Source organism: Nuphar pumila, chromosome 5, assembly GCF_984573655.1.
Source record: "Nuphar pumila chromosome 5, dmNupPumi1.hap1.1, whole genome shotgun sequence".
Lineage (NCBI taxonomy): Eukaryota > Viridiplantae > Streptophyta > Magnoliopsida > Nymphaeales > Nymphaeaceae > Nuphar > Nuphar pumila.
The window spans coordinates 119127185-119271363 of NC_143253.1; the positions used below are offsets into that span (position 1 = coordinate 119127185).

At 36.7% G+C, this 144179-nt stretch overlaps 2 protein-coding genes and 1 pseudogene across 4 annotated transcripts; 1 reads left to right on the top strand and 2 right to left on the bottom strand.

The window, feature by feature from the left end:
- Positions 1–4343: 4343 nt before the first annotated feature.
- On the bottom strand, positions 4344–90198 carry LOC149838355 (uncharacterized). Of its 2 annotated transcripts, XM_090006541.1 has the most exons (18): positions 90001–90198; positions 87179–87349; positions 86134–86278; positions 45278–45429; positions 42440–42523; positions 42281–42343; positions 40377–40502; positions 40072–40287; positions 25213–25323; positions 24578–24627; positions 19917–20079; positions 19668–19802; positions 11532–11639; positions 11335–11433; positions 7256–7345; positions 7056–7140; positions 4877–5007; positions 4344–4802 (listed from the first exon to the last, which is right to left on the bottom strand). In XM_090006541.1, the coding sequence occupies exons 2-18, from the start codon at positions 87296–87298 to the stop codon at positions 4656–4658; spliced, it is 2025 nt and encodes a 674-aa protein (XP_089862667.1). In that variant the 5' UTR covers positions 87299–87349; positions 90001–90198; the 3' UTR covers positions 4344–4655. The 2 variants fall into 2 exon arrangements, with proteins under 2 accessions (XP_089862667.1, XP_089862668.1); XM_090006542.1 differs by lacking the exons at positions 4344–4802; positions 4877–5007 and adding an exon at positions 5902–6134.
- LOC149838356 (uncharacterized) lies at positions 82492–83280 on the bottom strand. Its single transcript, XM_090006929.1, has 2 exons — positions 83277–83280; positions 82492–83079 (listed from the first exon to the last, which is right to left on the bottom strand). The coding sequence occupies exons 1-2, from the start codon at positions 83278–83280 to the stop codon at positions 82610–82612; spliced, it is 474 nt and encodes a 157-aa protein (XP_089863055.1). The 3' UTR covers positions 82492–82609.
- Positions 90199–143076: 52878 nt separating the features above from the next.
- On the top strand, positions 143077–144151 carry LOC149838357 (nuclear transcription factor Y subunit B-3 pseudogene; annotated as a pseudogene). The gene has a single exon (XR_016432182.1). The product of XR_016432182.1 is annotated as a nuclear transcription factor Y subunit B-3 pseudogene (transcript).
- Positions 144152–144179: the final 28 nt, after the last annotated feature.

Sequence of the window (144179 nt, forward strand, 5' to 3'; positions counted from 1 at the left end):
CATAAACAAATCTTAAAATGCCAAATGTATAAGTACTCGACACAAAATTGAACCATAATTCTGAGAAATTATGGTTGTCGCCTATTGGACTTCTAGTGAGTAATGTATATACACTAAGATCACCCTGAATGTGGGTTGAGATTTCGGAAAACCCCTATGGTGCAATGACTCGCACTAAGAATTTAACAAAATACAAAATATGCATTACATAACCTAAATATGGGATTCTGGGTATACCTGAAAGATGGTATATGTTACTGGTTTCCCAGGGTTCTGGGTACATCTGAAAGACGATGTATATTACTGGATCCAAACAAAACAAGAATGAAAATTATGCACATATATAATAATTATGGGATTCTGGGTATACCTGAAAGACGGTATATGTTACTTGTTTCCCGGGATAATGGGTATACCTAAAAACGGTATATGTTACTGGTTTCCCAGGGCTCTAGGTTCACCTGAAAGAAGGTGTATGTTACCGAACCCCTTGTAGTGCGATAGCTCGCACTTGGTTATAAAGAAAATGTAAAATGAAATATAAAACCTTCGAGACTCTGGGTATACCTGAAAGAGGGTATATGTTACCGGATTCTTCGGGCTCTGGGTACACCTGAAAGATGGTGTATGTTACTGGACCCATGGTCTACCTTGGAGAGGGTAGGTGGTACGAACTTCGTGGACGTTCGTGTTTTCGTGAGAGCTAGGCGTCTCACCGTATGGTCTTGGTCCACTACGAGGTCTATGCTTGTGCGTACCCACAAGGTAAGAGTAAGTTAAGCATTAGATAATTTAAGTTGACTGGAAACTTATCTCTGAAGAATTATATATTGTTGATTTGGCTTTAGTGAAACTTGTAGAATCTACAGCTTGTACTAATGTAAATAAATATACCTTTAGTTCAGTCATCTTTTGCACTGTATCATGAATTAGAAATCATAATTATCTTCTTAAAATGATATAAACTTCCATGCTAGTTATATCTGCAGTTGTTGCACATATTTATACACAGGACACTGAGCACCACATATAAATACATTGCTTCTTACGCAGACAAAGGAGTCTGACCCTTCTGCTTTAAATGTTTTTCAGGCAACGCATAAATGGAGCATCGTGGCGTCGCATTTGGAAGTAGTCAAGAGATCTCAGTTTTTCAGTGTTTTCTGTTTGAACTCTGATTAGTAGATTTACATTTTTGTAATGGGATGTAATTAATGGCATTAATGCTTTAATTAATGAATGGTATGCTTTTAGTACTTCTATGTTTTACCCTGTAATGCATCCGACTTGTGTTTTTCGCACTTCCGCTATTTCAAAGAAAAAAAAATTACTCCAAAATTTTCACTATAAAAAGTTGGGGCGTTACACAATGTAACATCATATGTATGCTCATTTTGATACTTCACATTAAAGAATGATATTTTTCACACTTTTGTATAATGGATCTTCTAGGGGCAATCAATCGTAGTCTTTGGGTTCCTTTTAGTGCATACGACAGTGATTTTGTTATTACAGCTATTTAAGAATTTTGTTTTATAGTTATTCTTGATCACATGATCTTTCAAAAACTCATAAAGTGAGGTTGATTGCCACTGAATAACTAAGTAAACGTCACTGCTAAATAACATGAATTTTACACCAACATCATCCAAGACATCAATGTATAAATGTTGGCCACCTAATTTTGGAGAACTATATGGTAGGATCATTGACTATTTCGCATATCTGATTTTACGAGATAACAAAGCTATACATTTTTTAAACCTATTGTTTTTAGTGACCACTATAGATCTCCAAGTAGGGTAATCAATGCTACACTAGTTTGTTTTAACCATTTCATAGGCTACCATTAATTGCTTATACTAACCACACAACATTTTATTTATCCTTAGAAACTTGCATGTGAAAAAGACCATATGTATACACTTCATACATTTAATTAACAAAACTAACAACAACAAACACTCTAAAAACCAACTATCCCATATTCAATGCTTGTACAGAGTGAAATCTAACCACAATACATCTACACAAAAGCAATGAATATTAACTAAAGGTCAAGCAAACAAACATAATATGTGTGTGTATGAAAAAAACCCTGAACATAGTAAACCCTAAATGGTAAATTCAGTGGCAAATATTAAATAAAACACAAAAAAAATATACAAAAACATCCACATCCAAAACCAAACAAAAATACACATGAGGCTATTACATGATCATATCTACAAAAAAAAGAATTTGGAGTGAAATAAGACATGATGCATATATATATATATATATATATATATATATAACTCACATTTTGACCTAATCGGGAAAGTCAAAGAGAAGGATGATACCACAACCTCGTCGGAATGCAATATAAAAAAGCAACCTAGATTCACCGCAAGGAGAGATGAACAATGCTAAATGTTATATAGAGAAAATATGATTCTTTTCGGATGTAAATGACAAAAGAAAAAAAATGAACAAAAATGAGTTTATATATGATTTGGCAAGCATGCAAATATTTACGTAGATTGCCATATATTTGTGGATATCCTTTTTTACTGAAAATATGTTTGCACGATATCCCATGAATTTAGTGTCATATATGCGACTTTAGTATAATATTTGAAAAGTTACGAAGTTCAGTTTAACAAAAGGTTAGCAAATGTTTTTATGCGAATTTTGTGAGGCATATGTGGATTAACTCATATATTTGTGAGGTTACGTGGTTCAATTTAACAGGAGGTTCTCATATTTTTTATGAGAATTTTGTATTATACATGCAAATTTAGTCAGATATCTGCGAAGTTTCGAGGTTTGAGTTTAACAAGATGTTCACAAATATGATTATGCGAACTTCGTGATGTTCGTAAAAAAAATGTATGAACCCCCTTTTAAGTGAAAGTTTGCGATACCCAATGAGCGGAGCGATATATTACGCAAATTTCATGGGTTTCACACATACAAAAGGTAAAAAAAGTCATAACAAAATTGTCTATTTGTGATTTTGGAGATGGAACAAATTTAAAAAATTATGAGGCATTTCGGAACACATGTCGATTTTGTCGTACAGTAAGATCATTTTCTTATTCTAAATCGGGTGAAAAATTATACCCAAAGCCACTCAATCTAATTTGTGTCCAAGCCCAGGTATAACTGAAAATTGTAGACCATATAACCTAATGATTTTGGGTGTATTGAGTCAGGAAAAATCGAGTTGGCTCTTTAATATGCCCATTTTTTAATCGAGTCTAATAATTAAACTTAGACCCAGTCCATTTTGATTCAGTTCCAGGTTGGGTTTTAGTATGACTGAAAAATGTAATCATATATATTATTGTGTTCGGGTGTGATCGGCTCAGGTCTTAAAAGCTCGGGTTTCAGCTCGAGTCTACAAAATGGAAGGCAAGCAGTTTTTGTGAAAACAAATGAGAACACAAGTTTGGGGGAAATCTCAATCATCAAAGGTTTTCTTGTCAAATATACATTTTAAAATCTAAAACAGTTGAAAGTCATTTGGTCCCTTCAGGTTCTAATTGCAGGTTGGCATTTAGCATGCTCGGTTTGAGCCAGTTCTTGTATAAAACAAGTTTGGATACATAATTGGTTCAGGTTGGGATTACTTTCAATACGAAAGAGGTTTGGGTTCATGTCGATTCAAGAATAAAATGGATTCAGGTACACGGTCGGGTTTATGGCAGTTTTGTTTCACATTATGTGGAACATCTTTGAGTTATGAGTACATTTTGAACCCGAGCTGAACCCCTGGTTCTACTAAAATCAACAAGTTTTATTTTTGTAACCAGACTGATCTCCAGACCTGATTCCTGATTCACAATGATTAGCAAACGCACATATGGATCCACCTGGCTTCGCCCCCACCCACACACACACACACAAAAAGGTCAGATTGAATTGGACATGCCATGTTTTTTATTTTTGAAAGGCGAGCTGGGGTTAGGCAGACCCTTACCAGATATCTCTTAAGCCCCATGAGGGATTCGAACCTGGGCCTTCAGCTAGGCCAGGACCCCGCTTACCACATGGTATACCACCTCATAAACTTCAAGGACAAAACTTGTATATGTATTTGATGTTTGCGGTACAGAACAAAAATTCAAAAAATGCTCCACACAATCAAAACAAAAACCAATAAAACAAGGACTTCAAAAGCAGGTAACGTAGCCAACATTTCAGCAGGAGTATATCCTCAAGAAGCAACAACCTACAAGCCAAACCGTAACTTGTTTCTGTACCAGTCCCGGATGCAGAGAGAGAGAGAGAGAGAGAGAGAGAGAGAGAGAGAGAGAGAGAGAGAGTCCACGCTATAAGACCAGAGAAATGAAGCACAATTGAAGAAACCAAATCACAGTACTTCTGAAGCTAGATTACACCGTGATCTTTGATTCCGAAACTAGATTACAACAGAGAAATTTATGACTTACAAGGTGATATTTTTTAAAACTATATCAAGATTGGTAGATTTACAAGGCGACCTTAACTTCCCGATTAACACATGGCAATAAATGAATAATCTGCACGGAAGCAAAGCATCCAACCAAGCCATGGGGCGCAGAGAAACTAACAGGACTAAATTACTTCTTTACAAGGTGTCTGTTGTCAGGTGTACGACTGCCAATAGACTAAACTATTCATGGTAAAAATCACCTGCGCCTTACAGAATGTGAATGGTGATGGTGGGCTTGGCTTTCCCTAGCTATTCTATCAGCATACATTGGCAGCCTTATTATCTCTTCTATCTCGTTAAGTAAAACTTCCTGTGTTATGTTGTCCTCAATGCTTCTCTTAACCTGCGGTTTTGAAATGCCACTCAGCAATCCTACAGGTTAAAACCAGTAAAAAAGAGCCAGAAATACAAGATTACCTTTACATATGTATTCCAAGCATTTGGAGTTGTCTTGTCCACTCTGACCCGCATGTACTCCCAGCACATCTCATGAGGATTCCACGCACACTCAATAATCTGTCCAGAGTATTGCAAGACATCTTCACACTCTGCATGATGAAGCTTTGTCAACAATGTGTTCTTTTTATTGGGCTTATTTATATATAATAAAGTTTTGTTAAGAATGCACGCTTTTTATTGGGCTTGTTTTATATATAATAAAGAAAGAAACAAAAATAACGCAAGAATAGTAACAAAACGCTAGAGCTGGCCCAAGGATCAATGTAAGAAACGTACCAAAACCTAAATAGAACTGGCCAACGATGCAGGTGCTCGATTAAAAATAAAGAATGAAAAAAAATAAAAAATAAAAAATAAAATATCTCAATAGGAAAAAAGGGAATCAAATTTAAGAATTGACATCAATTAGACATGGACATGCACTAGTAGAACATGCTGAACAACACCTAACAACTAAGAAAACAAAATGCTTATTATTAAGAGCCACTCGAACAATCAACAAGTTTAAAGTCTAGCATCTTAGCCTCATAAATGAGAACACAATGCTCTCACGCCAGGTCTTTTGATGTAGTCATTACCTTGAAACGTTGAAAACACACAAAAAACCCTTCAGAAACATCAAAAAATGGGGCCTTATCGGCGATTAAGCACTTTAGAGCCCCTCCACTATCTTCAATCACAGAGGATCTTGCACAAAATACCTTAACTTCTTAGAGCTCGGTTGGCTTAGAGGTAAAGAAAGGCATCTAGGGCTAGGTTTTGGGCAAATCCCTATTTTTATGAGGTGATCTAATCCAAAAACACAAGAGGTGTAAATAGGGTTTGGGGAATGAAAATAGGATCAAAGTAACCCAAAAGGTCAGTCAGCACTTTTCTGTCTGCCAAAAAAGAATCAATTTGTATGGTACAACCTGATACCCATAATATAACGATTCTTTTGTGGTTATCGTATTTGAGATAAAAGCCGATATTGTGATACAACATACTGTATCGTTGATATGCTACAATACTGATAACACTGCCAGGGGTTGACAAAATAAACACAGGCATTGAGTTTATGTCTTACTTCCCAACTGAAAAGGTAACTAAATTAAGTGAAAATGTCGATACAATTGGATACATCAAATCCATAGGATGATGACGTCCTGAGTGGGTTTCATCACCAGCATAGACATTCCAGACCAGCCAGCATGAGAAAAGTGTTCAAAAAGCAATCCTGAAGTTAAATCCAAATACCAAAATAATATTAGCAGATTAAGCACTTGGAGCAATGCTGGCATTTAAAGGGCGCAGACTAATTTAGCTGAATAATGCCCACTAAGATTTGATATCCAGCATTGACACCAGAAAAAAACACCCACAAATGAAGCTTCACTTTGCAGACTTATATATATATGTTAATCCATCATTGCAGATGCAAGAAATGGATGTGAAATGATAAAAAAGTGGGAAAAGGATGTCCAAGAGATTCCTTAATTTTTGTGCAGCTTGAAATGCTTAGGAAGCATCAAGGGAAGTATGTGGGAGATGACATGGAAATCAGAGTGGATAGCGGCTAGTTCAAGCACATAGAAAGCAACAGCCGCTAAAGCAGACGTGCTCTTCAGCTTTCTAAACAGAAATGCAAGCAAGTAGAAAGCAACATAGAAGCAACAGCAGCTAAAGCAGACACGGACTGTTGCTTCCCTTAAAACAAGGACATTCATGCAGGCCGCAGCACGTGAAATAAAAGGATGTAGTGGAAAAGTGGTGGACCACGTGGCATGGTAGTGCACTCCACCTTTTCTGCAGGGTCCAATAGGGCCATAAGGGTTCGGAAGCATATAATTTCATGCTTTTGAAGCACGCTTCTTTGGGAAGCACATTTATTGAGACCCTAGACAGCTTCTGGTAACCATAGGAATCTCACAATAATAACTATATGATTAGCAATGCTGAACTAACTGAACAGCCAGCGAACGTCCAATCTTAATGAGCAAACTCAAATTAGACCTTGTTCCAAGTTATATTGCTCCACAAAATTGAGATATAACAAAATTTAGACAGGTGTGTGTGTGAGAGAGAGAGAGAGATGTCCAGGATATGAAAGAGAAAGAAAGGGAGTTCTTGCAGAAATCAGCATGAGTTAGAGAATCACCTTTAAATACAACACGAGCCCCTTCCAATTGTCTCTTCCTCCCTTTGTCAAAAAGATAAAGTCCATGATGATCTTCATCTCCAGACTAACAACACTCAACACATTAAAACCACAAGATGGAAAACCATAGCTATATATGACAAGAGAGATTTTGAAAAAATATCAACAACAAATTAAACACAGTAAAGTAAATATAGAACCTCAAAGAGGAAATCCACAGAGTTCATATGAGCATATTTCCACTTTAGAAGTCCTTCATGAGTGCGGGGTACATATGGATCATCCCATCCCTAACAGGAAGAAGAAACTGTCAATGTAGATAGATACATACATATATAAGTACACACACACACTATAGTCTATATATATATATATATATATATATATAGAGAGAGAGAGATAGGAGATCAGAAACACTTAACAAAGTGTATGCTTTGTGACAAAGTCAAACATAAATCCAGTCTCAACGTCTAGGCTTTACAATTATATTTATTGCTGGGGAACAATATTGAATCAAAATAAAACCACAACAAATATGCTGTAAGCAAAAGTTTGTCAGAATCAAAAGAATAGAAACATGTGTAACACAGGCACTTCTATCAAGCCCCCATACCCGTTATCATACCGACTCAACATGGATGCTGGTACTGGGTACTTTTGGGTATGGGTCGACTGGATTTTGAACCTAAACAGTCCATTTTATCCATTTTATGATCCAGGCAGTTTTAGCCAAGGAATGGGATCAAAAAGCACCCATTGTTACCTAGACATTTATAGATTACTGTTATGTAGAATAAGGTCATATTTGTCCTCTATCAGGTTTGACCACAGAATGTTGGAGTTGATTGAGAAGGCCTTTGTATTGTAATGTATTTCTCAAATGAAAAATGCAGCTCTCATTCGATGAATAAAATGAAAGGGTGTTCTTCTCCCTTACCCCTTACTCCTCTTCTCATCTGATCTTGATATCTTCTCAACTCTTCCTTTTTCCATTTCTTCAAAATGTTTTACAGCTGGAAGAAACAGGACTACAAAAAGTACATGTAAATATGTAAAATATATCTAAAATTATACTTCTTACTATCTAACAAGCGCTTATACGAGTTGAGCCAAGCCAAGTACCTATTGTTCATATTCGGCTTGCCAAGCCTATTTTATGAGTTCGAACGAGCTCTTTACGAGACAAGTCGCTCGCTTGTTTCCCAGCCCTAGCTTTAAATGCAAAGGATTTTGTATGATGTAGCACAACTGTGCGGTTCTCTCTCTCTCTCTCTCTCTCTCTCTCTCTCTCTCTATATATATATATATATATATATATATATATATATATATATATATATATATGTGTGTGTGTGTGTGTGTGTGTGTGTGTGTGTGTGTGTGTGTGGAATGCACTGATTAGGACCAGTTTCAGTTAGGACTGTTGTCAGGACCACTGCAAAAACTTATGGTTGCATTGCATGTGTTTTTGCTCAATCTGAACATTTAAATGTGTTGATCAAAATTAGATATGATATTTTTTCATTCTCAGATGTGTTTCTTAGAGACCAAAAATCAATCGTTCATATCACATTAAGACTTGAAACCAAAATATTAAATTATTTTTTTAAATCAATTCAACCCAAAAAAATGGCATACACCACAGCTGTGATTTTTTGATGGGTTCTAATGAATGCATTCCTCTCTCTCTCTCTCTCTCTCTCTCTCTCTCTCTCTCTCTCGCAGCATGGCCAGTTTGCCATGGAGCGCACCTTGGATCGTGTTTTCTACATGTTATAATTACATGATCCAAAACCTGATTCCTATTAAACAAACCATGTAGATCACATACGTAGGGTTTAATTGTGTTTTAATCACATGATCCAAAACCTGTTTCATACAAAACAAACAGTGTAGATCACATCTGTAGGGCTTAATCTGCCAAAAAAATGAAAAAAAATGGCATTTTCTACTCATTAAAATGTGATTATGATATGACCATCCTGTGTTGTGCCTCACACCTGCACTAATACCTATGTGGCTATGTGACATCATTAGAAATCCATTTTCTATCACAAAGACTTGTCTACAATGCACAGGAACCTAGTAAGCACCATACACATGAAAAACAATGATATGTATACGGGATCGATAGGAGGCATATGCTCCCAGAAGGCATACAGGGTATGGTCCTGGTTTGATCATGCTTGCAACCCTTTCTTGGAAACAAAAATCACAGAATTCACTTCTTTTTGCTGTGACCTGCAACACTAAACTCCAGTGAACTGCTGTGGCCACAGTTGCTGGGCACCTGGTCAACAGCCAGCAACTCATTACTCTAGACGAAAAACAGACGGCAACACCATGGCTGAAAAAGTGACTGCTCAGTGCCTTGAAGAGAACCCAAATGTTTCACACATGACGAATAATTACTATCATGAAAGTGTTGCAAGAAGCTCTGTGAACCAAATACTAAAGCATGTTGATGAATTTCACATCATTTTGCTGCTGCCGCAATGGAAAGCTCAGCAATAAGCAACATCTTCTATCCCAAGGAAATTCACATTATCATATCGACAGCTTCTAAAAGCTCAGCTTGAAAAACTACTGCATAAGCACTAACAACAAGCACAGAATAGTGCAAGCATAAAGTTACATCAAATGTTGAAGGAAGCACTTAGGCACAGTAGGGAACCCAAAGCTGAAGAAGGAAGCAACACACATTCAGATGAGTAGGAACCAAAAATTCATACTACTACGGATCACAATTCTTGATATTTACTTAGAAATCTTGAATCTTACTCTAGTAATTTTTTAATATAGTTTATGATTAATATATTGATTTCCTTTATTTCTTATTTATCTCTACTTAGTCTCCTAGCGTCCACATCACTCCACACACATACTATTTCACTTCCCAAGTGATTCCCTGCATCACTTCCTTTCTGCTTCATACTACTAGAACCCTCTAAAAGTTCAATTTGTTGCTTCCAGCTTCTAATGCCCCCATTCTGCTTCTTGCTCTAGCAACTTTTGTATAAAGAAGTCTACCTTTTAGGTTTAAATAAAAACCCATTGAAATAATGCACAAGAACATTATAGACACAACCATGAGCTTTTTATAGTAAAAACACGAAAAAGAAATAAAACACACTACTGACTCTAGAAGCTATAAAGTTTTTTATGGTGCTATTTGTTTAGATGGCTCTCAGAGACAGTGAGAGGAGTTACGTGTCAGAGAAATAAAACACGCCTCTCTAGCAGAGCATCCTGGAGGCCTCTTCTCCAATGAACATACAAAGGCCAAAACCCTCCCAGTCACTTCTGTAAGTCCCAAATCCTTCCCCACGTGCCTTCTCCTAAACAAAGATACAAAGGGATTTTGACCAATAAAACCAGAAGAAATAATAAGGTTGATTACTTATGACTTCAGAATACATAAATCACAGGAAGACAATATTTTCAACAAAAAGCTTGCAAAGAGAAGGCAAGAAGTCCAAGAATTATCAAGGAATATCCTACATAAGCCATCATGTGTGAACATTCTGTCATTATTGCTCAAGTACTGAATGTCCAACAGGTTTTAATATTAATAGCATTATTGTCATTAGATGATAATAAACAGGAAAATGAATGGAATTACAAAGTTGGCAATCCAGTAATGTATTCAAGTTGGCCAGGACATCACAATACACCCAAATGGACGACTATAAGATATTGTCTTGCCATCCAATGCTACTCTAAAGAAATAGTTAAATTGATCAATGTCACTAAAAATATTTTGGTCCAGATAAGATGAAAATGATTCACATTCTTGGGCATTGTTTGAATAATGGAATTAACTGGGTTAAAATCCAACACAAACAATGTCAGCAGCGTCCTTGAATGAGGATGTCAACCTGGTTCAATCTCAATCAAAATCCCTTTTAATAAAAAGTGACCAATTTATTGATTCCACTGCAACATACCTCAACAACAAAAAAAAAAACCTCATCTTCCAACCATTCCTACAACAGCAGGGAAGGAAAATGGTAGAGATATGCAGTCTGATCTCAGAAACACCATTCCAGCCATTATATGGCTGGTTATTGGTTAGAATAAAGTGGTGAAATTTTATGAGAGAGAGGGATACATCATCAAAACTTAGGTCAACCTTGTGTTGTCCAACATCACCATACTACGCACAATAAAATAGATATCCATATATGAAGTTAAAACAATGTTCTTTACTTGCATAAGGGAAATGAGCCCCAATGTCGTAGAAACAAGGCATAAACCACTCAATCCTAAGCAAAAGTACCTGAAAAATAAGACCATCTGCATCATGGGAAAGGTTAGGAATAAACTCCATAAGAAGTTTTTGAACAGCCGAAAGCATCCAGAACAGCTTTCTTCTGACCTGTCACATCTAAACATATAAATCCATGCTAATGGCACACACATTGATAAATCTTAACAGGACAAATGTAAGTAGACAAAGTGGATTTATAAGCATACACGAAATGATTCCATCTCATATCTGTAATGAGAAGGAGTGCAGCGCTCAATATTTCGTGGTTCAATCACTTCCTTCTCAATTAATTTCCACCTTTCACAAAAGGGCAGCTGCATTGATGACAAAATAATACAATAAAAATGAAACAAAAAGAATGTTAACACAGTATACCATTGTAAAATCGTAAAAAAGTCATAGGTTGTGAGGATTCACAAAGATTTGGAGCCAACCAATGACAAATAACCTAAAATTCAATATCAAATTTTTGGGGAAAATTGTTCATTTTTACATATTTTGTGTCTATATGCTTTAGAAAGAAAGAAGAGAAAAACTTCATTGATTAAAAGAAGGATGAAAAGTGATGGAAAGGTCAAGCAACAAAGGAAAGAATCATGAACTAGGATCTAACGGGTGGGTCCACCTGGCAAGTCCCAATACATGAATGACCCAATCTCAGCCACATCCTCTCAACCTCCTTGAAAGAAGAAGTGAGTGGGAGGTAGCATTCGACTACTACTTTCAATACCTGATTTGTCTCTTTCCCTCCACAAAGCCCACAATGTCATTAAGAGCCAGAATCTCCAAACATACACCATGCCTTTCCCAACACCTTGAAAGCATCTTCCAAGCACGTTCTCTTCAACTATCAGCTTTTGATTGTATCTAGAACTTAAAGATATTCTCTTTTTTTTGGGGGGACATCTAAATCAAGAAATTTATGGAAGCTTTAGAGGAGCACTTCATGGGAAAGCACACATAATTAACAACAATACAATTAATAGTGACTAAATCATTTTGATTAATTACATAACTTCCTATTATTCCATTGGTAAACATGGGTTGAATGGAAAGACTGGGTGATAAAGTTGTGGCATCCTAATTTCATAACTTCCTATTATTCTGTTGGCAGACATGGGTTGAATCAGTGTTATTAAAAACGCGCCTCAAGGCGCAAAAAGCACGCCTCGCCTCAAGGCGAGGGGCTTGAGGCATGCGCCTGATGCGCCTTGAGGCGCACGCCTCGAGGAGAGGCGCACCTCAAGCCAAGGCGTACACGCCTCAAATGTTTTAGTCAAATGAGGGTCAAAGCCCTCATTTGACCAAAAATTAGGAGTTTTTTTAATCAGTTTTAACCAAGTCGAGGCATTTACCCTCTGTTCTCCCGCCTGCTCTCCCTCTCTTCACGCTCCTCTTTTGCCACCATCGCCACCACTTCCACTACTGCACTCGCTCGCTCTCCCTCTCCCAGAGGTCAGGGATGTTGTTTCCTCTCTCTCTCTCTCTCTCTCTCTCTCTCTCTCTCTCTCTCTCTCTCTCTCTCTCTCTCTCTCTCAGAAAAGGAGGTTTTCCGAATTGGAGCAATTCAATCAGGAGCAGAACACCAAATTCCTGTGAAATGTGACTGATTTAGGCTAATTTTGGCGGATTGTTGTGCTGTCAACTTGCAACCAGCTTGCTTGAGTTGCCCGTGTCAATCCATGCAACTATGTGGTCTACTAAGTCTTTGTTGCCATCAGGTGTTGGCAGGAACCAGGTGGTTTTGATTGTTTTTGAACGAACTGGACAATGTTAGTGAGCTGGTATCCATTCATAGTAGTGTCGAGTGATCTTGGTGGTCATGTTAGGATTGCATAGGCCGAGCTTGGCCTGCTCAGCCTTGTTCATTTGGGTCAACCCCAATTAGAGATCAGACTCAGGTGTTGGTGCTGACCCGAGCTTGAAATCATGACAAACAGAGCCAACAAGTAGATCTCAAGTTGGATTCATATGAAAAGTATTGTATCTTTTAGCATTGTTAGTAATAGGAATCGACATGCTGGATCATCCCTTTTCAAACCACATACTCCATTCAAATGCTCTACGACATTGTGCATGACATAAGAATCTTGTAAAAAAATATATAATATATGTTTAAGAATTGACTCGCGAAGTTGTGCTCCCTTTGCACATGCTCAGCTTGACAACCCTTCACGATCAGCTCGTGACTTGGCTAATCGAGCCCCTTTTATGAGATCTTAAAATTAGCTGAATTGGACAAGCCACAGGCTGCTCGACTCATTCCCATCCCTATATTACAAGATAATAGTAGCTATAGAAAATGGTGACATCAAACATGGTTATTTTAGAAAAATAAGCAGAGGCAGACCATTTGCTAATATTTTGGGACGCTCAAGCAATTATTTTTTCTACGTATCAGTGTCTTTTGTACACTTTTTACATTGGTATAAAAATTTAATATAATCTATGTGATGTGGGCACTTCTACTAGGCTGTTGTTTTGGTGTTAAACTCATACAAATACCAGTCACCAATATTGACTATATTTTGAAGATATCATGATGTCAATGGTTTTTTCTGCAACAACTGATAAAAATGTCAATGCATTAATGTTATTTTTACATGTTAATCGCATATTTTTGCAGTATTTATTTGAGATTTTTTATTTCTTGTTGGTTGTTGCTTCATCAATAGAGAATTTTTTAGTTATTTATAATTTTAGATAGTTTTTTTAAGTTAAAAAAAATTGAAGCTTACGCTTTACGCCTTGCCGCAGATTTTGTGGAGCGCCTCGCTACGCCTCAACGCTTTTCACAACACTGGGTTGAATGCAAAGACTGGGTGATAAAGTTCTGGCATCCTAACAAAGCGGTCGAAGGTCCACATATACCAAGAGCTATCACCAAAGTTGACTATCACAGAAAGGTATAAGCCACCATATCACAAGGCTCCAGAAAGGTTTTCATCCTAATACGAGATGAATGAAGTCACTGTTAAGATTAATGTATCCTTTTATATATATAGGGACTAAGTCAAACAAACGGCTCCTTCTCCTCTATAAACAGGGATGTGTTCTATGTGTAAGGGTTGAGAGAGTGATGGGTACTGTAGTATTAAGTTTGTGTGTTATTTTTTAGTGTATTTGTAGTGAGGTTTGAATGTAATTTTCTTTTTGTATTTTTAATATCCATTATGAATAGAGTTATTCATTCACCAATGTAATTTCCCTTTGTATTTTTAATATCCATTATGAATAGAGTTATTCATTCACCAATGTAATTTCTCTTTGTATTTTTAATGTCCATTACAAATAGAATTATTCATTCACATTTACATGTGTCTTTTTAGCTCTTAAGTTTGTATCCAATGTATAATATTTGGATTATTTGAGTTCATCTTGGAATGCATTGGAATCCGTACCATTTCGTGACATGGTATCAGAGCAAGCCATCGGGGTCTAGAAAAAGATTTGTATTAATGAATGGAATGCATTCAAGGATTTCACATTCCTGCATGTATTTTTAGCTTTTCAATTTTCATATGTTTGGTAAAATATATTTTTTTAAGGAGTAATGTTAAAAATAAATATTTTTGAAGTATGTACCAATTATTGTGTTTTGATATATGAAATATACGTCTTAGATTATGGATGTGTAGTGAAAAATTATATTTTGCAAAGATATGTGAGCTTTTGCACACTCATTTTATTGAATAAAATTCATTGTGTGCCTTATGATGTGTATCCTCTTTGTGGGATTTGTGAGTGTGTTCTCTAGAACACCTTTGTTGTTATCCACTCAAGTTGAATATTGGTGAATTCTTGGTTCGTGATTGAATACTTGTGTTGTTATCCACTAAAGTTGAATAGGTAGCTTCTTAAAATATTATGTATTTTGCAAAATACTAAAATTCATATTTGAATGTCCCTTAACATATGTATGAACTATTTTTAGAATTTTTAATATATTGTGATGTGATCAAGCATAAACTTTTATTATGATCTATTTCTAAGGAGGCCTTTCTATCACCATTTGAATATGTTATTTCATATATGTTTGAGCTATATTGCTCTATTAAGTAAGATTATTTTCAAATGATGTGTTAGATTAAGGCCTTTTTTAGGTATATGCCTCAAGAAGTCTTTATTGAATGGCACAAGCATGACTTGTTATCATATAATAAATGTGTTTATTTTAGTGGTTTCTCTCGTGTATTAATATTTTATATTATGCTTTTTGGAAAGTGTTACATTGTGAGAAAAAACTCTTGTTACTTCTTAAGATCATATGTATTCTTGTCTCTTTAATGAGATTTATTGACCTTTTGTATGTGATGGGATTAGTGCACTTGTTTCTTGATTGATGAATTTATGATCTTTTAAAGGGTTATTAAACTTCATAATTCTATCACCTCTATGTAGAGTGCTTATATTGGATATAACTTGTTATTTGCTTATTCAAGTTTGTAAAAGTTGTCATGAAACATCATGTATTGCATATAATTCCATCGATTGATATATTGTTATGCATATGATTGCACTATATTTATTCTAAGTTTTCATCTACCTTTTGGATTTGATTTGAAACTGTCTTTTCAAATCGGCTATTGTATATGAACACACTTATTTGGAAATTTATTTTTGTGAGTATTTATGGCCTTATGGCATTGATTTTGTCCATCGCAAAATTTCAAATGATGCATCATTTCTCTTGATCTCCTGACCTTATTATTGTTGAATCAGAGATGTTTATTGGGGCGAGTTGTATGAACCTCGTTTTATATCATTTTAGATTGTCAACTTATGGTTTGGCTGTAACTGGCGGTTGCTTGATCTCTGGATCAGTGAGTGTGTTGTATCACTCATTTGTTTTTGCCATTGTTATTGCTATAGATACTTATAATTTTGTTCATCTATTATGGCTATCTATTTTTTAAACCATGATGTTTCTAAAGATTGTTAAAAATTGATATTCTTATTGACATTAGTTTGTTTCCATATGGAGACAAGAGACGTTTATCAGTGTGATGAGGTATGTGCACCTATTGAAACTGACGTTTATAAGAGATTTTGGATTATCAGTGTGGTGAGGCATGTGCACCCGTAGAAATTGATGGTGTTTATAGTTTTACAATCATTTGTAAGGTGAGTTATGTGCACCTCTTGTGAATTATAGTTGATTTATATTGTCAGGAAGCCCTGTATTGCCTCTGTTTGGTCACAGAGATGATTGTTGCTGACATTTGTGATTGATCGCTTAATTTGTATTGTCAATGAGCCATGTATTGCATATGCATGATCATAGAGATGATTGTTACTGACATTTGTAATTGTGTTCTTGTTCTAGTAGCTGATACACCTAAATTTTAAGGTTTGGAGGTCCAGTGAGGTAACTGCTCGTTGTGGTCGAACTAATGTTAAGATTTGCAAATATCATTCATTATGATCCTCCTCTTACATTTAGGTTGATCCTCATTGTGATCACTTTTGTATTTTCGCTTATATTGCTTTCTAAGCATTTGAAGGATATATTATTTTTACCTTGAGAATTGTTTGTGTAGTCCAGAAGTAATCCTTTTTAGTTATATTATTCCTAAAATAAAATTGAACTATGTGACTTCTCAAATCTTTGTTGAGTAATTGAAATTATTTTTTATCTTCCATTGTGTAAATGATTTGTTATGTATTCTCTTTTTGTGAGTTATTTCTAGTATTAATAATGTTGAAAATCGATGAATGTTATACATTAATGTATATTTTATAGTAGATATATGTGTGCATGATTTTCGTGAATGATTAAAGTGATAAGTGTCTATCATGTTTGAGATTAATGATTTCTCACATTAAATGATTTTAAAAATTGTTAAATTGAACTCTTAAATAGTTTTTATATCTATTGTATGTGTGTTTGGCCATCCTCTCTATAATATATAGTTAATCTAATTATCCTTTGAAATCTTCTTATGATATATTTGTGTATAGTTGGGATGTTCTGTTAGCTCTATTTACATGTTTCCAAGAATTAGTGATATTGAAGATCCTCTCTGTGATAGAGCATATAATAGAGCACCTCCTTAAGGGATGAATGGAAGAACTTAATAAAGACAAATTATGATATTTTATGTAAAGGATTATTTATTTGTATTTGCAAACTTATAGTGAGTGATTGTAAGTTTGAGAAGGGGCGTTAAGATTAATGTAACCTTGTGTGTGTGTGTGTGTATATATATATATATATATATATATATATATCAAACAAACTAAGCATATGTTCTTTTTCTTTGAGGCTCTTATTTCTTTATATTTCTTATTTGCTTAGTTTTTCAAAAACAGACCGTGCATATTCATATTTGTGATTCAAAACAAACTCTAACATTCATGTACAATCTTTTCTTTCAAATCCACATAAATAACCACTCTTTCTGCAAAAAAAAAATTACATGGGACTTAAAAATCTCTAAAATGTCAGATCATGTAAAAACATTAATATATGCTTAAAACTTGTTTCTTAAAAGCCTAATTTTATGAGTATTTATCAGAAACAGATACATGGACAAAAAAAAATTTGGGTGTGCATCTCAATATATATATATAGTATATATAGGGACTAAGTCAAATAAATTTGACTAAGCTCCCAACGGCTAGAATTCTAGTCATTGGGAGGTGTCTCCCTTGGTTATTTGAGAGGACTTCTTTCCTCACTTTACTTCTTTCTCCCCTCCATAAATAGGGATGTGTATATATGTGTAAGGGTTGAGAAAGCGACGAGTAGTATTAGGTTTGTGTGTTATTTTTTAGTATATTTGTAGTGAGGTTTGAATGTAATTTTCTTTTTATATTTTTAATGTCCATTATGGATAGAGTTATTCACCAATGTATTTTCTTTTTGTATTTTTAATGTTCATTATGAATAGAGTTATTCATTCACATTTTCATGTGTCTTTTTAGCTCTTAAGTTTGTGTCCAAATGTATAATATTTTGATTCTTGGAGTTCATCATGGAGTGCAATGGAATCCGTACCAGTTCGTGAGAGTCACAAGGCTCCAAAAGGTTTTCATCCCATTACTAGATGAACGAAGCTATGTCACAGGGATGCTAAAAAGAAAGAGTGCAAGCCACTGATAATGCATTATCTTCTATATTGAAAGTGAGTTAATGACAATTCAATTTATGCATGGCCGAGTACATGCAGCAAGTTACAAAATGTCATGAGGGCTTGGTATCTTCCACTAATGTATATAATGTGTCAGGAGTAAATTAGAATATATTTAAAAGGATCAAAATGACACGCACCAATTTATGAGGCATCAAGTACTCCTATGTGTTTTTTTTTTCCAATATGAGCTGAAAACTAACAATTCTTTTGTACACGACATTAAGTTCTATCCAACAAGTGCTTAGCCCTGTAATTCTCTGATGGGGAACACATTGTGTATGTGTTGCTCCAAATGGGTGGTCAAATATAAAACATTGACCAGACATCTAAGGATACCCTGACCAGGAAACAAAATATCCACACTACCATAATTAATCGTACTCCAAAGGATATGTTCTATGCATTGCCTTGGTAATGGTCAAACATAAGGAATATACTATTCATTAATACTCTAGCATTATACAGTCGGAAAACAATAACTGTATTTCCATAGTTGAGATCATCTGAAGAACAGGGAAGCTTAATAGAAGTAGAAGGATTTTGAAGAAAATTAAGACATTGAATAAATTACCCACAAATTTAAGAACTCCAAAATATAACCCCCTTCTCAAGTCTAACTCTTGAAAAATAAGACGTGCATTCAATGTAGGCACTTCACAAGTAGCTAGACGGTGGCTAACGATCACACAAGCGCATCCCAGATTAGTTTTGTTTTTAGTCATTAGAACACCATGTTATTATAAACTTTGACTGCACAATGGGGTCACTTTGTATCTTTTTTATCATGAAACATTTGGCATAAGACCATTTTATCTTATACAGAATTAAATGGACTTGCTTCCCATTTCCAGGACATAATGTTATAGTGGTTGTTTTGCAAAATGCTACCACTCATTTGAATCATGAATACAGTTCTTTTTGTAGGACAGGTAGTCGAATGAATTATGTGGATAATTTAACTCAAATTGTGTAACATCTTTTGATACTTATTGTAGATTAGCAAATTCTAAGGAAATGTCATATTGGAAGATGTGCTGAGATGTGTCAATTATTATCAACAGGAAGTACATGAGGCACAAAAAAGACTTTTGTTGAGACTCCCATCTCAACAAGAATGCTATGTAATTTTATGAATATCCAGAATCCCAGATTGGTGAAATTGCCATTTCCTGCTTAAAATTTTCTTTATTCACACAGAAATCTAACCTGTATAACTGACTTCTGGTTGAGCATCATTAGATCATAAACTAGGTATCTTCTATTCAGCTGCCCAGTTCCCGGATCTGTGTCAATTATCATCTCACCGTCAAGTAATGTGAGCTGATGATGGTTCCTCTCATCCTTGAAAAACACGAGGTTTCAATTAACCAATAAATGTCTAATTTTTAGAGCAATGCAACATCAATATTCACAGAGGGAAACTGAAAAAAAGAAAGAAAGAGGACACGTACAAACCTGGCAAGGAGATTTTAAAGGAAACCGCATTTGAACTCTTCGAAAACAAAACTTTCTATCAATCAAATAACACCCATCATGTGTGATAAGCATCATATATCGTGTCCCATCAGCTTTCCATGTTGCGTAGTAATAGCGTTGCCTCAGAAGCTGCAAATTTGCCCTACATCAAAGGCATGATAATCTTAGAAAAGAAAAAAGGCATCTTCTCAGCTGAAAAAGTATGGATATAAATATAAATAAATAAATAATATATATATATACATAGAGAGAGAGAGAGACAAATTGGTAGGTAATGCACCATGTCTCAGCACTTGTGTGCTCCGACCTTGAATGGTGCAAACAAATGATCGGATGGTCAAGAAAACCTATAGATGTGATCTACATGGCTTTAGTGAGAATTTTGAATAAGGTGACTGGGATGCGTGAGAAGGATTTTCAAAGTTTCAAAAATTAACAGCCCACAGTAGGCCAAAATCTTAAAATTAAAAAAAAACATGAACCAAGGTGTGAACTATAACAAACTGACTGCTGATCACGTTTATGGGGTCAGATTGAGTGAGAGAGGTTGTTTGCCAAGTGCACATTTTGACCTGTGCATCTCTCTCTCTCTCTCTCTCTCTCTCTCTCTCTCTCTCTCTCTCTCTCTCTCTCTCTCTCTCTCTCTCTCTCTGTGTGTGTGTACATATATAGAGAGATACACGGGGCCTCTCTCTTTTCCCCTTCTTTGTCTCTCTCCCCGCTCTTGCTCTCTCCCGCTCGTCGCTCGCTCCCCTTTCTAGATGCATAAAAAAGAACAAGGTATGCTCTCTCTCTCTCTCTCTCTCAGGTCTCGGCTGCCTGCGAAGTCATCATCAGCTGGCAGGATTCTGGGATCTATCCTGGCATCATTCCTTGCACCAGACGTCCGGCATGAAATATGGTTTTTGCATAATCTGAGTTAGGGTTTTCAAAGATAAAGATTTTAGAAGTTCATTGAATATGAAATCGTGGATTTTGAGGCAGTATTGGATTTTCTACATATTTTTCTGTAATTTCTGGACGGAGGGTGGTTTTCTGACCAGATTTATAAAATCTGATATTTCTGATATGATAAGGGCTTTTTCATGGTGCAAATCACTTGTATTCGGGTGTTTTTTTAAGTCTAGCAGCTATTAAAATTGATCTGAGTATGGGTTTTGGTGTTGATGATGATTTTGTGATTATTTGTGAGCTCTATAATAGGTGGTAAACCAGTTTTGGCCTATTTTAGTTATCGGGTAGGGCTACTTTTATGGATTTGGTTTGAGTTTGCTGCTGGTTCAGATTTATCTGGCTTCTGGACTGGTTCAGAAGAAGAAGAATGCTCATATTTTATTTTTTAGAAACTTACATACATCAAGTTGCATTAATATTACTTTTACATGTTAATCTCACATTTTTCGGTATTTATTTGAGATTTTCTATTTCTTATTGGTTGTTGCTTCATCAATAAAGCATTTCTTTTATTTGTTAGTATTTGTAGATATTTTTAAATGTTTTTTTAAGTTTTTTTTTAGGCTTACGCTTTATGCCTAGAGGCTTACGCCTCGCTTTATTTTTGGGTGGAGCGCTACGCTATGCCTCAACGCTTTTCACAACATTGTGCATGACACAGATGATACCTTAATGACATTCATGAATCAGTTGCCATGCATAGGATAACCCATAAATGATGCAAAAATAAGTGTTTTGTCCAAATCTATCCCTCCCTTGTTTTGTTTCTCATAAACACTCCTAAGTTTTAAACTGTTAGGATGCATCCTTCTATCAAGTTAACCATGGTGGAGGCTTGACTATGGTTATTTCAGATCATTAAATAACTAAAATATCATTGATTAGGTGTTGAAATCACACTAATATCCTAAAAATTTCGTCCCTGAGTTTACCAGCTCAAATGCATCCATTTTTTCCCCTTTCTCTCTCTAGTGAAATGCTCATGGGCCACCGGGTTGAGTACTCACTGGGACGTGTTCTATATCACCTTTTTCATAATCAACCATTCTTGTGATTGGCTTTTAGTTTGTTCAAGTATCGGGGAAATGGTTTTCAGATGGACCTTTGAGGCTTCCCATTTCCATCTAACCCCTTTAGTCTTCCATTCTAGCATTGCCAGTCTCCTTTTTAAGTTACCCATTTCTGTCAACCAATCACTTGATTACATATTGAGACTTTACTGTGAGCTTAAGATACCTACCAATAACTTCTCTGGGGTTTTAGCTTTAAAAACTTCAGTCCACAGCTACCTCATGCCATCTTTAGGTAAACCAATCTATACAGCATAATTGTCTATCATCTATACATGAATGGGATGTAAAACCCCACTTCCATAAATCAACCCAAAGTCCTCACTCAAATGTTGGGAGCGGCCTTCCAAGAGAAAATAATAATCCATTTCAAGCTATGAGAAGAGTGTTCAAGCAAATCAAGGGAGGGAAAATTACAATGGTTCAGGTAGGTAGTACCGCCAGCCACTCACAAGAAGATGGTGACATCTGGTTTTGCTGTAACTCACATTCAAGAATAGGAAATCACCAACTTCTGTTAACCCTAAGTAAATAGCAAAATTGTCATTTTATCAAAAGTACATGGGTTTCCCTCAACGGCTCTCAGCCTCTCACAGTTGTTGTCCCAAAGGATGCTCGTGGAAGGGTTAAAGAAAAACATGGGGAATTTTTTGGCAAGGTTACCAAAAACCTTACTTATATATGAGAAACTGTTTCCAAAATCAGAAATCCAACTTTATAGAAACTTATAAAAAACTTGTAAATAATGATTTGGAAATCCATTTCTCATCCAGTGAGAAAACTGTTTCACATCACATGAAAAACCTACTTTATACAAGAAACCTGACATGCTTCCCATACATTTCACGTGCATTTCCATTAGACAAGAAATACTTTTTATAATAACAAAAGTTGAGATTCACGTGCTGTTTAAGGTTCTAAAAAACAAATATTATACTATTTTTTCACGTTAAGAAAGATGTAATTTATTGGATGAAATAGAGAAATCTCATAATTTAATGGAACTGCATTATTTTTGTCTTATTTCTTGAATCTATTCGAACTAAACAATATGTTGCATTTAAGAACTTTATTTATGCTATTATGTCATTAAAAGCAACCTGCTTATGCATTCAGATATAGAAATATAAACATCTTGTGTGATAGTTTTATAGTATTAGTCAATATTCATATATTTTATGAATGAAATTTACTCATTAATTCTTACTAGTTATCATAATACTAGTAAAGAAGTACAACTTTGACACATGAAAAGAGAATAGAACATGCTAAACATCATCCAAGGGTTAGTTTTTGCTTTTGGAAATTAGATCTATGAAAATGGTGTCTATCACCATAAGTAATGGTGGTTTAGGACCACAATATAAGAACCCTATCTATCTACCTATAATAATATGTACATACATACATTCATACATATATACCTACAAAAAAAAAATATATATATATATATATATATATATATTATACATGGAAAATTGGTTCCTCCTAACTGTCCATACAGTATGGACGATGCTGAATTTTGATGTTTTAAACCATGTTTGCTAAAAGATCCGAGGGGTTAGCATAATTGGAAAGGGCCTCCGCAGTCAGATGGGCAGTCGAGGTTCGATTCCCGCGGGCATTATCCCCTTTGCATAAGCCGAAGCCAGTCGCTCCCTGGGGTAGAGTGGTGCACCCGGGTTTACACCCCTTCGGGGGTGGTTTCCCCATCCTTATGGGGAAAAAACATGTTAGCTCATTCTAACCCCACGATGTGTTTAGCATGATCCATCTTCTAAAAATCGACTATTGGATCGTGTTTTTTCAATGAAAAAAATGATTGTATGAGTTTTCAAATTTATAAAAATTCTAAGTCGTCAATTTTTTATGCCTTATAAAAACCTACTCACATGTCGTAATCAGATGATCCAAAAGCCTATTCTTACTAGTCAGACCATGTGGATCACATCCATAAGGTTGACTCCAACAAAGAACTGAAAAAGCGAAAACTAAGACTATCTGCAACCTCCTACCATTAGGAGGAACTAATCACTTTCTTGTACATTATATATATACAAACTTTTTTATAAATCTAACCCCATGGATGTGATCTACATGCTTTATTTAGTGAAGATCTACATTTGGATCATTTGATTCCGTCACCAGCACAGATTTTTCCAGCAAATTGAAAAACAACTGCAGTATAACGGAACCATATAGAATTAGGAAAAGAATCACATGAAGGCATTTTGGCTTTTCAAAATCAAGTCTAAAATACTGTTGCCTTTCCATTAACACCTAAAGTTCCACAAGTGACCTAGACACTTGGACATGGCTATATATATATATATATATATATATATATATATATATATATACCAAAAAATCACATGAGGTTTCAGTTACTAGCTAACATATTCAAACTGGCTTGCATTCAGCACATCTTGTGATTGGCTACAAGTTTATCAAATAAGGAAAAAAATGGATTTTCATAAGAAAATCATGCTTCATACTTGACCTAAAGATGGATACATGGAAACGTTGGTGAAATATCAAAATTAGATTCACTATGAAGACATGATAAAAGCATGGCCCTAGTGAAAATTGCAGTAATTAGAATGGGGGTTAGTAAACCTGTCAAGAGAAACTGGCTGCGATCCTGGAAAATTCAAGTTCCCATGTGCCTAAGAACCACAAGAAAATAAGAATTGGATCAGCAAATTTGAGTGCAACCGTATCATTACATGAACTAAAAGAGAGAGAGAGATCAGCATACCAAGGAGATCTCACATAACAAGAAAAATGTATAATTCACACAGCTATTTTACTCTAACAGAATGTGATATCACAGCAACATCAAAATGCTCAGATTATTTTCCCAGTGGAACTTTAGGCTTAAAGTAAACTATATGAAAGAAAAGTGACTCATGCAGCTTGATGCTGATAATTATCATTAAATAAAAGTGGCAATAATACATAGACACGATAAAGCAGAAAGCACTAAACTGAGTTCCTGCATATAGTTTTGGTCATGATAAATCTTCAAAACCGGTGCTTGTGATTGGGATGAGATGCAAGGAACATGACATGCTTCTCACAAACAAGTAGGCACACAGAACAACATGAATGCTTGAATCTGATTAGCACAAGGTAGGCCACCATATATGATCCATTTTATTATCAACGTTGCATTTCAATATGTACTTGCAATCAAGAAGCAATTTGTCCAGCAATCTCAAATTGGTCAAAAAAGGACCCATAAAACCCACCACACCAAGTGCTCGATAACAGATCTTTTGCAACTCAACTTGATGGTCATAAGATATCTCATCTCCCAAAACATCATCATTTGTCATCACTTCATTATCAATGCCCATCTCCTGCCAAAGGTAAAAGTGTTGATTAAAGGTGACAAAAAAAAATGCAAGACTTCTGAGATCTAAATTTGAGTCCATCTCACAACAGCCTACCATGAAGCAAGCAAACAATACAGATAAGCCGACCTGACAGAGATCCTAACACTTACATGAGAAGACTTCATGCATAAAGCATAAAATATGAGAGGGAATATTTTTAAGGATTTCAAAGATACAAACAAATGATGACCATCACTAGGACAACGTAGAAACTGTCATAAAATAAAACAGAGCATCAATAAAGTAGGCTCAAGAACAAAACATAAGGATACTCATGAAACAAGAATAGATTATTTAACAGAAAAAGTTGCATGAATGTCAGAAAAGAAGCTATGCTAAGACAAAAGCAAGAAATAGTGCTCGCATCTTCCACCTTGGATGGATTCGCTTAGAAGCTATGCACAAATGAAAACCCAAGACAATAGTCCAAAATAAAATAAACACCTTAAGATGGACTGATGGACCCCATATAATGGAAATCCAACCCATATCCACCCCAATCCCAATACCATCACCAAAAATGATGCACATGTAACACACTACCTTTGTTAGAGAGTACTTTTTGGTGTGGTTGGAATTGCTGATCTCACACTTGTTTACTATTTTGATAACTAGAAAGCTGAAGCAACCAGAAAATCATTTCCAGCAATCCCAGTGTTTAGTGTTTTCTGGCCATCGAAAGTTTGGAGATCAACTTGAATCATGAGGTGATGTAGATGAATTTTCAACTATTTTTCAGTGACTCGGTAGACAAAAAACACATGGAATAGTTCTGTACATATTGGATGCAACTACCCTGATCATTTTCCAACCATTGGGTGCAAAAGAAGACCAGAATAATGGAATAATGTGGCCAACTTTGTAGCTATGTCACACGGACTCGGCTAGGGGGGCGACGCACCTGCGTCGACACGCCCCGACACGGGTGCGGACACGGGGCGGACTCGGTCAACAGGTGTCGGACTTGGTCAATGCACCTGGGCCGAGTCCGTCCACTTTATAGACTCGGTCAACTTTGACCGAGTCTATATTCATCCATTTTTTAGGGGAAAAATTAAAAAAAAAATCATTTTTTATCTTTTTTTAAAATATATATATATATACAACAACAACAACAACAACAACAACAACAACTACGCCTTCATCCCAAAACAATTGGGGTCAGCGATATGAACCAAAAAGAAATTCATTTTGGGTCTTCCACATGAATCCTTTTCCTCCAATCATTTCTATCCAACGCCATGTCCTCGGTGAGGTTCAAAGCATTCATATCCTTTCCTATCATCTCCATCCAAGTCTTCCTAGGCCTACCCCGACCTCTTTTAACTAATATATTTTCCCATTTCTCCAACCTTCTAACTGGAGCATCATTAGGCCTTCGCCGAATATGTCCAAACCACCGTAAACGATTCTCTCGCATCTTATATATATATATATATATATATATATATATATATATATATATATATATATATATATAGCACTGTCAGTCACAGACTGTGTGCACACTGTCACATGGCCAGTGCTATCTTATTACTTTGATCGTTCCAGGTGCTATCTTATTAATTTATTGTTATATATTTTTTTTAAAAAAATTATACATATAGCCGAGTCCCCGTGCCCAAAATTTTTGAAATTGCGCCGCACCCGTGTCGCACCCGCACCAGCACCCATGTGACATAGCTTTGTAGCTATCCTTCAGCCATCCAAAACTGAAAACAACTGAGATCATCCTATTCATGCTGGACAAAACTACTCGTAACGTTTTTTTGCCATTAGATGGCCAGAATATGACAAAGAAACATAAAAAGCTGGATTCTAATAAACCAAGTCTGTGTCGTCTAAACACCAAAACAAACCCAAAGCCTAATCAAAACCATGGTTTTGGGGGTTGTCATTCAAATGCCCCTTAGTTTTGATGTTTGAACCCAACTACTTCCACAGCCTCCATATCCTCTAAATAAATATTCACGAGAATATTTTTCTCCACTGTTTGCTTCTTTCATGAATTTAAACATTACCTTCTTGATCATTTCTGTAGAACAATCACACGGACGGACTGGTTCTTGGCACAGCTATATGCCATAACATTCAGATCTGCAACCAAAATTATCTCATTTTCTTTTTGACAATGTAGTAAATGCATGACAAAGATCACACTAGTGGAGGATGGCCCTTCCATGATTGGGAATTTTCTCCTTCTCCTTATTCTTCTATTTAATATAAAGTTTTGACAATAAATTAAAAACTACAACATAACAAAATAAACAAGCATGACTATAAGTTCAATGGGAAGAGAACAAGGGTTGTCACGCCTCCTCCCTGCTTTTTTTATGCTTTAAACTTACAGAATTATAAGAGGGGAGAAACTAGATAACGATTATGTGAAAACTCTCCTAGTCATCAGCTACATTAACTCATCATTCAACTAGAGACACTCTAGCCAATAGGATTGCAACTAGTCATAGGCCCACAACTACAGCAACTGATGAGTCACTTTCGAGCACCAAGGTTCCCCATAAGCAAAAGGCAAATATAGCAGTTCTCGACAAATTGCCAAAATATGACCCACTTAAAATGCTTTAAGAAAGCAAAGCCCATATATTGTAATGAGAAGAGCGACAAACAAATGCAAGCCAACTAAGGGCATACAAACACACAATACATTGTGCACAACCACAAATCCTCTTAAGGATAACACAATAAGCTAACTAGGGCTTGCAACACAATGTAAAAATATAGACTTTATTGACAAAATGCTTAGTGAGAAGCATTAAAATAAATGGGGACAACACACAAGAGAGAGGGAGCCTTGGGAGCTCCCATACAGATGTAGGGTTCTATAGCCGATAGGAGCATCCCCAACGTCTCTATGGGTAATCCCCATAGAGTCCCTTAAGGCAAAAAATATATTTAAATAAAAAGAAATAATGCCCCTGTTGGGCATTATATATATATATATATATATATATATATATATATATATATATATATATATATATATATATTCTTTCATATTTAAGAATATACATATTTTAATACCTCTCATCAAACTTTCGGTGTATACACTAAAAGTTTGTTAAGTAAGAATATGAAATGTGGTGCAGCAAGAGCTTTGGTGAAGAAGTCGGCAAGTTGATACTCATAAGCTAAGTAACAGGGACTCGGCAAAGCAGGTGTCGCACCCACGTCGACGCGATGCGGGTGCGCGTGCGGCACCAGGTGCGGTCAACATGATTTCGTCCATATTTCGGACGTTAAAAAAAAATGATGAAAATGATTGATTAGGGCAAAAAAAAATTGCCCAAATCACTCCTCTCCTCTCCCGCGCAGCTCAGCTCGAGCCCTCTCCTCTCGACGCCCCGATGCCACCTCCTAAGCTCCTCTCTCTCGTCGCAGGTATGTCCCTCTCGCTCTCTGCTTGTGTCGGCAGGGGAGGGGCCGAGCGCCCCCCCCCCCCTACACCCTCTCTTTCTCTTGTTGGATCGGCAGGGGAGGGGCCGAGCCCCCCCTGCTCCCTCTGATTTCGGCAGGGGAGGGGCCGAGCCCCACTGCTCCCTTTGTTTTCGACAGGGGAGGGGCCGAGCCCCCCCTCTCGCTCTCTTGTTGGGTCGGCAGGGGAGGGGCCAAGCCCCTCCCCCCTCTCGCTCTCTTGTTGGGTCGACAGGGGTGGGGCTGAGCCTCCCCCCCCCCCCCCCCCCCCCTTGCTCCCTTTGTTTTCGGCAGGGGAGGGGATGAGCCCCTCCCTATTTTCGGCAGGGAAGGGCCCGAGCCCCCCACCCTGCTCCTTTTGATTTCAGGGGAGGGGCCGAGCCCCGCCCTCTCGCTCTCTTGTTGGGTCGGCACGGGAGGCGCTGAGCCCCCCCTACTCCCTCTGTTTTCGGCGGGGGAGGGGCTCGAGAGAGGAGAGGAGAGGAGAGGAGTGATTTTCAAAATAAGATCGGCATTGACATCTCGCTCACCAACATCTCAGTACGAGTTGGGTGGTTCAGAAATCACATATCTGAAGAAACCCTGTTGTTTCTTCACATGGAATTCACAGATTCTTACAAACAAACCGGCCCTTGTTGCTTCTCCCCCGATTCGCGCTTCCTCGCTATCGTTGTCGACTATCGGCTAGTTATCCGAGATGTTCTCTCTCTCAAGGTACCCTTTTTTCCTCTTCAAACATTGTTTTCTTCAACAAATTGGAACTCATCACTGCGGATTTGTTGCTTATGTGCATATACACGATTACCCAAATCACCATGTTAGCATTTTTGGCACTTTAATCTTGATGACAATGTGAAGATTTTTTTTTCTTTTGGGCTCCCCATGCTAGAACCAAGTGATCGTGTATATGGTTTTATAGTTTTCGAGATTGCTTTTAATATTTGTGTAAACCTTGTAAGCACCGGAAGGTAAGAAAGAGGGCAAGTGAGATTTTATAGATACCCGCCAGAGTTATTTGGGGTAATTCCACTATTGGTTTGATGTTGTTTTATTTCTTATATTATTGTTTTTTGGGACATGGATTTGATGGTTGTTGCAATTTGAAAGAGATATATAGATGTGGAAAAGAGCAATATGTGTAAAAATCCGGTATAATTCACGTCTCACTAAAAGAACATAACCTGCTTCCATTACATCACAAGACATATTGCATTGTCTGTAACTCAGTAAGGAAGATTTGAGTTGCATGCATGATGAATGATATTATGACAATGTTAACTGTTAAATGTTAAACTGTTAAAACTTCAAAATTAGATATATATATATATATATATATATATATATATATTTACATTTTTGCCCCTGTTGCACCCCCGCACCCGGGTTTTTTGGAAGTGTCGCACCCGCACCCATGTGACATAGCTCATAAGTAACATATGAAAGCTCGATGATTCCCTTCAAATATTCATCTCGTACAGAATAGCAATCCATTTTGATATACTTGGTACACTCAGGAAAGGTGTTGTTGTTGGCAATATAAATGGCACTCATGTTGTCACAACACATCTTCGAAGGTTTGGAGATGTCTATTCTCATATCTTTGAAAAGATTCCTTAGACATACAAGTTTCATAGTTGTTGTAGCCATAGCCCTATATTTCAGCTTCAGTAGATGATAGTGAGACTTTCTGCTACTTTTTGCACCGACATGAAATCAAGGAATCCCCTAAAAAACACAAAAACCAGTAGCTGAGACCCTATCATTTGTATTTTCTCCCCAATCAGCATCAGTATAAGCAAGCAAATCTAAAGATGAGGATGAGAATAAGAAAATTCCTTTATTTATAGAATTCTTTATATATCTCATAATTGGCAATGCAACACTCATTCTACGGTGGTTGGCGCATGCTGAAACTGACAGGCAGAGTGAACAGCATGAGTTATGTCTAGTCTCACGATTGTTAAATAAGTAACAGATTCAATTAATTGTCTATATGGAATAAGATTGTCCAAAAGTGTCACACTTCGAGTCTCAGTTTTGCACTGACAACTTTAGGTGTCTCAACTTTCTTGTCATTTGTAATACCAAACTTAGCACAAATATCAGCATAAAGCTTCATCTAAGACACCCTTGCAAGGCCATAATATGTCTATTATTTCTTTTCGCTAGTCCATTTTGTTGGGGAGTTTTTTTACTATCATATGAAATTCTTTAAAAAAAGAAAATACATCTGATCTTAAATTGAGAAAGTAGACCCATACATATCTAGGAAAATTATCTATAAATGTCACATAATATAATAACCTCCTTTCAATATAACCAGAGAAGGACCCCAAACATCTGAATGCACTAACACAAACGATCTTTTAGAGATGAAAGTTCTATTTGGAAAAGGAATAAATTTCATTTTGCCAAGTATACAATCTTTGCACACTATATCTTTTTCTTTACAAAATTTTTCCTTAAAAGGAAGAAGATACATTTTTGAATAGCTTGGGTGTCCAAATCTTTTATGCCAAATTTCAATATCATTATCCTGGACTAAATTACAAAAAGAATTTTTGGAAGAGATAAAGAGTCCACGAAATAGAGATCTCTCCTCCTATGGCCTTGCCCAATCCATATCCCGGGCCGAAAATCCTGCACAAAACAACTTTTAGATGAAAAGGAGATTTCGCATCCATGGTCGGTAATTTGAGAAAAGGAAAAAAAATTAAATTCAACTTAGGAACAATCCTAATTTTTGAAACAAAAAAGTTTTGAGAATCTAAATTTTCAATACTTTCAAGTTTTAAGGATGTTCCATCAGCGGTGGAAACACAAGGCAAATTTGGGTTAGTGCATACGTTGGATAAAGTAATCTCATGTGGAGTCACATGAAAGGAAGCTCCCAAATCAAGAATCCATGAGCACTCACCAGGATAGGAAGAGTAGGCAATGGCAGCACCCGATGCAGAGGATGGAGATTTGAGCATTTGTTGAAGCGTCATAGTTAATTGAAAAAGTGTGTCTTTATTTCTCCTCCACTTTTGCCTTCTTTCTCTTTCTTTAGTGTTGATTCTTCTATAAATGCCACCTTGTTTCTAAGCTTTGAACAAAGAGGTCTAATGTGACCCGGCTCATTGCAAAAGTGACAAATAGGCTTTTTTGATCCTCCATAGTTGTTGTTCCATGAGCCATTTTGACTCCCAAATTGTGAAGGTCTATATTTTCTAATATTGTTTTCGAGCCTAGATACGACCATTACTTCATCTCCCCTTTTAGCCATGCCAAGACGAGTATCTTCTTGGCATACTTCGGCAATGGCATCTTCCAAGGGAAGTGAAGATGTCTTATGCAGGAGAGAAGATCTTACTTGTTCAAACTCCGAACGTGATCCATAAAAAATTTGGGAAAATTGTTCGTTTTTCATTTGTTTCAGCCTAAGTTTCACATCTTCGATGGCCACCCACTTAGGCTCTAATAGTGCCAATTCATCCCAAAGAGGGGATAATGCACTAAGAAATCACGGACACTCATGTCACCTTGCTTGGTTGTTTTAATTTTCTCTTGCAAGTAATATTGTCTTGCAAGATCTTTTTTAGTGTACATATCTTTCATAAACTACCATGCTTCATTTGCCTTTTTAAATTTGGCAATATTAGCATAAATTTTCATTTCAACATTCTTCATACACAATGCAAGAATCTTAGCAATGATTACTCTCCCAATCTTCTATTTTTTATTGATGATCTTCAATGGCTTTGGATCGAGCATCTCCTTCAAGAGACTTTTCTTGACCTCCTTCAAGTTTGGTGAGCTTGAGTTGAGGTTCAGGAATCGTGTCCATCACGTATCCCCAAAGCTTCTTTCTTTTGAGGTTATTTTCTATAGCGAAAGCCCACCGCATGTAATTAGTACCATTGAGTTTAAAGGAAAGGTCAATCTTTTGTTCATGTCTCATTCGAATAATAGAGAAAGAGAGAAATGTATAAGACCACTTGCAAGAACCATGATCTCACGAACACTTTTGGATGTTTCTTCACGAGCACAAACACTTTCCTCAAAATCAAGAGCTCTGATATCATGTAATGATATGAGTCGAAAACAAATACAAGCCAACTAAGGGCATACAAACACACAATACAATGTGCACAACCACAAATCTTCTTAAGGATAACACAATAAGCCAACTAGGACTTGCAACAGAATGTAAAAATATCGCCTTTATTGATAAAATGCTTAGTGAGAAGCATTAAAATAAATGGGGGCAATATGTTCTTATTTATATACAACACACAAGAGAGAGGGAGCCTTGAGAGCTCCCACAGAGACGTTGGGAGCATCCCCAATGTCTCTATGGGTAATCCCCATAGAGCCCCTTGTAATGAAATGGTAGGCTCCACGAATGCACTTGAATCTACTCAAAAGGAAGTATCTAAAAGATACTTTAGACAAGACCCATAAAAGGGTATAAATGGAAAAGCATAAAAATAAATAACACTTTATTTATGAGAGCAAAATGCTTAAAAAGCATTTAGAGGACTGATTTACACAAGGCGATGCACCCCTATTTATACAAGAGTATTAAGGAGAGCTCATAAGGAGCTCTCCCTTTCTAGCTGTTGGAACTTCCAACACCTAGAATTCTAGCCGTTGGACTAGTTCCAACAGCTAGAATTCTAGTTGTTGGACTAGTTCCAACAGCTAGAAAGTTGGTCAAGTTCCAACTGGAACTTGACCAAACCAGATGCAAAAACAAAAAGAAAAATTACAAAAAATTAAAAAGTATAAATACAAAAATATATAATAATAATATTATACTAATAATATTATTATATATGTGTTGTTTACATTTTAACACTCTCCCTCAAACTTACGGTACAATGAGTGAAAGTTTGTCTAAGAGGAAGTAAAATCTAGGAGCCGCGAGAGGCTTGATGAAGTCTGTTAATTGGTATTTTGACGTCACATATGGCAGATCAATGGTTCCATACAAGTACTCCTATCTGACAGTGGCAATATATCTCAATGTGTTTGGTGGGCTCATGGAAAGTCTGGTTGCTTGCGATGTGGATTACACTCTTGTTGTCACAACACATTCATGAGGCATGTGTTGCTTCAACTCCCATATCAACGAGCAGTCGCCTGAGCCAAACAACTTCCATTGTGGTGGTTGTCATGGCTCTATATTCAGCTTCACTGGAGGAAAGAGAAACTTTATACTGCTTCTTGCACCTCCATGATATTAGAGATTCACCTAAAAATACACATAAACCAGTGGTTGAGTGCCTATTATTAGGATCACCTCCCTAGTCTGCATCAATATAAGCAATTAAATCTAATGATGACGATGCAGACAAGAAGAGTCCTCGTGAGAGAGAACTCTTTAAGTATCTAATAATACGTAAAATTGTTCTCATGTAAACAGAAGTGGGAGCATGTTGAAACTGGCTAGCTGTGTGTACAGCATGTGTTATGTCTGGCCGAGTGATGGAAAGATAGGAAAGTGCTCCAACAAGTTGTCTGAACGGAGTGGGATCATCAAGACGCTCTTCATCATCAATTTTCATTTTAACATTGACCACTTCAGGAGTGTTCACCTTATCATCTGTAATGTCAGACTTGAAAACAATATCAAAAGCAAATTTAGATTGAGATATCAAATACCCACGAAGGGAATAAGCAACTTCTATTCCTAAAAAGTATCTCAATAATCCTAAATCAGACATTTCAAACTCCCTGTTTGTTGTCTCCAGTGATGTAACATATCATCCACATAAAGAAGAAGGATGATGATACTTGCATCAGACTAAATCTGTCATACCAGGCTTTTGGTGCCTGTTTGAGGCCATAAAGGGCCTTCTCAAGGCGAAGTGTTTTACCCTTAAGAATACTAATACCAGGCGGAGCTTCCATGTAGACTTTTTCAACAAGACTCCAATTTAAGAAGAAATTTTTGACATCCATTTGAAATATATGTCATTTTTTGATAGAAGCCAAAGCAATTAAAGTTCTAACAGTGGTCATACGGGCCACAGGGGCAAAGGTTTCTTCGTAGTCAATGTCATACTCTTGAGCATAACTATTGGCTACGATTCGTGCCTTATATCTTTCTAGAGTCCCATCACTTTTGGTTTTGACTTTATAGACCCATCTACAACCTATAGATTTCTTTCCGAGAGGAAGGTCTTGAATGGACAAAGTGTTGGCCTTCTCTAATGCATCCAATTCTATTTTCATAGCTTCAACCCATTCTTCATGGTTTTTGGCTTCCGAATAGGAGGAAGGTTCAACAAATGATTGGATTAATGCAAGGGCTGCCCTATACGAGGGTGAAAAAGATTTGTAAGAGACATTTTTTGGGAGATCGAGAAATTCTAAAAGTCCTACGAGGGAGAACTTCAGAAAACCTTTCTAATGCACATAGTGGGTGTTGCTCTCCAACTCTTCGTCTTGAATATTGCAGACCAACATCACTACTGGTTTGGTCTTCGCCATCATTTTCAATAATAATAGGACTTTGATCATTGTCAAAGTTATATTCAAAATCCGCTTCATTGAATTTTGAAGTTAAATCGATTAAAAAGAATATTCAGTAATATCTTTGGATTTTTCACTTTCAAAAGAACTTTCTTTTTCTAGAAAAGACACATTTCTTGATACATATAATTTGTCATTTTGAAGATCATAGCACCTGTAGCCTTTTTTATTTTCAGCATATCCTAAAAAGGCACATGGGATTGCACGATGGGAGAATTTATCATTTTTGCTTGTAAATACAAAACATTTGCAACCAAAAACTCTTAATCTAGAGTAGTTTGGAGTTAAATGATAAAGTTTTTCAATTGGAAATATATTTTTTAATGAAGAAGATGGCATTCTATTGATGAGATAGGTGGCAGTCAGAGCGGCTTCAGCCGAAAAACCTTTTGAAACTTGACTTGCAATTAGCAAAGTCTGAGTGGTTTCCATAATGTGGCGATGCTTGCATTCCGCAAGACCATTTTGTTGAAGGGGTGTGTGGGCATGATCGTTGATGAGTAATGCCATATAGATTAAGATAGTTTTTAAATTCTCCAGACATAAATTCTCCCCCTAAATCGGTGCGAAAAATGAAAATATTATTTTGAAATTTATTTGTGACAATTTTATGAAATACTTGAAAGTGAGCAAAAACTTTGGATTTATGTTTAAGAAAATAAATCCAAGTGTGTCTAGAAAATTCATCAACAAAGATGACATAATACGCATAACCACCTTTAGAGATAACTGGTGTGGGTCCCTTAACGTCTGAATGTATTAACTCAAGAGATTTTGTAGAGACAAAGGTTCTACTAGAAAAAAGGTATTCTTTTCATTTTACCAAGAATGCAGTCTTTACAAGCAAAATTTTCAGATTTACAAAATTCTTCCAAACTTGGGAAGTATTGGTTTTTGACATATGAGGATGGCCAAGTCTTTCGTGTCATAATTTTGTTTCTAATTTCTGAACATTTAAACAAAATACATTCTTTGGTAGTTCCAAAAAGTCTATGTAATATAGTCCTCCTTCTCTATGGTCTTCCCTAATTAGCTTCCCTGACTGGCGATCCTGTATCGAGCAACCATCAGAAGAGAAGGATATATTACATCCATAATCAGAAATTTGTGAAACAGATAAAAGGTTCAAATTTAAATTTGAGATATATCTAACTTTTGGAATACAAAAAGTTTTGGATTTTTAAAAACTTTCAAAACATCCTATTCCTTTTATTTCAAGAGATGTTTCATCTATTGTAAAGACTTTTGATATACTTGAGTTATTTTTAAGACATTCGGATAAACATTTAGCATTTCGGGTTATATGAAATGAAGCACTAGAATCTAAGAGTCAAGGGAAGTTACCTGGACCGGATACAGATGCAATTGCCGCTCCAGTTAAGGCTTCAGTCAAAAAGGATACCCCTTTGAGAAGAGGTTGAAGAATCTCCATCAGTTGAGCCATGGAAACAGGTGCATCTTGATCTTTTGGCTTGGTTTCAATAGATGCTACCCTCTTTTCGTCTCTCCTTTTTAGCTTCGGACATTGAGGCATATAGTGCCCCGGTTCGTGACAGTGGTGACAAATAACTTTTCTTTTGTCAAACTCACCACTCAGTCTCCCAAAATGAGGTGGTCTATACGTGCGAGTATGATTCCCTGGTCTAGACACAACTAGAACTGAATCATCATAAACTTTTGGAGTACTCTTTCTAAGACGATTTTCCTCCATAGCTAGTTCTTCAATAGTATCCACAATAGTAGGGATTTTACCATGATGAAGTAGAACCGATGTGGTGGATTCAAATTTCGGCCTTAATCCATTCACAAATTGGTAAAAGTGTTCCATATCGAGTAGTTTTTTAACGAAGCTCGATATCTTCGGCGCAATGCCATTTTGGCTCAAGAATAGTCAACTCTTTCCAAAGTTCGAACAACTCATTATAATATTCACGAATAGTTTTGTCATCTTGAATTAATGTCCGAACTTTTTCTTGAAGTTTGCACACATGGGCAATATCTTTAAGTGAATACATATTTTTGAGGTATTCCCATGCCTTATCGGCATGTTCAAATTTAGCGAGGCTAGAACATTTTTTAATGTCCATGCTATTAATAAGCCATGACATTATCTTTGCATGCCCCATCCTCCACTCTTTCCATTTTTTTTCATAAGAGGCTATAGCCTTAGTCTTCTCCTCTTCCGTTAGAGGGACTTCTTTTATCACCCTCTTTTTTGGTGAGAGATAGTTTAGGTTCTGAATTGGAACCATCCACTATTCCCCATAAGCCTTTTCCCAATATGCGGTGCTTCGTAATTGAAGCCCACATCACATAATTAGTATCATTCAACTTCATGGGTATGATGGTGACCTTATCATGGACATCCATCATTTACAAGGGTGTGAAGAAGATAGTAAGGAGAAGAAGTAAAAAAAAGGAAGGGATACAATACAATGTTGTTGCTCAAGTCCTTTTCTCCAAATAGACCCTCTTGTAGTCGATAGAAGAATGATAAAACACTCTTTTGGCAAGTGATGAAACACTCTTTTGCAAGTGACGAAACACTTTTTGTAAGAACAAGGTAATAACACACCTTTACACAAGAGGCACAAAAATCGAGGCAGAAGTTTTTCAAGATCTAAGAGTTTCGTAGCTTTGATACCATGTAATGAAATGGTAGGCTCCACGAATGCACTTGAATCTACTCAAAAGGAAGTATCTAAAAGATACTTTAGACAAGACCCATAAAAGAGTATAAATGGAAAAGCATAAAAATAAATAACACTTTATTTATGAGAGCAAAATGCTTAAAAAGCATTTAGAGGACTGATTTACACAAGGCGATGCACCCCTATTTATACAAGAGTATTAAGGAGAGCTCATAAGGAGCTCTCCCTTTCTAGCTGTTGGAACTTCCACCAGCTAGAAGACCAAACTAGATGTATCAAGTTCTAATAGAACTAGATACCAAAAACAAAAAGAAAAATTACAAAAAAAGTAAAAAGTATAAATACAAAAATATATACTAATAATATTATTATATATGTGATGTTTACATTTCAACACCCTTTAGGGCAAAAACATATTTAAATAAAAAGAAATAAAAAACTATCTAACTACCCTATTCCTATTGCACTAACCGAGTTACATAATGTGAAATGATCAAAATGTCCCTCTTGGGCATTATATATATACATATATATATATATATATATATATATATATATATATTCTTTCATATTTAAGAATATATATATACATATTTTAACATATACATCAATCCTTAGAAATGTTGCTTATTTATGAAATTTACAAGATGTTGATAGGAATATGCTGAAAATATTTAATTCATAACCATTCCCTTGAATCTTCTGGAGGCGCATGTGTGTCTTTTTCCTTGTGTTTGGTCTGATTATTTTGTGTTTTAAATTTAAAAGGACTTTCTTTTTAGTGGTCTATGACTAGCAATTTTCTGACAACAATACGTCGATGGCATTTCTAAATATGAAAAAAAAAGCAATTCTAAACTTTATTAGAATAAAAGGAAACGGACAGGATTGAGGAGGAAACAGTTCGAATAGTTAACTACTCTCTCTCTCTCTCAACATATCCTTTTATTGATACAACACACACAAAAGATAGCCCTTTGCTGTTCCATTTCCTTGGTAACTGACCATCCAGTTTTTACTAACTCACACCTATCAAGCTAATTAGTCGCCTTTTGCCACTGGACTTTCCAATTGGATTCATCATAAAAGAGGGTTAAACTAAATAGGATATCGATGAGCTTTCTTCAGTTCAGAAAAGAAAAGGAAGAAACTGAACAGATGCTCTCTCTCTCTCAACACCAAAAAAAGTAAATAAATATCATAATAAAAAAGGCTCTTGAATTCATTTACTTTATTCTTATAGTGTTTTACGTGTGTTGCGTATGGCATTGTATTTTTCATTTTTGCCCGAGGCATGAAGCCAAACATTTCATTATGCATCAGCAAGCCCTGGTTCTTACTTTTGGTAAAGTAACAATATATGACAGCCATCTCCTGGATAGGCCGGTTTCCCACATATTACAAGCACCATTTAACTTATATCAAAATTTCAAGCAGAAACAGAACAGAAAAAATGCAACATGTAGAGAGTTTTTTTAAATAGATAATTAGATACATAATGACAAAAGTTTAAAAGTTCAATTTATCGCCTAGATTTTTCTCGCAAGATTTGGAAAATATTTTTTTTCCTCACATTTTTTTCGGGAAAATATCAGCTAAAAACAAATAAATTACATTTAAAATATATGGGAAAAAATAGAATCTCAACACTTTCCAAAGCTGGATCTTTTCAAAAATGTTTCCTACGCTTTATTAGTATTGAGAGAGAGCTGGGTAATGAACAGCCAAAATGATGTTATTCAACGCATTTAAATAAAATTTAAAGCAGTTAACATCTCCGTTTCTTGAAAATCTCATGATTCAAACGTAAAATATTGCGACAAAAATGCAGTACTTATGATTTAATGTAAATATTGTGATATTTTTGAAGTTGAAAACGGTGAGCTATTATATCATATTTTTTCACGATATTTTCAAAATATCACTGATATCTTTAGTCACTATGATTAGATGTAAACAGATTACTTCAGCAAAACGGACATATAATATAACATCCTATAACAGGTAGAAACAAACGCAACACAAGAGTGAAAATGCACAGTTTATGCCAGTAGAAGAATATAAAGTTATAAACTATATATTCTAAATTATTCCACCTGGTACCTACATGCAATGCAGCAGAAATGCCATTGTTACCCTCCTCGTCCTCCTCATCTGGGACAGAATCTCCATTCAGATCAAGCTCAGAAGATCTTTTCCATTCAGGTGTAGGAGGACATACAACTGACTCAGGCCTTCTTTCATGATAAAATGTGTACAGTGCATCAATATAGTCCTGTTTATATATTCCAGGGGGGCGTGCAGTGGAAAATATTTCCAGTGCCTGTACAAATCAGGCCAGTCAATTTACCATCAGGCATAGAAAACTTTCCAATATGAAAATCTCATAATAAACAGAGCACAAATGCGTACCTCACTGACAGAATAACCATAATACCGAACAAGAAAATGAATTATCATAAATCCAGTTCTGTTGTGCCCATGAGTGCAGTGGACCAATATATACTTTGATTTCTGTCGCTGGATAAATTGCATTACCTGAGAATAGTGACACACACAAAGTTCACAAGCAAAGCAAAAGCTAATGATATCAAGGTCATCCTGCAAATGAGACATGCACACATGTATAAACCATTGGAGAAGGTACCAAGGATGGGGATTTGAGGAAATGCGTTTGTGAAGGCGGGGTATCATGGGTTAGTATTATGAAAAGTGAAAGTCATTAAGGCACTGTTTGGAGACTGGCAGCTGGGATGGGAGTTTATGCATTTGGGAGAGGAAGTGAGACTGTCTCCCCTTTATATTTGCACTAAAGAGTGGATTTGGTAGCTACCACCTCCTAGGGGTGGTAGCTACCAATTCCAGGATTTGGCAGCTACCATTTTTCCAAAGGAATAAACTCTCTGAGACAACCAGTTTCCAAACAGAGCGTAAGAGCAGGAAAGTTAATGTGAAGTACAATTTGGCAATGTGGCAATTGAAATGAGAAGGGGAAACGATATTTTTAAGGCCATCATGACAAAAAGAGAGCATAGTGCTAGTCTCATCCAACCTAGCCATAATGTTAGACCATCTTCCATGCCTGTGCACCAGTCGTCGGTGGAGCAGTGATTCCAGACGGATTTCTTGATCGGGCTTGGCTCCCACTTTTCTTTATTGTCATATAACTTAGCATATAACTTCAGAAGAGTTTCCGTCCGTTTACTTTCTTCAGCTTTGTTATTTCAGTGAACGAGTTACAGTTTGTTTATGGCCTTTTCATTTCAGCTAATAATCTAATATCTAATAAATAATAAGTGAGGTTTCATGATTCTAAGTTCCAAGGGCTTTTAGATTAAAAATTTTGCCCGAATACCAGCACCAAAGAACTAGCATTGCCTGAATATTTGCCAAAAAGGCAAAAAAACAGCATTGGAGAATCAACATTTACTGAACAGATGGTATGAGAGTAGAACCCAGCTTTAAAACCCCACAAAAAAAAATCTTTCCCCCCTGGTTCCATCAGTCAATTTGACTATTGATCTACTGATGGTATTGAGAAAAGATCGCCTACTAATGTCATGGATTCTCACAGTTCCTGTTTATATTTACACAATTGCTTTGGCTAAGATTAGAAGCTGGAGATAAGTGGATTTCAACTTGAACCATTGACATCTGCCACAAAGTAGACAACCGCTTATCAAGCCACCCTCAACTGATTATACTGTAACTCTTTTCAAAGCAAAAAGTGTTGGGGTCTATGTCACATGGGTGCGGGTGCAGGTGCGGGTGCGGGTGCGGGGATTCGGCACTTCCAAAAAACCCGGGTGCGGGGGTGCGGCAGGGGCAAAAATGTAATATATATATATATAAAGGGGGTTGGGGAATAGGCAGGGTTTTTTTTTCAAATTTTGCAGCTGACAGACAGCTGCTGTCAGCAGCTGTGCTGACAGCTGCTGCTGCTGTTAGCAGCTGACAGACTAGCATAAAGTTTTTTTAAAAAAATTTCGAAGCCCATTTGGGCAAAAATTTTTTTTTTAAAAAAAATGGACATTAATGATCCTGGGTGCGGTCAACGCACCCAGGATCGAGTTGACCACACCCGGTGCGGCACCCGCACCCGCGTCGAGTCGCGTCGACGCGGGTGCGGCACCCTCCTAGCCGAATCCCTGTGACAGAGGTTGGGGTACCACTGAACCAGTCATCATCTTCGTCTGATTCTTTTCTCTATATTTTTACTCATTACTCCTTTTATATGCAAATCACAGACTCTTCACAATAGTCATTCATAAGAACAGGAAATGACCAATAGAATAAATAATTTGACAAAGAATTACCTCATAGCAGAAAATGTTCACAGATAGATTATCTGGCACTTCATCACGTCCCTTGCATGCAATCTACAAAAGAAATGGTAAAGAAAGCCAACATATGAACATAAGACAAGGCCTCAGTGATATGAAAGATACTTTATTGCACAAACGAGCAAATCTCACCTTGAAATGCTTTATTCCTTGTTTCTTCAAATCTATTGGTGAATAGTAGCGAGAAGTATTTGTCAGGTCAATAACCAACCCAAGCTGAGACATACAAAAGCAAGTAAACAACAAACAAATATAGAATGCAAAGTAAAAGCCCAGAACTATCCAAGCAAACAGAACCAGCTATGTCTTCCATTTCAAGACTAAGTGAATAATATAAAGAACAATGCATGTGTGATTGACAATGCAATGTCTAGATTAGAATCTTTGTGGTCATAATAAAGCTAAAATAATTGGAATTTATCCTACCTCCATAATATTGCATTCATATCGAGGTCAGAATCCTTATTATAATGAGAGAAGGCTAAAGTTAAACATTAGTTGAAACCATAGTTTGAAAATCCAGTTACTCGTCAAGTCATTTGGTCTCAACTCAACACTTGGCAAGTTGGCAGTCAATCACTATAGATTGACCTGAAATCTGACTCAAATCCAATATAGCACCTATAGGTATGTCTTAGTTGTCAAAAGTTGCTCTTAGGCTCCGCCTAGGCTGGCTAGGCGTAGGGCCACCGCCTACGCTTATGGGTCTAGGCGGTAGGGCCCTGTTTTTTTACCTAGGCAGCCTAGGTTATCCATACCTAAGCCACAGGGACATAGTCCAACGTCACTTTGGGTTGAGCTCAAAGTGAGCTCTCCCAACCTCATTCTCTTTGTATAAATAGGGTGAACCCCTCCATTGTAAAGATACTTTTGAATGCTTCTTAAGCATTTTTATTATCAATAAAGATTTATTTATTTATTGTTATGTTCTTCCTTTTATACCTCTTTATGGGTTTGCTTGAAGTGTCTTTATAGACATTCTTTTGGTGGATTCAAGTGCATTTGTGGAAGGCCACGATTTCATTACACATCTTAGTTGCCAAAAGTTGCTCTTAGGCTCCGCCTAGGCTGCCTAGGCGTAGGGCCACCGCCTAGGCTTATGGGTCTAGGCGGTAGGGCTCTGTTTTTTTACCTAGGCTGCCTAGGTTATCCATGCCAAAGCCACAGGGACATAGTTATAGGTTTTCTGTGTAATTATATATAATTATATATATTAACATATTATAAACATGTATTATAAATTTACAATATTCTGTGTTTATATTATATATATAATAATATATATAGATATGTGTGTACTTAATTCATATATAATTTATAAGCGTATGAGTTATCTATTTGACTGTTTTTATGTAATATAATTGCTTTGCAGTGTTTGACAACATGTTATTATTTGTCTATTGTTTATTGTTGATTGATTTTATGTTGTATACATGTTTGTTATTAATTTTAGTAGTTTGTTTATATATTTTGTATGTTTTTTAATTTTTTTATTTGGGGTACTGCCTAGCGCCTTTGACAACTAAGAGGTACATAAGCAATCTATGGAATACATTTAGGCTCTGTTTGGGAGCTGGCAGTTTGAGGTAGCTGGGGAAGGAAGTATGAAATCCACAATATTGTGGGTTTGGTACTTCCCACCTTCCTGTTTGGGAGCAACATCAAAATTCTGGATGTGCAAGTGTGGTATTTAGATGTGCAAATGTGTACATCACATGAAGAAATAAGTTTTACAGCATAGCATCTATCCATTGTCCTGAACTACCCAACATGCAAAATTTTACGTTTTTGAAACCTGCTTCTATTTCTAGACTAGGTGCAAGAAATGGCAGTTAAGATATAAATGAGTTTGAGCTCTCAACTTTGCAAGTGTTTATGCCTGCACTGGGCTCAGCTACAAACGAGATTCTTGCTGCTACTGAAATATGTTGAACTGATTATCAGAAAGGCTAACCGTGAGGATTTGGTTTTTCATGTTTTTCCATTGCTCATCTGAGCTTTTGATGATACTAATGTGTGCATACAAGAGGAAGTCTAATGCAAAGCTATTTTCCTTATAAAACAACTTGTTAGTCAGGTAATGGAATAAGCTAATCTACCTTGCACTCATGGGTTGCCTCTTAAAATTGCAGTTGTTGCAATGCTTGTAAATGCACTACTGTGCCTTGGGGATTTGGAGTCCCCTCATTGGACGAGCAGGTTTAGACATCTTGCAAGCACAGCAACAGCTATGCACAGCAGACAGTGGCTCTGCTTGAGATGTCCCTCATGACTATGCACAACAGACGGTAGCTCTGTTCCACTTTTGCTATGGGAGAGAGTGTGGCAGAGAGGGGGAAAGGAAAGAGGAAAGTCGTTAGGGTTACAAAGGCATCTAGTTGAAGTTATTAGGCAATTAAGAAGGCAGGTGAGAGGGTCATCGGAGACAGCCAGAGCACCATCAGAGGTGGGTATCAGGATAGACTTTGGAAATTACCACCTCCCTGTGGTGGTAGTCGAATCACAGATTTGGGATCCGTAAATGCACTCCAAACCCCCTCAAATGCCTATTTTCCATGCTCCCAAATGTAGAGTGACTGCTGTGAATTCCATGCTTCCACTCCGGCGTCCTCCAACGGTCGGCTCCCAAACAGAGCCTTATATGAATTGCTCCAATTGCAACTTCTCATATGGAATTCAAAGGGATTTGTCTCAGCCAAGGTCTATTAATTTTATTCTATACATATATAGAATTCTTTATAAAATAATGTATGTTATCCATTCCTTGATAAAACAGAAGGGCAAACTGATAAAAATTAGACACAAACAAGAAGAAACAAAGGGGTAATTCTACTTCATCAACAACCTTTAGGCCTACCTCCCTCACCACCACCCCCAACAAAAAAAGAAACCCCAGAAAAAAAAGGCTCAGCCAATACAGCAATCAAATACGAAATAAAACAAATACAAAACTCTCAAGAGCATACAGACCTCTCTTCCCGCAATTCTTTGTTGTTTAATCACTCTTGTAAAATTATATCTCTTGCCAGGCAGAACATACTCATTGAAAAACTCGCTGAGTGGAACCTTAGACGGGATAATATTATATACAGGTTTACCGCATGGAGGACAATCAGTCCACCCTGAAAAACAACCAAAAACATTAAATATTTATGACCAACAACAAGCAAACAACAATCAAACATAATAATAGTTAAAATTTGAAATAACAATATTTTCAAGATCATAACCATGCACCAAAAACAAAAGAAAAAGTTGAAAGAGTTAAATACTAAACAAGAATAAGATAGAATCAAAGAACACATACGCAAGTACACACACAAAACAGAGATACAAGTGTACCTAAACCATAGGTGTACACACACAGAGTTCTCCCATACTGCTCCGGAAGCACCTATACCTATCTAATAGAAAGAAACCCGGGTGTAGGTTCCATCTTCTCAATCAACCCTGGTAAATATATTCAACATGGTTTATTTGATAGGAATAAAGTCTTGGATCACGTTTTACGGACATAAAAATGGGATTTTTTAAATCATGAAATTTTGGCACATTGTAGGTTGCTGACTTTTGAAGATCTTAAAAAACTATATGCTTATCACAATCACATGATCCAAAATTTATTCGCTCTGAATAAATGCATGTAGATCGTATCTGTAGGGTTTTAATAGGCAAAAAAAATCAAGAATTATTAAAAAGTATAGTTTCTACTAGGTGGGTGAAGGTGAGCTCTCTCTCTCTCTCTCTCTCTCTCTCTCTCTCTCTCTCTCTCTCTCTCTCTCTCTCTCTCTCTCTCTCTCTCTCACACACACACACACACACATATATATTCATGCAAATAGAAACACACACAGTTTGTGTGCATGTACGCAAATGTGTGTGTGTACACAGATAATAATCATCATCATCTATCACCTCACCAGAAATAAGGGGAAAAAATGGTTGTAAGATCATTGTATGAGAAAGCACATTCACAATCTTCAAGATTCCTTATACAGATAGCTCATCACATATTGTTGGGAAACCAACAGGCCCTCTGCCCTCGTGAAACAATTTTGGTCTCTTGCTACTCTATAGAATGGGAAAGCAAATACCATGACCACACCTTTCATTCTTTGCAAAACTGCAACAGACCTATTCCAGATTGGCTTCAGTAAAGCTTTAAAATCATCCAACACCCAGCTTGTTCATACTTCTGCAACCTTTGAAGGAGGATTAACCTACTATATGATCTTGATCAAGATTTTTCTAGATAAAGTTGGGTGTAATTCTTAAAATACAAGTCAGAATTCTTTTTCTTCACAAAATTACAGAGTCTTGATAGATATTATTTATCAAAGATCATGTCTGAATACTCCCAACAAAAGATCAAGATAGATATTATTGAAATTGCCTCTATCCATCTGCTAACCATGTTTGCACTACGCAGTTCTTGGCAGAGGCAGTCTTGACAATGAGTTACCTCATCAATAGAATGGCATCTACACCTATTGGGGACATAAACCCACTCGAGAAAATGTTCAAGGTAAAATCTTATCACTCTAGATTATGTATCCTTGGTTGCTTATGCTATGTTTGCTTTCAACACAAAGATCTTTAAAAAAAACAAAAGATGTAGATCACTGAAGCTCACCCTCTGAAAATAGCTTAATTCAATACTCAAGAAGGCCATAAGATCAAAATTTGTTAACTCTAGATGTGTATGTAGTGAATGATACTCCTGATACACAAGAAAATAATGTTGAATCTTGTGAAAATAATTATGATTCTTAAGCTAATGTGCATAACTCAAGTAGAATATATGTTCCTCCTAGTTGGTTTGGGCCAAAAGAATCTTTTACTCCTAAGCATAAACCCTATCATGTTTATGCCATATTAGGATGCTAAGGATCACTTCGAATAGAAAAAAGACATATCATCTAATCTGAAAGCTTTACAAAAGGCAAAAACTTGGGAAATTCATCTTCTTCCATGTAGAAAGAAGACAATTGGATGCACGTGGGTATCTAAGGTTAAGATCAAGAGCACTGTGATATGAGAGTGGATACAAAGTTCACTTGTAACTAGGGGTGGCAATCGGGTCAGGTCAGCGGGTCAGCATACCTCAACACGAACCCGACCCGTTTATTAAACGGGTCAGCTGTGGCAAACACGAACCCGACCCATTTATTAAACGGGTAACCCGACACGACACGGTTAACCCGTTTAATAAACGGGTCGGGTTGGGTAAACGGGTTGGCGGGTTAGCAGGCGGGTTGGCGGGTCGGATTCGGGTAAACGGGTTGGCGTGTGGGTTGGTGGGTCGGGTTCGGGTAAACGGGTTGACCCACCCGCCTAACCCGTTTATTAAACGGGTCAGCCGGGTTGGCAGGTTGGCATACCCCTAAAACGAACCCGACCCATTTAATAAACGGGTTAGGCGGGTCGACCCGTTTACGACACGAACCCGTTTAAGCCAAACCCGAACCCGGCTAAGAAGCAGGTTGGTGGGCCGGGTTGGCAGGTCGGGTCAGATTTTGCCACCCCTACTTGTAACAAAGGGATTTGTTGAACCGTATGGTATAGACCATGAAGAAACCTTGTAAGAACCATAGTCACAAATCTCCTTCTCAGAATATTCTCAACGAAGGCATATCTCGGGAGATTTTCAGAAAATGAATCCCTCGGGAAAATCTTGGTAAAATGAAAAATTAAAAATTAAAAGTATATATTGAGAGAGAGAGAGGTTGGTTAGATAGAAAGTGGTTGGTTTAAGCCAAAGCAAGGGCATTACGTGCATTGGGGCGTTTAATTGTGTCATAGCACATTACCACTTCAATAGGGACTAATTAGGATAGTCCCATATCGAAGGAAGTGGTGGACGGAGTACCCTCCTCATCTTATAAAAAGGAGGGCACCTCCTTCTTTTCGCTCGTACAAGTCTGCCCCATGGGCATGCTACATGCTAGCATTGAATGTTGTATAGCATTTAATGCTGGGAAAGCAGGCAGCATAGGATGCTTTAGAGCATTTCACGCTTGCCTGCCATGTGAAGAAATAATATCTTGTGTTAGTTATCGTGCTTAATTCGCGAGATATTCAAATTAAGCGATATTTTAAATATATCACGTTTTAATCAGGAAAATCCCAGTTTTTTATTATGTTGTGGTTTTTCCCGAGAAATTGAATATCCTGCCAATATTTGTGACGATGGTAAGAAATTGTATTGCATTGTGCTCTTCATGTCAATTAAATCTTAAAAAAGCTTTCTTGACTAGGGATTTGAAAATGTAGATAGATCCTCCATCAAGTTTGAATGTCCCTAATGGACATGTATGACATTTACACAAAGCTTTGTATTGATTAAAACATGTGCCTTGGTGATACCATGCTAGAGGTCAGTTTTAAATCATGGCATACTAACACAAATTATACAATGTAGGTATTCTTATACTTCTATTGTACATTGATGACACGATTATCAAGTGATAAAAAGATTATTGAGAATGTAAGGAAGCAACTTCAAATTTAATTTGAGATGACTGATCTTGATCTTCTTCATTATTTCTTGGGCATAGAAATCACCTTCTCATCTCATGGCTATTTTTTTCTCATAGATGAAGTTTACGTTGATATTATTTCTCGATCTAACACATCGGATGATAAACATGTAGACACTTTAGAAGTTGTAAATGAACCAACCCAAAAAATTTTGTTACAAAATATTTCAAATTATGCAAATTGGGCCTAGATCCACATTTCGGATCTAGGACCCATAAAGGGGTATTTACGCTTAAATATTTGCGTTATACTAAAATAATATTAATATTAGTAATAAAATAGAAATATACATAAATATATATATATTGAGCGAATTCGAGGATCCACAGTTGGATCCACTTGGATCCAACTTGCGGATCCATATTGATGGGGGTTAAAGAATAATGTTAATTTTAAATTTAAAAGATAATTAATATTAATAAAAAAAAAGAGAAATTTTGGAACAAGGGGGTCGGACCCACAGTTGGATCCACCCGGATCCAACTAAGGATCCGTTATTATTGACGAACCGGGTCCATTTTAATAATGGACCCAGCGTCGCGGGTCACAGGCTCGGACCCGAACCCGACCCTCTTGATTTTAAAAGGGGGAAAGTTAGGTTTTATTAAGGCAACCCGATAAGGGTTGCCCGATATCTTTAGCAGACGTTAGGGTTCTGAGAGAACCCTAACCCCGATCGCAAAATCAAGAAAGGGTCAGGGGGGGTTACGCAGGGCGTAACCGACCCCGTGCCTCTCGGCATGAGGGGAGGAGGTTAGCCGATTAAGGGGGAGTGGAGAGAGGGTTCTTGCCCTCTTCACTCGGTCTCTCTCTCTCTTTTGGTGCGCACGCTGGAGGAAGGAGCCATCAGCAGCAGAGCTTCGGCCATCTGCAACCTTCAAGGGCTTCTCGAGCGCCCTCTGTCACGGCAGCAGCGTGGAGCGACACCAGCAGCTCGGCCTTCGCGTCCCCAGCCTTCTATCGTCGGGGAAAGCTTCAAAAAGGTACGGGTCTTCTTGGAAACAGGGTGATGGATCGAATAGGGATTCGATTACGTGCGTGTGGTTTCGAGAGGAGAAAATCTCGGGGGTTTTGAGTAGTAACGACACCCGATTTGGGGGTTTAGCTGACAACCCCATTTCGGAACCCTAGTTATGGTTGGGGTTTCTGTGCCTAACCCTAAAACCGAAAACACATCCAACCCAATTTGATTTGGGGATTTTCTTGCCAAATCCTACCCTGCAGAATCCCTAAATCACATCGATTTGGGATTCGACTGTGGTATCGGATAGCCCCAGTGGTGGGGTTTCCGATTTCCTGAAATGGACAACCCCAGATTTGGGGGTTTCAGTCGGCATGAATAAAGGAGGGGGAGGAGGTTATGAGGGTTGACGGAAATCCTAATCAATCGGATTTGGGGGATTCGACTGCCATGATCAAAATAAAATAAAATTGATTTTGGGGGGTTTTCGATCTTGGAACCGATAACCCGAATCTAGGTTGTTCTAAATTCTGTTTAGGTATACAACTTAGGGCATGGGGTTTCGTTATCATTGAATGTGCATAGGGAGAGTCATGTATAACCTGACTTGGGTAGGTTACACGATGTGCATTATGTGCATCATATAAATCGTTATGAAGTTTCTTTTAGACAAATCTTTTTATGCTATTGGATTAAAAAGTTCATATGTCTTTAGGAGGTAGAACAGCCTGCGTAATTTGGTTTTGTTATTAGTGATTAATGAATTGTTGGTTTTATGGAAATGTTCATATTAAGCCCTGTACATTGATGTGGTAGGTTGCTGAATATCATTCCTTCATATTTTGATAAGTATGATAATGTACTGCTATACTTGCTGCTGAATACTCAAATTTGAAATCATAACACCCAGACTTATGAAAGGTTGCATGATATAACTGAAATTGAGTATTAGAATGAGAATCTAAAACTGAATGTTGGAATGCCATTACACAGCTCAACGTGTGTTCGGTTTAAGACTTAAAACTGTGTATATGGGCCTGCGTATTTTGCCTTGTATTCTTGTACTGAAATTTCACTGGACTGATAGTTAGTCCTGTTAAAATATATGTAATTCATATATATATATATATATATATATATATATATATATATATATATATATATATTTTTTTTTTTTATTTATATATATATATATATAATACCCGATAGGGGTATTTCTGTCATTTCACAAGTACCCGATAGGGGTACTTGTTTTTCTTAGTTTATTTTTCTCTTTATTTTTTGTAAAATGTATTTTTTATTTTTTGTTTTTTGCTCACTAAAAAGGGGCCCCACCATGTAGTCGATGGGGCCTCCAACGGTCACATTAGTCACCGTTGGGGGCTCCCAACGACTACATGGGGAGCCCCCTAGGTGGCTCTCCTTTTAAGGCCTCTTGGCCCTCTCCCTCTCCTTCTCTTGTGTATAAATAGGGGTGCTCCCCTCTTGTATTACTTACTCTTGAGAGCTCTCTCTCTTTCAATAAGAGGCATTTATATTTTTATGTTGTGTTGTCTCTTGTGGGTTTGGGTATTAGCCCCTCTTTATTTGTTCATTAGTAGATGTTGTAAGTGCTTAGTGCACTCTTTGCTTTTCCGCATATTTCATTACATGGTATCAGAGCCTTGTGTATGCTCTTCTTTTTAATATAGCTAGTGGTGTAGCTATATTTGTTTTTTTTGTTTCTCTCTCCTTGATATTCTCTTGTAAGTGGTTGTTATGGAAGGAGAACAAAAGATTGATCTCTCCTTCAAGCTCAATGGTTCCAACTACATGATGTGGGCCGCCGCCATGGAAAACAACCTCAAAGGGAAAAAGCTTTGGGGATACGTTATGGGCACCATTCCGGAACCACAACTCCAACTAACTAAGATGGAAGGCGATCAAGAAAAAGCTCTTGAAGGAGATGCCCGCATAAAGGCCATTGAAGATCACCAATCTAAAATAGAAGATTGGGAGAGTAAGCATGCCAAGATTCTTGCTTGGTTCATGAATAATGTGGAGCTCAAGATTTGCGCCAACATTGCCAAATTTAGGATGGCAAATGAAGCATGGTTCTTCATGAAAGGTATGTTTACACAAAAAGACCTTGCTCGTCAATTCTTTCTTCAAGAAAAAATCCGGACTATCAAGCAAGGAGAAATGAGTGTTAGGGATTACTTTAGCACTCTTGGCCCTCTATGGGATGAGCTATCCTTACTAGAACCAAAATGGGTTTCTAGTATAGATGTGGAATTAAGGAGAGAACAAATGGAAAAAGAACACTTTTTCCAATTTTTACATGGGCTTAGGCCCGAATATGAACAAGTGAGATCCTCCCTCCTACATAGATCAAAGCCTCTTCCCTTGGAAGATGCCATAGCCGAAATATGCCAAGAAGAAACCCGTCTTGGCATGATTAAAGGAGGAAATGATGTCTTGGCCGTATCCAAACCCGGCAACCATATGAAAACCTACAAACCTCCACATTTTGGAAGACAAAATAACTATAATGGCAACTATAGAAAAGCCATTTGCCATCATTGTCAAGAACCGGGTCATATAAGACCTAATTGCCCTAAGTTGAATGAAGCACCAAAAAATAAAGTTGCTTCCGTTGAAGAAGCTACTCAAAAGAAAGAGGAAGCAATCAAAGGAACGGACTCTTTTTCTCTTGCTCAACTATCGGAGGCACTACAAACTCTACTCAAGATTCCATCAACTTCGGGTGCCGCCGTAGCTTCCTCCTCTCCTCCAGGTATGTCGTCTTGGATCCTTGACTCTGGAGCTTCCTTTCATATGACCCCCCTTGAAAATGAGCTTTCCGATTTATGTAATAACTTTAAAAACTCCTATGTTTCAACTGCCGATGGTACATCTTTACAAGTTAAAAGTCTTGGAACCTTAAACTTTTCAAAAGACTTCTTTGTGCCAAACGTGAGAGTTGTACCTCAACTTAATTTAAATCTCCTCTCTGTTGCTCAAATATGCGATCATGGATGTAAAATCTCCTTCTCAACTAAGGATTGCTCTATACAGGATCTCCGGTCCAGGAAGCTGATTGGGCAAGGCCATAGAAGGGGAGATCTCTATTACATGAGCAACTTGAAACTCCCCATGAACTCTTTTTGTAACCATGTCTAAGATAAAAATATTGATATTTGACATCAAAGACTTGGACATCCAAGTTTCTCAAAAATGTACTCCTTTCCATTTGGAAAGAAATTTTGTAATGAGAAACATTTTGTTTGCAAGAATTGTATTTTTGGCAAAATGAAATCTACTCCTTTACCAAACCGGACTTTTGTATCCAAAAGACCTTTTGAGTTAGTCCATTCGGACGTTTGGGGCCCTTCCCCCGTCATGTCTAAAGGAGGGTACTCCTATTATGTCACTTTCATCGATGACTATACTAGGTATGTATGGATCTACTTTCTCAATTTAAAATCTGAAGTCTTTGAGTTTTTTAAAAAAATTCATATGATAGTAAAAAATCAATTTTCAAGTAATATCTCTACTCTTAGATCCGATTCGGGTGGAGAATATTTATCAAATGAATTTCAAAACTATTTAGAAGTAAATGGGATTTGTCATCAAAGATCGTGTCCTAAGACTCCTCAACAAAACGGCTTGGCCGAAAGAAAGCATAGACATATCATGGAAACCACTAGGACACTCCTTATTTCCAAAGAAATTCCAAAGAATTTTTGGGCCGAAGCGGCCTTAACCTCAACTTATTTAATAAATAGAATGATATCTTCATCCTTACAAAATACATCTCCATACGAAAAACTATTTGAAAGAACACCTGACTTCAATAGATTAAGAGTGTTTGGATGTAAATGTTTTGTCCTTACTCATAAACGGGACAAATTATCTCCTAAAGCTATTGAATGTGTCTTCTTGGGTTATGGAGAAAATCAAAAGGGTTTTAGATGTTTTGACTTGAAAAATAACAAACTCTATGTATCCAAAGATGTAACATTTTTGGAAAATGAAAATGGTTTTGTGAAAACTAAAGATATTGACGAAAGTGAATATACTTTTTTATTTGATCTTCTATCTCAAGAAGATGAGACTCCTCAAGAAGAGGAAATCTCTAATGAGTCTTTGAATGACCTAGAGGAAATCCCTCTTGATAATGTTGTAGATGAGAATAATAGACCAATCCAAACATATGTTAGGCGTGGTCAACAAACTCAGATAAGTGCCTTAGAAAAATACTCTCAAGGATCCGACATTGAAGAAACATCTTTAAGGAGATCCAGTCGGATCTCCAATCCTCCAAATAGGTTTGTTTCCTATGAGTCCCTAACTCCTAGATATAGAGCATGTCTAATTGCATTACATTCATTTCATGAACCTTCACACTATAATGAGGCCAAAAATATTTCCCAATGGGTTGAAGCCATGAACTTAGAGCTTAGTGCCCTTGAAAAAGCAAAAACTTGGGAAATAACTTCGTTACCCACTGGAAAGAAATCAATAGGATGCAGATGGGTCTTCAAAATTAAAACCAAGAGTGATGGTTTATTAGAACGTTATAAAGCACAATTAGTAGCTAAAGGATATGCTCAGGAATATGGTATAGATTATGAAGAAACCTTCGCACCTGTTGCTAGAATGACTAGTGTTAGGACTCTTATTGCTATTGCGTCTGTAAAGAAATAGCCTATCTATCAACTTGATGTTAAGAATGCATTTCTAAATGGCGAATTAAATGAAGAAGTTTACATGGATCCCCCACCAGGAGTATGTATTGGTAAAAATAAAATTCTTAAACTTAAAAAGGCATTATATGGTTTAAAACAAGCTCCAAAGGCTTGGCATGATAGATTTAGTAATGTAATGACAAGTTTAAATTTTCGTTCATGTTGTACTGACACTGCTTTGTTTGTGAAAAGTGCAGGGTCTTCTGTAGTTATTTTACTACTTTATGTTGATGATATGATCATCACAGGAAGTGATGAGCAAGGCATTAATGATATTAAAAAGGTTTTGAAAGAAAATTTTGATATGTCTGACCTTGGTTTCTTAAGATATTTTTTAAGAATTGAAGTGGCGTACTCTCCTCGAGGGTACATTCTCTCTCAGATGAAACTTGCTGCTGACATCTATTCCAAATCGGGTATCTCCGATGACAAGAAGACAGAAACCCCAGAAGTCATCAATGCAAAATTAAGGTTGGAAGATGGAACACCTCTCGAGGATCCTACTCCCTACCGGCAACTTGTTGGGTCTCTAACCTACCTATCCATCACACGGCCAGACATTGCTCATGTCGTCCACTCTGTCAGTCAGTTTCAACATGCACCTACAACCGTGCACATGAGTGCAGTCTTAAGGATTGTCAGATATATCAAAAATACCATAACTAAGGGAGTTTTTCTTTCTTCTGCCTCGTCACTTGATTTAATTGCTTATACTGATGCAGATTGGGGAGGAAATCCCAATGACCGTGTCTCAACTACCGGTTTTTGTGTTTTCTTAGGTGACTCTATGATTTCGTGGAGATGCAAGAAGCAACACAAAGTATCATTATCCTCGACGGAAGCAGAATATCGTGCTATGGCCACTACAACCATGGAACTTGTGTGGCTAAGAAGCCTCCTCAGTGATATGGGCATTGTCATCTCTACTCCTTCGAAGATGTGTTGTGACAACAAAAGCGCAATCTATATTGCAAGCAATCACACCTTTCATGAGCGTACTAAACATATTGAGATGGACTGCCATTACGTTCGGGATGAATACCTAAGAGGAACTATAGCACTACCTTACGTCACATCAGAGTACCAGTTGGCGGACTTCTTCACTAAGGCTCTTGCGGCTCCTCGGTTTTTGTTTCTCCTTAACAAGCTTTCGGTTATATCCCCGTAAAGCTTGAGGGAGGGTGTTAAAATATATGTAATTCATATATATATTTATATTTATATATATAATACCCGATAGGGGTATTTCTGTCATTTCACAAGTACCCGACAGGGGTACTTGTTTTTCTTAGTTTATTTTTCTCTTTATTTTTTGTAAAATGTATTTTTTATTTTTTGTTTTTTGCTCACTAAAAAGGGGCCCCACCATGTAGTCGATGGGGCCTCCAACGGTCACATTAGTGACCGTTGGGGGCTCCCAACGACTACATGGGGAGCCCCCTAGGTGGCTCTCCTTTTAAGGCCTCTTGGCCCTCTCCTTCTCTTGTGTATAAATAGGGATGCTCCCCTCTTGTATTACTTACTCTTGAGAGCTCTCTCTCTTTCAATAAGAGGCATTTATATTTTTATGTTGTGTTGTCTCTTGTGGGTTTGGGTATTAGCCCCTCTTTGTTTGTTCATTAGTAGATGTTGTAAGTGCTTAGTGCACTCTTTGCTTTTCCGCATATTTCATTACAAGTCCGTGACCTGTCAGAATGGAGTTTTCACTTGAGTTGAGCTGGAAATCATATTGTTCTTTCACACTCTTGCTTCCTTTATTCTTTTTACCTGCGCTTGATTATTACTAAACTAATGTCTTCATGGCATAGTTATACCAGAAAGGAATCTGTAACCTGTTTCATGTGAAGAATGATTTGTTTTGCTCTTGTTGTTTTCATTTGGGGTTATCAAGCCTCAGAAATCTATTTCAAATTTTGTCTTGCAATGTCATATTGTGATGTGCCAAATAGGAGGACAGAATTATTTGGTACACATAGCCGACCTCCACTCTTTTGTACAGTTCCCCATTCATATTCGGTAAACTGGGCACAATTGTTATCATTAGAGAATGGGTTCATTAGTATTTTTCTGTTAGGCAATCTATTGACATTAAATGAATAAAATGAAGCATGACTAACTAGTTATACTTGTTAGTAATCATTAATGGGTCAGTTGAATATCCTGGTGTATGTTAAATTTTGGTTTAGACATGTTGCATGTGTGTTAAATCCACAAGGGCTGGTTTATGTTAAATTTTGGTTTAGGCATGTTGTGTTCTATAAACATGATTGAGTTTCATCAATCTGTGTTCTGAAAGTTTATGTTGAATTGAGTTTTGGTCTGAGAATGTGCAATTTGATGAATTGAAGTAAATTGAGTTGTTCTAAAGTAGCTCAAGTTGGTTCTTGAGTGTGGTTAAGCTCAAAATTTGTAAGATGCAGCGTGGGATCATTGAAACATAACCTGAAAATTTTCAGTTGTGTATAATAGTGCTCATGTTACACTGTTTAGGGAGGATAGATACATAAAACTGAAATTTTATATGTAATGTATCTTGCTTGCATGTCTCTAGCTGAACATTATATTTTTGTCTAGAGTCCATGTGTTATTTAAAAGCTTGTGTATTGGATTGTATGAAAACACTTGTCGTGGAGGTTTATGCTTTCACTTGACTGTTATGAATATGGTGCGCATGAGTGTGAGCATGATTCAATCATTAGTAATTCTTCTTGAATATGCACGCTCGATTATTGTGTGAAATGGTACATGTAAACTCACACACTCAAAAGAAGACATGGATTTGGTTAATGCCCATATGTGATGTAGGTAACACACATATTGAAAATGCATATGTTTGGTTTATGATTTCATAAGTGCACATGCTTTTGGCACTTTGGCCTAGTGTTACGAATGAAACACTAATTTGGTTTTATTATGTGATGCACTGATGGCCTAATTGGACCATCACCGGCCTGGAGAGCCTGGGTTTGGTTTTCTTTTACTTATGTTTTTAAATGCATCACTTGAACCACATAAGATGGTTTGGCACATTTACTACACTGTTCTATGTGTTTACACGGGCTGGAGTCCCGAATGGGTCCCCGCAAGGGAGGATACGGGTTTTCACTTTACTTTTGCATATGGTGTTGCAAACTTAAAGAATGAACTTTAAATCAATATAATGAATAAAAACAGTGTAATATACATTCTGGGATATCTCATCTGGAGTATGAGAATCTTGGATATCCGGTCTGGGGGAAACTGTGAGGATACAAAAACTCTGTTTGCATGAATTTGGTCCCCAGAACCCGATATTGTGGTTCTTCTCTTGGCCTCGGTTTTAGGGAGAGTCCGTCACTTTACCCGGGAGTGGTGTGTGTTAGTCACAGCTGTGAGTTTATGGTACCAAGAAAGTGGCACTTGTGGGCGTGGGGTGTCCCTTGTGTCCCCAACATTAGATGTGGAGGTCTAATGTTCCGATGGATGGTATTGTTTCTTGATATCGGTCGAGAGCTAAGTTGGAACCCAGTAATAAAATACAATTTGTGTGTTAAGCTACCTTGGGAACCTACTTGACCTCAGGGATTGTACCTGTTTGGTGTATCCGCAAGCAACTGTAATTAAAAAGAACTTAAGGATGTGTGCATCTAATAGGGCATGCATATGGAAAGATGGAACTTAAATGAAAGATAACAAAAAGGGAATCATGCATTGCACATAATCATGTATTTTTCTGTTATGCATTAGCTCATGCATGTTTGAATCATTCTTGATATCATGACATCATGTGGTGGTAGCATATGATTTACTTTGTGAAATCATGTTGAAAGGTTTGTTTATTTCGTTATTGATATATGACACTGTTTTACTGTTCCTGACTGGTGAGTATATGAAATTATTGGTAGTTATGGATATTTGAATGTTGCAAATTTTATATCTGCACTCACTCAAATCACTATATGAAATTTTATTCATGTTCTTTCTCTCACCTGGTTTCTTTAGAAGTAGTTGTGCTCAGAATTTCGGTTCTGACACCCCACTTTGTTGGCTTTTCACAGGAATTGGTGAACAGTGAAGTTGGACATGCATCGGGGGATGGATAAGAGTCATACTTGAGCTTGACGGCTTCAGCAGAGGACAGAGTGGCTCTATTTTTGCTTTTTTTAGTTCTTTTAATTTCTGCAATTGTTACTTTACTTTCAGTTGAAGAAAACCTTGTCTTTGAAATTTTCTTACTCGTTAATAAAAGAGCTTTAGTTGGTTGATATGGATGATGATTACAACTTCGTTTGTGGTGGTTGGGCTATCCAATGGAAAGTGAAACTGTGAGGACCCCAGATCTCTGGGAAGGTTTCCGCAACTCTTAGAAGAAAAAAAAATATTCGCATTTTTAAAGGGTCTGGATTGGGGTCGTTACATTATAAGTAGACCCTATGACTTATCATCAATCGGAAGGAGCTCTCACTTATTTGATCATCACTTGTCGTGTTATTACTGATGTTCATATGGTTAGTATCAACACACACAAACTACAGCTAATATGATTGCAATTCTTCGCATAGTAACATATATCAAGCACTATATCACCAAAGGTCTCCTCTTGCCCCTCAGTCATCCATTGACCTATATGAATACATGGTGCATATCGGAAGGGGATATTGCATATAGACACTTTGTTTCTAGGTATTACCTATCCTAAGAAAGCATTTCATTTCATGGCAATGCAAGAAGCAACAAAAAGTATATCTTTAGTCCATTGAAGGTGAATATAGAACTATGGCAACTATGACTAAACTAATATGGCTTAGGTGTAGGCTTGAAGACATGAGAATATTTTTTAATCAACCATATTGACTATTTTGCGACAACAAAGTGCAATCAACATTGCAAGAAATCAAACCTTTCATGTGTATAGTCATTATCAGTGTTGTAATTATTGTATTGTATAGTACAATACGATATGTATTGTTACTTTTGCGTTTTTTGATATGACACACCCCTATCATGATACGAGTGTGTATTGTACCCGTATCAGGTGTATCGTATGATACACCCCTATATCGTGTTGTATCGATATGGGTCTAACGCACTTAAAAATGACCCAAAACTCGATTTTAAAGTTTAGGGTTTTAAAGGCCTCTTGGGGGGCGACTTTTACATTTCTCTAGAGGTTGTTAGAAGGTAACCTACACACCCTAAGAGCAGTGAGATCGATTTGGGGCCCAATTGGTGTGTAAGGGATAGGGATTTTGCGATTTTCTTAAGAGTGCATTTTCACCATTTCTTTCACTCAAGGAAGTTGGTTAAAGTAAAAAAAACTTATTATTTGCTTCTTATTGAGTTTTTAAGTGTGTTAGACCCGTATCAGAGGATTACGCATGGCAAAATGGCACTTAAGTAATGACTGAAAACCGATTAAAACTCAAGGAAACTATTGTCAATTCTTTTTCGGGTGGTATCTCTCGGTTAAAGCATCATTTGGCCGAGACAATCATAATGTGCAAGAATTCACGTCAAGAAAATTGTCGGATGTCGCGAAATGGCAATGCCAACAATTACTTAATCTGAGAGAAAAAAACAAGCAAAAGAGATGAATGAAGCAGAAATGGGGTATATGAAGCCACATGAAGATGTGTATTACGAAGATGAGCTCTCTACTTTTGATCCTACAACTCATAGCATAGGATCAGAAGTAGAAAGTTTTATAGCGAAGGGGAAAGGTGTGGTTGGTCTCAATAGTAGTGTCGCCGCGAGAACAAAAAGAAGAGGACGAGGAGGAAGTTCTTCGAGAGGAGGCAGAGCTTGAGGCTCTATTAGGAGTTTTCTTCCTCCCAAGATTGCCCCTAGGGCACAGCCCGACAATCGTACTGCTATGATTCCTCAACATTTAGTCAAGCAGGCGGATGTCACGATTGGTAGATGGTTCTATGACGTCTACATTCCTTTCAATGGGGCAAATTCTATTCATTTCCAGGCCATGGCAGATGTCATAACCAGTATCGGACCTGGATATAAAATGCCTTCATATCATGCTTTGAGAGTAAAAGTTTTAGATGCCAATGTGAAAGAAGTGAAGCATACTGTAATGAGATGAGGAAGTCATAGAGAGAAACTAGATATAGCATCATGGTAAATGGGTGGATAGACAGAAAGTCAAGAACCTTGATAAATTGTTTTGTCCACTACCCCAAAAGAACTATGTTTTTTAAGTCAAATGATTTGTCTGATACACCCAAGACAGCAGATGTATTGCTCAGGGTATTTGATCAGGTTGTGAAAGAGGATCAACCTGAAAATATTGTTCAATTTATTACTAATAATGCAGCAAATTATAAGGCAACAGGTAAAAAATTGGCAGAAAATTATGTCATTCTTTTGAACCCTATGTGCTTCCCATTGCATATACCTTATGCTTGAGGACATCGAGAGCATAGGTGACGTAAAGCAGACAGTTGAATGCGGCCAAGAAATTACTAAATTTATTTACAATTATACATGAGTTGGTTGTGTTGAGTTGATTTGTAGTGAAGTTACTAGATTTGTTATGAATTTTTTTGACAATGCAAAGTCTAATAAAGAATAGATCTGCAATAAAAAAAATTCATTAGATGAAAGGAATGTATATCCCCATGCACAAAAAAGAAAGGTCAAAGAAATTGTAGATATTGTATTTAGAAGTGAATTCTGGGATTCATGAGTAAAGTTGTTGAAAATAACTATACCCTTGGTTAAGGTTCTTCGATTGGTTAACAATGAAGACATACCAGCTATGTGTGATTTCTATGAGGGGCAAAAGAAGTCATTAGAGATAATTTGAAGAGCAAGAAAAAATTGTACATACCTATATGAAACATCATTGATCATAGGTGGACTGGGCAACTTCTTCATGTTGTAGCATATTATTTAAATCTTGCATTTAGATATTCCCTTATATTTAAAAAATGGACAGCAGTCAACAAGGGACTTGGATTGCATCAAAAGGTTGAACCCTGATTATAACATTCAAGATCAAATTTATAAGGAAATAAAAACTTATGCTATTGCATTATATGATATGGGGAGACCTGCAGTAGCGCGAAACCATGCCACAATAAGTTCAGGTAATTTATTTTGTCTATTTTAATTTTAATTTCATATTGTTATTTAGTTATGATGTTTTGTATGATTGTATCTTTATTGTCTTATTGATTTCTCATTTTTTGGTTTTTTTTTCAAACATGTGTAGGCTAGATTTAGAAGTGATGTTCCAAATTTGAGAGCTTTTGTCATTCGCATTCTTAGCCAAATATATAGTGCAAGTGGATGTGAGAAAACTTGAGTGTTTTTTAGCAAATCCATACCAAAAGAAGAATAAATTGGAACACAAAAGGCTCAATGACCACGTTTACGTTCGCTATAACTTACAATTGAGGCAGAGGTGTATAAATTATAAAATTTATTTTGTATTTTATTTATTTTTTACATAAGATCTTAGACTGTCTTGTGTGTCTTTATGGTCAATCTTGTCTTGTCTTTTTTAAACTCATTTGTATTCCCAAAATAAGTACAGGGATTGTTTAGTCCTTTTGCCTTTATCACGGTTCTATAGCATTATATAAAAGTGTATGACCCAATAAGGAATTTATGGACATTCTCATTCTCGTCTTCTACCTTACTAGCTGGTGGACAGCAGCGGCAACATCGTAAATAAAGTCAAGTATCAGAATTTACATGATTATAAATAACCAATTTCAGTAACACAATGATTTGATATGAATAAGGTAAAAAGGGGAGAAAAGGTGAGGGGTGATCTATACTAACTTAGCCACTAGGAATTTGGATCTTGCCACTTTTTTTCCTCTGCAATTCCCAGCATGCATCCATTTAAGCAACACAAGATGCAATGGTAAAGCCTGAGTAGGACTAGGGAAATGACCCAGGCTGGGCTTGTCACGAGGCTAGAGGGAGATAGTGAGAGTCAACAGGCAAAAAAGAAGGATAGGGTTAGTGACGGATGAGGACTTGGGTCGGGCCAGTCTAGCTGGCCTAGGAATGGGCTAGGGCTGGGCAAGGGTGGCCTAGGGGCAAGAGAGAGAGGTAGGCTGGCTTGGCCACCTAAAACTCACACTAACACATGACACACAACTCACACACGCATGGCTGTTTAGAGAGTCAAGGGCCAAAAAGAAGGATAGGGCTAGTGAGGGATGAGGACTTGGGTCGGGCCAGTCTAGCTGGCCTAGGAATGGGCTAGGGCTGGGCAAGGGTGGCCTAGGGGCAAGAGAGAGAGAGAGAGGTAGGCTGGCTTGGCCACCTAAAACTCACATTAACACATGACACACAACTCACACACGCATGGCTGTTTAGAGAGTCAAGGGGCAAAAAGAAGGATAGGGCTAGTGAGGGATGAGGACTTGGGTCGGGCCAGTCTAGCTGGCCTAGGCATGGGCTAGGGCTGGGCAAGGATGGCCTAGGGGCAAGAGAAAGAGAGAGAGAGAGAGAGGTAGGCTGGCTTGGCCACCTAAAATTCACACTAACACATGACACAACTCACACACGCACGGCTGTTTAGAGAGAAGCTACTTTCAAGCTTGCACAAGGCATTTCAGGAGACAGAATGAGTTAAATGCTTCACTGATGGGGGTATATATAGGCCTCAATCATACCTGCCATCATAAATACATAGCTACCACCTACCACCATAAATGAAAACTCTAGACTTTCATTCCAACGACCTAGGGCATAGCCCATCCTAACACCAAGGAGAATCGGACAAGTATCCAGATCTGGTTCCTTTATTACAAAAAATGGGTCCTCAGCCCGATTCCCAAAACATGATCCAAATTGGATGTAACTGAATTGGACCTTCGAATGGTCGATCCAAATTCCCAAAATGAGGAATTCACATCATAATCCTAGATGTGAGGATTAAAGATTAACAGATTTTTTCTTTCATTATTTGGCTTCTAAATCCATCTTACAACAACAAACAACAACAACAACAACAACTACGCCTTCATCCCAAAACAATTGGGGTCAGCGATATGAACCAAAAAAGAAATTCATTTTGGGTCTTCCACATGAATCCTTTTCCTCCAATCATTTCTATCCAACGCCATGTCCTCGGTGAGGTTCAAAGCATTCATATCCTTTCCTATCATCTTCATCCAAGTCTTCCTAGGCCTACCCCGACCTCTTTTAACTAATATATTTTCCCATTTCTCCAACCTTCTAACTGGAGCATCATTAGGCCTTCGCCGAATATGTCCAAACCACCGTAAACGATTCTCTCGCATCTTATTTTCAATGGGTGCAACGCCTACCTTCTTACGTATCTCTTCGTTCTGAATCTTATCTTTTATTGTATTTCCACACATCCATCTAAGCATCCGCATCTCAGCTACACTCATTTTTTGAATATGATGTCTCTTGGCAGCCCAACATTCCGTACCATATAGTAAAGTGGGTCTAATAGTCGTCCTATAAAACTTTCCCTTCAACCGCAATGGCATTCTACGATCGCACAGCACTCCAGTAGCACTTTTCCATTTCATCCACCCAACCTTTATCCTATGATTTACATCTCCATCAATTTCTCCATACTTTTGAATGATGGATCCCAAATATTTGAAATAATCATTCACCGGTATATCTTGCTCACCAAGCTTCACTACACTCCCATCACTACTTCGTTGCTTACTAAACCGACATTCCATATATTCAGTCTTACTCTTACTCAACTTAAAACCTCTAGCTTCCAATGTTTGTCTCCATAATTCTAACTTAGCATTAACCCCAGCTCTAGACTCATCAATCAAAACAATATCATCAGCAAACAACATACACCATGGTACATTTTCTTGAATTGATCTCGTAAGCTCATCCATCACTATTGCAAATAGGAAAGGGCTTAAAGCAGATCCTTGATGTAACCCAACCGTTATCGGAAAATTGGTTGTCACCCCTCCACAAGTGCGGACATTGGTTACTACTCCTTCATACATATCTTTAATTATACTAATGTACTTGAGAGAAACACCTTTCTTCATCATTGTCCACCAGAGAACGTCCCTAGGTACTCTATCGTATGCCTTCTCTAAATCAATAAAAACCATATGCAAATCTTTGTTCCTCTCTCTATATCTTTCAATAAGTTGTCTAAGAAGATGTATAGCTTCCATAGTTGATCTTCCAGGCATAAAACCAAATTGATTCTCCGATATCATGACAACCTTCCTCAACCTAGACTCAATCACCCTCTCCCAAAGTTTCATAGTATGACTCATGAGTTTTATACCACGATAGTTTGTGCAATCTTGTATATCACCCTTATTCTTATATAAAGGCACCAAAGTACTCTTCCTCCACTCATTAGGCATCTTATTTGTTCGCCAAATCAAGTTAAAAAGATTTGTCAACCATTCTAAACCTTTCTCTCCCAAGCATTTCCAAGCCTCGATAGGTATACCATCTGGGCCAACTGCCCTTCTTGATTTCATTTTCTTCAAAGCCTCTGCAATTTCTTTCTTTTGAATCTTGCGCATGAAGTCACGATTTATCTCATGAAAAGGAATGGAGAAGTCTCCAAGATCTTGAGCATGACTATCATTAAATAGCTTATCAAAATAATCTTTCCATCTCTCCTTAATCTCCTCATCTTTGACTAAAACCCTTTGCGTTTCATCTTTGATACATCTAACCATACCCAAATCCTTCGATTTCCTATCTCTCATCTTTGCAAGCCTATAAATATCCTTCTCGCCTTCTTTGGTATCCAACTTGTCATAAACCTCCTTATATACCTTAGCCCTCGCGTTTCGAACAACTTTTTTAGCTTCCTTCTTTGCTATCATATACTTCTCCAAATTCTCATTATCACGACTCTTACTTAGATTTCTATAACACTCTCTTTTAACCTTAATAGCTAATTTGACATCCTCGTTCCACCATGATGTATCCTTACCTAGTGGTGCACCGCCTTTAGACTCACCCAATACCTCCTTAGCTACTTTTCTCATACCACCCGCTATCTTATTCCACATTGATTCTGAATCCTCCTCGAGACACCAATCAACTTCCTTAACTACCTGCTCTACAAACATTCCTTGTTTAGCTCCTTTCAGTGCCCACCACTTAATTCTAGGATCTATCCTATGTCTATCCCTTTTGCGGCATTGTCTAATTCTAAGATCTAAAATTAAGACTCTATGTTGTGTAGCTACACTTTCTCCTGGTATAACCTTACAATCGATGCAACAACCCCTATCTCTCTTTCTAAGTAGGAAAAAATCTATCTGACTCGTATTAACCCCACTTTTAAATGTTACTAGGTGAGACTCCCTCTTCCTAAACCAAGTGTTTGCTAAGATCATATCATAGGACAAACAAAAATCTAAAATCCTTTCTCCACTTTCATTTCTTTCTCCTATACCATAGCCTCCATGGATATTCTCAAATCCATCCCTACTAATGCCTACATGTCCATTAAGGTCACCGCCGATGAAAAGCTTTTCTCCATAAGATGTCTCTTGTACTACTCCATCTAAATCTTCCCAAAATTGATGCTTAATGGAATCATCTAAACCTACTTGAGGTGCATAAACACTAATAATATTAATAATATCCGTACCTAATACTAATTTAATAAGTAAAATTTTATCACCCTTCCTACGGACCTCAACTACATTATCTATAAACTGACGACTCATAACAATCCCTACTCCATTCCTATTCCTATTTATTCCTATATACCAAATCTTATATCCCCAAGGTTCTATCACTTTAGCTTTCTCACCTACCCATTTGGTCTCTTGAAGACATAAAATATCAATCTTTCTCCTACACATAACATCTACTAACTCTACCAACTTACCAGTTAAAGACCCTATGTTCCAAGTGGCTAACCTAATTTTATGGTCTTGGACTAACTTCTTTACCCCCACCCGTCCAACAAAGTGAGGGAACCCTTGCCTATTTGACACCACACCCGGGCGCCGGTGTGACGCGTTGCTTCTGGGCGACAACCTAGCAACCCTTGCACATTTATCACTGCCTCCGGGCCTAGAGAGTACAGCGCGTCGCTCAGTAGGGAACGCCCCAACGAAATTCTCATATTGGTTCATTTTCATAGGATATGACAAAGTTTTTATGCTGGCTGTCACAGGCCTACCGCAACCCTCCTCCTTTATCCGGGCTTGGGACCGGCAGTGTATAACTACACAGGCTTCTAAATCCATCTTCTCAACTTAAAATTTGATCTATTCCATACATTTTATTATCAAACCAAGCCAAAATGGGCCTGGGATTTCTAAAATTAGTAAGATAAAAATATCAAGTAAGCATAACAAACAGACAAAGAGAGGGTTTTGAACCCTCGGTACAAATAGCTCATACAACAGAGTAGGAATCTGTAAACAAGTACAGATATGCATAATTAAAAACAAAACATACACATACAACCACATGTACAAGTTCATACGACAGCAACATCTGTCACAAAATGAAGATGTGGCTGCTGAAATTTAAGTTCAATTCGGAAGTTTGTTAACATAAAGTGCAACCACCAAAAGTAACAATCTATGTGGCTTTTTCGGTGTAAAATTTTGAATCATGCAATGCAACCAAGCACTAGTATATAGAAATTAATCTTCTTTTGAGATTATTCTTATTCTGAAATTAAAAACAACAAACCCATGTAAAACATGCTGTCATGACATTCTATTTGACTCAGTAGAGTTTGCCATTTCTTATTTTTAATTCTGAAATCAGGTAATACAATTTCCCTTTTTCCTCTGCTTGTAGTAGGCAGTAAAAGGTCAGACAAATCATTTTGCATTCCAAAACACCGTGGCATTGTCCAATTTATTAATTGCCACAACAAGGGATAATTAAGTAATTCTACAAATTTGTATGACATATTTTTGGTTTTGTTGATGGTGCAGCAAGTCATTTATGTTGTTTGTGTTGTTTGTAGAATAATGCTTGAAGTACCTTCAGACACCTGAAACGTTTAACAGTTTTATCCACTACGAAAGGATACTTAAAGAGAATAGAACAGGTATTAGACTGATGGTGGAGCATGAGGATGGAGTTGAGAATAAGCTCCATGATGATGATGATGAGCATGGTTATGTGTCATTGAAGCAATTTTAGTTGTCTATCCAAAACCAATCTACCAAGTAAAAATCAATTACCAGATTAACCAAAAAATTTAGCTTAACCGTTGTAATGAAATCAAGAAGCCTCCACACACCTCATATAAGAGGCCTTATTTGTCAAAAGTTGTACCTAGGCAGGCTAGGCGTAGGGCCACCGCCTACGCTTATAGGTCTACGCGGTAGGGCTCTGTTTTTTTTTTACCTAGGCTGCTTAGGTTGTTCATGCCTAAGCCACAGCGACATAGTTGTTTTTTTTTTAAATCTCTGTTCTTTTTTTTCTTCGTTCTCCCACCCCAAAAGCTTTCTTTTTTTATTCTCTTCTTTTTTTCTTTTGTTTTTCTTTTTTACCTTGTTTTTTTTCTTCTTCCTCCTCCTTTCACCCCTCCGCTTGGTTGTCAAAGGTAGAGCTTAAGCGCAGCCTAGGTGGACTAGCCGAAGTCTCTCGGTCGGAGGCACAGTTGCACACACACACACACACACACACACACACACACACACACACACGCATATATATATATATATATATATATATATATATATATATATATATATATATATGTATATATATATATATGTATATATATGTATATATATATATGTTTTTTGTGTAATTGTATAAATTTACAATATTTTGTATTTATATTATATATATACATATTTGTGTACTTAATTCATATATAATCTATATGCGTATGAGTTATCTATTTGACTGTTTTTATGTAATATAATTGCTTTCCAGTGTTCGACAACATATTATTTGTCTATTGCTTATTGTTGATTAATTTTATGTTGTTTACATGTTTGTTAATAATTTTAGTAGTTTGTTTACATATTTTGTATGTATTTTTAATTTTTTTATTTGGGGTACCGCCTAGGCTTCGCCTGGCCTTTTTAAGGGCTCACCGCTTAGCGCCTTTGACAATTAAGAGGCACAAAGCAAACCCCCAAAGAGGTATAAATAGCGGTGCACACGAGCCGAGCTTGGGCTGTTCAAGCTCGGCTCAGCCAAAAAAAAACATTGCTCGAACTCGGAGGAGAGCTTGAACAACACTATCCAAGCTCGGCTCGCCTTTGAGCTCGAGCCAAGCTTCACCAATTTCCAAAAAACATATCGTTTTTACATTTTTTAGGAGGCAGGATTTGAACCTACAACATCTAAAAAGGCTTGGTGCAAAGCCTTACCACTAGGGTAGGCTGTAACTTTCTGATTTTAAAGGCTCAAAAATTATATAAAAATATTCTTCACAACAGGATTGACCAAAAGAGTACACCTTGTCAGTTGAGGGATTTACACAACTGAATAATTGTTAAAACAAACTTGACCGAATTCCAAAAAATATATTTTTTACATTTTTCAAGGGGTGGGCTTTGAAGAAAATGAAATCAAGAAGGGCAGTTGGCCCAAATGGTATACCTATCGAGGCTTGGAAATACTTGGGTGAGAAAGGTTTATAATGGTTGACAAATCTTTTTAACAAGATTTGGCGAACAAATAAGATGCCTAATGAGTGGAGGAAGAGTACTTTGGTGCCTTTATATAAGAATAAGGGTGATATACAAGATTGCACAAACTATCGTGGTATAAAACTCATGAGTCATACTATGAAACTTTGGGAGAGGGTGATTGAGTCTAGGTTGAGGAAGGTTGTCATGATATCGGAGAATCAATTTGGTTTTATGCCTGGAAGATCAACTATGGAAGCTATACATCTTCTTAGACAACTTATTGAAAGATATAGAGAGAGGAACAAAGATTTGCATATGGTTTTTATTGATTTAGAGAAGGCATACGATAGAGTACCTAGGGACGTTCTCTGGTGGACAATGATGAAGAAAGGTGTTTCTCTCAAGTACATTAGTATAATTAAAGATATGTATGAAGGAATAGTAACCAATGTCCGCACTTGTGGAGGGGTGACAACCAATTTTCCTATAACGGTTGGGTTACATCAAGGATCTGCATTAAGCCCTTTCCTATTTGTTATAGTGATGGATGAGCTTACGAGATCAATTCAAGAAAATGTGCCATGATGTATGTTGTTTGCTGATGAAATTGTGATGAAATTGTTTTGATTGATGAGTCTAGAGCTAGGGTTAATGCTAAGTTAGAATTATGGAGACAGACATTGGAAGCAAGAGGTTTTAAGTTGAGTAAGAGTAAGACAGAATATATGGAATGTCGGTTTAGTAAGCAACGAAGTAGTGATGAGAGTGTAGTGAAGCTTGATGAGCAAGAAATACTGGTGGATGACTGTTTCAAATATTTGGGATCTATCATTCAAAAGTATGGAGAAATTGATGGAGATGTAAATCATAGGATAAAGGTTGGGTGGATGAAATGGAAAAGTGCAACCGGAGTGTTGTGCGATCGTAGAATGTCATTGCGGTTGAAGGGAAAGTTTTATAGGACGACAATTAGGCCCGCTTTACTATATGGTACGGAATGTTGGGCTGCCAAGAGACATAATATTCAAAAAATGAGTGTAGCTGAGATGTGTATGATTAGATGGATGTGTGGAAATACAATAAAAGATAACATTCGAAACGAGGAGATACGTAAGAAGGTAGGCGTTGCATCCATTGAAAATAAGATGAAAGAGAATCGTTTAAGGTGGTTTGGACATATTCAGCGAAGACCTAATGATGCTCCAGTTAGAAGGATGGAGAAATGGGAAAATATATTAGTTAAAAGGGGTCGGGGTAGGCCTAAGAAGACTTGGATGGAGATGAAAGGATATGAATGCTTTGAACCTCACCAAGGACATGGCATTGGATAGAAATGAATGGAGGAGAAGGATTCATGTGGAAGACCCAGAACGATTTTCTTTTTTGGTTCATATCGCTGACCCCAATTGTTTTGGGATGAAGGCATAGTTGTTGTTGTTGTTGTTCAAGGGGTGGGGTTTGATGCCACTAGGGTAGGCGAAACCTTTTTCATTTCAAAGACAGAAATTATATAAAAATACATTTCACAGCTGCGGGATTTGATGCTATAAACTTTTGATAAAAAGGTTGCTACCATAGCCATTAAGGTAAAAATGCTTTATGCATCACATGATAAACAAATTTATATATATTAATATTGCCTAACCGAGCCTAATCCAGCTTAACTGAGTTTAGTAACTTGATCATGCTCGGCTCGTTTATCTAAGACCAGCATGGTCGTATGTTCAAGTTCAGCTCATTTACCTTTTGGACAAGCTCGAACCAAGCTTAAACAAGCCGAACCAGAGCCAAGCTCAGGCTAGCTCGGCTTGTTGTGCACCCCTAGTTATAAACACAAAAGCCACTTGAGGGCTAATCAAGAACAGTGAAGCATAAAAAATATGTTCTTTATTGATGATCAAATGCACAAAAAATGCATAGGTTACAAAAGGGCTATATATATATATATATATATATATATATATATATATATATATATATATATATATAAAAAAAAACTAGTTGTCAGGAAGACCCCAATATGACGTCAAGGACAAAAGTATCCTTGGCAATATCAACTAAATACCAAAAGAAAAACATAAATAAGAAAATACAAAAAAATAAAGAAACATAAGATGACAATTATGACCCTAATGGGCAGATCCTATTATAAGGTCAAATAACCAAAATACCCCTAAAGGGTATTATCTATTATAAACTAAAATACATATATATGTATATATATAAGAGAACACATATTATAACACCACCCGCCCCTCAAACTCGCGGGGTGACAACCGAGAGTTTGCCAAGAAGGAAGTGAAATATGGGAGACGGAAGTGTCTTAGTGAAGAAGTCTGCCAATTGATACTCAGTCTAGCTTGGCTTAATTTAGACCATACAAAGTCTTTCGCAAAGAAAGGACTTTTTCATGTACCAACCCTAATTTCGGGGGAGGTTTCATATATACTTATTCGTTAAGGTTTTCGTTAAGAAATGCATTCTTAACAACCATTTGAAATATACGTCATTTTCTAATAGATGATATAGTGATGAGGTTGTAATGAAATATGCGGAAGAATCCAAGAATGCTAAAGCATTCACTATGTCCCACACGGACAAATGCAACAAGCATAAGAGAGGAAATCCACTAAGGGATATACGAAAGGCCTTATAAAAAGGCTACACACATGAAAAATAATATCACTATTATTGAAGAGGAGCTCTCAAGAGCAATGCCACATACAAGGGGGGTTCCCCCTATTTATAAGAAAAGGAGACCAAAGGGGCTCCCAATAGAGTCGTTGGGGGCCCCAACGACTCCATTGTGGGGCCCCTTTTCGGTATCCAAAATATATTTTAAAAAATAAAAAAACAAAAATAAAAAACAGCAAAATGAAAGAAATAAAACAAGTACCCCTATTGGGTACTTGTGAAATGACCATAATACCCCTATCGGGTATTATGGTGAATATACATCTATATTTATTTATATATAGATGTATATTATTACATATGTTTTAACACCCCCCCTCAAACTTTACGGGGGAATGACCGAAAGTTTGCCAAGAAGGAACAAGAAGCGAGGAGCAGGAAGGGCTTTGGTGAAGAAATCTGCAAGTTGATATTCTGAAGTGACATATGGCAGTGTAACTGTCCCACGAAGATATTCATCACGTACATAATGACAGTCCATTTCAATATGTTTAGTCCTCTCATGGAAAGTGTGGTTGCTGACAATGTAGATGGCACTTTTGTTGTCGCAACAAAGCTTCGAAGCCCTGGTAATTTCGACTCCCATATCTTGAAGAAGACTTCGAAGCCACACCAGCTCCATTGTAGTAGTTGCCATAGCCCTGTATTCTGCTTCAGTAGAAGACAATGAGACTTTCTGTTGTTTCTTGCACCTCCAAGCAATTAGCGAATCTCCTAGGAAAACACAAAAGCCAGTAGTTGAGATTCGATCATTTGGGTTTCCTCCCCAGTCAGCATCAGTATAAGCAAGTAAGTCTAAGGAAGAGATTGAGGATAGGAAAAGCCCTTTAGTCAAAATATTTTTAATATATCGAATGATCCGGAGCACAGCACTCATATACACAGATGTAGGTGCATGCTGAAATTGGCTTGCAGAGTGCACAGCATGAGCAATATCCGGCCTGGTGATAGTCAGATAGGTGAGGGAGCCTATGAGTTGCCTATAGGGCGTAGGATCATCCAGCAGAACTCCATCCTCCAGTCGTAGTTTAGCATTGATAACCTCGGGAGTCTCCACCTTTTTATCATCTGAAATCCCAGATTTGGAACATATGTCTGCAGCAAGCTTCATCTGTGACAATATATACCCTCGAGGAGAGTATGCAACTTCTATACCAAGAAAGTACCTGAGAAAACCCAGATCAGACATATCAAAATTATGTTTTAACATATTTTTAACTTTAAGAATACCACTTTCATCATTGCCAGTGATGATCATATCATCAACATAAAGCAGAATGATGATGATACTATTACCTGCACGTTTAACAAAAAGAGTAGTGTCAGTATAACATGATCGAAATCCCAATTGTAACATGATAGCACTAAATCTATCATACCAAGCCTTAGGGGCTTGTTTAAGACCATATAAAGCTTTTAATAACCGAAGGGTTTGACCTTAGTTAACACTGATCCCCGGCGGAGGGTCCATATATACTTCTTCATTTAATTGACCATTAAGAAAGGCATTTTTAACATCTAATTGGAATATAGGCCATTTCTTAGATGATGCTACCGCAATTAAAGTTCTAACGCTTGTCATGCGAGCCACAGGAGCAAAAGTCTCCTCATAATCGATGTCATATTCTTGTGAGTATCCCTTAGCAACTAATCTAGCTTTATAACGTTCTAGGGAACCATCACTTTTTGTTTTGACTTTTTGGAGGAAGGAGAACTATTTCCCAAGTTTTAGCTTTATTTAAAGCATCTAGTTCAACTTTCATTGCTTCAACCCAATGAGGTATACTTTTTGCTTGATTATAATGGGAGGGTTCATAGTAAGAATGCAAGGCTATTAGACAAGCTCTATATTTAGGTGAGAGAGTTTCATATGAGACAAACCTATTATGTGGAATTGATTCTCTAGAAGAACGCCTAAGGGAGGTCTCTTCTAGGGGTTCATTAAGCCGCAAGAATTTTTCTAAAGCACTAATAGGTTGGGCTTCCTCACGCCGAGTGTAAACTTGGAGATTGTCACCATTAGTTGGTGATACATCATTATCATGAGAATCATGAGTATTTTCTAAAACTTCTGGATGACTCAAAGAGTCATCATTTGAATCTTCTAAAAGATCATTGATAAACATATAATCAATTTCATTTGATTTTTCCAATATGTCAAATTCATTTTCATCTTCTAAAAAGGTTACATCTTTGGAGACAAATAACTTATTGTTTTTATGATCAAAGCATCTATAGCCTTTTTTATTTTCACCATATCCTAAAAATACACATTCTATTGCTTTAGGTGACAATTTATCTCTTTTATGTAAAAGAACAAAGCATTTACACCCAAAAATTCGAAGACGATTGTAGTCGGGTGTCATATCAAAAAGTTTTTCATAAGGAGAGATATTGTTCAATTTTGAAGATGGCATCCTATTGATTAAATAGGTGGAGGTTAACACGGCTTCGGCCCAAAAATTTTTAGGAATATTTTTAGAAATGAGTAAGGATCTAGTGGTTTCCAAAATATGCCTATGTTTTCTTTCCGCTAGACCGTTTTGTTGAGGAGTTCTTGGGCAAGATTTTTGATGACAAATGCCATGTTGTTTTAGATATGATTGAAAATCATTTGATAAGTACTCTCCACCCGAATCGGATCTAAGAATGGATATTTGACTTTGAAATTGATTTTGAACTTTTGCATGGAATTCTTTAAAGAAGTTAAAAACTTCCGATTTAAAGTTAAGAAAATAAATCCATACATATCTAGTATAATCATCAATAAAAGTAACATAATATGAATAACCACCTTTAGATAGAACCGGAGATGGCCCCCAAACATCGGAATGCACCAATTCAAAAGGTCTTATAGTCACAAAGGATCTAATAGGAAAAGGAGTAGACTACATTTTGCCAAAAATGCAATCTTTGCAATTGATATCTTTTTCTTTACAAAACTTGTGTCCAAAAGGAAAAAGATACATTTTAGAGTAACTTGGATGTCCAAGCCTTTTATGCCAAGTTTCAATATTTTTGTCTTGGACATAAGTACAAAATGAGGTATTTGGAAGCATTAAATTATCCATAAAATAAAGGTCTCCCTTCCTATGGCCTTGCCCAATCCGCTTCCCGGACCGGAGATCCTGCACAAAGCACCCTTGGGATGAGAAAGATATTTCACATCCATGGTCGGCTATTTGAGAAACGGAAAAGAGGTTAAGATTTAATTTTGGAACTATTCTAACTTTTGGAACAAGGAAATTTTGAACATTTTTAGAATCAAGAGTTCCAACACCATTTATTTTGAGAAAAGTTCCATCGGCCGTAGAGACACAAGACATTTTTGAATTGGTGTGCACATTGGTTAATGCATTTTCATGAGGGGTCATGTGAAAAGAAGCTCCGGAATCTAAAATCCAAGAGTACGTACCGGGAGGTGATGATGAGGCAATTGCGGCACCGAAGGTAGAAGAAGTAGCCTTTAGAATTTGTTGGAGAGCCAAGGAAATTTGTCCAAGAGTATCTTTGAGATCCCCGTTCTTGCCGTCATCTTCTTTGGTGGATGATTCTTCAACGGAAGCCACCTTTGGCTTGAATGCTCCATTTAGCTTTGGGCAAACGGGTTTAATATGTCCCGGCTCATAACAATGATGACATATAATCATTTTTCTTTCACCACTCCCTTGCCTACCAAAATGAGGTGGTTTGTATGTTTTGACATGATTGTCGGGTTTAGATACGGCAAGAACTTCATCAATGCTTTTACCCATATTATGCCTAGTCTCTTCTTGAGTAATCTCGGCAATAGCCTCTTCTAAGGGAGGAAACGTGGATCTATGGAGAAGTGAGGATCTAACTTGTTCAAATTCGGGACGAAGCCCAAATAAAAATTGAAACAATCTATCTTGTTCCATTTGTTTTTGTCTTAGTACCACATCCTCCATAGACACCCATTTAGGCTCTAAAAGAGTCAATTCATCCCACAAAGGATTTAGAGCACTATAATAGTCTTGTATGCTCATGTCACCTTGTTTTGTGGTTCTCACTTTTTCTTGCAAAAAATAAGCTCTTGCAAGATCCTTTTGGATAAACATACCCTTCATAAAAAACCAAGCTTCATTTGCCCGGCGGAATTTTGCAATATTTGCACATACCTTAAGTTCAACATTATTCATAAACCATGCTAGGATTTTTGCATGGTTACTCTCCCAATCTTCCATTTGATGATGATAATCTTCAATAGCCTTGAGACGATCATCGCCTTCAAGTGCTTTCTCTTGATCTTCTTCCATCTTTGTGAGCTTAAGTTGGGGTTCCAGAATGGTCCCCATTACATAACCCCAAAGCTTCTTCCCTTTGAGATTATTCTCCATTGCGGATGCCCACATCATGTAATTCCCTTTGAGATTATTCTCCATTGCGGATGCCCACATCATGTAATTTTTCCCATTGAGCTTGAATGATAGATCGATCTTGACTTCCATTGCTACAAAATGGAGGTGAGAGAGAAAAGAAAAAAAGTAGAGAGATACACGATTTTACCTTAGAAGATCGTATGGCTCTGATACCATGTAATGAAATATGCGGAAGAATCCAAGAATGCTAAAGCATTCACTATGTCCCACACGGACAAATGCAACAAGCATAAGAGAGGAAATCCACTAAGGGATATACGAAAGGCCTTATAAAAAGGCTACACACATGAAAAATAATATCACTATTATTGAAGAGGAGCTCTCAAGAGCAATGCCACATACAAGGGGGGTTCCCCCTATTTATAAGAAAAGGAGACCAAAGGGGCTCCCAATAGAGTCGTTGGGAGCCCCCAACGGTCACAATTGTGACCGTTGGGGGCCCCAACGACTCCATTGTGGGGCTTCTTTTCGGTATCCAAAATATATTTTAAAAAATAAAAAAATAAAAATAAAAAACAGCAAAATGAAAGAAATAAAACAAGTACCCCTATTGGGTACTTGTGAAATGACCATAATACCCCTATTGGGTATTATGGTGAATATACATCTATATTTATTTATATATAGATGTATATTATTACATATGTTTTAAGAGAGGCTCCTAACCGTGGTCATCCTAGCTACCAGGGCAAAGGTTTTCTCATTGTCTATTTTGTATTCATGACTAAATCCTTTAGCCACTAGCCTAGCTTTGTATCTTTCTAGTGTTCATTGCTTTTAGTTTTGATTTTGTAAACTCATCTATATCCTATGGCTTTCTTCCCTACAGGTAAGGATTGAATCTCCTAAGTTTTAGCCTCGTTATAGGAAGATGGTTTTATACAAGAGTGAATTGCAATAAGGCAAGCTTTATAATTGGATTCATATGATACGAACCTACTAGGTGTTTTAGATATTCCCATCTAATACTAGTTTGATTTAAGTCTTGACCTTGGGAATATCTCTCTAATGCACATGAAGGATGGTCTTCGATACGACGAGAATAGACTTGCATTTCATTGTGAGGTTCAACTATATCAATGGGAATATCATTCTCATGTGCATCATGAGTGTTATCATTGTCACTCTCATGCACATTTTGAATAGCATCATTATCATTCACATTATCATCAACAATACCATTATCATGCTCCCCAATATTATTATCATGCATTTTAAATAAATCAAACAAGAATAAATATACACAAGGACTTAATTTTTCCAAAGCCATTTTCTTTTTCAAGAAAAGTCACATTTCTTGACACATAAAGTTTGTACTTTTCAATATCATAACACATATATCATTTTTGGTTTTCGGCATAGCCTTAGAAAACACAAAGGATGGTTTTAGCGGAGAATTTATCTTTTTTGTTGGAAAGGACAAAACATTTACAACCAAAGATTCTCAATCTTTTATAATCGGGAGGTATTTTAAATAATTTTTCAATAGGAGAAATATTTTCAAGAATAGTTGAAGGCATTCTATTGATTAAATAGACTCTCGTAAGGGCGGCTTCGGCCCAAAAAATATTGGAACATTTTTTTTATATGAAAAGAGTCCAAGTGGTTTCAATGATGTTCCTACGTTTTCTTTCGGCCAACCTATTTTGTTGTGGGGTATATGGACATGACCTTTGATGTATAATCCCTTGTAGATCAAGGTAATTTTTTAAATCATTAGATAAAAATTCTCCTCCGAAATTGAATCTAAAGATTTTCATAAAAGCTTTAAATTAATTTTTTACATAACTATGAAACTTTTGAAAAGAATCAAATACTTCGGATTTGAGTGTAAGAAACTAAATTCATGTGTGCCTACTATGGTCATACACAAATATAACATAAGATACTTCACCTTTAGATCTAATCGGTGTCGATCTCCATACATCCGAATGTAATTAATCAAATGGTTCTTTAGGAATAAAATGACTCGGTCCAAAAGATTTCATTTTTCCAATTTTAAATATCCTTCATTTCAACAAAATTACAAAATATTTGATTGGATCGTTCAAAATTGTCCATGTAGTAGAGGTCCCCTCTTCTATGGTTGTGTCAAATCGGCTTCTCGAGCTGGAGATCTTGTACCAAGTAACCGCTAGATGAAAAGGATTTAAATTTAGTTTAGATACAACTATAATGTTTGAAACATAAAAATTTTGGTAGTTTTTAGAAGAGTTTTTCAAAGTACCAACACTTTTGATTTTTAAAGATGTTACATTGGCGGTCGGTTAAAAAATAAGAATCATTGGGGTTAATGTGGCATTTGGATAGTACGAACTCATTAGGAGTCATATGGAAAGAAACACTAAAATAAAAAATCCAAGAAGTTTAAACGAGATCCATGCACGTAGAAACAGCCGCACCGAAAAAAAAAATGTTTGACCCTTGAGTAGTGGTTGTAGAGCTATCATAAGTTGAGCAAGATGCATGTCTCCAATACTTTTTGAGCCTTGATCTGTCACCTTTCTCAAATGATAGCCCCATAGAGGCCACTCTTTTCATCTCTTCTGAGTCTTGAATAGCAAGCACCGATTATTAATCTTTGGTAGAGGAGGTTTCTTCAAACTATTTTCTTTCATAGTTAATTCTTCCAATGTTTCGACTATGAAAGGAACGCATCATCTATGAAGGAATGCCGACTTGGTCCCCTCAAACTCGGATCTAAGAACATTTACAAATTGATAGAAGTGTCATGTTTTAACTTGTTTTTTCATGAAGCTCTATATCTAAGGGACAATGTCACCTAGGCTCTAAAAAGGCTAATGTATCCAAAAGGAGTGAAAGAGCATTATAATACTCTTGGGTGCATGTCTCCTTAGGTCATCGTCCTTTATTTTGGAGGTTACATGAATGGCCTATGTCCTTTAAAGTTTAAAGAGTACATATCTTAGAGATATTTTCGAGCATCATTAGCAAAATTGAATTTTGTCAAACTAAAACATTTCTTTATATCAACACTATTGATGAGTCATCCTACGATTTTGGAATGACCCATCCTCCACTATTTTTATTTTTTTTAGTAATCGGCAACTGCTTTAGTCATGCCGTATCCTCGAAGCGCTACTTCCTTTCCATTTTCGTTTTTGGCGAGCACAAACATTGGTTCTTTCCCGAAGCCATCAACCAAACCCCATAGACCCTTTTCACAAATTTTATGTTTCACTATGGATGCCCACATCACATTGTTTGTGTCATTGATTCTCACAGGAATGAAAAAGTTGACTTCTCGATCACCCCCCACAAGTACAAAGGAAGAAAAGAGATAGAGAAAGAAAAAGATAGAAAGAAAGTGAAGTTCTCTTGGACACCACGAGTTCACAATCACACGATTCACAAACTCACGTTCACACGAACAAGCTTCACAATTGATGGCTCTTATACCATGTAATGAAATCAAGAAGCCTCTCCACACACCACATACAAGAGACACAAAGCAAACCCGCAAAGAGGTATAAACACAAAAACCACTTACGGGATAATCAAGAACACTCAAGCATAAAACAACAACAACAACACCTTCATCCCAAACAATTGGGGTCGGCGATATGAACCAAAAAGAAAATCATTTTGGGTCCTCCACATGAATCCTTCTCCTCCAATCATTTCTATCCAATGTCATGTCCTCGGTGAGGTTCAAAGCATTCATATCCTTTCTTATCATCTTCATCCAAGTCTTCTTAGGCCTACCCCGACCTCTTTTAGCTAATATACTTTCCCATTTCTCCATCCTTCTAACCGGAGCATCATTAGGCCTTCGTCGAATATGCCCAAACCATCGTAAACGATTCTCACTCATCTTATTTTCAATGGGTGCAACGCCTACCTTCTTACGTATTTCCTCATTTCGAATCTTATCTTTTAGTGTCTTTCCACACATCCATCGAAGCATACACATCTCAGTTACACTCATTTTTTGAAAATGATGTCTCTTGGCAACCCAACATTATGTACCATATAGTAAAGTGGGTCTAATTGTCGTCCTATAAAACTTCCCCTTCAACCATAATGGCATTCTACGATCGCACAACACTCCAATTGCACTTTTCCATTTCATTCACCCAACCTTAATCCTATGATTTACATCTCCATCAATTTCTCCATTCTTTTGAATGATAGATCCCAAATATTTGAAACAGTCATCCACCGCTATTTCTTGCTCACCAAACTTCACTACACTCTCATCACTACTTCGTTGCTTACTAAACTGACATTCCATATATTATGTCTTACTCTTACTCAACGTAAAACCTCTTGCTTCCAAAGTCTGTCTCCATAATTCTAACTTAGCATTAACCCCAGCTCTAGACTCATCAATCAAAACAATATCATCCAAACAACATACACCACGGCACATTTTCTTGAATTGATCTCGTAAGTTCATCTAACACTATAGCAAAAAGGAAAGGGCTTAATGCAGACCCAACCGTTATAGGAAAAGTGTTTGTGACCCCTCCACAAGTGCGGACATTGGTTACTACTCCTTCGTACATATCTTTAATTATATTAATGTACTTTAGAGAGATACCTTTCTTCATCATTGTCCACCAGAGAACATCCATAGGTACTCTATCGTATGCCTTCTCCAAATCAATAAAAACCATATGCAAATCTTTGTTCCCCTCTCTATATCTCTCAATAAGTTGTCTAAGAAGATGTATAGCTTCCATAGTTGATCTTCCAGGCATAAAACCAAATTGATTCTCCGATATCATGACAACCTTCCTCAACCTAGACTCAATCACCCTCTCCCAAAGTTTCATAGTATGACTCATGAGTTTTATACCACGATAGTTTGTGCAATCTTGTATATCACCCTTATTCTTATAGAGAGGCACCAAAGTACTCTTCCTCCACTCATTAGGCATCTTATTTGTTCGCCAAATCAAGTTAAAAAGATTTGTCAACCATTCTAAACCTTTCTCTCCCAAGCATTTCCAAGCCTCGATAGGTATACCATCTGGGCCAACTGCCCTTCTTGATTTCATTTTCTTCAAAGCCTCTGCAATTTCTTTCTTTTGAATCTTGCGCATGAAGTCACGATTTATCTCATGAAAAGGAATGGAGAAGTCTCCAAGATCTTGAGCATGACTATCATTAAATAGCTTATCAAAATAATCTTTCCATCTCTCCTTAATCTCCTCATCTTTGACTAAAACCCTTTGCGTTTCATCTTTGATACATCTAACCATACCCAAATCCTTCGATTTCCTATCTCTCATCTTTGCAAGCTTATACATATCCTTTTTGCCCTCCTTGGTATCCAACTTGTCATAGACCTCCTTATGTACCTTATCCCTCGCGTTTCGAACTATTTTTTTAGCTTCCTTCTTTGCTACCATATACTTCTCCAAATTCTCATTATCACGACTCTTACTGAGATTTCTAATACACTTTATTTTAACCTTAATAGTTAATTTGACATCTTCGTTCTACCATGATGTATCCTTACCTAGCAGTGCACCGCCTTTAGACTCACCCAAAACCTTCTTCGCCACCTTTCGCATGCAACCCGCTATCTTAATCCACATTGATTCTGCATCCTCATCGAGACACCAATTAGCTTCCTTAGCTACCTGTTCTACAAACATTCCTTGTTTAGCTCCTTCCAGTGCCCACCACTTAATTCTAGGATCTATCCTATGTCTATCCCTTTTGTGGCATTTTTGAATTTTAAAATCTAAAATTAAAACTCTATGTTGTGTAGCTACACTTTCTCCCAGTATAACGTTACAATCGATGCAACAACCCCAATCTCTCTTTCTGAGTAGGAAAAAATCTATCTGACTCTTATTAACCCCACTTTTAAATGTTACTAGGTGAGACTCCCTCTTCCTAAACCACGTGTTGGCTAAGATCAAATCATAGGACAAACCAAAATCTAAAATCCTTTCTCCACTTTCGTTTCTTTCTCCTATACCATAGCCTCCATAGATACTCTCAAATGCATCCCTACCAGTGTTATTAAAAACGCGCCTCAAGGCACAAAAAGCGCGCCTCGCCTCAAGGCGAGGGCCTTTGTGCCTTGAGGCGCAGGCATGAAACGTAAAAGCATACAAGGCGTACGCCTCATACGCTTTGAGGCATACGCTTCGAGACGAGGCGCGCCTCACAGTGAGGCATGCACGCCTCATGTTGTTGGCCACTGGCCACTACTGCTAATGCTAAGAGTTGCACACAAAAAGCACCCAAATCATCATATTGCTAACAAAACATCAGGTCTCTCCCAAGATGGGAGTGCCATTATACACCCAAAACATAGAAGAATAGAAATCATCCACCGGTCCCGAACTCCCAGAAGCTAAAAAAAACCATAATAAAATGTGTCCATCTCTACAGGAAGACACCGGCTTTGGAAGGAAGGAAAGAAGGGTGTTTGATTACCGCACGAAGGCAAGGCAAGTAGCCACGGCGAAAAGGGTAGCCCATCTGAGGCCGTCGATGAGGGAAGACGTGAAATTCTGTTGATTGGGTGAAGGAGCAGAAGGAGCAGGACCACTGGGCAACCCGCTAGGAGATCTGGTAGAAGGAACAGGAGGAGATCCAGCAGAAGGAAGAGTAGGAGATGCAGCAGAAGGAGAAGGAGATCTGGCGGAAGGAAGAGGAGGTGATGCAGCTGGAGGAGGAGATCCAGCAGCAGCAGGAGCGGGCGAGGCAAGGAATTTAGCCGGTGGAGGTGAGGAGGCGGTGACCGCGACGACGTTGATGACGACCTTCTGCCCGAAGGTGCAGTGTTGGCCGACACTGCAGAGGAAGTAATGCTCTCTTGTAGAGTTGAGAGTCACGGTCGTCGGGCTGGTTATGAAGTTGTCGATGGGTCTCACGAACGTGCACGCGTCGAATTCCCTCTCTCTCACAGTGATTCACTCTCTCGGTTGCAGAAAGGGTTATGTGGCTTCGACGATTCCGACCCGGACAAGCCTTTCCTGTGTTACACTTCCTCCAGGATTTGTGATGTTTGTTTGTTTTTAACGAAACGGGGTTCGGTAGGAGGGAAGGGGCAAAGGTTGTTTTGTTGCTCTCCTGCTCGTCCTTAATCATTGGTACCCATGTCCCTCAGCGTTTTGAAGTTACCAAGTGATCCTTCTCAAAAATAAAAGATAAGACAGTAAAATACTACTACAAATACTCGGGATGGACCTGCGGTTGGAAATGGGTCCCGTTCTGATTGGATCTTGAACTTAGTTCTCCATGATTTCACTGTTCGGTTCCCTTAATCACCAAAAGTTTTCTTTGTTGTTGTTGATATTTAAGGAAGAAACCATTGGTTCAGGTCGAAGACGTCTGAAATGATACTGGCTAAGTGGATTTGGATTCTGATGGTGAAAAGCTCGTACCAAATGTGATTTTTTTACATGTAATGAGATTCTGTAACAAAAGTCAAAAAGTATAATTGCATCTGATTATAATCAGATATGGTTTTAGCTAACTGAATAAAACTAAATGGAGTGATAAAATCAGATCCTTAAGTATTTTCTCCTGGGGACCAAGTAGACACCCCTTTCTTCAAAGTTATTAAGGGCATTATTATGGGTTCAATGTTTACAAAACTCAGTAGCTGTATAAATCGCTTATAATTCAAATTGCCTTTTGTCTATCCGAATTTTCTTTTTCAATATAACGAGTTATTGAACTATGCACCACTTCTTTCGGAAAAAAAAAAGAACAAACCACATTTGCCTCTTATAAGGAAAATTGCACAATAATGACATGTTCGTGTCCTTTTGGGTGTATCCATGTGACATAAGATCTTGTGTGTTCTATTTGAGTAAACAGGACTGTCAATTGCTTCTTAATGAAGTGATCGCCTTACAAGGTGATAAACTCTCCTTACTTTTTTCCGACAAAGAAAGTTGGGGTTAGGGAGACCCCTACCAGTTAAAACAACCATACCATTTAGATTTGAACTTGCACTGTCCCAAATAACTGCAAATGGGGAATGTTTGGCTAGAGTGACATGGATAGTTCGGTTCCGGAATTGTATCTTCATAAGAATTAGATTCTTCTTTTCCAAAAGTGAAGTAAAAAGGAGGTGCTAATGAAATCCCAAATCCCCACCTGAAAAAGGCTGGTGCTTCTTGTGGGTGCCTCAAAGACTATTCTTTTATATCCAGCACAACATGAAAACCAATTTAGATGGTTGTGGCCATTTTACCATTTTGGATATTTTTTCCATATTTATTTGAGATTTTTTATTTTTTGTTGGTTGTTGCTTCATCAATAAAGCATTTTTTATTTATTTATAATTTTAGATAATTTTCAGAGTTTTTTTAAGTTTTAAAAAAAAAATTGTGGCTTACGCTTTGCGCCTCGAGGCTTACGCCTCGCCTCAGATTTTGGTAGAGCGCCTCGCTACGCCTCAACAGTTTTCACAACATTGATCCCTACTAATGCCTACATGTCCATTAAGGTCTCCGCCGATGAAAATCTTTTCTCCATGAGATATCCCTTGTACTACTCCGTCTAAATCTTCCCAAAATTGACGCTTAATGGAATCGTCTAAACCGACTTGAGGTGCATAAACACTAATAAAATTAATAATATCCGTACCTACTATTAATCTAATAAGTATAATCATATCCCCCTTCCTACAGACCTCAACTACATTATCTATAGACTCATGACTAATAACAATCCCAACTCCATTCTTATTCCTATGTATTCCTGAATACCAAATCTTATATCCCCAAGGTTGTATCACTTTTGCTTTCTCACCTACCCATTTGGTCTCTTGTAAACATAAAATATCATTTTTTCTCCTACACATAACATCTATTAACTCTACCAACTTACCAGTTAAAGACCCTATGTTCCAAGTGGCTAACCTAATTGTATGGTCTTGAACTATCTTTTTCACCCTCACCCGTCCAACAAAGTGTGGGAACCCTTGCCTATTTTACCCCACCCTCGGGCGCCGGTTTGACGCATCGCTTCTGTGCAATGTCCTAGCTACCCTTGCCCACTTATCACTGCCTCCGGGCCTATAGAGTACAGAGTGTTGCTTAGTAGGGAATGCCCCAACGAAATTCGCATATTGGTTCATATTCATAGGGTGTGACTAAGTTTTTACGCTGGCTGTCACTGGCCTACCGCAACCCTCCTCCGTTATCCAGGCTTGGGACAAACAGTGTATAACTAAACAGTTATGCACAGGATAAAAAAACACGGCCTAAAAATGTATTATTTATTGATGATCAAATGCACACAAAAATGCATAGATTACCAAGGGCCATAGCCCCATATATTTATATTTATACAAAAAACTAGTTGTTGAGGAGCTCCCAACAGCTAGATTCCTAACTGTTGGGGAGCCCCCAACAGTCATATTGTCAAGGACAAAAGTGCCCTTGACAATACCAACTAAATACAAAAAAAACAAAAAAGAAACACAGAAATAAGAAAATAAAAAAACAAAGAAACATGAGATAACAGTTCTGCCCCTAATGGCAGAACCTATTACAAGGTCAAATGACCAAAATAACCCTAAAGGGTATTATCTATTACAAACCCCTAAAATACATACATACATATATATAAGAGAACACATTCTAGCAACCCTCACATCAATTGTGCCTCCTTAGAGATGCCAATTATCTGGGGATCTATATAAAAGATTTACCAAAAAATTGCAGAGCCAGAAAGAAAATCACAGTGATATTTTCAAGAATAACCTCCCAAACAGTTATAGAATGCAAAGGTAGATCTAACTAACATTATGACAATTTATTCATAGAGTACTACTGAAACTGGGAAAAAATTGTCAATGAACTAAATGCCCTAAAACAGGAAGAATGCACAACGGATTCACAAAAGACCACCACAACAAAGCATTCTGACCTAAACAACAAGATGATGCATCTCTAAGATATACAGGCGACAATAGCAAGAAATTGTACACACTTACCACTGGGCACCTGCTTCCTTCTCTCATTGGATCTATTATTTCTAGATTGAAAAGCTATGTTGCCTCTTGGTATTTGGGCAGAACCACGATTTGTTAAATCATCTGGATATTCTCTCTTCAATCTCTGTCGCCGTTCTTCACGCTCCTGAGACAGATGAACTTTAAGTTAGTAAATAAGCAACAGCATGATGGCACCACATTGCAGAAAATTTTCATAATCTAATAGAACATGAAGCTCTTTAATGATTGACATATAATATACAAAACACAGAGAATAAAATAATGAATGATAAATTGTTTGTACAGAACAGCCATGAGATGTGTTTTGACAAAAGCAACCTGGTTTAACGGCCAGCAATAAAATAAGCTAATACATCAAAATGCTACGTTTGACATTAAAAAGGAGAGTTAGTTAGTCCACTGACACAAAAGGTTTAAGCCTTGATATATTGAATAAAAAAATTAAAAAAATACCAAGGAGTAGAGTAAAAAGTAAAAACAAAGAAAACTGATTATTTTCTTAGAAAGGACACTGTGAAACCTACCCAAATTATTTTCCAGAATACAATGATTTGGACTCAGGTATAATTATAATAACAATTTTCACGTCAATCTTAATGATTTATCATTTCACTTTTTTTATCAAGAGTGGAAAGCAACCCACTATATAACATGCTAAAACTTGGAAATCTTATTGTCCTTGTAAATTGCCCACACAAGAGAGCCACATATTAGATGTGAAAACACCAGTGAGGATGAACAAAATGCATACATGATTACTTATACATTACAGTTAATATGATCAACAGTAGCATGTAAAATAACCGACATGGCCATTAGTTAAACTGAGTTTGGAAAGTACTCCACAGCGTTACTAGCATATGGATACTGTCACTGTTGCAACATTAAAATTTTAAATACTCTAAATGTTGTAACTGTTGAATATAAAAAGTTCAATAAATTTTCAGGCATAAAATTGAATAGGTTTTTGAAAATACAAGAAATGCAAAAAAGTCTCAAGAACACTAAGGGTGAATCACATTACCCTGCGCAAAGTCTCCACTGCTGTTTCTGCATGTTCCCCATAGATTTCATCTTGCACATGAACTTCTAGAGTTTGCTCTTCTTCGTCATCTTCAGGTAAAGGTGAAGCATTCAAGTCCATTAACGAATCCAATCATTCAATGGCCACAGTTTAACAGTTCATTTCTCCAAACTGCCACATGAATTTGCCACTCTAGTAAGATATCATCATATAACTGCTTGCTTTTAAAATGACCATTAAAAATGATTGAGAAGGCATTGATACTGACAAATATCAAATGACTCTTGTAACCAAGAAAGAAAATAGTATTGAATCATAAACAAACTTTTTCCAATTTAAAAAAAAAAAGGTCATATGCCCAAGCAGAAAAATGGGCACATCCACAAATGAACTTTTATCTAAGATGCATCAAAGTCTAAAGTTCAGTATAGTGAAAAGAACACTACAACTTTGGTTTTCCAATAGTTTTGGAACCAATACTAAATCAAGAGGAGAGGGAAACAGAAAAGTAGCATTGATAGATATCAAATTGCCAGACAAGTTTTGGAACCAATACTAAATCAAGTAGCAAGAGGCATGTATTCTACCTTCTGAGATCCTAAAGAATCATATTTTTGGATCGTAACAAAACAAAATTCCCGGGAAGAGAATCGCTTTGTTAAAAACATGATGTCTTAAACATGAACTTTCTCCAAAGATACAGTTTACAATTGAATAATCCAAGGCAAGCTCAAACATATTTTAGCATAAAGGCCATTCAGCAAACAATTGCTCAAGATTAAGAATAAAGTCCCTAATAAAACCCAAAATTCAGCCAAATAAAAAATGGAAGCAGTAAACAACACACTGCAATCTTAAAGAAGAGATCAGAATATGACAATTTTTGGACATGCAGCATTAGCTTCCAAAATCCAAGTTGTTCTTCACTGTCAAATGTCTATCATCTAAAGCTCATAAACCAGAGAAACCTCGGATCCCCATCTTATGTCCACACAGCATGTTGGCACCCATTTCCTTGGGAGCCATGACCGAGAACGCTTAAAGCAATGTCTTTCATAGAAGCAAGGCCTAAATCAAGAGTGGTATGAAAGGATCCAACAATTCCACAAATGTTACTATGGTTAAATGTGCAATGTCCCTCACAAAAACAAGGTAGGCGAAGATCCTAAATAAAGAGTGATATGAATGGATCCATCAATTTCACAAATGTTGCTATAGTGAAATGTGAATGAATGCCATGGAATTTCATTTCAAAAAATTGCAACATGTGCACCTTATTCATTGCACTGGCTTCATTGAGAGCAACTATGGAGAAAAGTTTAGGTAATCTCATCATATAAACAAGGTCAACAAGATTGTTAAATCAACAGTGGGATGAAAGCAGCGAAAACATTACAAACATGTTAAACTTTGGTATATAACCAATAATGATTACCAAAGAATGCACACACAGAATACATGCATAAGCACAAATACATGTCCTACAGAAATACATGCATAATGGCACATGCATCCAACACACTGACCGAACTATTGGCAACGTCAGTCTACTGGTCTATATACTAGCATTCAATGAAATACTCCAAAAAACTTTCTATGGGAAAATTTATTGAAAGAGTTAAAGAAAATTGCAAACTCTGGCTTATGCTTAAGTACGAAAACGATATCAGTCACATCCATGAATCAAGGAAGATGTATATGCGAGACAGACCTAGATAAACCAAAAAGACCCATTTGACAAACCTAAAAAGTTAAAATTAAACATCAATCAACCAGAATAGATGCCACAGAAACAAGACTATGCGTGAACCAAGGCTCGTTAAGGATCAAAAAGGGAAAAAATTAACACCAACACAGATAACATATATTATTCATCCGGTTGTCTTGTTCTTTGTTTTGCTCCGGTTAAAAACTGGAACCCGTTCAAAACAACATCATCATGGATCGTTGATAGATGAAAATGAAAGTTAGACTTAGGCTTCATAAACAGGAAAACAGTCTCAAGGCTGTCATGCACATACACAGCCCTGTAGACACCCCATAGGACAGAACCAGTAGAAAGAAAGAATGTAATGGAAGAATAACAGGGAGAGTGGGGGGGAGGAGGAGGAAAGTCAATTTCAGGTAGCAAAATCAAATAAACGATTGTAGGCAAGCCCAAGGCGCAAAGAAAAGTGAACGGAAACAAAGATCAATCTAGCACTAATGTGTTCCGAAATTAACAGGTCAAACCCCATTTGTGCAACTAGTTGAAATAAAGATTGATGTATACACAAACCCATGTCACAAAAAAAAAAAAAAAATGAAACAAAAGCAACTAAAAGACTCAGCAGACCAATTTCAGGCACCAACTTCCATAGAAATCCTAAAACAACCCCAGTAAGAATAGATACATAGACACAAAAGAAACAACCTATCACTCGATTGCATTAAATTAGTTGGTATAAAGTACACGAATATCAATTCTAAATTGCGTGTCAAACCACGGATACCCAATTGCACGAAACTCATCGGATACGAATTGAATACACTTCAAGAAACCGTGACTATCACAGACAAAACATCACCCATTGACGCTGGCACGTATACGAAACACCCCCATGAAAAACAACACTCTGTTCCCAAGTTTCACGAAAACCAAGCATTTTAACCATGGCATCGATTACAGCGGATTGGATGGTCACAGAAAACATGAGTCAAGAAGATTTCAATCAGATCATGTGTATTCCTTTGCTGAACTCGATAAAGCGATTGGGGTGAAGAAGACGCAGAAAAATACAAAAGATACGGGAGATCCATGATGGAGAGAGAGAGAAACGCACCTCTTAGGGCACAAATTCCACGCCTTCGTTCAATCTCGACAGAGCAAATAAGCGAAAAGATGGACGAAGGAGCGATGTCTCCCGGAGAGAGAGAGAGAGACCCTTAGGGCAGAAGGGGTGGGTAGAGAGAGAGAGTCTGCCGGTCGGAGGGTCGGTGAAGGCTTTTATGAGAAATGGAAAAAATCCCCCTCGCGTCCTTGCGGAAGGGGATTCTTGGGTTCTATGATTTCTTGGAATTTATGATTTCTTGAGATCCCGGTAAATAAGGAGAGTTGTGACGGTACGCGCACCAGTCTCGTTCTGGAGAAAAACTCGAAAAATTATCGGTTTAAAAATTTTTAAAAACTAATATAACGTATATATATAAATATATGAATATATTAAACATATAAATCATACCAAAATATTGCAAATAACTTTTTCCCGTCATGTTAATATCAAGTTTAAATCTTATTAGAAACGTGATCTTTAATGAGAAAATATAGGCTACAATCAACTAGAGCAGGACAATGCGCAAGCCAGGTTAGCCCGGCCCGGTTAGTGGACGGACTTGACCAGGCTATCAATGGACCGGGCCTGGTCAAGTCCTAGGCCCAGTTTGGATTGGTGCAAAGTTCAAAGCTCACCTATTGATCCCACGGACCTAATTCATACCGGGCCAGGCTAGGTTGTTAGTCATCTTATGTTCACAACGTTGCTCATTCATTTTTTTAACACACGTTTTTTAACAAAATTTTAAAAAGTACAAAAAACTAGATGGAATTCAAGATAGATCCATCTTTTGAATCACATTTGGCAGGTTTTCAACTAAAAAAAATCTTACTCTAATTTTTATGGATATTACTCTAAGAGTCTTACTCTAATTTTTATGGATATTACTCTAAGAGTCTTACTCTAATTTTTATGGATATTACTCTAAAAAAATTCTTAATCTAAAAAGTCTCGTTCTGGGGAATGGCAGGCTAGGTTGTTTTTATGTTTAAAGTTACCACTTACTATTATTTGCAAAACGAGCTTGACCCGATATATATCCTCTATCTCACTATATATATATATATATATATATATATATATATATATATATATATATATATATATATATATATATATATATATATATATATATATATATATATATATATATATATATATATATATATATATATATATATATATATATATATATACCACTGGCTAGCCCAGCCTAACCTGAGATTTTGAGATTTTGTGAGATCAATTTTTGGTTTTGAATCAGGTCCAAGATGGACTCAAACCTGAACCAACAAAATAAGGATATTTTGTGCTTGGGCTCCCATGTGGATATTTGGGTTTGAGTCCATAGCCCGAATACTAGGCTCAAGCCCAATCCATTCAGGTCGGCCCATAGCCCGCCCAACCCAATGTCCAGCCATACCCTATAATATAAACACCTTTGTCCAATCATTTTTTTTTTGTAGATCAATCCCAACAGGTATGATCTATGTGGTTTGTCCATTCAAATACATGCTTTAAATTGTTTAATCACATTGTATAAGCAAAACTTTTAAGCGCTTCAAGATTCAGTAGTTCGTAATGTAAAATTTTGATGACGGAGAAAAACATGTTTTTACATTGAAACCACCCATTGAAAGGTGCATTCCCTAGTAAATGAACTATGTTGAGTGCATTTGTTTGGTCAAATTGATCAAATAAAGCTTCCACATATGAGTTTTAGCTAAAGAGTATGATACTCTAATGTGTGGTTAATACTTTTCCATTTTTAATATGGTGTTTTTTTAAATATTGTGTTATATACTAAATACCAACGTTTCTAAAATCGTAATATTTTCAGTCTATCACAGTACCGTTTGGATACCTGGTAGTAAATAGTTTTTTTCACTTTTTTTAGATTGTGATAGCTTTGATTCAAGTATTGTGCATTGAGAACATGTTATCGAAATTGTGATATTTTCAAGCGGTGTATGTTGGATATTTCGGATTGGGTCCAATCGGAGGTGACCCGGTTTGACACAAGGCACACCAAACGACAAGAAAAAAGAGTGAAAGGATGTTACTGAGTGTGAATAGTTCACATTCAACATGGCCATGTGAAGGGTTCACTGTTGAGCTGCCTTGTGGCCTATTTAAAGAGGGTTTCAGCCCCTCTCTTGTTAATGTTTTTCTTAAGCATTTGGAAAACAAATTATTTTTTTTTTTATTGTGCTCTCTTGCTCTTTTTGTGAGTGTGGTGTATTAGCCCATTGTGGCTTATTATATTTTTTCCATTAGAGGTTTTTGTGTGTGTGCACACATTGTAGCCCTTGGTGGCATTGTTCTTGTGCACTTGTGTTTTCATTACATCCATATCCTCATATCTTAGACCTTTATAAGCCTCAAACCGCCATGCTCCTTGTGCTTTTTCTTTCAAAGCTATTTAGATTTTAAGTCCAATGACCAAACAAAAGACAGAGGGACAAAGGTTTGGTTTTTGCATGTATTAAGATCCTATGATTGTATTTTTAACTACCAAAATGGATCTGCAAACCAGAAACAGATGAAGCTTAACTTTAGAAGTAAAAAGCCCCATATAGTTAAATTGAATATTTGATAAACAACTCCCAGAGCCCATTCGATAAACAAGATCTTACAACTCAACTAAACAAAGTTCTTCTCATAATACCATTTATGTAACTCCCACTCTCCTCCCACTATAAATAGAGGGGCATGGTTGCTTGATGGGTGCAACCAAGGTGTGTTATCTCACATTGGGTTAAAGGGTCTTGCTCACCTTTTGACTTGACAACCTGGGCTCATTGCGGTCATTGATATGATGAGGAGAACGCTGATCGCTCATGTCAACACAAGCTTCATTCAGACTGAGGATGGCCGCTTCTGGTATGTTTTAGTTCTCCATGTTGTTTTCACCAACATTGAGTTATGGGCCCACAACTCATGCTTTCGTTACGCGTGTGAGTATGTTGATGCGCTTTGTGGATGTCTGAAGCTCACCAGAATCCCATAGTTTTTTTGTCATGCTTTTACTAGCCCTCTCAAGGAGCCTTGCCACCATACGCAGCGCTGAGCGAGCCACTCTGTTGGCTGTCATAGCCAACAGATGGCAGTGATGGTCGACAGCAGATCGTCAGAGGCCATACCTCGCCATTGACAGTGGAGGGTGGTCACCGACGACGATCATTGTTTGGTTACAGGTGGGAGAGGGTCAACCCCATTGAGACCACCTTCCACTGCCAATTTGCCGGCAGCAAAGGGTTTTGGTCATCCACAGCTGGTCGTTAGAGGTTGGCCCACCCCGTCAAGGGTCGTGGTCGACCGCTGGAGGCGGCCACATAAGGCAAGTGGACTTTTTTTTATCAGTGGTGGAAGGTAAACCCCATTATGCATCAGTGTTTCTTTTCACCTCTACAACCACCATCAAACTACCCAAGACTCAAGCTGGCGACCGTCGGAGGCGATCGCAGCTGACGATGGCTGGATGGTGGAGCAGGGGAAGGGGGACAGAACCATAACACAACCTCGTCCACCATTGCCACCGTTGACGGATGGCCCAGCTCGTCGATGGCTAGCCGCTGGAGGGTGGTCGTTGCTGATGACACTTGGGGCCAGCCGTCGAAGGCAGACGCATATGGCAGAAGTTGAATGAGTGTAGGGCAGGGGGGCGAAATTGCTAAAACTGCTTTTTTTTTTAGTTTCAGCAATGTATAAGTAGGGATTCACTATAGCATCTGCAATGAATCTGACCCAGACCAGACCTCAATATTGTTTCAACATGAGTATTGTTTAAACATTTATATGATCTTTTCCTTTTGTTCCTGCAGTATCGGATTTTTTTATCATTGATGGTTCTAATAATATCTCTATCTTAAACAAATTCAATTCTTTCATCGGAAATAAATAGTGTTATCCACTCTCAGTTACATGAACCTAGATTTGGCTCCTAGAATTGGTGACCCCCCATTCTTACAGAGAAAAGTACAGTCAAATAAAAGGCTACTTATGAGAAGTGAGAGCACTCGAATAGTCTTAGCATGTTCATTTTGCAATCAAGAGTAGCTATGAATATTCGCGATGTGATCTCTCACTATAAAACAGCGAAGGAATTCCTTAACCATTGAGGCTCAGTTTGTCAATTCTAATAAGACTAGAGTCAACACCCTGTCTATAAAATATTATGGTGATAGTCACATCCGACAACATATCCTATAAATGAGAAATGTTGCATCTGAGTTGAATGACATGAAATTCACCATTTAAGACTCTTTTCTAGTCCAATTTATTTTGACCTTGTTGCCTATTGAATATGAACCCTTCAAGATCTCTTACAACACATATAATGATGAGTGATCATTCAATGACTTATTGATCAAGTGTGTTGAGGAGGAAAAAAGATTAAAGGGTGAGAATGTGGTGAGTGCACATATAACTTCTCAATAGGGAAAGTATAGGTCGGGGGCAAATAAGGGTTCCTTTAAAACGAAAAAACAAAAAGAAAACTTCTCGAGAGAGTTTCAACTCTTAGGCAAAAGCCAAATCTCAGGTATGAGGTTATTCTATAAAGTGTTTATTCTGCAAGAAAAAGGGACATAAGAAGGTGGAGTGCCTGAAATATAAGAAATAACTCCAGAATAGAGGTAACAAGTCATTCATTTCTCATGAGTGCAATTTAATCTATATCCAATTGCATAGTTGGTGGATTGATTCTGGTGTCAACTCTTTGAAGGTATTTTCGAACAAAAGAGAACCAACAAAACATAAAATAAGAAGTATCTTTTCAGGAAATAAGATGTGTTTGCATGTTAAAAATGTTGGGACCTGCATAGTTGTGTTGGAGTCAGGATTTATTTTGGAGTTGGTTAATACTTTTTTATGTTTTATCCTATAGTCCAAACCTAATTTCTATTTCAAGACTTGATAAGTTTGGGTTTGCATTTATTTTTGAAAAACTCCATGCTTATTATTGTTAAAAAATTTATTTTTTTTGTTCATGTTATATGTGTGATAGTTTATATAATTTAAAAACCATATTTTGATTTCGAGAATCTCACTCTATTGAAAACATATTGAGTGACAATAAACGTAGTCTAAAGGATAATCAATTCTATTTGCTTTGACATCATAGGTTAGAACACATCTCAAAATATGTACATATATCTACTTATTGTTTGAGAAATCTTTAGACTTTCGAGTTTTTAAGAACTTCAATAAAGAAATAGAGGAATATACTGATGAAGTTATTAAAGTGGTTAGGTCTGATAGAGATGATGAGTATTATGATCGTTTTACTAAAATAGGACAAAATGAAGAGCCAATAGCATAATTTATAACAAATGAAGGCATTATGTCTCAATATACAATGACGGGTAGTGCTTAACAGAATAATGTAGCTGGAAGGAGAAATTATACATTTAAGAAGATGGTTTGAGCGATGTTGAATCACTCAAACCTTACCCTGACTTTGTGGGGTGAAGCTCTTAGGACAACAATGTACATATTAAACAAGGTTTCTATGAAGGTTGCCCGAAAGACTCCCTATAAGCTATGGAATGGTAGAAACACTTCATTGTCATATATGTGTATATAAGGATGTCCATCGGAAGCTAAATTGTAAAACCCACAATGAACATCAATCCCACGTATAACAAGTTATTGATGAGGATATATAACAACAAGATGGTGAGCTTCTTTTTTAACCGTCTGTAGCACTTGAATGGAGGTCAATGATGACTAGAAAATTTGATATCCATCTAGACTATATGGTGTATTTATAAGAGCCCAATAATTTCATATACATTGATGATGATCCCTGAAACTTTGCAAAAGTCATTGAAAGTGAAAGATCTAACACATCTGATCAATGTCATGAAAGAAAAGATTGACTCTATTACAAATAACCAAGGGCGAGATCTTATGCATCAACTTGATGGAGTAAGGTCGGTTGGTTGTAAGTGGATCTTTAAGATCAAAACAGGCTCCAAAAAATGAGTGAAGCGGTACAACGTTAGGCTCGTTGCAAAGAGATTCACAAGGACAGGGGGCATTGATTATAATGAGACTTTTTTCTCATGTGTCAACTAAGAAATCAAGCTAAACTGAGCTCGACTCAATTGAGCCCCAACAGAGCTGTGCACCCCTTTTAGTTTTTGGAGCTCGGCTCCAACTTAACCGAGTTTGTCTTAGTAGAGCCTTGTTGTCCCCCTTTTTTGTCCCCCTAACCGAGCCCTATTGGAGAGCTCCAAACGAGCCTAACTCGGTTCGAGCCCCTATCCGATTGGCTTGGTTCAAACCTTGATCGAGCCCAACTTGGCTCAACCAAGCTGAGCCTAGCTTGGTTCACTTCTAATAGAGCCATCTCAGTTCAAAGACTAACCGAGCCAAGCTCAATCTGATCTCAACCAAGTCAACTTAGTTTAACCAAAATCGAGCCCAACTCACCTCAACCCAACTGAGCTTGACTTGGTTCTGCCTAACAGAGCCCAACTCGGTCGTGTCGGCTCGAATACAATTTGAGTTCAACCTTAGTGACACCATAGTCAACAACTCTGCCAAAAATATGTTTTAACCATTAATCTAGCTGCAGTTTCACAAAAACTCTCTGAGGGCTTCAAACATGCACATCAACACATTCCCATATCTTCAACATAAATAGCGAGGCTTGAGCAAACAGTCACCTACCCTTGGACTTCTCCGAGGATCACATAATTTATCAGGTAGAAAAAATACACGCGATGACTGTATTTGCATGATTTTAATATACATATTACATATATACAAATATGTATGTAAATATACTTATATACATACATATATGTATGAATTATTTACGCATGCATTTTTGCATATGTGTGCTTTATTAAATTACTCATGCATTGATTTACGATGGTATTTGTATGGATGTAACTTTCTCAAATTACGTGTGCATTTATTTACATATGCAGTTTGGTGTACTGCACGCTTGCTTTATTTAAATTACATGCACATTTATTTACAATGGCATTTATGCGAGCATTGTTTTCTTTAAATTACGTGTGCATCTATTTACATGCATAATTTTGCATACATTTGCTTTATTAAATTACTCATGATTTACTTACGTACACACACTTTAATATGCCTACAATGCTTTAACTGTATTTTCAAAAAGCACATGTGCGAGATTTTACGTTCGCATGTATCAAACATTCTCAATTATCGAACTTTACAAGACATTAACCCTGCATGGTTCAAACATTAAAAGATTGTTCAAAGAGAATAAGTTCGATACATTTCAAAATTTTGCAATCGAAACTATTTTTGAACAAGCAAAATACTAAACTTCGATTACGTGGACTTCAGTATCACGTATATCGAGTTTCTCGATATGCATTTGGGAAGAACCTAGATCTACCTTGATTTGAAGATTGTTATGTTATTTTTATAGCACACCCTTATTGGTTTTAAAAACATGAAATCATTAATCCTTTATGAAAATCGAGTTAATTGTCACCATTGTGTACTATAAGACATGCAAGACATACTCGTACACTGATAAATGAGTTGAGGTTTTTGGCAAACCTCGTGGTGCCACAATGCATCGTCTTACGAAAAAATCACATGCAAAATTCAAGGATCAACTTCACGGGCAAGATGCGCGATGAGTTTAAAAAACCAAAGTATGGTGAATGAGTTATAATAATAAAAGACCTAAGAACCTACCCATGAAGGGTAGGCGATTCCTACCCGAGCAAGGCATATACCAATGTGTTAAAACTCATTAATAATAGATGACTCAATAACCCATTCACACATAATGCCTATCTGAAGAGGATATGAGGTACAAACTCTAATTGACAAGTTGTTAGTAATTATGCTCTACGAGTGACAATGACTCGGCATGCTCAATTATCGAAGTAAGGAAACCGAACTACTAATTGTTGTCCTAAGTGGTAGGCTCATAACTTTTGCAGAAGTTATGAAATATCATCATTTTTTCTTGGCCTCTTGAGAATTCTCTCTCAGCAACTATACTGTCACCTTTGGATTGGATTCAGATAATCATTCAGAGTATTAATTTATATGAAATAATAAACCCCTAGATGGTCTCAGTCTGTATTCACAATTTTGTCATGTGAGTACATTTAAGTAGGGTAATATCAAAATAAAGTCCTGACATTACATTGCTAATCAAAATAAAAATGATACAAATTCATGGATCATTTAGTTGCATGCGTTACAATGTTATTAAAGTATGCTTAGTACTTGTATTAGTTCTATATAAATGTGTAACATAGTTGTACCTATCAGCCTTTCATGAATCTGACCCTTTTTATGAGATCCAGGTGACGAGTAAACAACTGCTACATGCGATGACATGTTGACGCGATGATGTCAAAATTCCATTCACTACGTTGTTCTCTCTGAGGCACGTTTTGACATTTTGTATATGAACTTTTTGTGTAAAACAATTTTTATCTAAATCCTTGGTTTGAATCTTCATGGGTTTGAATAATTATGTGGAAATGCATACCCAAATTCGAGACATTTGGGGATCAAATCTATTTGTTGGATATTTTTCTTGGTCATGGGTTCACTAACTTGATCTTTTTGAATAAATATTTCGTTGTATTAGCGTTTCAACTCTAAAAAAAGGATTTAACTACAAAATTGATTTTTTTCCTAAATTTATATAAGTTAAAAATATTGGGGTATTACATATTATAAATAATAAATTTAATTATCAATGTGCTAAATACAAAATTTATATAGTGTAAAGCTCATAACCATATCATATAAATAAGCACATGAAAATGAAGGCATACCAAATTACAAAATCATATTGTGAGACAAATACTCATATGAAAATGAATTAAACAAAAAAAAACAGAATAAGCGATTGAGCATACAAAGATAACTTGGGAACCATGCAATTATTTCACAAAACAACTTATTCATGCCAAAAAGTTTAAAAAACAATGGTTTTAGCTAGGGATGGCAGTGGACCAGGGCAGGGCGGGGGACAAGGTCTCCACTCCCGCCCCATTTCAAAATCTGAACCTTCATCCCCACACGTGGATGGATTTTAACCTCCACCCTCGCCTCTATCCCCGGTCCAAACGGGGGTGAGGCAAGGCATGCCCCGTTTCCCCTCGGTCTATTGTCATTCCTTAAAGGATTGGGGACGCGGCAGGGTAGGGAAAGGTGGGGATTGAGACGGGGATGGGGCAGGGGAAAGCATAAGTCCATCCTTGCCTCCATCCCCGTACAAGGATAGATTTCAACCTTCATTCTCGTTTCATGCCCTTCATCCCCGGTCCAAACGGGGCGAGGCGGGGCCCCGTTGTCCTCTGGTCCACTGCCATCCCCAGTTTTAGCAGTTAAGATGTGCTTGCCGAAATATCTCATCATCGATGATGTTCTGAATGCTAAAGAAGTCACTGATAAAGTGTCATTATGCGATGAAGAACAAACAATAACGTCATAGAATTTTGTTGAAAAATAGTCACCAAAAAACACGATGAGCCGAAAGGGCTTGGAAACCACAACAGAATGCCCTAAAATGCGAACCATTGTTTTTAAAAAAAATGAAGCATAACATTTAATGCTTGTACAAACATTCACAAAAACAATAAGATATTCACATTTAAGTCTTGGAAAAATTTGTGAATCTCATATCCAATATGCGAATGTTCAAAGAGTTCACAAATGAGGCACAAGATTCACATATACAGATGATGTTCGGAAATCATCTTGCGAACATATGCAAATTACTAAGAACATTCATAACATGTATTTAAGGATGTCAAAAGACATTTGTGGGCCTCCTCGAAGAGTATTTAGTTAAAAGGGGTTTGCATGTTATATTCACGAAGATTGTATTGTATTTGTGAATGTCTCATAAAAGTGCAAACATTAGGAACGTTCACAGCGATTGTGAATGTCACACACATTTGAAGAACTCCTTTAAGAGTATTTACTTAAGTGAGGTTCACAAGTTATATTCGCGAAGGTTTTCAAAATCTCCCTTTGACTGAAAGGTTGTGAACTTCCTACAATGTACATATACATCAAACAAACCTCAATAGATTCACATGTGTAAAGGGCAAAAATATCCTAAAAAAGCTTAGCATCTACGATTTTGGGTATATGGGGATTTTGTCAAATTGGTAGGTATTTTGATAAGGGTGCCATTTTACAAGGACAATACAATAAATTTTTGGATTAAATATGTAGGGGTGCACACGAGTGGGGCTCGAGATGAGCTTTGGCTAAAAAAGCTTGACTTGCTCAAGCTCTAGCCAAGCTATTTGTGTACAAACTATGCTTGAGTTCAAGCTTGAGTGTGGCTCAGCTCGGCTCGAGTGGATTTTTTTTTTTTTAAACAATATAACGGGAATTAGTGCATAGCATGCAAAACTTGTAGGAATTGAACCTCAAACCTTACACACAAAGGCTGGATTTGGGAGAATAGTGTGTTTATCATAGACAAAATATCTACGTATCTTAGAATTGTCCACTATATGTATCTATTCGCCGAGCTTAATCAAATTCTAATGCATGATCAAGCTCTGCTCATTTACTTACTTAGATGAGTCCTCTTAACCTGGTTTAAACTAGTCGAGCCTGAGCAAAGTTCGAGCTAGTTCGACTCTTGGTGCAGCCCTATAAATATGTATATATTTTACGTGTAACATATGTTTTAGTGTAATATATAAAGAAAACAATAAATAAAATAATATAAAATATGTATTATCATGTGTTATACAAAATATGTATACTTTTAAGTGTAATATTAAACATTATATAATAATATGTTATATGTAATAATTAAAAGTGATTATTTTACATGAGCAAACCCATGTTCCGGTCAACTTGTTAATGAGCCAAGCCTGAACATGCCATGTTCGGTTCTTTCGTCTCGTTTACCTGCCCCATCCACGAGTACTCCCCCTGCTCAATATAGCGGCAAACTTCATTTTGGGAAAATACCGACAACTAAAATCATGATAAAATGAACATTTGATTAGTTGTCTTGCATTTTTTTGGCAGAATACAAAAAATAAAGAAAAATTTGTTAATAAAATAAAAAATAAATTGAGCTTTGTAAACAAAAAGACCTTCAACTTAAACGCCTTAAGCCAACTTAACTAGCCATGTGTGCAAGTTGCTGTTACTTAGCTTATATGTTTCCCAAAGGTTATGGTAAAATATGACCTCATTTATGTTTGTATTCTGACATTGGTGGTTAAAGTTTGTATTCAGTTATGATGACCTCATTTATGTGCATTTGACATTGTTTGGGGGTGCAATTCACATTGGTCTTCTATGTGTAAGGTAACAAAGTTCCATATTTTGCTCAAAATTGCAAGCATCCAAATTCCAAATAATGGTTAAGCCATTCAGTTAATTGAAATTTCCAACATAAACAGTTGGTACTATCGAATGTACAGAGCCACTAAGGAAGTCAACCTTATTTTTTTATAAAATTTAGATTATTTTTCCCATATCTGCATATCTCCTTTTCATGCTTGTAGAGCTCTCGATTGTGTGGACAACACCGAGGCTCAGAAAATATGGGATGTGAGATATGAATATATTAAAAAAATAAAACCATTGCAATAATATAAGTGATCTTGATATCTCCTTTGTCATTTGAGGGTACACCATGTTTAGAACTCATGACGTCCTTTCAGCTTGGTTACCTTCACTGTACAGATCAAGACTTACCTGTGGCTTAGGTAGCACTTTGGTTTGTTGCAATGCTGTTAATATCGGTGCAGGTCGGCCTGAATCGCCCGATTCGTATCATATTGCCAGAAAAACGATATGAAAGTGGCTGGAACTGGCTAATTTTCATTTTTTTTTTTTGAAAATGGCCATTTTTTTAATGTTTTCAATAAAATTAAATATTATTTATTATTATTCTGACAGATATTTTTTGTGGTTAAAAGTTGGGCGATTCAAAACGATTCAGCATTGGTATCACCCGGTTCATATGATTCGTTTGAAAAACGATTCATGTCCCGAGACGATACTGACAACATCGGTTTTCGTTTTGAGAAAGAACATCTACCGGCTACTAGTGGCAACTGCAAGTCTGCAACGTATGTTGGATTCGAATCGGATCCAACCCATTACCGAACCTACCACGCTCCAACTGGCGGTGCGTTTCTGCTAAAAGAGAAACCTTACCGCATTGCAAACGCAAATTCCAGACTTTCTAGTTTCCGGTGGAGCTTAACAATAATGAGAAGGAAGAAGAAGAAGAGGAGGGAGGCCGAGGGTTTCGATGAGAAGGCAAAAGGAAAAAGGGAGAGAGAGAGATAGAGCATCACGAAGAAGACCACGAGAGATCCTTCTTCCCCCTCGAGATTTGTTAGTATAATCCTCTTCTCTCTGTTCCTGTTCTCGTTCAACTGTTTTCTGTGCACCCAATTATCCAGAAAACTGGGATAAGTTGGGATATTTCATTATCATAGGCCTAAGTTATCCCACCTTTTTTCTATTTTTATTTAATTTTCCCTTCGCTTCATCTTTCTCCTTTTTCCTCCTTCCTGTTACAACCGCATAACTCAATCGAGTGAATGAATAGCTCCAAAATTGAAACGATGCTTGCTGATTTTGTCCTTTCGATACTGCAACGCTCCGAAAGTTTGGGTTATAGTATTTGGCTCTCTGTTCTGTAGTGGCGGAGATGTAGAATTTGGGGAAAAGCAGAATGAAAACGAGTCTTCTGGTCATGGAAATCCGGAAAACGAGGCTAGTAGCCCCTCGAAAATGGAGATGATTTTGGGTCGTCCTTGATTTTCTTTTATTTGGTGAATTGACAACATGGGTTAGGCAGACCCCTGACGGATTATGAGATTAAGCCACAAAGTTATTTGGGATTCTTGAGGTTCGTTCAGATCTACGAATAGTGGTTTGTTTTGAAGAAATTTCTGATGCTTCATGATTACTTTGATTTATACCTTCATTGGATGCATTTTGATTTCTTCTAGTGTATACTATTGTTCAACTGTTGTTCTATTTTCAACAGGAGGTTCTACATAAATATTTTCATCATTAGACAATAGTTTGAACAAGAAAAAATAATCAGAGTTTATGTCTTCCGACATGTTTTCTTCAAATACACTTTCATTTTCAACAAAACTAACATTCCTTGAAATGAGAAGTTTATCATTTTTGGTATCATAACATTTAAATCCTTTTTGTGTTTCTGAATAACCAATGAACGCACATGGGATAACTTTAGAAATTAGTTTATCTCCTTTATCATTCAAAACATAACATTTGCAACCAAAGATTCTCAGTCTTTGATAGACAGTTTGATATTTGAATAATTTTTCAAAAGGCATCCTATTTATAAGATATATTGAGGTTAATGCAGCTTCTGCCCAAAGATTGTTTTGGAGCATTTTTAGCAATAAAAAGAGTCATTGTAGTTTCCATAATATGTCTGTGTTTTCTTTCTGAAATTCCGTTTTGTTGTGGGATTCTAGGACATGATCTTTGATGTAAAATTCTTTCGTTTTCTAAAAATTGTTTAAACTCATTTGACAAATATTCTCCTCCAGAGTCAGTTATGAGAATTTTGAGTTTACTTTCAAATTGATTTTTAATCATATTATGAAATGTTTTGAAAGTTGCAATACATCTGATTTAAACTTAAGAAAGTAAATCCAATAATATCTAGTGAAGTCTTCAATAAACACAACATAGTAGGAGAATCCTCCTTTAGAGGCTATAGGAGCAGGACCCCGTACATCCGAATAAACTAATTCAAAAGGCATTAAGGAATATAAAATTCTTTGACCATAAGGCAAGACTTTCATTTTACCAAGTAAACATTCTTTGCATTCAAAATTATCTTTACAATGATTCTTGGTAATAGGTACAAAATTCAATTTCCTTATATTTGGATGCCTAAGTCTATGATGCCAAGTCCGTATGTCTTTTGTTTGGGCAATGTTACAAAATAATTCCTTTGGAATACAAGAGAAATCCATATAATAGAGATCTCCTTGTCTAGAACCTTCTCCAATCAATTTCTCGGATTGACGATCCTGCACCCAACATTTACTTGATGAGAAAACGACATCACATCCATGATCCGAGATTTGAGAAATAGAAAGTAGATTAAGATGAAGTTTTAGTATAAGTCTTATTTTTAGAATATAAAAGTTATGTTTTGATAAATCATTTTTAAAAATTCCAACACCCTCTATTTTCAAAGCAGTACCATCGGTAGTTGAAACAAATGATGTATTTGAATTAGGTTGACATTCAGATAATATAGATCTATGTGGGGTCATGTGAAAAGAAACTCCTGAATCAAGAAGCCAAGAACACATACCAGGAGTAGAAGATGTTGCAATGGCCACTCTTGAGGTAGATCCTTTAAGCAATGGTTGCAATGCCTCCGTTAGTTGAGATAATGATTTGGTGAGGTTTTTGAGATTCAAAGTATCTTCATCTTGTTTTGATGGTGCAGCGGCAACACGTTTTTCTTGAGGCCTATATTTGTATTTAGGACATTGAGGCCTAATATGACCGAGCTCATTATAATTATGACAAATGATTTTTGATTCTCCTCGATTCTTATTAAAATGAAGAGGTTTATATGGCTTGATATAGTGTTCTGGTTTTGATGCGGCAAGTGCGCAATCATCTTCTCGACCATTGCTAGAAGTAACAAGCATACTAACATTTTTATCTCTTCTCCACTAAGTTTAGTGGGAATCTCATGAATAGGAGGAGGTGATGAAGATGATAGCAAGAAGGCCCTTGTTTGTTCAAACTCGGGTCTCAAACCATAGAGAAAAGCGAAAAGTCTATCTTCTTCAACTTGAACTCTCTGCATTTCTATACACTTTCCTTCCCATTTGCGTTCAAATTGAGCAAGTTGGGTCCAAATGGAAGATAACTCCATAAAATAATCTCTTACATTCTTGTCTCCTTGTTTAATGTTTTTAACTTTTTCTTGGAGATAATACTTGTGAGCCATATCTTTTTCGGTAAACATACCTCTAAGATATTCCCATGCTTCATTTGACTTTTTGTAATACAAAAGGTTTGGGGCAATTTTTATCTCAACTCCACTAAGCATCCATAAAAGAATTTTGGCGTTTTTCATTTCCCATTCATCTAATTTTTTGTAATATTCTTCCATGGCGTTGTTTCTTTCTTCAAGACTAGTCTCAACATCATTTTCACCTAATGCAATTTTGTGAGTGAGTTCAAGAATAATACCTTTTACAAATCCCCACAAACCTTGACCCTTGATGAATGTCTCCAAGTGTCCTGCCCAAATGTTATAGTTGCTTTCTTCAAGTTTGAATGGCGGAATGAAGTTGGAGTTGCTTGTATTGTGTGGAAAAAATTCACTCATGATGAATCTAAAGAACGCCCCCCCCCCCACCAATCACGAAAGAGAGAAGGCATGCTTTACGAGGCAGCTCACCAATGCACGGTTGATCATACACCAAGTTTGCAAACAACTTGACAAAACATACATTCACCCAATATGGTAAACCAAAATAGCATACAAAATGCTCCACGACACAAACATAAGAATAGCGCACAAATGCACTCAAATCTGAATATGTGAGAGGTAAAGCCCTCTACCCTTGAATTAAATTACAATGGGCAGCATGCCCTTATTTATAGAAAGATTACATGAGAGGAGCTATTGGAATAGCTGTTGGGATACTCCCAACAACTCTAATTAGAGCCGTTGGGAGTAGCCCAACAGCTCTAGTCAAACGATCAACATTTTGATTGTTTGATAGAACCTGACAAAAAGAATGTTGGACTGTTTTGACAGCCCAACAACTCTAGTCAATTATGATTCTTTGACAAAAAGACAAAAAAAAACATAAAAAATAAGAAAGAAATAAAATTACAAAAATAAATAAATAAAAAAATATTACAAGAATATACGTACATACTTTAAATATATAGTTATATATATATTCCAGTATATACATATATATGTTATTTTCTAACATATTTTGCCTACTACTCCGACCTACAACTTGATTCTTTGCTTGACTCTTATTTTGTGTTGTTGTCGGAGTGTATCTTAGGTCATCTTTGAACCAACAATTAGCCTTGACATAGCCTGATTTCTTGCAAGTGAAACAAGTGAAAATAGGGCGTGTCCCTTGATTATTAGCATTAGGAGGCATATTTGGCATGGGAAGAATGCCTCTACCTCCTTGGTTATTTCCATGACTACCCCCTTTGCCTCCCTGAAACATTCCACGCCCTCTAGTCATATTGGTGACCAAGACTTCCTAGGCATCACATGCGGAATTAAACTTTGTAAGTTCCATCTCATAATTCAACAACTTCGAAGTTAGATCATCGAAGGAAGAAGTCACATTGGAATTGTAATGAAGTATGCGGAATTGTAAGAACAAGGTGCAAAAGCACATATAAGTCCATGAGTGGACAATACAAAGGCACAATATAAGCACAAAAGTGCACAAAAGTGCAAAAGCATAAGTCCACTATGGGACAATACAAAGATCCAACAAAGGTCAACACAAGCAAGTAAAAAATATATTCTCTATTGAATATATGCTTGGAAAAGCATAAAAAGAATAGGGGGGAAGACCCTTATTTATATACAAACAAAGACGAGAGAGGGAGACCCTTGGGAGTTCCCAATTTGTGACCGTTGGGGGTCTCAACGACTCTATGGTTCGACGTTTAAAAACTCGTCGAGTCAACTCGTTGACTCGGCTCGGCTCGGCCCTCCAGCGAGTCAACCCGGTAAGGCATACTCGGGTTGCCAAGACTCGGGCATGACTCGGGCATGATTCGGCCTGACTCGGCCGTGTCACGAGTCACGTTGAACTCGGGCGAGTTTTGTCGTTTTCGGATTTACAAAACTCGCTGGAGGGATCGCTTGGACTTGCGCGACTCGAGACGAGTCATGGGTCAAATAGAATCAGACAACTCGGATGGTTTGTGTTAATGGCATTTTTGCAATATTGTTTCATTGTATTCAACCCTCGACTGAAGAGAGGAAAAGCCGAGAAGGTGTGGCTGCAGCTCCAGCCATCCGACGAGAACTCCGGCGAGAAAAGTGACGCTGACGTGAACAGTGACGCCGACGTGAACATTGTTTATTTTTTTTTTGCGTTTTGTATTTGCATCGCGAACAGTAACTCCGGCGTGAACAGTGACGCCGACGAAGGCACATCGACGGTGAATACTGAATAGTAAGGCATCGTCGCAGCTCCGACGTGTCTTCTCCAGCAAAAATAGTGCATTAACGAGATTTTTCTACTCCACCAGGTATGTTTTTTCAATTTTTCCCCTTTTGTGTTTCTTTCTGCCGTTGCGATAATTTCCAACAAGATTTTCAGGCGAGTTTTGTAAAGGATTCAAGGATTCAAGGTGGTCCTTCGGCTGCTGCGACCAGTTTTGTGAGAGGCGTACGCCTCAGTACTTGAAGCGTACGCCTCACAGGCGAGGCGCACGCTCTAGGTACTGAGGCGCACCCTCAGTACTTGAAGCGTTCTGGAATTGCTTTGAAATGCGCTATGGTAGCTTTTGACATGGAGGTAGCTTTCGATGCTACGTAAACTTAGAAATTTGTGGACATGTGTGCATGTGCACACATGAGAGAGAGAGATGTCCATGATGTCCTAGGTTATGTGGGGTTCATTGAATAAGATGTTGACATATATGATTTTGAGCTACAAGTGGCATTGACATGCCAAACATGTTCCACATGCGTTCTGACAGTTAATTTTTTCATCTTTACGACTTTCTGTTGAGCTTTTTCTTTATGACCATGACTCTTGACTTCAAAATGAATGCCTGCGCGTAAGAGTTGGGAGTCTTACCATGTACATGTGTGCTACATCCACTGAATCTTGTGATATTCTAATTTTATCATACTTTTAAAGGTTTATTCATTCAAATTGATAAAAAATTCACAATATCATGATAAATTGAAAAAATGAAGATAAAAATATCGCAATGGATCAATAGATCTTAAGATGGCTGATTGTTGAAAGTTTGAATACATAATTATCTAAAATACTTTCAAATATATCACTGTTTGGATTGCCCTCACTATGATTTCAGCTAAATGTTTGATGCAAGTTTCAATAGCATTAATAGCTCCCGATTAATTGTGTGGTGGTAAACCACTAAAAATCTTGCATTAGTATAACTAACTTAAATTTACATATACCTGTATATAAGTAAGAGATGTGCGCAAAAGTGCATTGCTGAAAAACTATAGTTTCATGATAGTTCTATTGCATGCATGCATTTGATATGTCCAAGAAAAAAATATTTATATGCATCAGTAAGATTTTTTTTTGTTTAGGCCGTTTTTCTCTTCAGAGACCAAGGAACACAAAAACAATTAATGAAGAATATTAGAGACCAAGGGGCATGATTTCTGAAAAGTCCAAATCTGTCGGTTTTGGGTAACGGGTACAAGTTTTTAGGATTCTGATTTGGTTTCAATTTTGGATTCTCCCTGTATAATTTATTTTTTTTGGCAACGAAGCATGCACTAATGGTTTTTTTTTTGTTGTTGATAACTTGATCGTGCTAGTGTTAATAGTAAAAAAAAATGATAACTTGCTTATGCTGATGAGCATATACAATGTTCAGTTTGTGTGCATTATGTAGTGTACCATGTATAGTTTTACTTTTATACTTGTATGACACTATGTTTTTAACTTTCCTTGGTGGGTTTGTGCATAATCTACTAACCGTACATATGTTTTTAACTTTTCAAACTTAACAGTTTTAGATTTATCAAATCATCAAAGAAATGTCAAAAGAAGGATCTTCAAGGACTCCAACAACATTCACTAAAGGAAAGGACCCTGTGTGGGATTTTGGTTTACCACTTGATAAGAAAAAGAAGAGGGTACAATGTACTTGGTGTACAAAACAAATGAGTGGTGACATTAATAGACTTAAGTATCATCTTGCTGGTATTAAAGGAGAGGTGGAACCATGAGACAAAGTCGAAGAATCTGTAAGAATTTGGAGTCATTTAAGGAACACAAATTATATAAGAGAAATATTGTAAATGAGATTGGTTCCTTTGTTGAAGTAAATGATAATCTTATGGACTTGTCAGATGAAAGTGATGAGTTTTCTGAGAAAAGATATATAAAGGGAAAAAATTGATGAATGATGCCCAAAAGCATAATCTTGATGATTTTGTTCAAGTGAAGGCAGGGTCTCCATCAATGAAACAACTTGGAATAAAAGCAGCTTTGGATAAAAAAGCTAGAGATAAGTTATGTTCAACTATTGCGAGATTTTTTTATCATTCAGTCATTCCTTTTAACGCAGCCAATTCTCCTTACTTTACGAAAATGATGAAAGTTTGTTCCTCAGTAGGAATGGGATTGAAGCCGCCTTCTTCATCTGAGATTTCTGGAAGATTGATACAAGAAGAAATTAAAAAAATTGATGATTATTTCAAAGAATACAAGGAGTCTTGGGCTTAAATGGGTTGTTCTATTATGACTGATGGTTGGAAAGATGCAACATAAAGGACATTGATAATTTTTTTGGTTCATTGTCCAAGGGGCATTTACTTCTTGAAATCAGTTGAGGCAACAAGTATCGTGAAGAATCGAAAAAATTTATTAAAATTATTTGATGAAGTGGTGGAAACAGTAGGTGCAGAGAATGTTGTTCAGATATATTATTTTGTTCTTTTGTAATTTTCTATTAAACATTGATATTTATAATTTGTTTAGTATGTTAATAATGTTTTGAAATTAAAAAATGACAGATAATCACAGATAATGCAGCCAACTATCAAGCAACTGGAAAGATGTTGGAGGATAGGAGGAAAACCATATTTTGGACTCCTTGTGCAACTCATTGCATAGATCTCATGCTTGAAGATTTGTCTAAGATAAAAAGCATAGTTGGATGTGTGGAAAAAAGAAAAAGGAAAAAGGAAAAAGGATCATGAAGTTCATCTACAATCATACTTTTGTTTTGAACCTAATGAGGACTCAATTTTCTAATAAGAAAGAAATTCTAAGACCGGTTACTACAAGATTTGCCACTAATTTTATCATGCTTCAATCTTTGCTAGAACATCGAAGTGGTCTTAGAAAAATGATGGCATCAGATGAATGGAACAATTCAAAATATTCATCATTTGCTGAGGGGAAAGAGATGGAGGATATTATATTGAATAGTAAATTTTGGAGAGTCGTAGAATCAACTGTTAAAACTATAGAACCTCTGGTCAAAGTTTTGAGAATGGTCGATGAAGAAGAAAATCCTACAATGAGTTATCTTTATGAAGCTATGGATAGAGCCAAAGAGGCTATAAAAGAAATTCATGACAATGAGGAGAAAAAATATAAACCTTATTGGAAAATAATTGACAATCGTTGGGAAAATCAACTTCATCACCCTTTTCATGCAACATCATACTATCTCAATCCCAAATACCACTATAGTCCACAATTTTCTAAGGTATGTATTTGTTTATATCTTTTTATTAATTATTTTAAATTTTGAATATGAACTTTCTTTTATCAATTATCAATTTAATGTATTTGACTATTTGCACTATTTCATGTAATTCACAAAGCATCCTGAAGTAAGGCGTGGTTTAATTAAATGTATTGAGAAGTTGGAGCCAAATATTTCAGCTAGAGTAAGAGCATGCAAGCAACTTGAGTTATTTGAAGACGCAAGTGCAGATTTTGGTACTTCTATAGCTGTTATGACTAGAGATGAGCATAAGCCAGGTGATTTATCTTTAACATTATTGTTGTGTTGTGCAAAATAATATTTCTTTAATCAACTTTTCATTTTTGTGTGTTTTGGCTTTATGCAGCAATGTGGTGGAAAATTCATGGAATATGTGCCCCCGATTTTCAAAAAATTGCTATTCGTATACTTAGTCAAACATGTTCTTCATCTGGATATGAACCAATTGGAGTACCTTTGATCAAATTCACACTAAGAGAAGAAATAGATTAGCTCAAAAGAAACTTAATGACTTAGTGTTTGTCCATTATAATTTACGTCTGAGAGAAAAGCAATTAACGAGAACACGTCTTGACCCAATTTCTTTGGACAATATATATTTGCAAACACCAATGGATGAATGGGTCATGCAAGAAGGAGTTTTAGATGGAGATGAGGTAAAACCGTAAAAGTTTGTTTGATATTTTAACTTGATTAATTTTTTTTTAATTTAGTTTTTTGTCTTTCTCTATTGCATGTTAACTCAAATGTGTCATATTTTATTGAATGAAGGATTTCTTAAGAGACTTGGAGATGGAAGTTGAAAACATTGAAGAAACTAATCTTATTGATGACGAAGGTGGTGATGGAGTTGAAGATGAAGATGCAAGGGAAAATGCAACCACTAGTACTCCAATTCAGCCATTAATTTCTACTTCCAACTCAAGAATTGATTCAAATGAAGTTCCAAATAATAGCACTTCGCCTCTATTTGAGATTTGAGCCATTAACTCTTGACTTGAGAATATAGATATCATATTTTGTAAACGTGGATGAATTTTGGATGTTTGAAACTTCAAAATTTGATTTTGTCATTGTGTTATGATCATTAACTTTATACTTATGAACTTTGTAATTTTGTTATATGGCCATGGGTCTAGTATGGTTATTGCTGAGATGCGAAAGTTGATTGCTGAGATGCATTGGCAGATTGCTGAAGTATGATTATCTTTACTTTAGTTTTTACTCTTACTCTTGTAAGTTTTTAACTTAACTTTACTTTAGGGTTTGTTTCTATTGAAATATTGAATTATTGTTTTGCTTGGTTGTTCGATTTCTTGCTATTAGATGAGTAATTATAAGTTAAATATAGTTTTGCTTGATGTTATTTTACTTATTAATCAATTACACTAGTAATTAAGTCATTCTACAAACTTTTATATGTTTAAATGATAATTTATATATTGTTTTTCTTTTAAAATCAAAAGTTAACAAAACCCGGTCCGAGTCATCGAGTTGACCCGCCGAGTCACGAGTCAATAAAGAACGAGTCGAGTTCCGAGTCACGGGTTTTAAAACCTTGATGACCATAGTGTTAAAATACATGTAATCAATATATATATATATATTCAATAATACACGCTAGGGGTATTTTAGTCTTTTCACATGTACCCAATAAGGGTACTTGTTTTCTCCTCCTTTTATTTTTTGCATTTATTTTTTATTTTCTTCCTTTTTATCCACTTAAGGGGGCCCCACCATTGAGTCGTTGGGGCACCCAACGGTAAATGTGACCGTTGGGGGCTCCGAACGACTCCATGGGAGCCCCCTTTGTGGCTCTTCTTTTGAGGCCATTTGGCCTCCCCCTTCTCATTTTTATTTGTACAAATAGGGGTGAACCCCTTTGTATATTTTCATTCTTGAGAGCTCCCTTTCTTTCAATAAAGAGGCATTTGTATTTTGTGTTGTGTTGTCCCTTTGTGGACTTGGCTATTATCTCTTTTGTTTGTCTGTTGGTGGACATTGTAAGTGCTTATAGCACTATTTGTACTTCCGCATATCTCATTACATAGTATCAAAGCCTTGTGCGTGCTCTTGGTTTTTGATATAACTAGTTGACTAGTTATATTTTTTATTTTGTATCTCCCTTTCTTGGTTTATCTTCTTGAGAGAGGTTTAAATGGAAGGAGAACAAAAGATTGATCTCTCTTTCAAACTTAATGGTTTCAACTACATGATGTGGGCCGCAGCCATGGAGAACAACCTCAAGGGTAAAACACTTTGGGGATACGTTATGGGCACCATTCCGGAACCACAACTCCAACTCACCAAGATGGATGGTGATAAAGAAAAAGCTCTTGAAGGAAATGGCTGCATGAAGGCCATTGAAGATCACCAATCTAAAGTGGAAGATTGGGAAAGCAAGCATGCAAAGATTCTTGCTTGGCTCATGAACAATGTGAAGCTCAAAATTTGCGCCATCGCTAAATTTCGGATGGCTAATGAAGCATGGTTCTTTATGAAAGGTATGTATACTCAAAAAGACCTTGCTCGTCAATTCTTTCTCCAAAAAAACTGGACTATTAAGCAAGAAAAAATGAGTGTAAGAGATTACTTTAGCACTCTTGGACCCTTATGAGATGAGCTATCTTTACTAGAACCAAAGTGAGTTTCTAGTGTAGATGTGGAATTAAGAAGAGAACAAATGGAAAAAAAACACTTTTTCCAATTTCTACATGGGCTTAGGCCCGAATATGAACAAGTTAGATCTTCTCTTCTTCATAGATCTAAGCCTCTTTCTTTGGAAGATGCCATAGCCGAAATATGCCAAGAAGAAACTCGTCTTGGTATGATTAAGGGGGAGATGAAGTTTTGGCCGTGTGTAAACCCGACAATCATGTGATAACCTATAAGCCTCCACACTTTGAGAGACAAAATAACTATAATGACAACTATAGAAAAGCCATTTGCCATCATTGCCAAGAACCTGGTCATATAAGACCTAATTGCCCTAAGCTAAATGAAGCACCAAAGAATAATGTTGCCTCCGTTGAAGAAATTACTCAAAAGGAGGAAACTATCGAAGGGAAGGAGTCCTCTCTTGCTCAACTATCGGAAGCACTTCAAATTCTACTCAAATCGCCATCAACCTCGGGTGCCGCCATAGCTTCCTCTTCTCCTCCAGGTATGTCTTCTTGGATTCTTGATTCTGGAGCTTCCTTTCATATGACCCCTCTTGAAAATGGGCTTTCCAATTTATGTAATAACTCTAAAAACTCTTATGTTTCAACCGCCGATGGTACATCTTTATAAGTAAAAAGTTTTGGAACTTTAAATTTTTCCAAAGATTTCTTTGTGCCAAACATAAGAGTGGTACCTCAACTTAATTTAAATCTTTTCTCTGTTTCTCAAATGTGTGATCATGGATGCGAAATCTCCTTCTCAACTAAGGATTGCTCTATACAGGATCTCCGGTCCGGGAAGCAGATTGGGCAAGGCCATAGGAGGGGAGATCTCTATTATATGAGCAACTTGAAACTTCTCACTAACTCTTTTTGTAATCATGTCCAAGATAAAAATATTGAAACTTGACATCAAAGACTTGGACATCCAAGTTTCTCAGAAATGTACTTTCCTTTTGGAAATAAATTTTGTAATAAGAAACATTTTGTTTGCAAGAATTGTATTTTTGGAAAAATGAAATTCACTCATTTTCCAAATCGAACTTTTGTATCCAAAAAACCTTTTGAGTTAGTCCATTCGGACGTTTGGGGCCCTTCTCCGGTCATATCGAAAGGAGGATACTCCATTATGTTACTTTCATTGATGACTACACTAGATATGTGTGGATCTATTTTCTCAATGTAAAATCCGAAGTCTTTGACTTCTTTAAGAAATTTCATATGATAGTCAAAAATCAATTTTCAAGTAATATCTCTACTCTTAGATCCGATGCGGGTGGAGAGTATCTATCAAATGAATTTCAAAATTATTTGGAAACAAATGAAATTTGTCATCAAAGATCATGTCCTAGGACTCCTCAACAAAATGGTCTAGCCGAAAGAAAGCATAGACACATTTTAGAAACCACTAGGACACTTCTTATTTCTAAAGAAATTTCAAAAAGTTTTTGGGCCGAAGCTGCTTTAACTTCAACTTACTTGATAAATAGAATGATATCTTCATCCTTACAAAATACATCTCCACATGAAAAACTATTTAAAAGAACACCCAATTTCAATAAATTAAGAATTTTTGGGTGTAAATGTTTTGTCCTTACACATAAAAGAGACAAATTATCTCATAAAGCTATTGAATGTGTTTTCTTAGGATATGGAGAAAATAAAAAAGGTTTTAGATGTTTTGACCTTAAAAATAACAAACTCTATGTATCCAAAGATGTAACCTTTTTAGAAAATGAAAATGGTTTTGAGAAAACTAAAGATATTGACGAAAGCGAATATGCTTTCTTATTTGATCTTCTCTCTCAAGAAGATGAGACTCCTCAAGAAGAGGAAATCTCTAATGATTTGTTGAATGATCTAGAGGATATTCCTCTTAACAATGTTGAAAATGAAAGTGATAGAACCATCCAAACCTATGTTAGGTGTGGTCAACGAGCTCCAATGAGTGCCCTAGAAAAATACTCACAAGGTTCCAACATAGAAGAAACCTCTTTAAGGAGATTCGGCCGAATCTCCAATCCTCCTAATAGGTTTGTTTCCTATGAGTCTCTAACTCCAAGGTATAGAGTGTGTCTAATTGCATTACATTCTTTTCATGAAACTTCACATTATCATGCAGCAAAAAACATTCCCCAATGAGTTGAAGCCATGGACTTAGAACTTAGTGCCCTTGAAAAGGCAAAAACTTGGGAAATAACTTCATTACCCACTGGAAAGAGATCTATTGGATGTAGACGGGTCTTCAAAATTAAAACTAAAAGTGATGGATCATTAGAACGCTATAAAGCCCGGTTGGTAGTAAAAGGATACACTCAAGAATACGGTATAGACTATGAAGAAACCTTCGCGCCCGTAACTAGAATGACTAGTGTTAGGACTCTTATTGCAGTTGCGTTAGTTAAAAAATGGCCTATTTATCAATTAGATGTTAAGAATGCATTCTTAAATGGTGAATTAAATGAAGAAGTTTACATGGATCCTCCACCAAGAGTATGTATTGGTGAAAATAAGATTCTCAAACTTAAAAAGACATTATATGATTTAAAGCAAGCTCCAAAGGCTTGGCATGATAGATTTAGCAATGTAATGATAAGTTTGAATTTTCTGCTTTGTTTGTGAAAAGTGCAGGGTCTTCAATAGTTATTTTACTACTTTATGTTGATGATATGATCACTGGAAGTGATGAGCAAAGAATCAATGATATTAAAAAGGTTTTAAAAGAAAACTTTGACATGTCTGACCTTGGTTTCTTAAGATATTTTTTAGGAATTGAAGTAGCGTACTCTCCTCGAGGGTACATTCTCTCTCAGATGAAACTTGTTGCTGACATTTGTTCCAAGTCTTGTATCTCTGATGATAAGAAGACAGAAACCCCTGAAGTTATCAATGCAAAGTTAAGGTTGGAAGATGGAACACTCCTCGAGGATCCTACTCCTTACCGCCAACTTGTTGGGTTTCTGACCTACTTATCCATCACTCGGCCAGACATAGCTCATGTCGTCCACTCAGTCAGTCAGTTTCAATATGCACCTACAACTGTGCACATGAGTGTAGTCTTAAGGATAGTCAGATACATCAAAAACACCATAACTAAGGGAGTTTTTCTTTCCTTTTCTTCATCACTTGATTTAATTGCTTATAATGATACTGATTGGGGAGGAAATCCCAATGATAGAGTCTTAACTACTGATTTTTGTATTTTCTTAAGTGACTCTATGATTTCTTGGAGATGCAAGAAGCAACACAAAGTATCAATGTCCTCAACAGAAGCAGAATATCGTGCTATGACCACTACAACCATGGAGCTTGTGTGGCTAAGAAGTCTCCTCAGTGATATGGGCATATGTTAAAATATGTGTATTATCGTCATTTGTAATCTCGTATATATATATATATATATATATATATGAATATATATATATATATTCTTTATTCACCCAAAAGGGTATTTCTGTAAATTCCTGTTTTGCGCATATTCCACTTTGGAATATTGTTTATAATTTTCCATTTTTATTTTTTATTTTTCTTCTTTTTTTCCTTTTTAATTTTCGGCTTTTGTGCCACATAGGGAGGCTCCCCAAAGAGTCGTTGGGGAGCCTCCAACGGTCACATATGTGACCGTTGGGGGCTCCCAACGACTCTCTTGGGAGCCCCCTTTGTGGCTCCTTTTCTTGCTTATAAATAGGGGTTCTCCCCTTTGTATTTTCTCAGTTCTTGAGGGAGCTTATGCTCCATTTGTAATGGGGTTTTTACCCCTTGTCCATTGTTTCTTCAATGATATGCAACTTATGACTTTATGTCATATTTTTCCCTTTTTATGAGTTTTATGGGTTAGCACATTATGTGCTTGTGTTGTTTCCCTTTAATGGGTATATTTGCACTTCACGTGCATATGTATGGGTTCATTATTGAACCCAATGTATTCCAACTCACTTTCTAACATGGTATCAGAGCAAGGTCACGATGGGGTTGTCCTTGGGTGCAACGGAAAGCGTGTCGCTCAAGAAATGGTGAAGTATTCATTGCTCTTCCTTTTTGTTTTGAAGTTATTCGGTATGTATCCCTTTTCTTAAAGTATTATGCATTTGAAAATATGTTTCTTGCATATAGTTTGTTCGTTTAATGGTTATGATAGTTGAATTATGTCTTTTCACATTTCGTATGCTCGTATATTTTAAAAATATCTCCCTCAAATTTGGTGAACTCGTTTGTTGTTCAAATATACAATTTGCGTCTATCTAACTACTCATCGCATATAATAGCAATTTATGTTTTTTAAAATTACCTTCAATTATGTGAGATTTATAATTCCTATATAAGTATCTCATGATTGACCTATAAGTTAATTTTTAAATTATATATATGATTTCTTGCTAAAGTAATGATCTTTGCTTAAAATTTCTTAATTCTCATGTGAACCCTAATTTGATTTGAGTTCTTCTTTTTTATTATGAATTTTAGTGCATTTTTTGAAAAATTTGATATAATCCTTATATGAAAATCTCTCACATCTAAAATCTTTGTTGAATCCTAAAATAGTTCTTGTTAATGATAACTTATAAGAACTCCTAAAAGTTTTTCAATGTTTCTTTTTTGAAAAATTGTTTATGATAAACCATTAGGAAAGATTTTTTAAAAGGAATTTCTCACACTACATAGAGTGCATAGTTCATCTATTGCATCCTTTTGGTATAAATAATTTCATTTTTCATCTTTATAAACTTGTTGGTTTGTATTTTTCATAAGGTTTCGAAGCCTCTTAATAATATCTTTTAAAAATGCCTATATTGGCCATAATATGGTTTTCTTTGTCCTCAATTGCAATTGTTAAAGTTTGAGAATTTCAAGCATTGCTCTTTTTATAAAGTGCATACTTGCTCACTTTTGTGTATTTTTGTATTTTGTGCATATTTGTTTCTCAAATATTTGCGCTTGTATGCATTCCCTCTTTTTTATGAAATACATGCCTTAGTGCATGTTTGTTTACACCTTGGTGTGTATTTGTTCAAGTATTGTATGAGTGCCTTCGTGCACATCTTTTATAAAGCCTTTTGTGCTTACATGTGTATTGTCTCTTCGTAGACATTTTTGCATTATGGAGCCTTTATGCACATTTCTTTTTGTGAAAAATATAATGAATTTAGATATTGAGTCCTTTTTAAATCATTGTAAGTGCTTTTAGCACTTTGTATGTTTCCGCATATCTCATCACAATCAAAGGTTTTTTAAAATTGTTGTATGGGACTTAATCCCTAAATCTATAAATTTTCAAGTGTTTTAAATATTCTTTCCTTGAGTATTGTGTTAAAGCCTTCTTTGTGAACCATTACGGTTCTTATGATTTCTTTGATTAAAAGCTTGATTGTCTTGATGAATTCTTTATGTTGTTGTGTTTATTGCTTAATAAGTTTTTGGTATAAATGACTTGTTTGAAGATTAAGCATAATTTGTGTTTATGCAAAATTGTTGTTATAAAGCACATTATTGATTATTGGACCTTTTTTAATCGGTCCTCTTTTCTTTGAAAAATGATTCCTAAAGTGTTTATTGCCTTTTTGTGGCATTTATATTTGTCCATCACATGTTATTTAATGCATCATTGTTTTGGCCTTATTATTGTTTTATTAGAGATGTTTGTTGAGGTGAGTTATGGGCACCTCGTGTTATATCATTTTAGATTGTCCAAATTGCCATATTATAGATGGTCGTTGAGGTGAGTTATGGGCACCTTGGGACTCTAGAATGATTTGGTATATGATCTCTAATTATGAGTGTGACACTCGTTGTTATGTCTTTTTAGATTGTCCACTTACCATATTATAGATGGGGGTTGAGGTGAGTTATGGGCACCTTGGGACTCTAGAATGATTTGGTATATGAGTGTGTTACTAGTTTGATGTTGGCCATTGATCTTATGGATGCTCTTATTTATATATAAATGTGATGGATATATGATGTTTGAAACCTTAAAATGTTTTAAGGTATATTGAAATCAAGGTTTTAGGGATTATTGCCCAACCTTCCATTGTTTATGAAAATTATGAGTGCATTTGCACATTTGTGATTTTGTGCTTTTTTGCACAAGTGTTTCATATGTTCTTGGTGTGCGTATGTTCACACATTTATTTTCAAGAATTTTATTTTATCGATTATAGTATCTTGTTGAAGATATTTTTTTTACATGCATGTTATTGTTATGAGAATTCATTTTAAAAGGAGTATTGTTTTATTCGAGGTTTATTTTCATTACAAGTTTATTGCCTCAAAAGTCTTTTCCTTTTATGCCCATTATCTAAGTGTCATCATATGTAGACAAGAATTTTATTACACCTTCGTGTGTTTTTAGCCCTTTGTTGGCTTTTTGCTCTCATGGTCTAGTAGCTGAACACATTTGACTTGAGTGTTTTTATATTTAGACAAGGCACATTGATTCACACCATGGTGTGTGATTTTTAGCCTATGTTGGCGTTTGTGTTCTTGTTCTAGTCGCTTAGAAGTATGCCCATGGTTGGCTTATTTCACTCATTTCAAGTGCCATCTTATGTAGACAAGATATGCATTGTGTTTTAGCCCATGGTTGGCTTATTACTCTTGTTCTAGTAGCTGAACATACTTGGTTTTAAATATATTTTTTACGTAGACAAGAGATACTTTTTAGTCCATATTGACATGTATTCTCTTGTTCTTGTCGTAGATGCACTTATTTCAAGTATTATTATATGTAGACAAGAGGTTCTTTTACACACCTTTGTGTGTTTCTTTGGCCTTTAATGGCTTTTATATTCTTGATCTAGTAGCTTATACACTTGATTTATGGGTCTTGGAGGACTAATGAAGTAGTTGTTTGTAATGGATGAACTATTGTTGAAATTTGCAAAATTTCATTCATGACTTGTGTTTTTTATGAATCATATTTTTGATATGCATATCAAGTTGATTTCTTAGCATTTAATCGATATATTAAGTGCTTATGGTTTTTGCCACCCTTATATGTAGAATGCGTTTTTTGTCAATTAAGTATGACTTTCATAATCAATTTTAAAACCTTGTGAACTCTTGGGTTTATTTTGCCTAAAGTATGCTTGGAAACTTCGTTTTTCTTGTTTGGGACTTCATTACATGTTTGAAGCATGATCATTAATGAGTTCTTTGAGTATTAATTCATTTAATGATAAGTATATGCATATGCTCTTTATGGCCTTTTTTGGGCTCTCATTCAATAAAGCATAGGTATTTTATGCCTCTTCGTAGGCTTCTTGTGGTATCCCTTTGTGGATCATTTTGTTATTCCTCATTATGGGGTTATATTTGTCCAATGTTAGACCTTATGAATGCATTATGCATTCTTACAATTTATTTTTGCATAATTTGCTTCCGCTCAGTTTGTTTTAACATGATGTATGATTTTGAAACTTTAAGTGTCATTTCTGCGTAATTTGCATAATTTCTTACATAGGTCATCCATAATTATGCTAGTTAGAAATGGTCCATTTGAGTAAAAGTGCAAAGATATGTTTTACTTGTTTCTTTGTTGATTCTCTACAGGATCGCTAAAGATGTGGAACATTAGATGCATCATGGATTCGATCGATGGGGAATTGGACTTGAAGACCTAGCTCAAACTGTCATGAAGATGGAGTTTTTTCTTAAAGACTTTTGAAGAATTGGACTTCGTCTCAAGACTTCCCTTTGATTTTCCAAACTTTCGGGTTTTTTCCCCGCAAAGTTTGAGGGGGGATGTTAAAATATGTGTATTATCGTCATTTGTAATCTCGTATATATTTATATTCATATATATATATATATATAGATACATATACATATATATATATATATATATATATATATATATATATATATATATATATATATATGAATATAAATATATATTCTTTATTCACCCAAAAGGGTATTTTTGTAAATTCCTGTTTTGCGCATATTCCACTTTAGAATATTGCTTATAATTTTCCATTTTTATTTTTTATTTTTCTTCTTTTTTCCCTTTTTAATTTTCGGCTTTTGTGCCACATAGGGAGGCTCCCCAAAGAGTCGTTGGGGAGCCTCCAACGGTCACATATGTGACCGTTGGGGGCTCCCAACGACTCTCTTGGGAGCCCCCTTTGTGGCTTTTTTTCTTGCTTATAAATAGGGGCTCTCCCCTTTGTATTTTCTCAGTTCTTGAGGGACCTTATGCTCCATTTGTAATGGGGTTTTTACCCCTTGTCCATTGTTTCTTCAATGATATGCACCTTATGATTTTATGTCATATTTTTCTCTTTTTATGGGTTTTATGGGTTAGCACATTATGTGCTTGTGTTGTTTCCCTTTAATGGGTATATTTGCACTTCACGTGCATATGTATGGGTTCATTATTGAACCCAATGTATTCCAACTCACTTTCTAACAACATAGTCATTTCTACTCCTTCGAAGATGTGTTGTGACAACAAAATTGCAATCGCAATCTATATCGCAAGCAATCACACCTTCCATGAGCGTACTAAATACATCGAGATGGATTGTCACTACGTTCGTGTTGAATACCTAAGAGGAACCATAGCACTGCCTTACGTTACTTCCGAGTACCAGTTGGCAGACTTCTTCACTAAAGCCCTTGCAACTCCTCGTTTTATGTTCCTTCTCAGCAAGCTTTCGGTTATATCCCCGTAAAGCTTGAGGGAGGGTGTTAAAATACATGTAATCAATATATATATATATACATATATTCAATCATACCCGATAGGGGTATTTTAGTCTTTTCATATATACTCAATAGGGGTACTTGTTTTTCTCCTCTTTTTATTTTTTACATTTATTTTTTTATTTTCTTCCTTTTTACCCACTTAAGGGGGGCCCACAATTGAGTCGTTGGGGCCCCCAACGACTCCATGGGAGCCCCCTTTGTGGCTCTTCTTTTAAGGCCATTTGACCTCCCCCTTCTCTCATTTTTATTTGTATAAATAGGGGTGAACCCCATTGTATATTTTCATTCTTGAGATCTCCCTCTTTCAATAAAGAGGCATTTATATTTTGTGTTGTGTTGTCCCTTTGAGGACTTGACTATTATCTCTTTTGTTTGTCCATTGGTGGACAATATAAGTGCTTATAGCACTATTTGTACTTCCGCATATCTCATTACACATAGAGCCCACAATGGTCTCTTTAATTTATATTTTAGAATAAGAATAAAATGAAAAATAATAAAAGAGAAAAATATTGTTTTAATAAATAATATTCGTTACATGTGAAAAGACAAAAATGCCACTGTAGGGCATTTAACTATTACAAGACTAAAAAATAAGTATATGAATATGTATATATATACACATATATATATTTTAACACCCGCCTCATGTTTGTTAAGGAGAAAGATAAATGTAAGAGTAGGAAGAACTTTGGTGAAATGATAAGCCAACTGATACTCTGATGTAACATACGGCAACTCAATGATCCTTCTCAAATATTCATCACGAACATAATGTCAATCCATTTCAATGTGTTTGGTTTGCTCATGAAAGGTGTGGTTGCTTGCAATATAAATTGCACTCTTATTATCGCAACACATTTTCAAAAGTTTTGAGATTATTGTCTCCAGATCTCTAAGGAGACTTCTTAGTCATATAAGCCCCATAGTTGTCGTAGCTATTACACAATATTAAGCTTTTATTGAAGATATTGATACTTTTTGTTACTTCTTGCATCTCCACGAAATCAAATTCACCTAAAAATACACAAAAACTTGTAGTTGAGACTATCATTGGGATTTTCACCTCAATCAACATCACTATATGCACGCATGTAAGTCTAATGAACAAGATAAGGATAAAAAACTTCTTTTGTTATAGTATTCTTGATATATTTGACAATTCTTAATACAACACTCATGTGCATAGTGGTCGGAGCATGCTGAAATTGGTTGACAGAGTGAATTGCATGAGCTATATCTGATCAAGTGATAGACAAATAAGTAAGAGACTCAACAAGTTGGCGGTAAGGTGTAGGTTCTTCGAGTAGAGTCCCATCTTCTAGCCTTAATTTAGCATTAATCACTTTAGGGGTTTCTACCTTATCATATGAAATGCCAGACTTGGTGCAAATATCAACAAGTTTCATTTGAGAAAAAATGTACCCTCTGGAAGAGGATACAACTTCAATGCCTAAGAAATATCTTAAAAAGCCTAAATCAGACTTATCAATTTTTTTTTTAAAAAAATATTTTTAATATCACTAACTCCCTGCCCGTCACTTCCAGTGATTATCATATCATCTACGTAAGTAGAAGAATAACAACTTTAGAACCTATACTTTTGACAAAAAGAGCAGTGTCAGTGTAGCAGGATTAAAAAGCTTGATGAGTCATTACATTACTAAATTTATCATGCCAAGCTTTAGAAGCTTGTTTAAGTCCATACAAAGCTTTCTTAAGTTTAAGGATTTTACCTTTTTCAATACAAAACCCGGCGGCGGATCCATATAAACCTCCTCATTTAATTCAAAATTTAGAAAAGCATTTTTAACATGTAGTTGGTATATGGGCTATTTTTGAATAGATACAACGACTATGACTGTCTTAACACTAGTCATTCTTGCTAATAGGGCAAAAGTTTCTTTATAGTCAATTTCATATTCTTGAGAGTACCTTTTGGCCACTAACTTAACTTTATATCTTTCTAGAGTCTCATCATTCTTGGTTTTAACCTTAAAACCAACTGCATCCTATAAATTTTTTTTCTGAGTAATGAAGTTATTTATCATGCTTTAGCCTTTTCAAGGGCATTTAGTTTTATTTTCATTGCTTCAATCCATTGTGGAAGATTTTTGGCTTCATTATAATGCGATAGTTCATGTTAGGAGTGTAAAGCTATTAAACATGCTCTATAATTTGGTGTCAATGTGTTATAAAATGCAAATTTACTTGGTGGGTTGGAGACACAGATCTTCTAAGTGAGGTTTCTCCTATAGAAGAATTTTGTGAATATTTTTCTAAAGCACTTAGAGGATTCCTTTGCTCACGCCGGGTATATATTTGTATTGGTTTATCAACAATATCATTATTTCGTATTGGTGATTCTGCATTCTCATCATTTGAATGCCCATTATTATCACCATCTTCATTATCATTCAAATCATTATCACCGATATCATTCAAAGAATCATCACAAGAAGTCAACTCTTATTGTATTAAGAGATTAAATAGAAAATTATAATCTACTTCCTCGTTCTCCTTAATTTTCTCGAACCCATCTTTATTTTTAAAAAAGGTTACATCTTTAGAAACCTATAGTTTGTTACTTTTATGGTCAAAACATCTATATCATTTTTTGTTTTCTCCATATCCCATAATACACATTCAATGGCTTTTGGAGATAAATCTCTTTTTTGTAAGAGTACAAAACACTTACAACAAAAAATTCGCAACCGCTTGAAATCGGGTTCTCTTTCAAATAATTTTTCATATGGAGATACATTTTTTAAGGATGATGATGTCATTCTATTTATCAAGTAAGTTGATATAAGAGCTACTTCAACCTAAAAACTTTTTGGAATATCTTTAGAGATAAGTAGTGTTCTAGTGGTTTCTATAATATGCTTATGTTTTCTTTTGGCTAATCTATTTTGTTGGAGAGTTCTAGGACATGAATTTTGGTGACAAATCCCATTTTGTTTTAGATAATTTTGAAACTCATTTGATAAGTATTCACTATCAGAGTCGGATCTAAGAATAAAATTATTGCTTTGAAATTGATTTTTAACAAGCATATGAAATTTTTCAAAAGAAAACACATCGGATTTGAAGTTAAGAAAGTAGATTCACATATATCTAGTGAAATCATCAATAAAAGTAACATAATATGAATATCCTCCTTTTGATATGACAAAAAATGGTCCCCAAATATCTGAATGCATTAATTCAAATGGTCTTTTAGAGACAAAAGTTCTATTAGGAAAAGCGAAAGATTTCATCTATCAAAAGATACAATCTTTGCAAATTAAATAATTTTCATTACAAAATTTTTTCCCAAAAGGAAAAAGATACATCTTTGAGTAGCTTGGATGTCCAAGTCTTTTATGTCAAGTTTCAATATCCTTATCTTGGACAATTACAAAAATAATTTGGAGGAAGATTTAAATAGTTCATGAAGTAGAGATCTCCCCTCCTATGACCTTGCCAATCTGCTTCCATGACCGAAGATTCTGCACGAAACAACCCATAGATGAGAAGGAGATTTTACATCCATGATCGGAAATTTGAGAAACGGAAAAAAAGTTTAAATTTAGTTATGGAACAACCCTAACTTTAGGTATACAAAATTTTTGAAAAAAATCTAATGTTCCAATACTTTTAATTTACAAAGATGTTCCATTGGCGGTGGAAACATAGGTGGTTTTTGAGTTAGTGCATAAATCAGATAGACCATTCTCATAAGGTGTCATATGAAAGGAGCCTCCCGAATCAAGGATCTAAGAAGACATACTTGGAGGAGAAGATGAAGCTATCGCGACACCCGATGTAGATGGAGATTTGAGTAATTGTTGAAATGCCTCTGATAGTTAAGCAAGTGAAAAAAGACTCTTCCTTTAATTGGTTAATCCTTCTTTGGTGTAGGTTCTTCAACAGAAGCCACCTTATTCTTGGAGGAGTCATCCAACTTGGGATAATTGGGTCATGGCAATGATGACAAATAGCCTTTTTATATCTACCACTATAACTATTTTGCTTCCCAAAGCGTGGAGGCTCGTAAGACTTCACATGATTGTCGGGTTTAGAAACGGCCAACACTTCATCTCTTTCCTTAATTATACCAAAACGAGTTTCTTCTTGGCATATTTCAACAACCATGTCTTCTAAAGGAAGAGGTTTAGATCGATGGAAGATAGAAGATCTTGTTCAAATTCGAGCCTAAGCTCATCTAAAAATTGAAAAAAGTATTTTTTTTTCATTTGTTCCCTTCTTAGCTCAACATCTTCACTAGCGACATATTTGGGTTCAAGAAGGGATCACTCGTCCCATAGAGGATCAGGAGTACTAAAGTAGTCACGAACATTCATGTCCCCTTGTTTGATGGTACGTATTTTTTCTTGTAGAAAAAATTGCCTTACAAGGCTTTTTTGGGTATACATACCCTTCATAAAGAACCGTGCCTCATTAGCCTTACCGAATTTAGCAATGTTGGCACATATTTTGAGCTCAACATTGTTCATAAACCATGCAATATTTTCCCAATCTTCTACCTTGGATTGATGATCTTCAATGGATTTAATTCAAGCATCTTTTTCCAACGTTTTTTCTTGATTTTCTTAACTTAATGAGTTTGAGTTACGGCTCCAGAACAGAGCTCATCAGGTATCCTTAAAGCGTCTTGCCCTTGAGGTTATTTTTCATAGCGGATGGCCACATCATGTAGTTGAAACCATTTAATTTGAAGAAGAGATCTATTTTTTGTTCATTCTCCATTTTGACTTGATAGAAGAAGAAAGAGAAAATATGGAAGAACACGAAAAGGCCCCTCCACCTTGAGTTCTGCAAGCTCCATGAACCCACAAACACTTTGAATGCTATTTCACAATCATGATCTTTTAATAGCCACTTTCCCAAAAGACTAAGAGCATTGTAGCTCTAATACCATGTAATGAAGTACGTAGAATTGTAAAAACAAAGTGCAAAAGCACATATCAGTTCAAGAGTGGACAATACAAAGGCACAATATAAGCATAAAAGTGCAAAAGCAATTCACTATGGGACAATACAAAGAGCCAAGGGGCAATACAAGCAAGTAAAAAATATATTATTTATTGAATATATGCTTGAAAAAGCATAAGAAGAAGAGAGAAAACCACTATTTATATACAAACAAAGACAATAGAGCGGGAGACCCTTAGGAGCTCCCAAGAGAGTTGTTGGGAGCTCCCAACGACTCATGGTCTTAAATGACCATGGAGCCCCCAATGGTCTCTCTAATGTACATTTTAGAAAAAGAATAAAATGAAAATTAATGAAAGAGAAAAATATTGTTTTTAATAAACAGTCTTTGTTACATGTGAAAAGATAGAAATACCCCTATAGGGCATTTAACTATTACAAGACTAAAAAATAAGTATATATATATATATATATATTTTAACAGGAATATTGCACAGTTGTGGAAAGAACGCGGTACTCAAGGCCAATGCCAGCGATAGGTTGCTAACTTACATCCTTTTCTTGCACTTCATACCCCACCTTGGCAAGTTGGTCAGTAATAAACTTAATCTTTGGTCAGATATTCTGAGACTGACATTGAACCCTTCTTAAGATTTTGACACTCCTTCAAGAACATAACCTTGGACTCTAATATTTGAGAGAATCTCTGCACTAACTTTGTCTAAAGCTGTAAGGCAATGCAATTATCATGAACTCGGATAAGTACCTCTTGGGAAAAGGTGGAGGTAATGTATGTGACCAAGGCCTGGTCCTTTTTCATCTAGGTCTCAAAGCCGGATTCTTGAGAGGAATAGATTCACAACAACCCTTTTGTCATCCTTCTCTTCTCTCGTGACATACTTTGGTGGAGGGACGATGGGCCCATCATGGTGTCCAGTGAGACCTTGGCTCCTAATAAAAGGAGTTATCTGCCTGTTCCAAGTCAAGAAGTTGGAACAATTAAGCTTTTTAGAAACGAGTTGAGGCAAAAAGTTGGAGGACAATGGAGCTTGAAAATTAGGATCCATATGAAAACAATGACAAAGAAGCAAATAAGAAAGAGGAACACATCACACTGAATAATGTAACCAACAATTAGGTCAACAATATTGGAAGCTCTGAATAAAAACTGATCTGCCTTTCTTCTTTTTTTTTGCAGATCACTGAAAAATAATGTGATGGCTCAGATATAAACTGTAGAGCAGCAACTCACAAATTTTCTCAAAGGGCCCTTCTTAAGATGTATGTATGACATAATAATAATAAATAAATAAATAAAAATATATATATATAAGATTCGGAACGAGGAGATACGTAAGAAGGTAGGCGTTGCACCCATTGAAAATAAGATGAGAGAGAATCGTTTACGGTGGTTTGGACAATATGGTGAAGGCCTAATGATGCTTCAGTTAGAAGGATGGAGAGATGGGAAAATATATTAGTTAAAAGAGGTTGGGGTAGGCCTAGGAAGACATGGATGGAGGTGATAGGAAAGGATATGAATGCTTTGAACCTCACCGAGGACATGGCATTGGATAGTTGGAGGAGAAGGATTCATGTGGAAGACCCAGAATGATTTTCTTTTTTGGTTCATATCGCCGACCCCAATTGTTTTGGGATGAAGGCGTAGTTGTTGTTGTTATATATATATATATATATATATATATATATATATATATATATATATATATATATATATATATATATATATATATATATATATGTGTGTGTGTGTGTGTGTGTGTGTGTTGTGTGTGTGTGTGTGTGTGACCCAAAAGGAACAGAAGAAGATAGCAGAGTCAATAGAGGTCAAAGAGGATATTTTAACATAGAAAATATTTTCAGATCTGCTCTAATATGAGATTAGATCAAATCTGCAACTATGCTTTTGCAAGATGAAAGCCAATATAAGAAGAAAGAAGTATAGAGTGCGCAGGGTAAAGTATCAACTCAGATCTGATTTGATGTGAAATCAATCAGAACTAAGACCAGCTGATATTACAAACACAGAAGAAGAATGACGATGAGACAATATTGCAGTCCTACAAAGGAAACAGATGAAAAATAATGAGATAGATAAAGAAAGCCAAGAAACACACCGCAGAACAACAAGATTGGGAATCAAATAAAAGTATGATGAGAGAAAAGAAGACAGAAAAAACAGAAGGAAGAAAATCAAGAGGAAATCTTGGGAGAGAAAAAAGAAGACTTGAAGAAGAAGCAAATATGTATAAACCCAAGGTCTCTTAGGACTTGGCTCAAATTTTCCAATCAACCCATCTCTGCTCTAATACCATATTAGATTTAGGTATCCTTTGTTCCAGAACAGCCAAGAGAAGAAGAAGAAGACGATATGGAGAGGCCTCAGAAAACTGCACGATTCCCAATAGGAAAATTGTGGATATGGTTCCTCTATTAAAAGAATCATCAATATTACATAAAGTTACAAAACTGTCTTCATTAAACAAGTTACACCAAAATAGTTATGAAGGGCAACTTAGACTAAAGAAAAATATTAAAACAAAAACATTAAAGCTGTATACACAACATACGGATCTGGACCCAATCCAGGATCCAGATCCCAATACATTATCTCTCAATAATTCATCCTTGCCTTGTACCTAATCCTAAAATCACCCCCACCTTTTAAAGCTTTAGGATAAAATCATCCTTCTGCTAAAAACCCTGATGTTGTTAAGAGTTTACCATGGTTAAATGGGTTTCTAAAATTGCCAACAAGTTGTTTTGGGTCTGATTTTTACATGGTTTCCCTTTTTTTGATGGCACCTATATGGGCCTCTGTGATTTTTCCATTTCACTTCATCCCCGCTTCTTCCTTCACTCTTTTCTGGCATGTGCGAGGGTTTCTCAGTGGCATGTGCCAGGTTCTGCTTGGTTCTTCCCTCCTGCCTTTTATATCAATGTTTTTTTTTTCTGGTGGAGGTTTTGTTCAACAACAGCCTTGATCCGGAGGTGCCTATGTGTGCAAGTTCATCTTCAACAGGAAAGAAAGAACCATGCTTTTCATTCATGACAACAGGATCAATGGAAGGGAAAAGAAATCCTAAAAAGGCTTCAACAGGAAGAAATACAGCTTTTCTGTCTTTCATTCTCTTTCTACCCATTCTGAACTCTGACTAGAAATGGAGCTTTCTCCCTAACTGAAGATACTATCATAACCAGTCTTCAGAAACCAGTCAAAAAATAAGAACAAAGCTCAGTCTTCCTCTCTTATGTCCTCTCTCTGAAGAAACTATCAGAACCCATCTTCAGAAACCAGTCCTTGTTGTCTTTCCTCAAAATTGTCCCTCTCTCATGGGCAAAAGCAGCATTTCGCTGTGCCTAAACAGTTTCCATCCTCTCCTTTGACGGGAATTAACTTCAAGGGTGGATTTAGCATGATTATGCAAAAAGTGGGGATTGTTTTGTGATTAGTTATAAGGCAAGTGTGAACATGGAATTAGCCCATAAGACAGGGACTAATTTGGAAAAAACCCTACTTTTTAATGTTGAATGTCTGTCACCTTTTTATTTTATTTTTTTTATGCATGCATTTCTCGGCAGAGCTATGGAGATTTCTGCTAAAAAAGAAGCTGAAATAGTAATCAAAGCAGCAATAAAAGAACAGAAAGCATCTGGATCTTGCAAACTGAATGATGATATATATGCTTGGGAAAGGGATGAATACCACTACAATAATTTTGCAAGAATACTTTCGGAGAAGAAGTATCAATGTAGATTTTCTCACTTGTTGAACCCATGCTTTCTGGGGATGGTTCTTGGTGGTTTAGTTAGGACCAAAGAACGTTCTGTATAATTATTACTATTTCAAAGATTCTCCATATTGTATGGATTTTAAGAAACTTAGCAATGCATGCAGAAGCTTCCAGAGACATATGTTGGGAATCCTCGTTGTCATCCAACATCAAAGACTTATCGGAGAGCGAAAGATGATTACAAGAGACGGTCACCACGTATCTATGATCTAGTGTTTGAAAATCCTGCAAAGACCATTCTGGAGAGCATCCCAAAACTGGAGGGAGCATTTATCAGGGACCAATATATGAGTGATCGAAGACTTTTAAAGATTGATGCCTATGGTGTTTTCAAGAGGAGGCTTTCTGAGAAGAAGTACGAATTTAGGGTTCGTAGCTTTATGGATCCTACCTTTGTGGGGGAAGGTTCTCAGTTCCAAGCTTGAAATTGAGGTGTTCAGTTATTTCCACTCTAAACGAGGTCATCGCCTATTGAATGGTGAAAATGGCAGTGCTGGATCTATGGGATGGGTCTTTTTCTCCATGAATGGAAGAGATTCTACTGAATCTGTGAGAAAAGCGATGGCTGAAGCTGAAATTGAGATGCTTTATGTTGTAGTTAAAAAAGGTTCCTCTGGTGGTGTGGAACAATGGGGCAGTGCTTATCAGTGTCGCATATACACTTACTGGAGGATGCAGGATACGACCTTGTGTCCTTGTTACGGGAAGAACTTCCTTCTCACAGATTGGACAAACTGGAAGCTCTTAAATTTTACACTTCATTTGTGAAGCGCCACTATGGCAGGAAGCCTATCTGCCTGAATCCATCGCGGCGAAAGTTGAAACGTGAAAAGCTGAAGAAGAGAAGGTTCCCAGAATTTTACATGTTAGCATCAAAGTATCCATTGTCACCAATTCCCGAGTTGGGTGAGGAATCACCTGACCTGGTAACTAAACATGATACTGGGAAATCCAGAGATGTGGAGGGGGTTTAATCTCTGACAATATCATGTTCCTAAGGGTTGTACTGGTATAGAAATTTAGTCAGCTCTGTTTCTTTGCTCCCGTTCCATCACCCTTCAACTAAGTCACGGAGAATGATTGCATAATTCACCTCGTCTTTGGCAACAAGCCCTCCAGTATGTTGCTGCTATGTGCTAACACGATCCTCCCAATTTTACAGTGTGGCAGGGAACACACCAGCTTGATTTTAGACTCTGCCAAACACCAACTTCAGAATGTAGCATAGATGGAGATTAATCATTTTGGATTGATTCCTCAGGTTTTAGATGCCTACCAATGTATATATGATTCTGATACTCATTTGGAAGTTCTTTTCCTCATCTTGCTTTTTGACTAACTCTAGCCTTAACTCCAAAAGTCTGTACTCTAATCCATCCTCTGAATCAATCCAGAAACTAATTTAGTTTCTTTTTATTCTCTCATCCAAAATGAGAGAATGATTCTCATGTGGGGTCCATTTTCTCACATCAAAACAAACCTTAGAAAATGGAGCGTGAGAGAAGCCACTAGTTTGCAATGGCAAATGAGTAGTTTTCTCATTTGCATGTCACATGGTTGCATATAATTGTGATTTGGAATCTCATTTGCACAGCTAACCAAACATGTGATTTGGAATGGAACGTGTTGAAATCAATCTCATGTGATTAAATTTCCAACTAACTGTGTAAATGTGTTCTGAAATCATGACTTACATGTGATTTGGAATAATCTCTGGTGCAGGAAACCAAGCATTCCCTTACTGACTCACTTGTCAGAGTTAAAGGACACATGTTTGAACAGTTGCATGCTGCCACCTGTCACAAAGATATGGGTATGAAACCGACACAGAACACGAGTTCAAAGGTTTAAAAAAAAAACGGACTTGAGGGTACCGGGGTTTTAATTTTTTATCAATAGAATCTGAATATATATAAAATGTAAATTATTAAAATATTATTAAAAACTATTAAAAGCGGTTAAAATGATGTTCGTATGTGTTCATGTCAGTGTGTTCGAGTGGTGTAAAGTGTAGGCGAAATCTCCTTTGACCTTGTTCTGTTAGGTTCTAAGACGCACCTGTGTTGTGTATGAAAGACATATGGGCTAACTTTCCACAGAATATGGCACAAACATTTTCATTCTGTCACTGATTTTATGCTAACTTAGTTATCATTTTAATTTGGGCTAACTTAGTTATCATTTTAAACATTTTCTCGCCACGCCACAAGGTAGATTAATGAAGAAAGAAACAAATTAAGGATAATTTCAATAATTTGGGAGCTATTGCTGGTATTGATCTAACACGCATTTCAAAAACAAGGCTACGGCCTTTTTGAATTCTACCCCAAAACAAGAGTAGGTTTTTATGTTTCCGAGTCATAATACCTTGGAAATCACTTTGGGCTCAGTAAGCCCGAGTCAACCTCGGTCTATTCTGAATCTGACCAACGATGAGGTCTAACATTGGTGGGCAGGTTCTCAATTTATATAAGTTGACCAAAGATGATCGTTTTAGGAAGCAACGGTGTCATAATGGGTTTCTTATCCAAACCATTTTTTAAAAAGATTCAGAAAATTGGGCTGAATATGATCGAATCAATCGTCATGAATTGTCTAATTAAAAAACTGATTTAATAAACATAAAAATTTGCTACTGAAAAAAATTAAAGAATTAAGAAAAATCTGAAGTTTTTTTATCTAGAACAATGAAAATGCAGAAATGAAGATTTTCAGGGCCCACTCAAATTCTAAAATACACATTTAATACATAGACAACAATATAATAGCGATTAAATATAATAATTATCACAAAAAATCAGAAAAAAGGAAAAATGAATTCAGACCCATTTGCAATTAAGAGCCTTTAATCCTTTTCTTCATGTGAAACTTGGAAATTAAAACATGAGTAGTTCTCCCTCTCTCTCTCTCTCATTGTACTTTTTATAAGAAATTTATGACTGTACTTTTTTTTACTCTCTAGAAGAAAATTAGGAAACAGATGCATGTCAGCAAAAATACGTGAACATTTTACTTTAGATATCATAATATATCGTGATAAAAAAATTTTAGTCTATATATATATTTTTTGTATTGGAAAGGTTTTTTACTGTATTGCTATATATTGAGTTTTCCCCCTATACATGAGCAATAGTGTTACTATGGTGCAAACAGAAGGGCTCAAATAAAAAAAGGAAGGCTATTAAAAGCTCCAAAATTTTTATTAATTACCTCATTATATATTTAATTAAGTCAGGCTTGATCTATGGTGGTTGATCTTTTCTGATTTCGTGATGAAAAATGGTTTTTGGTCTATAGTGAAAAATGAAACAAAACTATGAATACGTGGTAGAGGGAGCCTGTAGACATCCCAATTTTACCAAAAATCAATTTGAAAATTTCTCTAAACTTCCAAAGCAATCTTCTTACCTGTGTGTTTTTCTTATTCTTCTTCTAAGTGATGGTTGTGTTCTTATATGGTATCAGAGCCAACACAAAAATTGACTACCAGTTCCCTTTGAATCTGCTGCTCCTAATCAGAGAAGGTTGTGTCAGGCCTATGTCACACCTGGTCATGGTGCAAGGCAATGCACTCAATATGCCTTATTGTATCAAGCTGGACTGCAAGCATATCACACAAGATCTCTCACTTCTGGAGATGATTCTTGGTACCCTGATTCGAGGAGAGCCATCATATAACTAATGAGTTGAACAATCTTTCAGGGCGAGGTTCAGTCAAAGTAGATTCTTCACACGGGATGTACAAATGTTGCTATGTCAAATTTCATGTTTTCATTGAAAAATATTTTACGTGTAAAAAATCACTAAAAATCTTCTCTGTAAGTTTACTCAAGATAATGATGTCTTTTTTGAATTTTATCCTAACCCATGTTATGTTAAGGATCAAATAATGGGGAGGACTCTCATCACCATAATGACTGAGGAGGGTCTACCTTGGATTAAGTTTAAGTCGCTGGCGAAGGAGGTGTTGATTGAAGAAAAGATAATGGTGGAGCAATGACACCAACGTTTTGGTCATCCATCTTTCCGTTTAGTTAGGCAAATATACTAAATGCTAGAAGAAAATCACATATTTTTATTAAAAAATTAAATGCAATAAAAAATATGAAGAGAATTGAATCTCAATTCAAGCTTCAATAGCCCTTTTCTATGAAAATGACAAGCGTGTAAAGATTCTGGCAACACCTCCGCATGACATGGGCTTAGGGAGGTTCAAGTCCGATAGGGTGGACCTAGGATTGGACTTAGAACTAAGGAGGTTAGCTAATGGCTCAATACGGTAGGGTGGGCTCTCAGTATAATAAGGCTCTTTACTCTTGTTTTATATGGCTAGAATTAGAGGGGTGGGCCATGTTTATAGTTCTTCTAATGGATTTAGTCTAGGTCTTTGGTTGTTTGGATGTGGATATCTAGAGCTAGCTGCTGCACAAAAGTTAGCTCTTAATTGGCCAAAAGGACTGTGTGTTGGCTAAGGCTGAATTTCTCGTTCTGATTTGCCAGGTTACCTTTCTTAAGAGCTAAGGTTTTAAGATTTGACAAGTTAGGTATGATGGATTTGACTGAAGTTTAAGTTAATTGGATTCTCAATCTTGGCTGAGAATGTAAGTTAGGATAAGGTCTATCTTTAATCTCCACATGAATCCGAGCCAAATGCTTTTGTCTTGTTTAAAAGCTAAGACTCTAGTTTTTTTTATTGTTAAAAATCTTAAAGATATCATTTTGGGGGGCCAAAAATGCATTAGGATTCAAAATGCTTTATTTTTAAATGAAGTTTTTTGCTAAGGTGTTTACTGGTGTCCATCTTTGTTGTGTCGATAACAAAGTAGATACATCAATTTTGAAAGAGATAAAAGTTTAATACTGATACTAGGCTTTAAAAAAAAGCTTGTGAAATGTTATGACATGATCTCATAAGCTCATCCATCACTATAGCAAATCCTTGATATAACCCAATTGTTATAGCAAATCCTTGATATAACCCAACTGTTATAGAAAAATTATTGACACGACACATTTTCTTGAATTGATCTCATAAGCTCATCCATCACTATAGCAAATAGGAAAGGGCTTAATGCAGATCCTTGATATAACCCAACTGTTATAGAAAAATTGGTTGTCACCCCTCCACAAGTGCGGACATTGGTTACTACTTCTTCGTACATATCTTTATTTATACTAATGTACTTGAGAGAAACACATTTTTTTATCATTGTCCACCAGAGAACATCCCTAGGTACTCTATCATATGCCTTCTCCAAATCAATAAAAACCATATGCAAATCTTTGTTCCTCTCTCTATATCTCTCAATAAGTTGTTTAAGAAGATGTGTAGCTTTCATAGTTGATCTTTCAGGCATAAAACTAAATTGATTCTCCAATATCATAACAACCTTCCTCAACCTATACTCAATCACTCTCTCCCAAAGTTTCATAGTATGACTCATGAGTTTTATACCATGATAATTTGTGCAATCTTGTATATCACCTTTATTCTTATAGAAAGGTACCAAAGTACTCTTTCTCCACTCATTAGGCATCGTATTTGTTCACCAAATCTTAATAAAAAAATTTGTCAACCATTATAAATCTTTCTCACCCAAGCATTTTCAAGCCTCGATAGGTATACCATTTGGCCTTCAAAGCCTCTGCAATTTCTTTCTTTTGAATCTTGCATATGAAGTCACGATTCATCTCATGAAAAGGAATGGAGAAGTCTCCAAGATCCTGAGCATGACTTCCATTAAATAGCTTATCAAAATAATTTTTTCATCTCTCCTTAATCTCCTCGTCTTTGACTAAAACCCTTTGTGTTTCATCTTTGATACATCTAACCATACCCAAATCTATCGATTTCCTATCTCTCATCTTTGCAAGCCTATAAATATCCTTCTCGCCCTCTTTGGTATCTAACTTGTGATAAACCTCCTTATATACCTTATCCCTATCGTTTCGAACTATTTTTTTAGCTTCCTTCTTTGCTATCATATACTTCTCTAAATTTTCATTATCACGACTCTTACTTAGATTTCCATAATAATCTCTTTTAACCTTAATAGCTAATTTGACATACTCGTTCCACCATGATGTATCTTTATCTAGCGGTGTACCGCATTTAGACTCACCCAATACCTCCTTAGCCACCTTTCTCATGCCAACCACTATCTTATTCCACATTGATTCTGAATCCTCCTCGAGACATCAATCAACTTCCTTAACTACCTGCTCTACAAACATTCCTTGTTTAGCTCTTTTCAGTGAAAAAAATATGCTTAAATAAGATTCTTTTTTTTTCATGTAACAGAAAAAACACCCTCTGAATCAGAAACCTAATCGCAATGGCTAAGCCTCCGTATTTACAATCATTGTCCCGACAGTGTGAACGCGTGGCACATCCCTCGTCCCCATGGAATCACCAAGCTTTGGCTGAGCAAGAGCTTATCCCTTGCCCTTATTAATGCAAGAGACTGATGTTGCCTGTGACAGATGCTCATGGGAATGGAACTATGACCACTCGTCTAGTGGCCAAGGTCCCTTCCATTGCACCACCCCTATATTTACTACAACAGAAGGGCTCAAATCAAATAAGGTGATTAAAATTTTAAAAGTTTATTATTTACCTCATTGTATATTTAGCCAAGTCTTATTTTATCTATACATGTTGGTATTTTCAGTTTTGGTGATGAAAAATGGTTTTTGATCTGCAGGAAAAAATAAAGCAAGACTGTGAATATGAGATAGCAGGAAGAGTCCGATTCCTTTTTTTGTTTCTTTATCTTAGTATAAGAGTACGTGGACAGTCCTTGTGTCTGTATTCCACTCTTAAAAGCACCCTAAATACCCATAATGCAAAAAAGAAAAGCTTGTATCACCAGATAGTTTTATTACAAGTGATGCAAACATGCTAAATGAGTTTTCCGCTTTGTTGGAGCTTTTTTTGCAATTCCAACCCATGGATGTATTCAGTATGGTCAATTTACTATGAATTGACACTCAAATTATGTATTTTTTATGAAAACACAAAAAATAATCATATTGTACAAAAAAATGATGCATTTTCTAAAAATTTACAATTTGTCAAAATCTGTCGATGTTCAAAATCGTAAATATTGCGCATTAAAAGGATCATTTTAACCTTCAGATGTGCGAGCCCCCTGATACTTTCTTCATGACAGATTTTACTATTGATTTTCAACCTATAAATTAAAGGATAATGAAATCCATATAAATTTTATGCAAAAAATGACCAAGAAGATGAGAAAGTCCATATAAAATATAGGCAAGGACCAAAAAACCTACATATATTTTATGAGATAAACGAAATCAAAGTAAAATTTATGAAAACTTTTTTGTCCTCATAAAATATAAGCAAACTTCTTCTCCCTTCAATTTTTGGGTCGAAAATCACTAGTAAAGCCTACAACACAAGAAGTTTGCATATCCTTAAAAGGTTCACACATGTGAAGGTTAAAGTAGTTATTTTAACGCTTAATATTTGTGATTTTGAATATCAGTGGATTATTGCAAATTCGAGGTTTTATTTAAGAACACATTATTTTTTGTTGTACAATATAATCATTTAAAAAAATGATATTTGAAGCCTAAAAAAATTTAAAAAGACTTTGGGCCACTGAATTATTTTAACCTTAAAAAACTCATCCATGTGTCCCAATCGAACAATCCAAGAGCTGATCCCTATAAAACGAAGTACTTAGATCACATGTATGGTCAGAATTTAAATATAAAGAAAAAGGCCTGAAAAACTCCATTTAGCATATTTCATCTCACATGTTTGCACCATTCCCTTTATTACTACTTTTATAAAATAAATCATATTTACATCACATTACCCACAGTTCAAATTTAATTACTGTTCGATACATGATCTATTGAAAATATCGATTTGACTGCCGTTAAGGCATACCTTTAGTGGATGATTATAGTAAATTTTGTAAAAAAAAAAAAAACACTTGGTTGTGGCTATGCAGTCAGAAGGGCTGGGAAGTGAGAGAAGCTGCTTGTGGCTTGGCTTGTAAAGAACTAATTCGAGCTCGTAAAATGGGCTCGACAAGTCAAACACAGACATGTGTTCGGTTGGCTCAATTACTAGTCGGTAAAAACCCTCGAGGACCCCCATTACCAATTGCGGCCAGGGACGCTCCTGGTGGGTTTCGAACTCATGGCATCCTTCAGCTGGGCGTTCACAAGTTGCCCCTACCAGATGAGTGAAATCCTTGAGGGCCATTCATTGTTTATTCTTATCCATTTATGATATCCAAAGTATGGTCCCATTGCTGGTAGGCATTATTAAGGAATGTGAAATGTCGCATTCGGTTCGGATGTAGGCATTATTGGAATCCCAACTAATCAGACTCAGACTCATATTTGGATTCACATGAGAAAATATAATATTGAAACTGTATCCGACTAGAATAAAGAGCTAACTGTATGTACCTTTAATTTACATGTATTTTGATTTGAATATCTGTTAGATCGAGATTTGGATTTCAATGTAATAATACTCTATACCAAACCCGAACCCAACTATTAGTCAGACATTGTTCGTTCTACTGAACCTGACTAAATGGATTCAGGTTCAGCAGGATACCTGACCGGGATCAGATTGTTGACATCCAGTGACTGGTTTGGATATCTGTCTCATGTGGTCCATCTAGGTCAGATCCGTGATGATGATTTTTGGTTGATCTGATCCGATCCGGATCCGACTTCCTCATATATTTAGCTGTTCCGGATCCAATCAGTTTGCATTCCTACTGTCAGGTCCGATTTGGGATCCTGAAATCCAAATCTAGTAAACCCGCAAACGAATCTGCACCACTAAAGAATTGGCCTGTCAACGCTGGGGTCTACAGACCAGGCAGAAGCAGGCTTGGCACCTACTAAGGTAGGCCTGATTTGCAAATTGGGGTGAGACCAGAAAATCAGCCTAGTGTGTGGACCCGGTCCACTTTGAAAGTTTATAAACCAGACCCGCCTTGCCTAAAATCGTATTAAGATCCCGGATTTTTAAAATCGAGATATTATCTGGCCCTGTTATTTCTATCCAAACTGGGTATCATTCTGCCTAAGCCAGGTCCAAGGCGTGGGATTTAAAATTAATCCCAGTGCATATTCGGATAGGTTCATATTTGGAATCAGAACACAAATCTTCTTAGTCATGTAATTTTGCAAGGAGATAACACTTGTTTCTAGCGTCTCCCTGGATCTATTATAACCGGATAAACTATATAATTCATATCCAAGTTCGATTCAGCTTTATCGGGCCTTATACAGATTTAAAACTGGATTCAGATTGCTTGGAATTCAGATTTTAATGCGGATCATCCATAATCCAGGTTACCTCCGATCAGTTTGCAACCTGTTGGGTTCTTCTACAGGTCCAGGTCCATCCTGTTTGTCTTCCCAAATTCCAAACAGGTATAATCGAAATTAGGGGAACATTATGATTATTTAACTTGGCAGGTTTACATTATGTCATATACAAAATGAGTGTGCTGACCATGAGGGTTCTCCTCATCTGGGAGAGCAGATCAGGTGATCTGCCAAATCACTTTTAGGAAAGTGATTGGGCATCCTCACGGTCTACAATATGCACAAAGACCACGAGGTCCTTGTGAGATGAATCAATGGACGGTGAAGATGTCAAATCACTTCCTTAAGTTGATTTGACAGATCACCTGATCTGCTCTCGGCCATGAGGGACCTGGGATTTTTACGCCAATGAGTTCACGAGTCTAGATCATAAAAAAAAAGCATGGTGTAGAGGATGAGGTCATTTTTTATGCAGCAGCGCTGCATGGTTAACATGCAGCTCCACTACTGCTGACCATCAGTCTCAACATTTCTGGAGATAGAATGGTCGCTGCATGCACTCCATGCAGCGATGCTGCATACAATGTGAAGTCTTAAAGGATTTGGCCTCATATCATATGATATAATCTTGGGACACGTGTCAATTTCACAGTTCAGAAAAGCCTAGATGTACTTGTCTGGTCATTCATCGTATGATGGACGATCCTCGTCACGGGGGCACGGTTGCTTTCAATATTAAAGGCACAGGACAATGATAGCCCGAGTACCTGGACCCATTTGGCCTACCTGCTTTTACCAGATAAAAAACTCGGCTGGATGACGCAGAATTCTGATGTGGATCTGGACCCGACATGCTGGTTCTGTCTATCAGACATTATTATCACAGGTATCAGAGCAATAAATTGGGTTCAGTATCCAACTATACCAAATTCGTTTCGAGAGATCTTAAGCATCTAACAAATTAAATTAGATAAGTGGCTTGGTGAAGCAAAGAAACGATTGAGACCCAGATTGAATAAGAAAATGACCCGAACCAACAAAGTGCCGAACCCTGTAACTTTAGAGCCAATAAGTCTTGGATGAATGTCAGATAAGGATCGGTAATAGTCCAAGTCGAACCTTAATTTGCAACAAACAGCGCTGGACCCTCAGGCTTATTCATCCCCAACTCCATATTCGGGTCAAATATAGCCAATACCAAATCCGACCAATTAGATATTGACTATTCAAACTCAGATTTAGGGAAAGACTAAAATTGAATTGAATCAGATTCGAAATTGAAATTTGGGTTGGATATTGGATAAATCTGATTGGTCCGTTGACAGCACTTTTCCCATGTATGAAACTGACCTGGTGCCGACTCTGATCCAGATTAGATCCATTAAGGGCAATTTATTAAGTCACTTTTTAGGGGACAACTTGGTCGATAGAACCTGCACACAGACAGGGAGGGAACACTGATCAGGGCAGTCCTCCGACACTTTTTAATCAAAATCCTAATCTACAGGCCTCCGGAAAAAAGAAAAAAACAATTGAAAGGTCCATCTTTTGCTTCATATTTTCAAAAAACACCAATGTCTTATTGAAATATTCTTTTTCTTTATTTTTTTACTTTTAGTTTAACAAAATATACTTCGGTTATGTTAGTAACAAATAGCGGCAGTTTAGCAAATTTTGTGAACAACATAAGGGTGCCCTTAACCTAACACATAATTAGCGGCACAAAATGACCAACGAGTTGCTCGCTTGTCTGGTAGGAGCAGCTAGTGCACATCAACTTGTGTTGGGACGGGACGTTGCAGGTTCAAAACCTAATGGTATAGTTGTATAACTGGTAGAGGTCTGCCTAACCTTTCCGAAACTCAATTCTTAAGACCGGGGCATTCTCGTTCATTCCCTTCGGTCAGTCAGTCAATTGCTTTTGCCCTTCGATCAGTCAGTTAAAGTCTGAGTGAGAGCGAAAAAAAAAAACTTTTTAAGAAAACTTTGGGGCCATCTTATATCACACAAAATATGGGATTCCCAAAGTTTTGTTTTTTTTTTTTTTAAAGAGAAAATCTTCAAAAAGCACCTAAAGTTTGGCCATTAATAAAAAACAACCTAAGTTTTGATTTTTTTTTTTAAAGTGCACCTAAAGCCTTTAATAAAAAACAAACTTATGTCTATTTAACCTCGCTTATTACTAACTCAAGATGAGTTAAGAGGATAAATTTACTAATTAACCCTTCAAAGCCTCCTTTCCCTCTTTGTTTTTCCTCTTTTTAGCCATTTCGCTTCCAAAAATTCTCACCCACCTATGGCTCTTACCTGTTTGCTGTAACTTCCTTCTATACTAAAGTCTCTCCAACAAAGTTTTTCCAACATATCCCTGCAACATCCATACCAAGTCTCTCTCTCTCTCTAAGGAACTGCATGTTTTTGCCTGTCAATGGCAGTAATTTACATTGTGGACTTTTCTGTGATCTTTGTTAGACAGAATTAGTAAAAAAAAAAACTTATAATTAGCGTTTGACGTTCTTTCACTTTTGCTTTTTGCTTTTAGGGTTGCCAAAGGAACATGATTCAAACATGTAAAGGGCCACTAAACACGATATTAAGGGTAAAATAGTAATTCTGCCTCACATTTATCGGGCAAACATGACCAATGCAAACTCTTGGGCCTTTGCCCAAAGGGGTTTGGTGTTGTGGGATGGAGCCTAGGCCACTGGTGTAGGTTCAAATCCGATGAGTGTTACCTCTTGCACAAGCCAAAAACTCGACACTCTTAGGGCAAGAGGTAAGCCCGCAGAGTTTTATTCTGTTAGGACAGCGACTGTAAGTACGACAGGCAGAGCACGCATGACTAGGTTTATGATTCTGAAGGCAGTTTTGTTGGTGTAAATAAAAAAAAAACATGGTGTTCTTTTTAATTAACCACACTATTTTTAACTGAGTTTAAAAAAAAAAGGAAAAACTTAGGTGCGTTTTTATTAATGCCCAAACATTAAGAGCGTTTTTGAAATTTTTTCAAAAAATCCAGCCAGTCGCCAAGTGGCCACAAAAGCCAACGGCCTAGATCTCCTCGGCGGAGCATCCAACGGATAGGAATCCTTCCAACACCCGCAAACTTATCGCAAAAACCAACGGCCAAGAGAATCCCAAGCGTCGACCATTGATGACGATATTACCCGCCTATCCGACGCTGCACATCTCTCTCTCTCTCTCTCTCCCTCCTCCTGCCCTCCCTCTCAGTGCCTGTCTGTCTCTCACACAGAGGCAACGGAATCACAATTAGGGACTTCTCCAGCATAACGCAACACATAGAAAGCAAGAGGCAGAAAGAAAAAGCAGCAGGAATGGAATTAGGGACTTCTCCAGCCTGGTTGCTGTGATTTCCTATTAGGTGGTGGTGGTGGTGGTAGTGTTTTTGTACAATTTTGTGCCCGCTCGGTCGCAGCGGTGGTGGCGACCGATTGATCGGTCGATCGATCGATTAAATTCAGGTGGTTGATGGCGGATTCGGATAACGAGTCCGGGGGAGGGGGGCCGGGCGGGGGAGCGGGAGGGAGCAGCGAGCTGTCGCCGAAGGAGCAGGACCGGTTCCTGCCGATCGCGAACGTGAGCAGGATCATGAAGAAGGCGCTGCCGGCGAACGCGAAGATCTCGAAGGACGCGAAGGAGACGGTGCAGGAGTGCGTGTCGGAATTCATCAGCTTCATCACCGGGGAGGCGTCGGACAAGTGCCAGAGGGAGAAACGCAAGACCGTCAACGGCGACGACCTCCTCTGGGCGATGACCACCCTCGGATTCGCGGAGTACGTCGACCCACTCAAGATCTACCTCCAGAAATTTAGGGAAATGGAGGGCGAGAAGAGCTCCGCCGGGAGGGGGGAAGGTGGGAAGGACGGCAATCAGAACGGTGGCGGTGGCGGGCAGAATGGGTTCAGTAGTGGCGGTGGAGTTTATGGGGGGATGCCGGTAATGATGGTCGGGCAGAATCCGGGAGGGGTGATGTACGAGCAGACGGGGAGGATGGTTGGTGGGTATCAGGTTCCGATGCCCGGGAAGGGCGGGGCTGCGTCCGGAGGAGGACCCGCCGGGCAGCAGGGTAGGTCTAGAGGGTAATTGGTTGGAAATCTCTAGGGTTATGTGTTTTGTTTGCCTTTTTTTTTTCTTTTTTTTTTGTTAATCTGGTGGGGAATCTGTATTGTAATTTGGGAATATAAATGGATAGGGTGTATCATACCATATTTGTAACATCTTCATTTTTTTT

Bases quoted from the DNA above. Each gene is read 5' to 3' on its own strand.
- LOC149838355 (XM_090006541.1), bottom strand. From the start codon at position 87,298: ATGGACTTGAATGCTTCACCTTTACCTGAAGATGACGAAGAAGAGCAA. The intron at 42,344-42,439 runs GTGAGATTTGCT...TTTCTTTTGTAG, and splicing joins AAGGAATAAAGCATTTCAAG to ATTGCATGCAAGGGACGTGA. The intron at 4,803-4,876 runs GTAATCTTGTAT...TCAAAACCGCAG, and splicing joins CTTGGAATACATATGTAAAG to GTTAAGAGAAGCATTGAGGA.